The sequence below is a fragment of the Pseudophryne corroboree genome, chromosome 1, assembly GCF_028390025.1.
Source record: "Pseudophryne corroboree isolate aPseCor3 chromosome 1, aPseCor3.hap2, whole genome shotgun sequence".
NCBI lineage: Eukaryota > Metazoa > Chordata > Amphibia > Anura > Myobatrachidae > Pseudophryne > Pseudophryne corroboree.
Genome location: NC_086444.1, coordinates 66,805,727 through 66,945,941, shown reverse-complemented (window position 1 = coordinate 66,945,941; position 140,215 = coordinate 66,805,727). Strand labels below are relative to the sequence as shown.

Below are 140,215 nucleotides of genomic sequence, written 5' to 3'. Positions count from 1 at the left end.
AATACAGTGACACACAATACCTACAGTCTATGAGAATACAGTGAGACACAATACCTATAGTCTATGAGCATACAGTGACACACAATACCTACAGTCTATGAGAATACAGTGAGACACAATACCTACAGTCTATGAGCATACAGTGAAACACAATACCTACAGTCTATGAGAATACAGTGAGACACAATACCTACAGTCTATGAGAATACAGTGAGACACAATACCTACAGTCTATGAGCATACAGTGACACACAATACCTACAGTCTATGAGAATACAGTGAGACACAATACCTATAGTCTATGAGAATACAGTGAGACACAATACCTACAGTCTATGAGAATACAGTGAGACACAATACCTACAGTCTATGAGAATACAGTGAGACACAATACCTACAGTCTATGAGAATACAGTGAGACACAATACCTATAGTCTATGAGCATACAGTGACACACAATACCTATAGTCTATGAGAATACAGTGAAACACAATACCTATAGTCTATGAGAATACAGTGAGACACAATACCTACAGTCTATGAGAATACAGTGAGACACAATACCTACAGTCTATGAGAATACAGTGAGACACAATACCTATAGTCTATGAGAATACAGTGAGACACAATACCTACAGTCTATGAGAATACAGTGACACACAATACCTATAGTCTATGAGAATACAGTGAAACACAATGCCTATAGTCTATGAGCATACAGTGAGACACAATACCTATAGTCTATGAGAATACAGTGAGACACAATACCTACAGTCTATGAGAATACAGTGAGACACAATACCTACAGTCTATGAGAATACAGTGAGACACAATACCTACAGTCTATGAGAATACAGTGAGACACAATACCTATAGTCTATGAGCATACAGTGACACACAATACCTATAGTCTATGAGAATACAGTGAGACACAATACCTACAGTCTATGAGAATACAGTGACACACAATACCTATAGTCTATGAGAATACAGTGAGACACAATACCTACAGTCTATGAGAATACAGTGAAACACAATACCTATAGTCTATGAGAATACAGTGACACACAATACCTATAGTCTATGAGAATACAGTGAAACACAATGCCTATAGTCTATGAGCATACAGTGAGACACAATACCTATAGTCTATGAGAATACAGTGAGACACAATACCTACAGTCTATGAGAATACAGTGAGACACAATACCTACAGTCTATGAGAATACAGTGAGACACAATACCTACAGTCTATGAGAATACAGTGACACACAATACCTACAGTCTATGAGAATACAGTGAGACACAATACCTATAGTCTATGAGAATACAGTGAAACACAATACCTACAGTCTATGAGAATACAGTGAGACACAATACCTACAGTCTATGAGAATACAGTGACACACAATACCTACAGTCTATGAGAATGCAGTGAGACACAATACCTACAGTCTATGAGAATACAGTGAGACACAATACCTACAGTCTATGAGAATACAGTGAGACACAATACCTACAGTCTATGAGAATACAGTGAGACACAATACCTACAGTCTATGAGAATACAGTGAGACACAATACCTACAGTCTATGAGAATACAGTGACACACAATACCTACAGTCTATGAGAATACAGTGAGACACAATACCTATAGTCTATGAGAATACAGTGAAACACAATACCTACAGTCTATGAGAATACAGTGAAACACAATACCTACAGTCTATGAGAATACAGTGAGACACAATACCTATAGTCTATGAGAATACAGTGAGACACAATACCTATAGTCTATGAGAATACAGTGAGACACAATACCTACAGTCTATGAGAATACAGTGACACACAATACCTACAGTCTATGAGAATACAGTGAGACACAATACCTATAGTCTATGAGAATACAGTGAAACACAATACCTACAGTCTATGAGAATACAGTGAGACACAATACCTACAGTCTATGAGAATACAGTGACACACAATACCTACAGTCTATGAGAATGCAGTGAGACACAATACCTACAGTCTATGAGAATACAGTGAGACACAATACCTACAGTCTATGAGAATACAGTGAGACACAATACCTACAGTCTATGAGAATACAGTGACACACAATACCTATAGTCTATGAGAATACAGTGAAACACAATACCTACAGTCTATGAGAATACAGTGAGACACAATACATATAGTCTATGAGAATACAGTGAGACACAATACCTAGTCTATGAGAATACAGTGACACACAATACCTATAGTCTATGAGAATACAGTGAAACACAATACCTACAGTCTATGAGAATACAGTGAGACACAATACATATAGTCTATGAGAATACAGTGAGACACAATACCTAGTCTATGAGAATACAGTGAGACACAATACCTATAGTCTATGAGAATACAGTGACACACAATACCTATAGTCTATGAGAATACAGTGAAACACAATACCTACAGTCTATGAGAATACAGTGAGACACAATACATATAGTCTATGAGAATACAGTGAGACACAATACCTAGTCTATGAGAATACAGTGAGACACAATACCTATAGTCTATGAGAATACAGTGAGACACAATACCTACAGTCTATGAGAATACAGTGAGACACAATACCTACAGTCTATGAGCATACAGTGACACACAATACCTATAGTCTATGAGAATACAGTGAGACACAATACCTACAGTCTATGAGAATACAGTGAGACACAATACCTACAGTCTATGAGAATACAGTGAGACACAATACCTACAGTCTATGAGAATACAGTGAGACACAATACCTACAGTCTATGAGAATACAGTGAGACACAATACCTACAGTCTATGAGAATACAGTGACACACAATACCTACAGTCTATGAGAATGCAGTGAGACACAATACCTACAGTCTATGAGAATACAGTGAGACACAATACCTACAGTCTATGAGAATACAGTGAGACACAATACCTACAGTCTATGAGAATACAGTGACACACAATACCTACAGTCTATGAGAATACAGTGAAACACAATACCTATAGTCTATGAGAATACAGTGAGACACAATACCTATAGTCTATGAGAATACAGTGAGACACAATACCTACAGTCTATGAGAATACAGTGAGACACAATACCTACAGTCTATGAGAATACAGTGAGACACAATACCTACAGTCTATGAGCATACAGTGAGACACAATACCTATAGTCTATGAGAATACAGTGAGACACAATACCTACAGTCTATGAGAATACAGTGAGACACAATACCTACAGTCTATGAGAATACAGTGACACACAATACCTACAGTCTATGAGAATACAGTGAAACACAATACCTATAGTCTATGAGAATACAGTGAGACACAATACCTACAGTCTATGAGAATACAGTGAGACACAATACCTACAGTCTATGAGAATACAGTGAAACACAATACCTATAGTCTATGAGAATACAGTGAAACACAATACCTATAGTCTATGAGAATACAGTGACACACAATGCCTACTCTATGAGAATACAGTGAGACACAATACCTACAGTCTATGAGAATACAGTGAGACACAATACCTATAGTCTATGAGAATACAGTGACACACAATACCTACAGTCTATGAGAATACAGTGACACACAATACCTACAGTCTATGAGAATACAGTGACACACAATACCTACAGTCTATGAGAATACAGTGAGACACAATACCTACAGTCTATGAGAATACAGTGAGACACAATACCTACAGTCTATGAGAATACAGTGACACACAATACCTACAGTCTATGAGCATACAGTGACACACAATACCTACAGTCTATGAGCATACAGTGACACACAATACCTACAGTCTATGAGAATACAGTGAGACACAATACCTACAGTCTATGAGAATACAGTGACACACAATACCTACAGTCTATGAGAATACAGTGACACACAATACCTACAGTCTATGAGCATACAGTGAGACACAATACCTACAGTCTATGAGAATACAGTGAGACACAATACCTACAGTCTATGAGAATACAGTGAAACACAATGCCTATAGTCTATGAGAATACAGTGACACACAATACCTATAGTCTATGAGAATACAGTGACACACAATACCTATACTGAGAGGGAGCCTCACTGAGGGTTTTACCTGAACCACTGGACAGCAGGGTCAGAAGTAGTGGCAAATGCAGCAGCAGCCGAACTCTGGACAGCAGGGATCCCAGGGCAAACCGCAGCAGCAACCCGAGGAAGAGGAGCAGCAGCAGCAACTGCAGCAGACGTCCATCTCCAGCTGGGCTCCACGAGCAGGGCTCCCCTTCCTTCTCCGCGCCGTCCCTTACATACCTCCCTGCAGGGGCTTCTGGGACGGGTGACGCGGCGGGTCCTTGTTCGTCATCCAGCATCACCCCGTAATGATGTGCCACACCACGTCGGTGCCCCTGGCGACGCGGGGACCAGTGCTGGCTTACGACCAGGCGGCCAAGAGAAGGGGATCTGTGTCTGCTTCTGGCCAGGCGGGCGCGGCTTCCGTCCGGGCGGCCGGTGGGTGGGGTTGGCGCCCGTAATGTCTCACACTCCCCCCCTCCTTTTCCTTTGTGGTCCCCACAAACATTTGATTGGTTGTCCAGTCGAAAGCTGGGTCTGCAAATCGCGGGGCTGGCACTGCCAGTGTGCTGCGGCTTGATCTCTGGGGCAGCGCAGCCTGGACAGGGGCGGCCACCCCGACGCCGCCGGTGTCCTCTGTGGGCAGTGTTGGGGTGTCCCTTTTTCTGGTGGAACCGGAAGGGCAGTGCCGGGGGGGGGGGGGTTCAATGTTCCACAGAGCTCCTTCTATGAAGGGGGGGCCTCGGGGCGATGGGGGTCCACCAGTACAGTGTGGCGGGGGTGGTGGCCGGTTCGATGGAGGGCCGCAGCATGTTCTGGTGTACGACACGATCACTTCTGCTGCCGTCCTCGTGTGTACCTCGTAGACCGGGTTCCCGGGAGATATTTGCCACTGTACAATGGAGGGCGTGGTCTCCCATCGGTCGCTCAGCTTGCTGTGGGGCTGATTGTATCGGACACGTACGCGCTGTCCCTCCACGAGGGGCCCGCCTAGGGATTGTCCTGGTTAAGAGTGGGTGGTGGCTTCCATATTCCGCTTGGCAACCTCTCCGGCGGCCCTGCTTCTCGACCCACTGGCTCTGGGTCCGCTGTCCTCCTTCAGTCATCAGGGAAAGGTCAAGGTCTTGTAGTTTCCTTCCAGGGTCTACTGAACATCATGAGGTAGGGGGAAAAACCCGTGGTGCGTTGGACTCTGTTGTTGTATACCCACACTAACTCCTGGACGAAGTCTGGCCACTGCCTCTTCTGCTCGGTCTCTAAGGTCCTGAGCATCCGCAGGAGGGTCAGGTTAAATCGTTCACAGGCCCCATTCCCCGCCGGGTGGAAAGGTGTGGTCCGGGATCTTTGCATGCCATAGGTTTGGCAGAGGCGCTCCATCACTCGGCCTTGGAAGCATGCTACTTGGTCCAAATGGATGCGTTCAGGGCAGCCATACCTGCGTATGAACTGTTCGACCATGGCCTTCGCGGCCATGCCGGCGGTCTGGTCCCTGGTGGGGGTGACCACCGTGAATTTGGTGTGGTGGTCTGTCATCACCAGGACGTACTAGTATCCTTGCGCTGACTCTCCGATGAGCACGTAGTCGATCATCAGGAGCTCCAGAGGTCGGGTGGTAATTATGGTTTGTACAGGCACCCTCTGCTCCGTGGGTTTGGTGGCCTCACACCGACCGCACACCTCTTCCACCACCTGATGGAGTCCCGGGCACAAGTACTGCCGGCGTAGCCACTGAAGTGTTTTGGCCACGCTGAGGTGGGCCCCTTCTTGGTGGGATTCCACCACCAGGACCCAGGCGGCTCTCTCTGCCACACAGTGCGGAGTTCTTGCTCGAGGTAGGTGTGTCGACACAACACACCTTCTTGGACGGCTAGCTGGTTCCAGTGGTGCAACACCCCCTGACCTACTTCCCTGAGCTGGTCTCTATTGCAGTGCAATGGCCAGTGTCCTTGTTCCTTCCAGTGGCGGATGTTCCTCAAGTCTGGGCCCCATCCTTGTTCCGTGGCCCAATCCTGGGGAGATTTTCGCAATTGGAGGCCACAGCTGGCGACCTGCTGGATCTACGGAGGGGGCCGAAACCAGGCAAAATCTGGTATTTCCCACCCCTCTTGCTCTTCATCGGTAGGGCCGGTGGGGGCATCTTCCAGAAAGCGGGACAGGGCATCTGCATTGGCATTGTCCTTCCCACACCGATAGCGTATTTTTTGGGGGAACTTTGCTAACCGGGCATTCCAGCGCTGTTCCAAGGCTTCCAGTTTAGCGGTGTCCAGGTGAGCCAGCGGGTTGTTATCTGTGACCACTTCAACCTCGCCCACCGTCAGATACTGCGGGAATTTCTCTGTCATGGCCCACACCAGGGCCAGTAGCTCCATCTTAAATGAGCTGTAGTTCTTCGGGTTTTGTTCAGACTCCCAAAGGCCCCGGCTACCATAGGCGATTACCCTCTCCTGGCCTCCCTGGCATTGTGACAGCATGGCCCCCAGGTCATTGTGGCTTTCATCAGTGTAGAGTATGAACGGCTTGTCAAAGTCCGCATAGACCAACACTGGGGCTTGGGTAAGGGCCTCCTTGAGCTGGAGGAAAGCATCTTCCTGCGCTTGGCCACACTTGATCGCTCTTTTCCGTGAATCAGTTGCTATGCACCTTAGCAGCTTGTGTAGGGGACCGGCGATCTTGGCAAAACCCTTGATAAATCACCTGTAGTAGCCTACTAGACCCAAGATAGCCCGCACTTCTGTCACTGTGGTCGGCGTCTTCCATCCTTGTATCGCGGCCAGCTTGCTAGGGTTGGGTTGCACCCCCTCTGCGGAGACCACATGGCCTAAGTATTCTAAGCTGAGCTTCAGGAGGTGACATTTCCAAGGCTTCAGCTTGATGCCAAAATTTTCCAAATGCTGTAAAACCAAATCCAGCCTCTGCAGGTGTTCGTCAAGGGTAGGGGCGAACACAACAATGTCGTCCAAATAAATCAAGATGGCCTCAAAGTTCAGGTCCCACAGGTAACGTTCCATGAGGCGTTGAAAGGTGGTGAACATGTTAGAGAGTCCGAAAGGCATCCTGCAGAAGTCAAAAAGCCCCATGGGGGTGATGAAGGCCATCTTTGGGCAGTAGTGCTCGCGGATGGGGAGACTGGCGCCAGTGTTGATCCCGTGTTGTAGCTCCCAGGTGTAGTCAAAGTCCTCTTCACTGCGCGAAAACACCTTCTGCCTTTTCCACAGCATGCGCTCTAAACGTTTGACATCCGCTGGGTGGATTTGATCTAGGGTCACGTCTGTCTGTTCCAGTATGGCCCAGCCATTCCATCTGTTGGTGGGCATTTATTTTTCCTTGACCATCACCGCCAGTGTCCACGGGGTCTCTGCATCTGGGTGGAGTGTCAAGCCTCGCTCCGGTTGGATGTGGTCCGCCGGAATGTGGTGTAACTGGGTCATGGTCGTCCTTGCGGGTATTTGCGCAGGGTGGTCCCCAAGATTACAGATCCAGACGGGTACCGTGCCGCCTTGGACCATGACGAGGTCTCGGGCCACCAACAGCCCGGTCTCTGTTTGCCGGAACCAACATGGCTCGATGAGGACATCGATCCCCTCCAGTCGTCGTTGTGACTGTACTGGCAAGTCCAGGATCTCCTCCTGTCGGACGGGAATCTACACTTTCTGCTTGTATTGGGCTCTGATTTGGCCAACGGGTCCCCCTTTTCCAGTGGATTTCGGCTCCTCACACAGTTGTACCACACTCTGTAGGGACTGTTGCATGTGCTTCGGCACCTTTAGGTGTCTCCAGTATTGGGGGGCTTTCTCTTGGACCAGGGCCCGGTTCAGGCAGTGCAAAATATTCATGCCAAGGATGACAGGTCCATGGGTCAATTCCTCCCCTGTGATTACCATGACACCCTTTTTCCCCAGGGGCTGGTCATACAGTTCCACCGTGATCCACACAACCCCCACAATGGTTGTTAGCGACCTTGAGGGTCACCCAGTTCCCTACGCTCGCCTTCGTCAGGTGGGCGTAGTGCTCCTGAAAACATTGTTCGGACATGGTCGATACTTGTGAGCCCGTATCTAGGAGGCTATTACAGTAGGGCACTCTCCAATTAGGTCCGAGGAGTAGTTGATGTCCACACGCTCAGTCTTTTTCCTCATGGTTTGGACAGCACCCGCGAGGGAAGTTAGTTTAAAGGTCTCCGTCGATAGTCCCCGGTATGCCTTGCTTCTGGGCATTCCTGGGCGAAGTGCCCCGGTTGGTTGCACTCCCAGCATCTGGGCACTTGGGTGTTCCTTCTTCGCGCTCCTACAGTACTGAGAGGGAGCATCACTGAGGGCTTTCCTGGACCACCGGACAGCAGGGTCAGAAATAGTGGCAAATGCAGCAGCAGCAGCAGCCGAACTCTGGACAACAGGGATTCCAGGGCAAACCGCAGCAGCAACCCGAGGAGGAGCAGCAGCAGCAGCAGCAGACGTCCTTCTCCAGCTGGGCTCCACGTGCAGGGCTCCCCTTCCTCCTCTGCGTTGTCCCTTACATACCTCCCTGCAGGGGCTTCTGGGACGGGTGACGTGGCAGGTCCTTATTCGTCGCCCGCGTGGGCGTGCCTGGCGATGCGGGGACCAGTGCTGGCGGGAGAAGGGGATCTGTGGCTGCTTCCAGCCGGGTGGCCAGTGGGGGGGGGTTGGCGCCCATAACTTCTCACAGCAGAGCAGCGGTACATGCGCACATTGTCTATTACAGTGAGGCAGAGGGACTGGGGGCATGGCCAGGAGCTCACAGAGCGCAGGTCATAACCCCACTGTGACAGAAATGGGAGGCGTGGCTCGTGATCGGGTCATTCACATGAAGCCATGCCCCTTTTTATTAGTTCACGCCCACTGTTCGGCGCCGCGCATAGAATCGCTCTCCCAAGCTTCCAGATGTTGGGAGGTATGCACAGACACTGTTGTAATTAAGGGGTCTATTTACTAAACCTTGGATGTAGATAAAGTGGATGGAGATAAAGTACCAGCCAATCAGACATAGCCTGTGACATGGCAGTTAGAAGCTGATTAGCTAGTAATTTATCTCCGTCCGCTTTATCTCCATCCAAGGCTTAGTAAATAGACCCCTAAATGCATTATGGTTTAATAATGAAAACCACTCCTGACCTTGCAATGTTCTGGATTCAGACGTAATATTCCTGCAGTCCAGTTTATGTAGCGATCGGCTTACAAATGAAATACACAGCAGGCAGCTCCCTACAGCTGAATCCAGAGCTGCCGGGGAGTGCTCAGCTGCACTCTGTCAGGAGATAATGAAGCAAAGTGCGGAAGAGGCAGGGTTCCAAATACAGGGGGAGACAAATGAAATCAGAGGGGAGGGTTTATGTAATGTGTATTATACTAAAGTTCATTTGAGGCAAAGGGCAGCTAGTGAAATACCGTGTTTACTGCAGTTAGATCTTTAGGGGGATATCCAATTATCCCCGTTAAAACATCGGGTCCGAAAAACGGCCGTTTTCGGCCATTTACCTGACTTTTTTCCGATGTTTCACCAATTATTTTTTTACAGGCTATCCTGTTATATCGCGTGTAAAAAAAAAAACATTTCTCCCGAAAACACACAGGTTCAGTGAAACCTGTGTGTTTTTGGAAGAAAACGGGGCTGTTTCTGGGGATTCTGCTTCGCCTGCCGGAGGCAGGTGAAACAAAATCCCCGATAAGCCGGCGCGTGCCGCAGCTTATCGGGGCTAATTAGATAGCCCCAGGCGGGACAATTAGTCCCGGTAAAAAAACGGGGCTAATTGGATATCCCCCTTAGTCAGCAGATTGTACAGTAGTAAAGGGTCCTTTTATTAACCATATGTAGATCTGTACACCACACTGTGGGGGTCATTCCGAGTTGATCACACGCTGCCAATTTTCGCAGCGCAGCGTTCAGGTAAAAAAATGGCAAAACTGCGTATGCACCGCAATGCGCACGTGCGTCATACGGGTACAAACAGCATCGTTGCTGTGCAATGCTTCTAGCGACAAATCCATTCGCACAGCCGTTCGCAAGAAGATTGAGAGGAAGAAGGCGTTTATGGGTGTCAACTGACCATTTTCTGGGAGTGGTAGGGAAAACGCAGGCGTAACCAGGCATTTGCAGGGCAGGTATCTGATGTCAATTCCGGGACCTCCGATGCTAGAATCATCGCACAGGATAAGTAACTACACGGCTGGTCTTGTTTTGCACAAAATGTTTTTGTACCGTTTGGCTGCACATGCAATCGCCCACTTGCAAAGCGAAAATACACTCCCCTATAGGCGGCGACTATCTGATCGCAGCGCTGCAAAAAATAGCTAGCGAACGATCAGGTTTATTTTATTATGTGCGTGTAATAGCGTTTATTTTCTACTGCTGCGTATCTCAGTGATAGAAAATCTAGGGGCTCATTTATCTAAAAGTTTTAGCTATTTAAAATTTGTTGCGTATGATAAATGTTGCTCCAGACAATCAGCTCCTACCTGTTATATGTTTGAAAAATGACAGTTGGGAGTTGATTGGCTGGAGCACCTTTAATGGGCCCCCTAGTTACACCAAGGATTATAAAAAAATGTCACTGCGGCACCTGAGCCAATCAGCTATGACCATCCCGAGACAAACAATGGTGATAGGATGGCGGCCGCTGTACATAGGACAGTATGACTGCAGTCTGTTCCAGTCTAACTGTGGCAACCTTAGACCAGTGAGAGATTCTCCAGAAGGGAGGTGATCATGAGACTGCCTGTTGCGATCCCGACAGGCACAATGCCGTCGCAGGAATACCGACGGGTGGGGAAATGCCATCGCAGGAATACCAGCGCCACAGGCTTTTCTCCCTCTATGGGTGCCCATGACACCCATAGAGGGAGAATATAACATGTGGTGAGCGCAACGGACCACCATGCCCACAGCATGGTGAGCGCAGCGTGCATGCAAGCAAAGATTGCGCTGGGATTGCCATGGAGAGATTGCACCGGGATCCTGGCCGCCGGTAAAATGTATGTATTCCATCCAGAATACTGTTCCTCAATTCCTGGGGGGAGGAGAAATTTTTCTCATCAGAGGAATTTTAAAAGATGAGTGGTTTGTGCAGCACCAAACCTGTGCAGAGCCCGCCCTGCCTGTGTAGGGCCCCTTTACTTTTGCAGTGTACCCCCCCAACTTGAGTAGGACTACCTCTCTACCACCCACCTGTGCAGAGCCCCCCCACCTGTGGAGGGCCCCCTTATCTGTACCGAATCCCCCCCCCCCACCTCTGCAGTGCCCCCTTACCTATGTAGAGCCCCCTACCTGTGCAGAGCCTCCCCTGCCACCTATGCAGGGCCCCCTTACATGTGCAGAGCCCACCCTACCTGTGCAGAGCCCCCCTACCTGTGCAGGGCCCCTTACTTGTTGTCGATGCCTCCATCTTTCCATCACCCTCCGCCAGTACCAAGTGTAAGCGTCTACAGGCGATGCAGCGGCATACGCAATCCTAACCATCTCCACATGTGACTAAGGGGGCATATGGGCAGTATCGGGGCATTAGCGCATAGGATGATCTCAGAGAGGGCATGTAGGGAGAACTGCGGGCTATGCAGAGCTGTGTTTCCAGACTGATCTCTTGCAGCTAGTATAAGGCAATTGCGCACTGATGATGATAACGGCTATGAAGCTAAGCATGTGGATAGGGGCTGTCCGGCCGCATAGATGCAAATAATTCTGTACACAGGCAAATATACGCAATGGGCCTGATCAGCGGTGTACGCTGCCTCCCAGTCACCACCCAGCAACATGCATCCCTCTGCTTCTTGAATTCTGATACCCTTTGTCCCGTATGCAACAGCGCCTATGTGTGTGCACTCAGGGTAACGCATGCACCGTCACGGTGTTCAGAATATTTTAAACATTCGCAATAGCAAATAATCACTCAGCTCAGTGATCACCAGCAATGCCTTAGGTCTGCATGCATCGCTGAATCAGGCCCATGGTCATTCTCTAGCTATATATAGCCACACCTCTTGTATTTAATGTGACTGCTTTGTGATACTCTATGTATTATATTGATATTCACAGCCATATATCTTATAACTGTGATTCTCTGCTCATATTTGTGATTTATGTCTTACAGGTGTCGCTTACTTTTTTGTTTGCATATGCTGCCACCTTCTGGCTAACTGGTAACACTGCATGACATGCTCTGAAGTTCTTTTAACTTTCCAGGGGTCTATTGAGTAAAGTATATGCAGGAGCTGTACTTGGCACGGGCAAGCAGGGCTATTGCCCAGGGCGCTGCGGCATAATGGCGCTGGCAAGTCACCCCACTGGCACCATGTTTTACTCACTAAGGCCCCCATTTATCAAGCCTTGGAGAATCAAAAATAGCACAGTGATAAAGTACCAACCAATCAGCTCCTAATTGCCATATTACAGGCTGTGTTTGATTACAATTAATAGCTGGTTGGCTGATACTTTATCACCGTGCTATTTATCATTCTCCAAGTATTGATAAATCTGGGCCTTAATACAGCGGTACAGCAATGTCAGTGACCACCCACCCACTTTCCCAGAATGCTGTGCGGTTCACAATGGTACAACACGGCATTCTGGGAGCAGCTGTTGGAAGGAAGTATGGACGGATAAGCAGCAGCAGCACAAAATGGTAAGTACTGGCGGTGGTGGTGGTGGTGGGGGGGGGGATTTGGCTCCAGAATGATGTATAGAGACACTTGTGCACCCCTGCAGCTGCCATTAGCCAGCCGCCCACCTCCCTGCCACACACACTGCCGAGTACAGCTGGCACTGAACCCCCCATTATGTCCAACACTACCCCCCCCCCCCCCCCCTGTCCATCTGGCACTGTGCTTTCCCACCCCACCATCTCTCCAGTAAAGTCAGCATGTCTCTACCTAATTACCCTCGTACATCCGGCCCCATGCATACCCACTCCCGATACACAGCAGCAGGTCAATGTGGTGACATCTATGTTATCACCGCCCCACACCCCTGGAGCAGCCTGGTTGGTACATAACATATGAGATTACAAGAGATAACAGTGATCTGTTGTAATTCTCCTGGAGCATGTTTTCACTGGTCAGCTCCATCTGGGACCCGACTGCCGGTGCTGCACACCATTACGTGACATGGCCGCCTGTAGGTCTCCTTGGCTATGGGTCGACAGTCAACTTAGGTCGACCACTATTGGTCGACATGCATTAGGTCGACAGGGTCACTAGGTCGACATGGTCATTGGGTCGACATGTACTAGGTCGACAGGAGTTTTTTTTACTTTTTTTGGTGTCGTTTTCTTCGTAAAAAGTGGCGGGGAACTCCAATTAGTGCACCGTGTCCCCTCACATGGTGCTGCGCTTGACACGTTACCGTTCCCAATTGTAGTCCACGTGCAACGTAAAGTATGGAAAAGTCCAAAAATTGAAAAAAATATGTGAAAAACTCATGTCGACCTTTTGACCAGTCGACCTAGTGACCCTGTTGACCTAATGCATGTCTACCTATAGTGGTCGACCTAAGTGGTGTCAACCTAATGACCGTATCCCGTCCCCCTTGTCCCCTCAGGTGCTGCCGTGCCCTCAGGTGCCTCGGGTGAGCTGGCGGAGTGTGGGTCCCTGGATGCTGATCTCTATGTTAGGGAAATGGAGGGAAAACACCCACTGTCCTCAGCCAGACTGTCCCTACACTGGGGGACTCTTCTGTCCTGTGCACCAGGTGTCTAACAGGGTGCTGGTCGCTCAGAGGGTGGCAGGTGCTATTTATCCCCCTCTAGCCATGGCACTGGGGAGGTCATTCTGAGTTGTTAGCTAGCTGCTTTTGTTTGCAGCGCAGCGATCAGGCTAAAAATCGGCACTTCTGCGCATGTGTATGGTGCGCACTGCGCACCCGCAACGTACTTTCACAAAAGCCGATGCAGTTTTACACAAGCTCAAACGACGCTTTTCAGTCGCACTGCTGATCGCTGAGTGATTGACAGGAAGTGGGTGTTTCTGGGTGGTAACTGACCGTTTTTGGGGAGTGTGTGTAAAAACGCAGGCGTGCCCAATAAAAACGCAGGAGTGGCTGGAGAAACGGGGGAGTGGCTGGACGAACGCAGGGTATGTTTGTGACGTCAAAACAGGAAATAAACAGTCTGAAGTGATCGCAAGGTAGGAGTAGGTCTGCAGCTACTCTGAAACTGCACAATTTTTTTTTGTAGCAGCGCTGCGAACCTTTCGTTCGCACTTCTGCTAAGCTAAAATACACTTTCAGAGGGCAGCGGCATAGCGTTTGCAATGCTGCTAAAAGCAGCTAGCGAGCAACAACTCAGAATGAGGGCCTGGGTGCGGTGTACCCCTGTCTATGCCTAGACCTGAGTGCGTGTGTAACAGGTATGATCTGTGGAAATGTGGTTGCAGCTGTAGATGTCGGCAGACGTACCTGGATTCTTCACCTGGGATCACCTCTTGGACCGGATCTCACTTCTCGAACCCTAGGCAGAGGGACAAAGAACCGCAACCCCAGAGGACCCAATACTCTAGCCACCACACGTTAGGACGGTGACATAAAGGTTTATTATTCGGGAACAAAGAGATGATCACCGCTGTACTCTAACTTTGAGTTAAGAAATAGGAAAGTATTCACCTTAACAGTACAGTATCAAAGTATAATCGCGTCAAAAGCTCAGCATCAATTAATATGCAACAAAAACGGATAACGACATATAACAATTGCACTGCACAGTATAGGTATTCTCGATGGGTGGTAAGTATAAAGATCTGGCATAACATGGGAACATGCAGTTCACTATTCAACTCATAAAGTATCGCTTAGTACTAGCTTTCTGTGTCCATTAGGTGGCAATTTGCACCTCTCTATACACGGCAAAAGTAAGACGCAGTCAATAAACATTAAATAGCAATAAGCCAAGGCGTTAAGTCTTGGACGCAGAGAAAGCATGCGGTTGCGGGTTATGAAGATTAAACAGAATGCGAGTTCACAGTTCGGTTACTTAACACTTATCAACGGTTGTAAGCGGGTAGCTGAAATGTGGCACTAACAGTAGCAGTCACTAGCAGCATATACATATAACATTGGCCCTCATTCCGAGTTGTTCGCTCGCTAGCTGCTTTTAGCAGCATTGCACACGCTAAGCCGCCGCCTACTGGGAGTGAATCTTATCTTTGCAGAATTGCGAACGAAAGATTAGCAGAAGTGAAAGAATTGAATAGGGATTATGACAGATATCAGCTTTGGTATCAGAATAGAATTCTGTCAAAAATTGGAGTAGCATAGAACCGAGTAACTGGTATATTGATGCATGGTCACTCTAGTTGGGGACAAACAAAGAAAAAAAAAATTGATACACAGGCCCTGATGGGCACCAGTTAAACCCACTTGCTCACATGTACTGCATACAACACTGTGTTTACCTTGCAGAGCGACTGACAAATAACTCAAAAAAGAAGAAAGATGATAGTATGTTAACATACTATCATCTTTCTTCTTTTTTGAGTTATTTGTCCCTATTCCTAATCCCTATTCAATTATTTTTCTTTCCTCATTTCATTACCTTTCTTTCTCTATTTCTTCACTTCAATATATCTGCGGACTCTCATCTATGATCCACAGGTTTATCCTGTGCCTAACGTAGACAGCAGATCCGCCCTTTCTTTCTGTATCTCTCCCAAATCTTCCTTAGGTGCACTCTCATTGGTGAGTCGGTTATAGTAGGCCCAAGAAATTACTACCATACCCCACCGATAGAGCCCGATCTCGTCCGATCTTGGAAGCAAAACGGTGGTGGGCTGGGTCAGTATCTGTGAGGGTGACCCCCAGAGAATACCCGGTGTTGTAATTCGTGACCTTCTCGACTCTATACCAACAGCAGGATCACCACTTTTTCCGCTAATCATTTCTTCTGTTCATTCTAATATCTTTGATCTATAATACCTCCTCTAGTACCGTCTTCCTTTATTTGTCATAGATCCGACAATTGTCAACATCATTAAGGATCTATACTCCTCATAACAGTCCGGTTCACTGACCATTGAAGGTCCTATTAAAACAAGCTGAGCTTGTGCTGGTGGGATAGGATCAGGGTGTGGAGCCAGAGTGTCCACATCCCTCCTAAAGTCTATTAGCATAGACTAACCAGAACATTTCCAAATTTTTCAAATTAGTAATGATTAGTTTTTGATTACACTCTCTCTAATTTTTCTAGTCTGATCAGCCACATCAATTTGATATGGCATCCTCTAGAGATGCTGGCAGGCTGAATCATATGTGTGTAATGATACATTTTATTGAATAATTGTGGTGGACTATACAAGTGTGGATTTTTTCTTAACATAATTAGATAATAAAAGTTATGTCTTAATATCTTCATATAAACAAATCAAAACAAGAGTGCACCCACACAAGTCTTCTGTAAATCTCTTTTCTCCTTAAGTTTGTCTCTGACTCTGGGTGCACCACCAGACCTATATATAAAAAATACAAATTATTCCTGTATACTATACGCTATTCTGGTACTTTACTATTACTACTTCTTTTTGAACCTTCAGGACTAGTGCGGAATCATACCTACTCTGTGAGCCTGTCACTATTGTTAGCGCCAGTGTCCCAACACGCCACATTAAAGGGAAGTAGATGCTCTAAATAAACTACATCTCCCAGCAGCCCTTAGCGCCGAAGCTGCTTGGCTGCTGTGCAAGTCTCTGGGAGAGCCACTGTCAAAGGGAGGACAGCAGCTTAGCTGCTTCCAGGAGGAGAAGCAGGAGAAGCCTTACCCGCCTCTCCCACATTTGTACTACCTCCGGGCCCCATCCGCGCACCCCACCCACTGCACCACCGCAACCGCTCCTCCCCGACTCGCGGTGGCTCTGGATCCCCACCTGCGGCACCCACACACCCACCCCTCCCACACCCGTGGCACCACTGCACCCGCCCCTCCTCCACTCGCAGCACTTTCGAACCCCCCTCCCCCATCCATGTTTCTCCCGCACCCGCCACTCCCCCAAACACAGCACTTACTAGGTGATTCATCAGGCCCTACGTGCGCTGTTCACGCCATTGCAAGGGGCTACGACCCCTTAACCATCGCACGGCCTTTGTCCATGCAATATTTAACCACTCACACAATTATGATTGGAGGTAATACTCATATAATACAAATATTGCATGCCACAAGGGCGTGCAAGGGTTAAGGGGGCGTAACCCCTTACGACGGTGTGAAGAGCGCCCATCGGGCACGATGAATCATCTAGTTACTACATAACTCCTTTGACAATCGCTTGGTTTACAATAATCCTCGTATTCATCAACTTAAGACTGATTCTTCTATTGTGACCACAGATACCACTGTTATTTCTGAAACTTTTTTGAGTTACTCTCAATCTTTATATTAGAGATGAGCGCCTGAAATTTTTCGGGTTTTGTGTTTTGGTTTTGGGTTCGGTTCCGCGGCCGTGTTTTGGGTTCGAACGCGTTTTGGCAAAACCTCACCGAATTATTTTTGTCGGATTCGGGTGTGTTTTGGATTCGGGTGTTTTTTTCCAAAAACACTAAAAAACAGCTTAAATCATAGAATTTGGGGGTCATTTTGATCCCAAAGTATTATTAACCTCAAAAACCATAATTTACACTCATTTTCAGTCTATTCTGAATACCTCACACCTCACAATATTATTTTTAGTCCTAAAATTTGCACCGAGGTCGCTGTGTGAGTAAGATAAGCGACCCTAGTGGCCGACACAAACACCGGGCCCATCTAGGAGTGGCACTGCAGTGTCACACAGGATGTCCCTTCCAAAAAACCCTCCCCAAACAGCACATGACGCAAAGAAAAAAAGAGGCGCAATGAGGTAGCTGTGTGAGTAAGATTAGCGACCCTAGTGGCCGACACAAACACCGGGCCCATCTAGGAGTGGCACTGCAGTGTCACGTAGGATGTCCCTTCCAAAAAACCCTCCCCAAACAGCACATGACGCAAAGAAAAAAAGAGGCGCAATGAGGTAGCTGTGTGAGTAAGATTAGCGACCGTAGTGGCCGACACAAACACCGGGCCCATTTAGGAGTGGCACTGCAGTGTCACGTAGGATGTCCCTTCCAAAAAACCCTCCCCAAACAGCACATGACGCAAAGAAAAAGAGATAGTATACTCGTAACTAGTATGTATGTATAAAGAAAGAAAAAAAAACCACGGTTAGGTGGTATATACAATTATGGACGGGCTGCCGAGTGCCGACACAGAGGTAGCCACAGCCGTGAACTACCGCACTGTACTGTGTCTGCTGCTAATATATAGACTGGTTGATAAAGAGATAGTATACTCGTAACTAGTATGTATGTATAAAGAAAGAAAAAAAAACCACGGTTAGGTGGTATATACAATTATGGACGGGCTGCCGAGTGCCGACACAGAGGTAGCCACAGCCGTGAACTACCGCACTGTACTGTGTCTGCTGCTAATATATAGACTGGTTGATAAAGAGATAGTATACTCGTAACTAGTATGTATGTATAAAGAAAGAAAAAAAAACCACGGTTAGGTGGTATATACAATTATGGACGGGCTGCCGAGTGCCGACACAGAGGTAGCCACAGCCGTGAACTACCGCACTGTACTGTGTCTGCTGCTAATATATAGACTGGTTGATAAAGAGATAGTATACTCGTAACTAGTATGTATGTATAAAGAAAGAAAAAAAAACCACGGTTAGGTCACTGGTATATACAATTATGGACGGGCTGCGGAGTGCCGACACAGAGGTAGCCACAGCCGTGAACTACCGCACTGTACTGTGTCTGCTGCTAATATATAGACTGGTTGATAAAGAGATAGTATACTCGTAACTAGTATGTATGTATAAAGAAAGAAAAAAAACCACGGTTAGGTGGTATATACAATTATGGACGGGCTGCCGAGTGCCGACACAGAGGTAGCCACAGCCGTGAACTACCGCACTGTACTGTGTCTGCTGCTAATATATAGACTGGTTGATAAAGAGATAGTATACTCGTAACTAGTATGTATGTATAAAGAAAGAAAAAAAAACCACGGTTAGGTCACTGGTATATACAATTATGGACGGGCTGCCGAGTGCCGACACAGAGGTAGCCACAGCCGTGAACTACCGCACTGTACTGTGTCTGCTGCTAATATATAGACTGGTTGATAAAGAGATAGTATACTCGTAACTAGTATGTATGTATAAAGAAAGAAAAAAAAACCACGGTTAGGTCACTGGTATATACAATTATGGACGGGCTGCCGAGTGCCGACACAGAGGTAGCCACAGCCGTGAACTACCGCACTGTACTGTGTCTGCTGCTAATATAGACTGGTTGATAAAGAGATAGTATACTACTAATATTATATACTGGTGGTCAGGTCACTGGTCACTAGTCACACTGGCAGTGGCACTCCTGCAGCAAAAGTGTGCACTGTTTAATTTTAATATAATATTATGTACTCCTGGCTCCTGCTATAACCTATAACTGGCACTGCAGTAGTGCTCCCCAGTCTCCCCCACAATTATAAGCTGTGTGAGCTGAGCAGTCAGACAGATATATAATATATATAGATGATGCAGCACACTGGCCTGAGCCTGAGCAGTGCACACAGATATGGTATGTATGTGACTGAGTCACTGTGTGCTGTGTATCGCTTTTTTCAGGCAGAGAACGGATTATAAATAAAAGTGGTGGTCACTGGTCACTATCAGCAAAACTCTGCACTGTACACTACTGAGTACTCCTAATGCTCCCCAAAATTAGTAAATCAAGTGTCTAAACGGAGAGGACGCCAGCCACGTCCTCTCCCTATCAATCTCAATGCACGTGTGAAAATGGCGGCGACGCGCGGCTCCTTATATAGAATCCGAGTCTCGCGATAGAATCCGAGCCTCGCGAGAATCCGACAGCGTCATGATGACGTTCGGGCGCGCTCGGGTTAACCGAGCAAGGCGGGAAGATCCGAGTCGCTCGGACTCGTGAAAAAAAACATGAAGTTCTGGCGGGTTCGGATTCAGAGAAACCGAACCCGCTCATCTCTACTTTATATACCTTGCCTCCCGATGATCCAGCCTTAGGAATGCAATTCCTTAAGAAGGTGGACTTACCTGTATTAACTAAAGAAGAGATGGAGTCTTTAATAGAACCTGTAACGGTATTGGAACTTCTTACCATGATATAATTGTTAATAATGGGCAAATCTCCTGGCCCAGATGGGTTTGTGGCTGAATATTATAAGTTACATGCTCCTCATCTTGTTCCACATTTAATAACCCCATTGAATTCACTGTTACAAGGTAACTCCCCACCAGGGGTGTATCTACCCATTGGCCAGGATGGCACTCGCCAGGGGCGCCAGCCAAGCAGGGGGCGCCAGCCGAGCAGGGGGCGTCTCCCGGCGGTGCTACACTCGGCCAATGGGTGGAAACCCTTAAGCCGTAGTGTCTGGCAAGACCTGGTGTGGCGAGCTGCCTGTGGATTGCCTGGGATGGAGGGTGGAGGCTCGCTCAGCAGGCAGTAGCGGGCGCCGGTGTACAGCACCGCAATGCACTACAGGGAAGAAACTGAAAATAACCTACATCTCTCAGCAACCCTTGCTGTCAGGAGCTCCCGGCGCCAAGGGGTGGTCTTCTGTTTGCCGGCGGTCGGGCTCCCGGCGCTCAGTATACCGGCGCCGGGAGCCCGACAGCCGGAATACCGACAATTATTTTCCCTCGTGGGGGTCCACGACCCCCATAGAGGGAGAATAAAATAGTGCTGTTTGCCGGCGGTCGGGCTCCCGGCGCTCAGTATACCGGTGCCGGGAGCCCGACAGCCGGAATACCGACAATTATTTTCCCTCGTGGGGGTCCACGACCCCCATAGAGGGAGAATAAAATAGTGTGGCGCGCGTAGCGCGCCACCGTGCCCGTAGCGTGGCGAGCGCAGCGAGCCCGCAAGGGGCTCATTTGCGCTCGCCAAGCTGTCGGTAAGCCGGCGGTCGGGCTCCCGGCGCCGGGATGCTGGTCGCCGGGAGCCCGACCGCCGGCCAGCCGTAGTGAACCCGCGCCAAGGGCTGCTGGGAACTGTAGTTTTTTCCTACAGTTTCTTCACATCGTATGGTGTGGTGCCAGACACCGGCACCAGCTCAGCCTGCTGTGCAAGCCTCCGCTCTCCATCCCAGGCAATGCCTAGGCAGCTCGGCACACCAGGTATTGCCAGACACTACAGCTTTGTGCTGGGATGTTGTGGCTGGGGACTATGGCTATGTGCTAGGGTCGGAAGGGAGGGTGAGGGGACTGTGGCTATGTGCTGGGAGGTGGATTATGACTATGTGCTCGGGTGGGACTAGGGCTATGTGCTGTGTGGGGAGACTATGGCTATGTATGTGCTGTGAGTGGGGAGACTACAGCTATGTGCTGGCAGTGGGAAGACTACTGCTATGTGCTGAGGGGGGAGGGGAAACTATGGCTAAGTGCTGGGAGGGGGGGGGGGAGACTATGGCTAAGAGCTGGGAGGGGGGGAAGACTATGGCTAAGGGCTGGGAGGGGGGAAGACTATGGCTATGTGCTGAGGGGGGACTACAGCTATGTGCTGTGAGAGGGGGGACTATGGCTAAGAGCTGGGTGGGAGACTATGGCTATTTGCAGAGGGGGGACTACAGCTATGTGCTGTGAGATGGGGGGACTATGGCTAAGTGCTGGGAGGGGAGGGGACTATGGCTATGTGCTGAGGTGGACTACAGTTATGTGCTGTGAGGGGGGACTATGGGAAAGTGCTGGGAGGGGGGAGACTATGGCTATGTGCTGAGGGAGGACTACTGCTATGTGCTGAGAGTGGGGGAGACTACTGCTATGTGCTAAGGGGGGGCTACAGCTATGTGCTGGGAGGGAGTGGACTTTGGCTAACTGCTGGGAGGGTGGGAGACAATTACTATGTGCTGAGGGGGGACTATAGATATGTCCTGGGAGGGGGATGGGGACTATGGCTATGTGCTTGGGAAGGTGGAGGGCTATGTGCTGGGAGGGGGACTATAGATATGCTGGGAGGGAACTGTTGCTATGTGATGGGAGTGGGGTGGAGACCATGACTGTGTTGGGGAGGTGGAGACTACGGCTATGTGCAGAGAGGACTATGGTTACAGCTATTTACTGGGAGGGGACTATGGCTATGTGCTGGGAGGGGGAAATAACTATGTGATGTGTTCTGGTGGGGGCTATGGCTATGTGCTGAGGGGGCAACTACAGCTATGTACATTTGAATAGGAGAGTTAGGTAGTGCGCTGCACTGCACTACTTTTCACTGCACTACTATTTGATTATACCACCTGGCCTTGGGTGGCATTGCCTTCTCGGCCAGGTCAGGCACTGCTAGTGTCTCCACAGTGTGATAAGGATTACTGTGTGGGCATAATGTGTAAACGAAACTGCTACTGTGTGGGTATGATGTGTATAAGAGGTATTACTGTGTAGCGTCATTTGAATTGGGAGTACTATTGTATGCTCATGGCCCTTTCCCACAAGATCATGTCCCTTTTTTGCACTTGCACCTTCCCTATTTCAAATATGAGGGACGCCAGTCCCTTACTTTGCCAGTGGCGCCCAGACCCCTAGATACACCCCTGCTCCCCACCTTTGGGCTTTAAAGAGGCAAGGCCACAATGATATGGGCCGATATGGGCATATCGGCCCATATCATTACTAAATCAAGATTTGAAGTTGGGGATTTTGAAGTTGTTTACAAAATTATTAGTAGGACGTCTTCAAACAGTTTTGCAACATATCCTCCACCCTGCTCAGAATAGCTTTGTCAAGAATAGAACTTCAGTGCACAACGTTCATATTTTAATGGCTGTGATCCATCACTCCCAACAGTTAACTTTTCATTTACCTCTTATTGTTAGTTGTGATGCAGAGAAGGCCTTTGACCTTGTCTCCTGGTCCCACATGCTCCGTATATTCCACGTACAACAGTTTGGAACACAGTTTATACGCATTTTTCATACTGTATGTTATATACTCAGCCTATGGCCTTTTTTGACTATTAAAGGCGTTAATACGTCCTCCTTTCAGTTATATAGAGGAACCCGCCAGGGATGTCCTCTTTCACCGCTGCTTTTTAATATTGCTTTGGACTTCCTGATATGCATCTTTGTTGAAGAAAAGTCTTGGAGGGGAATTCCGATGGGATCTCAGGATGTTAAAGTCTTTGCATTCGCAGATAACCTTCTTTTGTATTTTAGAGACCCAAAATCTGCCTTTCCCTCTCTGTTGAATATTTTACTAGACTTTAATTTTGATATCTGGCTTTTTGATTAATTATAGAAAAAACGAAGTCTTAGCTCTAGGCCTGGATGTGACACTAGGTTGCGGCACTTTGTTCCCATTTACGTGGGCCCAAGAACGCTTAATACATTTGGGTTTACGCATACCACGTAACTCCTCTGACTTTTATGCTAGCAATACTCCTTATTTTAATAACCATATGGTAACTGACTTTATGAGTTGGCAACATTTACCTATCTCGTATTTAGGTCGTTCCCACAAGATGATTTCTTTCCCACGACTTCTATATACAATCCAAATACTCCCCTTTATTTTATCTAGACATGATACTCGCACACTCAAGTCAGCTCTTACTAAATTTATATGGGCGAATAAACGTCCTTGTATCTCTTTATTCAAGCTGCAAGAGCCTTTACTGCTGGCTGGAGTTAACTTACATAAAGTACCAACCAATCAGCTCCTAACTGCCATGTTACAGCCTGAGTTTAAAGAAATGACAGTTAGGAGCTGATTGGTTGGTACTTTATCACCGTGCTATTTATCACCCTCCATGGCTAGAAAAAAAACGAGGTGTACATTAGCTCTTGTTTTTAAATCTTTATTCACTCATTTATTTTCTCAACTTTTTCACATTTATTTTCATTTCCTTAATACATTTTAATATTTCGCTTGAACACATATAATAAAGGATATTTGCAATCCAGAAATAAGAATTAAGCATATACATTTCTCTACGGACATGACATGGGAATTAAAGCTAGTACTTCATATTAATACTGGGGATGTTTATTTTAGAATATTAATAAAATTTACATTTTAACTTGTTGATTGGCGATTGTGTGCACTCAAGTAGTAACTAGTGTCTTTCTCCCCTATCTTTGGAGATAGGGGAGCATGAGTCAACTCAGTTGAGGTTTAGTTGTTAGCGTAAACTTTTTTCAGAGCACAGAGTACTTTATTGTCCATCTCCATAACTCACGTTAAGTCGAATACTTAGTTAATGGGGGGCCCATGGGGCTTGATAATGAATATGCTCCTCAACCATAAAGGAGAACAATTTACTATTATATCCTTTATGATAGAGTTTTCATCCTAGACATTTGGAGTGTCAACTTTTTGAAAAAATTATGTTCCGTAACATGTTTTGTTTTGTATGCCGTATTCTGTAACACCCTATTAACTTGTGTTATATGAAAAGTTTATCAATAAAAATACATATTTGACCCAAAGTTAACTTAATTGAAAACAGTATTTTATTTTTTTCATGATTTATGTCGGGGAGAGCGCGGCAGATTCTTTCCCAGAAATTCCTGGATATGTCTCCAGCTGACTTCCTGTGCTTTGCAGTGATCCTGGATCTCCCCTCCCCACACCGTCGGATATACATCATTAAAACATAGTGACCCTGGGCAGAAGGGAGATCCAGGGGGCTCTAGAAGATGCCCTGTACCTGGGTAACTCTGCAAATACACATCTTTCTTGTTATACTTTTCTGCCCTGGCTACCGCTTCCTTAGCATTTAATAAGCTGTTCTGGCCCTGGTCATCTTCTCCCACCAAGAAGAGGATGGGACCTCTGGCCTTCTCCAGGGGAAGTACAGAGTCCTGGTATTCTGGCTTTGTTGTATCTTGGTTGACACGGAAAAAATCATAGGCCCCAGAGTAGGTGATCAGAAGTTTTTCCATTTGATAAGGAATTTCTCTCAGTACAAGATCGCCATAGCTGAGCTTGCTACCATGCATAGCATTGGTTCCATTAATACAGACTGCGGCAGCGACCTGGGGAAAATAAGACGCCATAGCCAGAGCTATATCTGCCCCTTTGCTCACACCAACTACTCCGATTCCTTCTCCGAACACCTGAAACCAATAAAACTAAGTAAGAAGAGTTCATGCAGCGATCACACAGTGGTTGACCACGCTGTGAATATATGCGCTACATCTCATACACTATAGCACTGGTTTGACAATACTGCAATTTGGAACTGATGGTAATTTGTAAGTAATGCAAAAAGAGGCAAGTAACTTGTGTCTGGAACAAATCATGTTGCAATGTAAGGGAAGCAAATTCATTTGTGTTTTCTGTGCAGGGTAAATACTGGATGCTTTTGCATGTAGTCCACAAATGTCTGACAGCTTTATTGTTATGTGGGCCATACAGCAGGACAATATCATTCCAACCAGCAAACTAGGTAGAATGATCATCTGGCAGTGTGCGGGAGCAAACGATTCTCAGCCATTTGCTCCCACATTGTTGAAAAACTGCCAAAAACAGTCTGTCCAACTAGTGTCACAACTGAGGGCTGGTGTCGGTAGCGGGAAGCCTCAGTTGCAGGGGCTGATGGGTATTTGAACTTAGGAGGTGAGATGGGACTCTTAGACATGCGCAGAAGCAGTAGTGCCAAAGCCTGAAGGCGTGACCATGACAACAGGAGGTGCCTTTAAGGGTGTTTATTAAATAATAAAGTCAAAGAAAGTGCAACAAAACAATAACTGTCAAAGAGAGAGTCTCTGAGTTCCTACTGGTTTGAGACCAGTAACCGGAGCTTTAGGTTGAAATGCCTTGTGATGCTTGAGGCGTAGGTAAAGAATAAAGTGATGCTGGGGATCGCAGGTAAAGTACTAAGTGATGCTGGGGATCGCAGGTAAAGTACTAAGTGATGCTGGGGATCGGAGGTAAAGTACTTAGTGATGCTGGGGATCGCAGGTAAAGTACTTAGTGGAAACAGAGAACCGCCGGAGAGTGGCTGCTGGAAGCCGGAGTACACATTCTGCTGATACTGGGTGCGGGAGCAATGGAGACAGGCTGCATGGGAGTTGGAGCTGCACTGCAGAGGGTAGACACAAGAGAGTCAGGCTGTACCGCAGGGAGCATTCACAGGAAAGTCTTTAGTGAAGCTGCAGACTAGATTCACTGGAGAGACAATTGAAACACTGACAATCTTCTGGGTGCTGGGACAGGATATTTATACCTGTAGGATAACAAGGATTGGCTGACAATTATGCAGAGGCAGCAACAGCGCTGCGGATTGGAGAGGAGAGCAACATGTGATTCACTCCAACATGGCTGCGCCCATGACCCAGTTTGAAGGGGAATAGATGATCTTGGGGAACCATGTGTCAAACGGCAATGGCGGCGGAGGCCGCAGCAGCAGAGGCTCCACTCATTCCCACCTACGCACAGTGGCCACAGGGATGGCGGCAGCGGCCGCAGCACACGGAGGGCGCCTCACTCAGCTTCCATGAGGTGAGACCACGGGCGCGGCGGTGGCGGCCGCGACGGGACTGAAGGCGCCATACCACAGTTAGGTGAGCACAATAAGAAGGCCGCTGAGCCAGCACTGCGGGCAATACCAAAAGAGTTATAAGGAAAACCCTGGCACGCTGAGCCAATCTCAGGAGACACCTGACCGGTAGGAAATGGCGTTTAGTTACCCGGATCGTGACAGAACCCCCCCCCCCCCCTCCCCTTTAGGAGTGGCCCCATGACACTTCTTAGGTTTTTGCGGACATCTAGTATGGAATTTCTGGACTAATTTAGAAGCATGGACATCTGATGCATTCGTCCAGGAACGTTCCTCAGGACCATTGCCCTTCCAATCGATCAGATACTGGAGATGCCCATATCTAATACGTGAATCCTGGATTTTGGCGACCTCATACTCAACACCACGTTGAGTCTGAACTTTGGGAGCAGAGGGAAGCGTAGCATGGAAGCGATTCAGAACCACTGGCTTAAGAAGTGAAACATGGAATGTCTTAGGAACTTTTAAAAACGGAGGTAGCTGAAGCTTGTAAGCCACTGGGTTGACAACTTGATCGATCAGGAAAGAACTGATATAGCGAGGGCAAGTTTCATACTCGGGACCCTCAGTCGTAGATTCGTCGTAGACAGCCAAACACGGTCACCAACTTTAAGGGCTGGAATTGCCCTACGCTTCTTATCCGCAAATCTCCTGTACCTGGCGGATGCTTTCAAAAGAGCTGAACGAACATTCTTCCAGTTATTTGAAAACTGCCGAAGCGTGGTATCAGCTGCAGGCACCGATGTTGCTGGAAGCGGTTGGAACTCTGGAACTTTTGGGTGGAACCCATAGTTGGTGAAGAATGGCGTGGAGGAAGATGAAGAATGATACTAATTGTTGTGGCAAAATTCAGCCCATGGGAGGAGTTGAACCTAATCGTCCTGGGAAGAGGATACATAGATACGGAGGAAGGCCTCCAAGTCCTGATTCACCCTCTCAGTTTGCCCATTGGTTTGAGGGTGATAGGCTGTAGAGAATTTCAACTTGACTTGGAGCGCCTGGCAAAGACTCCGCCAGAACTTGGCCACAAACTGAACACCTCTATCGGAAATTATCTCCACAGGGAGACCGTGTAATCTGAAGATCTCTTGAATGAAGCCTTGTGCCAACTTGGAAGCTGGCGGAAGACCGGTGAGCGGAATGAAATGAGCCATTTTGGTGAACCGGTCAACTACCACCCAGATGGTGTTGAATTTATTACACACAGGGAGATCCGTGATGAAATCCATAGAAAGATGGGTCCACGGACGATGAGGAACAGACAAAGGAACCAGTTGCCCAGCGGGTGACTGGCGGGATACTTTGTGTTGGGCACATTTTGGGCAGGAGGCCACAAATTCAGCAATGTCCTTTTTTTAGGGTCAGCCACCAGTATGATCTCAAAACAAATTCTAAGGTCTTGTGTATGCTCGCATGTCCGGCAAAGCGAGAGGAGTGTGCCAAATGCAAGAGCTTCCTTCTGAGAGCCGGCTTCACAAAACTTTTCCCTGGCGGGGGCATAGAGTCCATCCTCACTGCGGAGAACGCCACTGGATCAATAATATAATGCTTGTCAGTAGACTCAGACTCATTTTCTTGCTCTTACAATCAAAATTGGAAACCACCTTAGACAGCGCTCACTTCAGATCTTTTACAAAACATAAATGTAACCATACATAAGAGTTAATACTCATAGGCTGGGAGATAGTCCTTGAATGTTCTTCACTGGTCTGACTGACAGGATATCCACAATTTCTTCTCAGTCCCGCATAACTTGATTTCTCGAGTTAAAGGGAAAAAACAAAGGGAAACAAGATTGTAGTGAACCCTGAAGGTGAAAATCTCTTCTCCCCTTTTATCCGCCCCCGAAAAGAATCAAACAGGGTAGGTCCGTCACCCTATTCTCCTTAACACAGGAGAGGGAATATTCTGATTGTTCTTTATACTTTTTTTCAGAAAGGGTGTATCTCTCCTTTAGGGGTCCACCACAGTGAAAGATAAGCAGGTAGGGTGCCAGCCCGTACCTAACTTACTAATGAAGAACCTGTGCAAATCCCATAAAGGTATCTTTTCACCAAATCTTTGGAGGGATGAGATGATATGAGGCCTACCCGACTCACTATTTTTCAGGAGTAGTCTTCCACATAAAGGTATCTTTATTTCCACTCTCTTCCTTTCTGTACTTCTATCGCCTGGTGGTTATTCCAGTCTCGATCAATGAGGATAGCAAGACAGAGAGGGGAACAGGAATTATAGTAGGTCTGGAGACGGGGATTCTCCTTATCCCTTTCTTTCTCCAACCCTTTAATAGGTCAAAAAAGGTGGGTCCGTCACCTTATCTCTCAGAAGGGTGTGAATCTCCTTTAAAAAGGTCCACCACAGTAAAGGATATAAAAGTATGGTGTCAAACCGTACCTTAATTACTATAATCAAAACTATAAATCTCATAAAGGTATCTTTTCACTGAACCTTAAGGGAATGAACTAGCATCCAGCGTACCCAACTTACTATATCTTGTGTGTCGTCTTCCACATAAAGGTATCTTTTTCTAACCACTGGTTTCCTTCCTTCTTCCTACTCCTACCTCCTGGTCACTGGATGATGTTTCCAATTTTAAACAATGGGAGTGTTAAAAAATAGACAAAAGGAAAGAATGTCTCAATCCTCAAGTAAAACCTTATTTCTTTATTTCCAAAAAGGCCATAATACAATGCCCCTTACAAAAATGATTAAGACACAATGTACACCGAAGCTTGAATTTAGCACAGATGAAAAAATAAAAAATATATGTAACTTATGGGGGGAACCTAGGTCCGGACAGTCCCCCTTAAGGTAGTAGTCCCAGGTGCAAATTCAGCATTCAGGTACTCTTAAAAACCACCACAGCAATCTCCACCAACGCGTTTCAACATAAGTCTTCCTCCTTTTCTTGCTCCCAGGAGCGGGAAAGGGCATCAGCCTTGCGATTCTGTGACCCTGGACAAAACTGCAATTTGAAATCAAATCTGGAAAAGAAAAGTACCCACCTGGCTTGGCGAGGGTTAAGACATTGGGGTATATTTACTAAGGTCCCGATTTTGACCGAGATGCCGTTTTTTCTTCAAAGTGTCATCTCGGCAATTTACTAAGCAAAAATCACGGCAGTGATGAGGGCATTCGTAATATTTTGGAAGTCCTAGGAAAAAATCACAAATCAATACACCATCGGTCAAATACGCCTGCAATTTGGTAGCAATCGGGAATTTACTAAAAAGTGCAAATCACAAACACTGCCGACAATAGCCAAACACTGCCGTGCAGAAATACAAATCGTAAAAAAGTGCTAAAAAAAAAACAGACCTGCTTTTTTATCCCGTGTTTGGATAGGCATGCAGGGATCCATGAGATCCGTGCATGTTTATCAGTGGGAAGGGGATGGGAAAGTGTTAATTTTTTGAAAAAAAATTGCGTGGGGTCCCCCCTCCTAAGCCAAACCAGCCTCGGGCTCTTTGAGCCGGACCTGGTTGCAAAAATATGGAAAAAAATTGACAGGGGTTCCCCCATATTTAAACAACCAGCACCGGGCTCTGCGCCTGGTCCTGGTTCCAAAAATACGGGGGACAAAAAGCGTAGGGGTCCCCCGTATTTTTGAAACCAGCACCGGGCTCCACTAGCTGGACAGATAATGCCACAGCCGGTGGTCACTTTTATACAGCGCCCTGCAGCCGTGGCATTAAATACCCAACTAGTCACCCCTGGCCGGGGTACCCTGGAGGAGTGGGAACCCCTTCAATCAAGGGGTCCCCCCCCTCCAGCCACCCAAGGGCCAGGGGTGAAGCCCGAGGCTGTCCCCCCCATCCAATGGGCTGCGGATGGGGGGCTGATAGCCTTTGTTGTAAGTTATGAATATTGTTTTTAGTAGCAGTACTACAAGTCCCAGCAAGCCTCCCCCGCAAGCTGGTACTTGGAGAACCACAAGTACCAGCATGCGGTGGAAAACCGGGCCCGCTGGTACCTGTAGTACTACTACTAAAAAAATACCCCAATAAAGACATAACACACACACCTTGAAAGTATAACTTTAATGCATACATACACACCACCATATACACATACTTACCTTATGTTCACACGAGGGTCGGCCCTCTTCTCCATGTAGAATCCATGGTGTACCTGTTACAATGTAGCGCCTATGCGCTCCATTATAACCAATGGTGGGAACTTTGTGGTCAGCGTTGAGGTTACTTTCGGTCACCCGCTGACCACAAAGTTCCCACCATTGGTTACAATGGAGCGCATAGGCGCTACATTGTAACACTGCCGTGTGCCGCCTGTCATACAGTACAGGAGCACACAGCCGATCAGGAGGGTGCCACAACGTGGCGCTCCCTGATTGGCTGATGGAACCCTCTTAGACTTAAGTCAGAGGGGGTTCCTGGCATTCGGGGAAAGGGGTCCCATGTGAAAACATGGGGCCCCTTTCAGTTCGTGGTCGGGTGTCCGTTTTTTTATTTTTACAAGTACGTGGATTACAAATGGATTACCCGAGGAGCCCTCTACACTGGATTTGATGAGTAGAATTTTTTCAACAGGTACACCATGGATTCTACATGGAGAAGAGGACCGACCCTCGTGTGAACATAAGGTAAGTATGTGTATATGGTGGTGTGTATGTATGCATTAAAGTTATACTTTCAAGGTGTGTGTGTTATGTCTTTATTGGGGTATTTTTTTAGTAGTAATACTACAGGTACCAGCGGGCCCAGTTTTCCGCCGCATGCTGGTACTTGTGGTTCTCCAAGTACCAGCTTGCGGGGGAGGCTTGCTGGGACTTGTAGTACTGCTACTAAAAACAATATTCATAACTTACAACAAAGGCTATCATCCCCCCATCCGCAGCCCATTGGATGGGGGGGACAGCCTCGGGCTTCACCCCTGGCCCTTGGGTGGCTGGAGGGGGGGACCCCTTGATTGAAGGGGTTCCCACTCCTCCAGGGTACCCCGGCCAGGGGTGACTAGTTGGGTATTTAATGCCACGGCCGCAGGGCGCTGTATAAAAGTGACCCCCGGCTGTGGCATTATCTGTCCAGCTAGTGGAGCCCGGTGCTGGTTTCAAAAATACGGGGGACCCCTACGCTTTTTGTCCCCCATATTTTTGGAACCAGGACCAGGCGCAGAGCCCGGTGCTGGTTGTTTAAATATGGGGGAACCCCTGTCAATTTTTCCCCCATATTTTTGCAACCAGGGCCGGCTCAAAGAGCCCGAGGCTGGTTTGGCTTAGGAGGGGGGACCCCACGCAATTTTTTTTTTAAGTTTAAACATTTTTTTTTACAAGGTACACAATGAAGCCCAGCACGGATCTCTCAGATCCGGCCGAGATTCATTGTATTAAAGTCGGCAGTGTTTTACAAGTCACTCACGTTAAACACTGCCTAAAAAACGAATGACATCGACATCGGAAAAACCGAAAATGCAGAATACGGCAGCTTAGTAAATTAGTCGTAATCAATTCAAAAAGTTGCATATTTACACTTTCGATGTCATTCGTGATTGAACTTTTACCTCAAACGGGAAAATACGATTCTTCGTAAATTTACCCCATTGAGTGCCTTTTAGATACAGGAGATTCTTGTGATCCGTCATGATAGTGATGGTATGAGAAGCTCCTTCTAATATGTACCTCCACTCTTCCAAAGCGAGCTTGATCGACAATAGTTCTTGATCGCCAATGGCGTAGTTACGCTCGGCAGGAGAGAACTTTCTTGAGAAGAAGCTATAAGGATGTAGATGACCGTCGTTAGCTCTTTGAAACAGTACTGCACCCACTCCAACAGAAGAGGCATCCACCTCAAGCATAAAGTTCGAAATGGTATCTGGTTGTTTTCAAAACCGGAGCAGAGACGAATCATTGTTTCAACAAATGAAAGGCTTGGGTAGCTTCTTCTGACCATTTGGAAGGATTGGACCCCTCCTGGTTAGAGCTGTAACAGGCGCTACAATGGTGGAAAAGTCTCGACTAAATTTCCTGTAATAATTCCAGATCATTCGCGAAGATAAGGATATCATCGAGATAAACTACAACACACGATAGAGAATGTCTCTGAAGATTTCATTCACGAAGTGTTGAAATACCGCTGGAGCATTGCGGAGTCCAAAACGCATGACGAGGTACTCGTAATGTCCGTCACGGGTGTTAAAAGCGGTCTTCCACTCGTCACCCTTCCGGATAAGGATGAGATTATAAGCACCCCTCAGATCTAACTTTGTGAAGATAGTGGCTCCACTGACGCGGTCAAAAAGCTCGGTGATAAGCGGCAGAGGGTACCGATTTTTCACTGTGATGTCATTCAGACCCCAGTAGTCAATACAAGGCCGCAGGCCGCCATCCTTCTTCTTCACGAAGAAGAAGCCTGCGCCAGCTGGAGAAGACGAAAGCCGGATAAATCCTTTAGCCAGATTTTCCTTGATCCTTCCTCCACCATAGCCACCTGACCGGTAGGAAATGGCGTTTAGTTACCCGGATCATGACAACTAGCAGCCGGCACTGTTTACCACTGCTTCCAAGGCCCACCACTGTTTGGGGGGATCCTCCTACTGCCCGGCTCAGCTTCCTAGTGATGTGTAGTAGTTATCTTCCTCATCATCATTTTGCACTACCGATACCCATCCCTGTCCTCTGTTTTTTCTCTCTCTCTACTTCTACACTTTTTTTTTTCAGTTTGCTCTTACAGTTCTTTACTTCATTCCTTTTTTTATGCTCTCCCATGTTTATCATAGATTTTTATTCTACTGCTCCTATCACTCATTGGGCTGATTCAGTAAGGATTGCAAATTTTGCTAAGTATCAGAATTTACAATCCTTTGGATCACATGCTGGGGGCCTCCCATCGCAAGGCAGCTCAGCATGCTATCAGCTGCCCTCCCCTTGACTACGCTGAAATTGCAGTCGCACCACAACTTCAGCGTGATCGCTATAATTAAGGAAGCCTCCAGCCGGCGTAACCTGGCTGCACCGGCAGGAGGCCCGCCGTCATATTTTTGATTGCGGCGGCTGCGTGTGATGTCACACAGCCACTCCGATCACGCCCCCATCACGCCCCTCATTCACACTGGCACGCCCCTGTTTCTAAGCAAAGCCCCCGTAATGCTTTGTCTCCACCTTGGAAATGGACCATTGCCACCCCCCACCACACAAACGCCTCTGCCTGGTTTACAGGCAGAGGGCGACATTCGTATTTTCTGCCGGTGCCCGCAGAAGATGCGTTCACCTGCACAGAATGGGCCCTGCACATGCGCCCGCATATTTTAGCATATTTTTGCGGTTGGATAGTGTATTGCGATCCAACCTGAATCGGGCCCATTGTCTTTACACTCTACCGCCCATGCATCTAGTCATTCTTTCTCATTTCCACTCCTACATCTCAGAGGGTTTCTTTTTTGCTTTACCTCTGCCTTGTTGTCCTTTTCCTCTACCCTTTCTTCTTTTACTCTACACGGTCCCTTCCCCGACTTGTACTTTCACTCTATCTCCTCCTCTTTTTCTCCCAAACCATTTTCCTATCGGGTTAGAGTCCAGTTTGAATTACTGTGTAATGCTGGATCAGGTTGCAGAGCTTTTGATAGTTTCCACTTTCCTTGATGCGACACAAGATTTGGGATCAGCTATTGTTTTACATAGAGACACCTTGTTCCGGCTTTCATGTTACTACAAGCATCTCACGGTTTGCACATTAAGAAAATGCATAAATTACTTTATAACAATTAATTTTAAACAAATAAAGAACTTATTTTAAACACGTAGTACAGAATAACATCAGACTAGCTCCTCCCACATTTTTATCACAATGAATAGCAATCTCTGCAGGTCATTATTAATTAGAGGATATTTATTTGAACACTTACCTCTGGGCGCCTACTCAGTAATTCAGCCGCTTCTTCAAAATATGTCAGATCCAAGTGGTCAAAAGTTTTTGGGAGATCATCATAGGCAAGGTAAGCCAAGGCAAGGGATGCAAACCCGCGCGAGGCCAGGAGACTGCTTCGAAACTCAATGAGACCTCCACTGCCCCCGAACAGGTCAATTACTCCGGGATAGGGACCTTCACCTAAATATGGAGACACGTTCATTCTATATAGCTGAAACCATGGTTACACTGTATTTTACAGATGTTGCAAATTCCAGAACTATAACCTAGTTATAGTTATGGCTGCCAGGGCCGTAACTAGGTGAGTGCGGAGGGGGCACCGCATATAGCGCTGCAGGGTAGGGGGGGGGGGCGCTGTTGGCGGCACTTGTCAATTATCTGTTTTAATTACTTTCACTTGCAGCTTCCCCCCTTTTTGAAGCCCAGCATCTCCTGACCACTCCTGTATCCTACCATGACCGCTTCTGTCGCTAATACCTATACAACATTTGGAAAAGCATGTAACCAGGTACAGGAATAAAATAATAAAATCCCATGTTCCAGGGACCTCAGCCCATACTACTAACATTTGCAGCTGGGCCAATTTGTGGTGAAATTCTTTGATGTAGCCTGATTCATTTACTTTCACTTACCACATGCAAATATGGTGGGATCGATGGGGTGATGAGTTCCTATCCTCCCCTCCGCCCCGCCCCCCCCAAGGCTGCAAAGACCAGGGTTCTTTATCAACTGCATGGTTAATGCAATGCAACTAGGTACTCAGGCTACCGTGGACCTGTTATGCAAGTCAATAGAGCTGCTTACATTAAAGACTAATTGCAGTACACCACAATGAGCACATACTGTATGTGGTCAGGGCTCCCATCAGAAATGGTGGGACCCAATACTGACAAAATAGGCAGGGCCCCCCTTCCTGAGCAGAGCTGTGGATATGGGGGGTTATTCCAAGTTGTTCACAGCAAATCTTCGCATCGCAAGCAGCGCAGTTTAGCCAAATGCGCACGCGCAAAACACTGAATGCGCATGTGCAAAAGTCAGCTGTACGACGAATGTGCAGAAATACAAAAGCTTTTTGTGTACGCAGCCACACAACAACAAAGAGGCGTGTTGAAGGCGGTGCGGGGGAATGGCTTCGCTTACTAGCGAAAAGGGGCGTGAAGGTGGGTGTCTTGTGGGGGAGTGTGCTAAGGTTAGCATGTGTGGTTTTCGCACCACTGCAAAGCTGCTCGTTGCCGGTACACACCAGGCGTTCGCAGCACAGGAGTAGGTCTAGGGCTGCGCACAGCGGGGGTCATTCCGAGTTGTTCGCTCGGTAAAAATCTTCGCATCGCAGCGATTTTCCGCTTAGTGCGCAAGCGCAATGTTCGCACTGCGACTGCGCCAAGTAAATTTGCTATGCAGTTAGGAATTTTACTCACGGCTTTTTCATCGTTCTGGCGATCGTAATGTGATTGACAGGAAGTGGGTGTTACTGGGCGGAAACAGGCCGTTTTATGGGCGTGTGGGAAAAAACGCTACCGTTTCCGGAAAAAACGCAGGAGTGGCTGGAGAAACGGGGGAGTGTCTGGGCGAACGCTGGGTGTGTTTGTGACGTCAAACCAGGAAGGACAAGCACTGAACTGATCGCAGATGCCGAGTAAGTCTGGAACTACTCAGAAACTGCTACGAGGTGTGTAATCGCAATATTGCGAATACATCGTTCGCAATTTTAAGAAGCTAAGATTCACTCCCAGTAGGCGGCGGCTTAGCGTGAGCAAATCTGCAAAAATCAGCTTGCGAGCGAACAACTCGGAATGACCCCCAGCTAGCGAACACTTGCTAAAAGTGCCTGACAGGGCGTAGCTAGCTAATAATTGCCAATAGAATGCAGCTGATTCACATGCTAAATTGCTAATGCATCAACACTGCAATTGTAGCTGTAGGACTCACACAGATGGTATGTACATTTACACTTTCAGAAAATGTGATTGTTGAACTTTAAGAAATTAGCTTACACTGACAAGCAGCACACATGTGTATTATTAGCAAATACATGTGTAATGTTTATGTCCCACACAGTAGCGGATCTTGCCACGGGCAAGCAGGACTTTTGCCCGGGGCGCCGCCTTCCAGATCGCGCCGGCGCCATCCGGAGGGCGCCGCCCTATGGCAAGATCCGCTGCTGCTGTGGTGCCCCCCGCTGCCGCGGCCTGCTGTCCCGCTGTCCAGGAAAACTAGTTTCCCTTCGTGGGCTGCCCGCTGTGAAGGGAACCTAGACGCTACACGTCTAGTTTCCCTTCCTGGAGAGGACCTTAACCGTAATGATGTGCGGTGCGCGATGACGTCATCGCGCACCGCACAGCAAAGGTCCTCTCCACGAAGGGAACTAGACGCTTAGCGTCTAGTTTTCCTTCGTGGAGAGGACCTTTGCTGTGCGGTGCGCGATGACGTCATCGCGCACCGCACATCCTACTACAGTACAGGGGGCGTAACTGATCACGCCCCCTGTATGAAGCCACGCCCCCTAATGCCGCCCGGGGCGCCAGAAGCCCCGGAACCGGCCCTGGTCCCACATGTCTGCTTTGTGTAGAAATTATGTGTATTTTGTAAGCGTTCAAACAGAAATAATTGCCTAAAAATGCAACATACATGCCATGTTTTCAAGATTCCCACATTAGTTTTGTGGTTAATATAACAACATTGGGGGTAATTCTGAGTTGATCGCAGCAGCAAGTTTATTAACAAATAAAGCGCTGCATACCGGAAATCATTTTTGTGCTTTTTAATAACACATTAATCAAACAATTAGTTGACAAACATATAACACACATACATAGACCCGGCCGGTATTAAAATTACCTTAATGATAAAACTTATCAATCCATAAATGCAGATCTCACATCATACTCTCTATTTCAAACATGGCCTATCAATGATGCATCACTGGTATGTTAATCAACTGATAACATATATATAATTGCGCTGAGGGGCCCCTGATGACTAGGATTCAACCCTCAACTAATTAGCAGCGTATGATATCCAGTGTTCAATCACAATTATGTCCGTATAGGCCAATGGAATGCTGAATGTGTTAATATCCAAATGACAGGTTAATTGGTTAGTAGAGCCAGCAATGTCCGTAACTTAGATTAGGTAAAATGATGGTTAGTAAGTCACTGCAGTCCTCCAAAATTAACATGGACATACAACCATATTAATAAACAGCCCTCTGAATGAGGCTCTCATATTCTGTCCTGGGCACTGGTTACTGAGCGGGCTTTGTTTGTCAGGGGTTCTCACCGACCAGCTGATTGTCTGCTGTAACAAAGTCTCTGCTGCCGACTCCTCCCTTATACTACGCCTTACCTCAGACCCGTTTAGGTAGATGTGTCCCAGATGTAGATATGACCAGGTCCGTGTGCTTTGGACCTCTCTCTCAACGCGTTTCTCCGCCTAAAGACTCAGCGGCTTCCACAGGAGAAATAATGTAATATACCTGCTCCAATTCACCTGTTTAAATAACACGCAGGTTGTCTATTTCCGGGCGCCATTCAATCGCGCACGCGCACCCTTTGCATGTCACGTGCGTTCCAGGGTTCAAGGGACAGCTGACTTCCGATCATAGTAGCAGCAAGTTTGTTAGCAATTGGGCAAAACCATGGCCCTCATTCCGAGTTGTTCGCTCGTTCTTTTTCATCGCATCGCAGTGAAAATCCGCTTAGTACGCATGCGCAAAGTTCGCACTGCGACTGCGCCAAGTAACTTTACTATGAAGAAAGTATTTTTACTCACGGCTTTTTCTTCGCTCCGGCGATCGTAATGTGATTGACAGGAAATGGGTGTTACTGGGCGGAAACACGGCGTTTCAGGGGCGTGTGGCTGAAAACGCTACCGTTTCCGGAAAAAACGCAGGAGTGGCCGGGGAAACGGTGGGAGTGCCTGGGCGAACGCTGGGTGTGTTTGTGACGTCAACCAGGAACGACAAGCACTGAACTGATCGCACAGGCAGAGTAAGTCTGGAGCTACTCTGAAACTGCTAAGTAGTTAGTAATCGCAATATTGCGAATACATCGGTCGCAATTTTAAGAAGCTAAGATTCACTCCCAGTAGGCGGCGGCTTAGCGTGAGCAACTCTGCTAAATTCGCCTTGCGACCGACCAACTCGGAATGAGGGCCCATGTGCACTGCAGGGGGGGCAGATATAACATTTGCAGAGAGAGTTAGATTTGGGTGGGTTTTTTGTTTCTGTGTAGGGTAAATACTGGCTGCTTTATTTTTACACTGCAATCTAGATTCCAGTTTGAACACACCACACCCAAATCTAACTCTCTCTGCACATGTTATATCTGCCCCCCCTGCAGTGCACATGGTTTTGCCCAACTGCTAACAAAATTGCTACTGTGATCAACTCGGAATGACTCCCATTACCCACATAATTCAGCCTAACCTATACTGTTATAACCTGCTACTTTTCCTAATAAATTGCTATGAATGAATTAGGTAACTTGTCAGTTATATTTAATATGGCATGTTGCCCATAGTAACCAAACAACTTCGTGCCATTATATTGTTTAAGGACCAACATACATGTTTTTGGTTTGTACATCATTTTGCTATAAGCAAGATGCCCTTTTTTTGGATGTGTACAACTCATAAAAAAAAAACCTTTTACACACACCCACAATAATAAACACACCATTTTAAAATAAAGTATATTTATTCAAACTCATATTACTATTTGTCCAAATGTTTAGTTTTATTAAAAAAAAAAAAAACATGGCACAGCAACAAACACCTGCCAGTGCCCAAATTAGGAAGACAGTACCCATTAGTCAAGCCCCCCCCCCTACCCACCCCCATCTACTGCCCATCAAACACAAAAAGAGACTGGTGTCATGACCCTGCCTGAGGAACATGTGGGTCAAATTGAGGAAGATTCTGGCCACAATACCTAAACCAAACTAGCCAGACCACAATATGAAGAGGAAGGTGGGACAAGTTCACAGGCTAATGCATCACAGGCTAATACCAAAAAGATAAGCCAGCAAACCCCATTCAGCATGATGGAGTTTGCAATTCTAGTCCCACAAGCCATTGATAATCCATTTTGGAACTGAGTCAACATGGGTGCTGGTAAATGTGCTCGCATCTGGAGAGAATTTTTTTTTATTTTTCCGGCCCGCCTGAAGCGGATGTTGTTCAGTGCTCAGTCTGTGAACTGACCTTCGAGGGCCCTGTCCAGTGGGATCTGGTTCCTGGGCAGGGGTAGGGGATGGGCCAGGTGTTGGTTCCTCCCTGACACTGTTGGCAGAGGCGTAACTAGGGTTTTTGGAGCCCAGGGCAAGATGTAAAATGGCGCCCCCCCCCTCCCCCCCAAAAAAAAAAACATAGCAAAAGAAGCATGTGTGCGCCGGTGAAAAAATGGGCATGGCCACACTCCAGAAGGGGTGTGGCCACGCTCCAGAAGGGGTGTGGCCACTGACAATAGCCCACAGTGCCAGTTACATTGCCCCACAGTGCCAGATACAATGCCCCACAGTGCCAGTTACATTGCCCCACAGTGCCAGTTACATTGCCCCACAGTGCCAGTTACATTGCCCCCAGTGCCAGATACAATGCCCCACAGTGCCAGATACAATGCCCCACAGTGCCAGTTACATTGCCCCACAGTGCCAGATACAATGCCCCACAGTGCAGGATACATGCCCCACAGTGCCAGTTACATTGCCCCACAGTGCCAGTTACATTGCCCCACAGTGCCGGATACATGCCCCACAGTGCCAATTGCATTGCCCCCCAGTGCCAGATACAATGCCCCACAGTGCCAGTTACATTGCCCCACAGTGCCAGATACAATGCCCCACAGTGCCAGATACATGCCCCACTGTGCCAGTTACATTGTCCCACAGTGCCAGATACAATGCCCCACAGTGCAAGATACAATGCCCCACAGTGCCTGTTACATTGCCCCACAGTGCCAGATACAATGCCCCACAGTGCCGGATACATGCCCCACAGTGCCAGTTACATTGTCCCACAGTGCCAGATACAATGCCCCACAGTGCCAGTTACATTGCCCCACAGTGCCGGATACATGCCCCACAGTGCCAGTTACATTGCCCCACAGTGCCAGATACAATGCCCACAGTGCCAGATACATGCCCCACAGTGCCAGTTACATTGTCCCACAGTGCCAGATACAATGACCCACTGTGCCAGTTACATACCTCACTGTGCCAGATACATGCCCCACACTGTGCCTGATACATGCCCCACTGTGCCAGTTACATGCCCCACTGTGCCAGTTACATGCCCCACTGTGCTCTCTCTCTCCCCCCCTCCTCCCCCCCGGTCACTTACCGAGTCACCGGCGCCGCTTGTTCTATGTGAGGGGAGGAGAGCGCCTCTCCTTCCCCTCACCGCTCCAGGACAGGTCTCCGGCGGCTGTGTGGCGCCGGTTCGCTAGCCAATCAGAGCTCGCGGACCGGCAGCCAATCAGGAGCCGGTCTGCAAGCTCTGATTGGCTAACGCCGTCGGAGGACGGACACAGCAGCGCTGCTAGGGCTTTCAGCGGCGGTGAGGGGAGGGAAAGACGGTGCGCTCTCCTCCCCTCACATTTCGACTTTCGGCGTGACGGGGGCGAGTGGGGCATGATGCCCTGGCCGGCGGCGCCGCCCCCCTCTCCTGGGCCTGCCAAGGCGCCCAGGGCACGTGCCCCACTCGCCCTACCCTAGATACGCCTCTGACTGTTGGCAAGGAATCCAGCAATGGTCTGTATGCCTTGGCCAATTGTGGTGTCTAATTGGCTAATTGTGGTGTTCAATTGTTGCACCGAGGAGGTGAGGTCGGCCATACCTTGACGAACACAGGTGGTCAGGTCAGTGAGCCGAAAGGACATCTCACGTACCTCCCGGGTCATCACGTCATGGAATTTGGTGTTGATAACTCCATGACTGGCTATTTCACTACGAATCACCAAGAGAGAGGGTTGGGTGGGGGTGCCAGTGTGGGGCTTGGCAGGTAGAATTTCCTGTCCCACACTGGAGGTGTCACTACCTACCCCCACCTCAGCCTCAGCGAGATGCCCCTACTGTCCCTCCTGTGTTGTGTTTGTGTAAAAAAAATTATAAATACTCTCAATTAAGACAATTATACAGGAAACACTTTACAATATATGTTTGGAAACTTACCTGACGAGTCATGTGGCCATAACATGTCAGATGTGTTGGTGTCCATTTGTGACACACCTGCCACCTCCTCATAGGACACACAGACCATCGCTTGCTCCTCTAGATCTGTATACTCCACAGTCTCAGGGGCTGGCCCTCCCCCTATTGCCCTCGAAGCAGCCCTTTTCTGCTTCAAGCGGGACTTGAAGTTGGCCCAACTACATATGTTTATTTGTTTATGGGAAAGGAGAGTAAATTAAATGTAAGTCATTGTGAAGCATACTTTTTTTTACACATGTCGTGGTTTGGGTTGCTATAGGCAACCTCACATGAAAAATGTTGCTTAAATCTTAGTTAATACAGACTATAGTGTTTGTAATTGTGTCTCATTATGCACTTACCGTCTTCGGACTTTCTGAGCTGTGCGGACAATTGGGACAACTTCATTAATCCGGTCAGTTATTTCTCTCCAGATACGGTCTTTGGCAGCAGCACCCATGTTTTTGTTCCCAAAATGGATTTTATCAATGGTTTGTGGGACCAAAATACCTAACTCCCTCCTTGTGAATGGGGGCTAATGCTTTCTCTTTTTGTCTACTGCCTGTGAAGCATCAGCCTGCAAATTGTCGCCACCTTCTTCTTCAGTTTGTGGTTGGCTTGGCTGTGTTTGGGTATTGTGACCAGAATCTTCACCAGTTTGTCCTACATCTTCCTCAGGCAGGGCCCTCACACCAGCCTCTTGACTTGTTTGTGGGACAGGAGATGGGGGTTGATGAACTGATGGTGGTCCTGATACTTCCTCCTCTGCACTGGCAGGTGTTTGTGCCCTATGCTGTTGTTGCAGCCTTCTTCTCCTGGCTACCATTTCTTGCATCTGCTGATGCAATAGGTTGATCTCAGCAGTGATCTGTGCTGTCTGGATCAGGATCCAGAGTGTATGCAAGAGTTGGAGAGGAGTTACAGAGGAGAGACAGAGGGGTAAATTTACTAAGGTCCCGATTTTGACCGAGATGCCGTTTTTTCATCAAAGTGTCATCTCAGTAATTTACTAAGCAATAATCACGGCAGTGATGAGGGCATTCGTAATTTTTTGGAAGTCCAACAAAAAAAATACGAATGAATACACCATCGGTCAAAACGCGGCTGTTTAAGTATGAATCTCGGTAATTTACTAAGAAGTGCAAAGCAAAAAAAAACAAACACTGCCGTGAAAAATTACAACTCGTAAAAAAGTGCTAAAAAAAAACAGACCTGCTTTTTTAATCCGTGATTGTATAGGCATGCAGGGATCCATGAGATCCGTGCATGTATATCAGTGGGAAGGGGTGGGAAAGTGGTTATTTTCTTAAAAAAAATTGCGTGGGGTCCCCCCTCCTAAGCATAACCAGCCTCGGGCTCTTTGAGCCGATCCTGGTTGCAGAAATATGGGGAAAAAATTGACAGGGGTTCCCCCATATTTAAGCAACCAGCATCGGGCTCTGCGTCTGGTCCTGGTTCCAAAAATACGGGGGACAAAAAGAGTAGGGGTCCCCCGTATTTTTAAAACCAGCACCGGGCTCCACTAGCTGGACAGATAATGCCACAGCCGGGGGTCACTTTTATATAGTGCCCTGCGGCCGTGGCATCAAAAATCCAACTAGTCACCCCTGGCCGGGGTACCCTGGGGGAGTGGGGACCCCTTCAATCAAGGGGTCCCGTCCCCCCCAGCCACCCAAGGGCCAGGGGTGAAGCCAGAGGCTGTCCCCCCCATCCAATTGGCTGCGGATGGGGGGCTGATAGCCTTTTGTGAAAATGAAAAGATATTGTTTTTAGTAGCAGTACTACAAGGCCCAGCAAGCCTCCCCCGCATGCTGGTACTTGGAGAACCACAAGTACCAGCATGCGGCGGAAAAACGGGCCCGCTGGTACCTGTAGTACTACTACTAAAAAAATACCCAAAAAAAGACAAGACACACACACCTTGAAAGTAAAGATTTATTACATACATCCACACAAACAAACATACATACTTACCTTATGTTCACACGAGGGTCTGTCCTCTTCTCCAGTAGAATCCATGGGGTACCTGTTGAATAAATTCTACTCACCAGATCCAGGGTCCCAGGCTCCTCGTAGCATCCATTTGTAATCCACGTACTTGAATAAAATAAAAAAACGGAGAGCCGAGCCACGCACTGAAAGGGGACCCATGTTTGCACATGGGCCCCCTTTCCCCGAATGCCAGAAACCCACTCTGACTGATGTCTAAGTGGGTTTCTTCAGCCAATCAGGGAGCGCCACGTTGTAGCACCCTCCTGATCGGCTGTGTGCTCCTGTACTGTCTGACAGGCGGCACACGGCAGTGTTACAATGTAGCGCCTATGCGCTCCATTGTAACCAATGGTGGGAACTTTCTGCTCAGCGGTGAGGTCACTTTCGGTCAACCGCAGGGCCCTGAGTGAAGGAGAGACTGGAGGGGAGGGGCGGCTACCACACTGCCTGCACGGATCTCAGGTGAGTGCTGGAGCCAGAGGAGGAGATGCACGGGAGAGAGCATGGGCGCTGGCAGTCTGTGACAGGAAAGAGATTATTCCTGTCACTGCTGTCACTCCTGTGGGCCTATTTGCAATGGGGGGCCTGGAGCTGCAGCTCCATCCGCCCCATTGTTAATCCGGCCATGCTACCAGCACCCCAACCATGTGCTGGTAGGAACCTGTTGCGCAGAAATGTAACACAGCAAGGAATTGTGTTAATGCTGGTATTACTGTAGGATACCGAATTAATGTATCTAGATCACTCTCTATTATGGAGAGAGTTTCTAGGATGACATGAGGGGGCAGCCTGTAGCGATGCACAACCTCATCATCTGGCATACTGAAAATGCTGACATAGATACGGAAAATACTAGGCCTTGCACGCCTACGTTGCCTTTGAGGATGAGGGGCAGGTTGGGGTTGGACAGCTTCGGAGGTTATATATGTGGCAACCAGCATCTTGAAAATGAGCAAAAATTGTATCAAAGCAACATACAATGTGTTTCAAACATTACATTTAAATATATTCTTCCTCAAAAAAACACGTACTTCCGTCTTATAATCCAAATCTAAATATAGGACACCAGGAGGCAAGAAATTGTAATAATTAGCTAAAATTTTATTTAAAAAAATTGGGATACAAAAACAACAACACCAATAACACTAAAAACACACACTTTGCATGCATATACTTACCTTACACATACAATTAACACACAAATATATTTACATGGGAAACTAGAAACAAATAAAACGAGCCAAGACCCCACCACCCAAAACACACCAAACAACGGCCCTCATTCCGAGTTGTTCGCTCATTAGTTTTTTTCGCAACGAAGCGATTTGTCGCAAACTGCGCATGCGCAATGTTCGCAGTGCGCTTGCGCCAAGTAAATTAGCACAAAAGTTTGGTATTTTACTCACGGCCTAACGAAGATTTTTCATCGTTCTGGTGATCGGAGTGTGATTGACAGGAAGTGGGTGTTTCTGGGCGGAAACTGGCCGTTTTATGGGAGTGTGCGGAAAAACGCAGGCGTTTCAGGGAAAAACGCGGGAGTGGCTGGAGAAATGGGGGAGTGTCTGGGCGAACGCTGGGTGTGTTTGGGACGTCAAACCAGGAACGAAACTGACTGAACTGATCGCAGTGTAGGAGTAAGTCTCGAGCTACTCAGAAACTGCTGAGAAATTTCTATTCGCAATTCTGCTAATCTTTCGTTCGCATTCTGCTAAGCTAAGATACACTCCCAGAGGGCGGCGGCTTAGCGTGTGCAATGCTGCTAAAAGCAGCTAGCGAGCGAACAACTCGGAATGAGGGCCAACATGCAGATGCTTACCAGCAGATATAGGTAGTTTGGGCCTCTAAAAGGCAAAAGGCCACAAGAAACAAAAATAAGCCTACTTTGGCACAAAATAAAGAAATACTACTGATCCCTGGAGAAGCAAAAGTGACACAAGAATAAGAAGCATACTCACAGAATAATGCACCCCACCACCCAAAACACACCAAACAACATGCAGATACTTACCAGCAAATATAGATATACTGTTGGGCCAATTAGAATAAAGGAAAACTAATTCCAATTACAATGAAGGACATCACCACCACAAATGTCAGACAATACATTATTATTTTAAACAAAAAACAAAACAAAACAAAAAAAATGCTGTGCATCCGCAAGACAATAAATAACAGAAATGCAACACGGTGGAAGCAGACACAAACATATTGGCCCTCATTCCGAGTTGTTCGCTCGGTATTTTTCATCGCATCGCAATGAAAATCCGCTTAGTACGCATGCGCAATGTTCGCACTGCGACTGCGCCAAGTAACTTTGCTATGTAGAAAGTAATTTTACTCACGGCTTTTTCATCGCTCCGGCGATCGTAATGTGATTGACAGGAAATGGGTGTTACTGGGCGGAAACACGGCGTTTCAGGGGCGTGTGGCTGAAAACGCTACCGTTTCCGGAAAAAACGCAGGAGTGGCCGGAGAAACGGTGGGAGTGCCTGGGCGAACGCTGGGTGTGTTTGTGACGTCAACCAGGAACGACAAGCACTGAACTGATCGCACAGGCAGAGTAAGTCTGAAGCTACTCTGAAACTGCTAAGTAGTTAGTAATCGCAATATTGCGAATACATCGGTCGCAATTTTAAGAAGCTAAGATTCACTCCCAGTAGGCGGCGGCTTAGCGTGTGTAACTCTGCTAAATTCGCCTTGCGACCGATCAACTCGGAATGAGGGCCATTGTATCTTACCTCTCACAAAACTTTAAAGTACTTTTCCTCTTCTTCCTTCCTTCCTCCCTCCCACTCTTTCTCACTCTCTGGGGTAAATTTACTAACATTCGTAATTTTCGGAAAAAGGTCAAAGTTCACTTACAGGCCCAAGCTCCGCCCCCAGACTGTACGGGGAGCTGCTGCTGATGCAGGAAGCCTGGTAAGTTTAATGGCTTCTTGTTTAATGGAATCAACAGTGTGTGTGTACAGCATGTGTGGTGTGTGTGTCTACTCCATGTGCGTGTACTGTGTGTGTGTATACTGTGTGTGTACTGTACATTGTGTATACTGTACGTGTGTACTGTATACAGTATGTGTGTGTACTGTATGTGTGCTGAATGTATGTATACTATATGTGTGTGTGTGTGTAGTGTGTACTGTGTGTGTATATATCTATCTATATATATATGTGTGTGTGTACTTTGTGGGGGTGTACTGTGTGTGTATACTGTGTGTGTATAGTGTGTACTGTGTGTCTGTATATGTGTGGGGGGGGTGTACTTTATGTGTGTGTAGTTTGCACTTGTGAGTGTACTGTATGTGGTGGTGTGTGTGAGTGTGTGTGTATATATATATCTATATATATATCTAAAAACACACACACAAACACTGTTCCCCTGTTGCCCTGACGCTGTTCCCCCAGATGTACCCTGTCGCTAGGCAACGGACGGCGCGGAGGTGATCATGTCATAGCCGGCGGACGGAGACGTGGCGCTCGACTCACCGTGTGCTGGTGGCAGTAATTCCTACTTACTTAAGGTAAGCTTCTCACTATAGTCTTGTTGTATGTCACCTTGAAGAAGGGGCGTGTAAACCCTGAAACGTCGGTGGTGTATTTTTTACAAATTATTTAAATACAGTTTTGACTTTTTTCATTAAGCCTCTGGAGTGCCGCTGTTTGTTTCCCCTAGCAACGGGGGAACAGTGTTTGTGTATACCATTCATACTGAGGGCACCGGAGCAGATATATATATTAGTCCATGTGAATGAACTAGCACTCTTTGCTGGAATCCTTATATGCAGGGTGCCATCACTGAGCAGTTAATGTGTAATGTGTCGAATAAACTGCGGCACTCCAAGTAGATGTAGAAAATCTTTAGTGGAAAAGTATCATTACATCAGAGTCATGTGGCTTATGTTTCGGTGCCACTCAAGCAACTTTCTCAAAGCAGACAAAAGATGTCTGCTCTGGAGTGGGGCTGTCACTTCCCTCCTCACGATGTATAAGAACCAGGCGGCACTCAGTGGACTTGGTGAAAAAAATAGTGCTTTAGTGTGGCAAAAATGCAATTAGGGCATAGCTTGCCAACGTTTCAGTGCCGCACAGGGCGCTTTTTTCAGGGCTCTATGCTGTAGAACAAACAGCATAGAGCCTTGAAAAAAGCACCCTGCATGGACCCCACATGCTCCCGTCCAGCGTGGAGTGTTGTCATGACAACACGCGCACTGGGGGGAGGGACGTCATTGGCCAGGAACTCAGGGAGCAGCCCTGGAAGTCTCCTGGAGCGGATGCCGCAGGGAGGATGCCTTTTCACTGGCGGACTTCTCACCTTTATAGGTAGGCACCTTTTTCTTAATTTTGTTCACATCACGCCCATTTACGCAGACCACTCCCCCACACCACTGGTCATTCCCCCACACAGGGCCGTAAATACGTGTGTGCAAAGTGGGCTTGGCACACAGCGCAGTTGCCCTAAGGGCGCACGGCCAGCGGCATGTAATGAGTCAAATTGACTCATTACATGCCGCCTCTGCTGTGTGCGCCGGGCAGCGGACAAGGAGGAGGAGGGAGGGGGAGCAGGGAGCTGCAGCAGCGCTATTTCATTGGTAGTAAGCGCCGCTGCAGCATCCCCCTCTCCTTCTGTATTGGCTGCCCGGCGCTGCTGTGGATGCTGGGATGCGGTTCCTTTATCCCAGCATCCACAGCAGCGCCAGGCAGCCAATACGGAAGAAGAGGGGGATGCTGCAGCGGCGCTTACTACCAATGACATAGCGCTGCTGCGGCTCCCTGCTCCCCCTCCCTCTCACCTGCCTGCACCGAGGGAGCTGCCAGCACGAGGAGCCTGTCAGCGGGGAGAAGGTAAGTATCTCTCTCTCTCTCTCTCTCTCTCTCTCTCAGGGGGACACCGTCTGCCGCAATGTGTAAAAAGGGGACTGCCTGCCGCAATGTGTAAAAAGGGGGCCTGGCTGCCGCAATGTGTAAAGAGGGGGCCTGGCTGCCGCAATGTGTAAAGAGGGGTCCTGGCTGCCGCAATGTGTAAAAAGGGGTCCTGGCTGCCGCAATGTGTAAAAAGGGGTCCTGGCTGCCGCAATGTGTAAAAAGGGGGCCTGGCTGCCGCAATGTGTAAAAAGGGGTCCTGGCTGCCGCAATGTGTAAAAAGGGGTCCTGGCTGCCGCAATGTGTAAAAAGGGGGACTGGCGGCCGCAATGTGTAAAAAGGGGGACTGGCGGCCGCAATGTGTAAAAAGGAGGACCGGCTGCCGCAATGTGTAAAAAGGAGGACCGGCTGCCGCAATGTGTAAAAAGGGGGACCGGCTGCCACAATGTGTAAAAAGGGGGACTGGCTGCCGCAATGTGTAAAAAGGGGGACTGGCTGCCGCAATGTGTAAAAAGGGGGTCTGGCTGCCGCAATGTGTAAAAAGGGGGACTGGCTGCTGTAATGTGTAAATAGGGGGACGCTGTCTGCTGTAATGTATAAAAGGGGCTCTACCTGGTGTAGTGGCGCTACTGTGCAGCGTAGTATGAATTGCTATTATTTTGTGGCCACGCCCCTTCCCCGTGAAGCCACGCCCCTATAAATTTGAAGCGCGCCTACGGCGCGCACTGCCCCTGTCTTACATGGAGGGGGGGGGCCACTGTCGTTTCTTGCACACAGCGCTAAAATGCCTAGTTACGGCACTGCCCCCACATCATTAGTCACACCCTTAGCAGCAGCGCATAATAGGCCCTTTTGAAATTTCAGCTCCAGGCCCATTTGGACCTTAATCTGGCACTGGCTGGTAGGAATGTCACAGTCCGCCTTTTCTAAAATCCTGAGACGCATAATTGGTGCTTTCTTCTCATGAATTAAGCAATTCATATCAATGTCATTGGGGTTGTGGATGGGACACATATCCCACTTGTGGAGCCTAAACATAACGAAATGTATCGGAACAGAAAAATGTTCCACTCTCTGAATGTGATGGTTGTTTGTGGCCCATCCCTCCAGATCCTGTCCCTGAACATCAAGTTTCCAGACAGTGCACATGATTCCCACGTCATTAGGTGATCAGGGATCTGGCAAAGGTTGAGACCAGTGGCGTAACTACTGCCCCCGCAGCCCTTGCGGTGGCTTGGGGGCGAGGGGCTGCGGGGGCGCCACTGATTTACAGCAGACTGACATGCGGACGAGCGTCCGCATGTCAGTCTGCGGTCTCCTTCCCTCCGCCGCTTGTTGGAGGGACACGGAGGGCACAGCGCGCCTCCCTGTGTCCCTCCTGCATCATCTCCGGCGGCCGCGGGTCTAATAGGGGGAAGTGCCGTCCGTGAGCTCTAATTGGCTCACGAATCGGCACTTCCCCCTATTAGACCCGCGGCCGCCGGAGATGATGCAGCAGGAGGGACACAGGAGAGGCGAGCTGTGCCCTCCGCGTCCCTTCATAAAGCAGCAGCGGCGCGGGGGGGGGGGGGGGCATTGGAATATCTGGCACTGGGGCATATATGGCACTGGGGGGGGAATATCTGGCACTGGGGGGGAATATCTGGCACTGGGGGCATATATGGCACTGGGGGGGAATATCTGGCACTGGGGGAATATCTGGCACTGGGGGGGAATATATGGCACTGGGGGCATATGTGGCACTGGGGGGGTATATGTGTACCTGGCACATGGGGGGGGGCTATATTTGGCACTGGGGCATGTGAGTACCTGGCACCGTGGGGGAATATCTGGCACTGGGGACATATGTGGCACTGGGAGCACAGCCCTAGCAACAAGGACTACCTCCTAGCAACGAGCATGACACCCAGTGCATGAAACACCTGGCAACGAGCATGACACCCAGTGCATGAAACACCTGGGAACGAGCATGACACCCAGTGCATGAAACCCCTGGCAACGAGCATGACACCCTGAGCATGAAAACCCCTGGCACCGTGCATGGAACCAAGAGCATGAAACCCCTGGCAACGAGCATGACACCCAGTGCATGAAACCCCTGACAACGAGCAGGTAATTGAAAAGTAATTAGAAGCCTTACTGTAGGACTTAATGTGTAATGGGCATTACGGTGTGTGGCATAATGTATCACGGACATTGCGGTGTGTGTCATAATGTGTCACAGGCATTACGGTGTATGGTATACTATATCGCGGGCATTGTGATATGTGGTATAATGTCTCAGGGTCATTGCAGTGTGTGGCATAATGTATCACGGACATTGCGGTGTGTGTCATAATGTGTCAGGCATTACGGTGTGTGGTATACTATATCACGGGCATTGTGGTATGTGGTATAATGTCTCAGGGTCATTGCAGTGTGGCATAATACATAACTGGCATTGCGGTGTGTTGCATAGGGTATAACGGGCAGGGCATTGCGGTATGTGTCACAGGCATTACGGTGTATGGTATACTATATCACGGGCATTGTGGTATAATGTCTCAAGGTCATTGCAGTGTGTGGCATAATGTGTCACAGGCATTGTATGTGCTATAATGTATCGGGCATTGCAGTGTGTGGCATAATGTATCACGGACATTGCGGTGTGTGTCATAATGTGTCACAGACATTGTATGTGCTATAATGTATCAGGGGCATTGCAGTGTGTAGCATAATGTATAACGGGCATTGCGATTCCTGTCATAATGTGTCACAGGCATTACGGTGTGTGGCATAATGTGTCACAGGCATTACGGTGTGTGGCATAATGTGTCGGGGGCATTACAGTGTGTGCATATTGTGTCATGTGCATTATTGTGTGCGGCATAATGTCTAAGGGCCATTGCAGTATGTGGCATAATGTATACTGGGCATTACTATAAGGAGGAAAAATGACAAATAATGTAAGGGGCATGAATCAGGATTATTTTTCTTTCCTGTGGTGGCCAACGTATGGGCGTGCAGGTTGCAAAACTGGGGTATAAGGTAGTCTTTTCCTGCAATGCCACGCCCCTTTATGCGAAACCACGCCCATTCTAACGAAACCACACCCCTTTTTTGTTGCGTGCGCCTTCGGCGCGCGCATATTTATCCCTTCCTTGCTCCCAATTATGGAGCATGAGGGGGGGGGGGGGGGGGGGGGGGGCGCCGAAGAATTTTTTGGCTTGGGGGAGAAAAATTTCTAGTAACGCCACTGGTTGAGACAGATGGAAGGCCAAAACATGTGGCTATTGGGTGAGTTGTATTGGCATCATGTCTTTTTGTTCAAACCAAACTGATGTTTTTCCAAACATATTTGTTACTCGTGTTTTTCTTTTTGTGGATATCCTATCGTGGATATCCTTGCACCCTCTAGCTCATGACTCCTTACAGCACACCCACACCAGGGCCACAAGCGGCATTTAATTCCGTGCTTACAACCACTAGGCAGCGGGTGGAGTGCACAGTAGGCGTCCTGAAAGGACGCTTCCGTGTACTCTACCGCACTGGTGGCGACCTCATGTATTCACCAGAAATGGTAAGTAAAATTGTGGTCCTGTGTGCAATCCTGCACAATATTGCTGTGAGGTGTGTCGAGCTGCCCAATAATGAGGTATTGTCCTGAGAGGATGAGGAGCCAGGGGTTGGGCAGACAAGGATCCGGGGTTCGGAGGCCCAGCGGGGACATCCTGTTAGGGCATGAATAGTGAGGCAATATTTCAGGTAGGCTTAGGTCTAGAACCCATTCTACACTTGTTTGTTGAGTTTTTAAAAATTTAATTTATTTAAGGTAGAACATATGTGGATAAAGTTTTGTATTTTCTATTTAATAATATAAACTAATAAGGCCAACATAAAATATGTGTATGTGTTTGGAATAGGTACTTAACTTAGTGTAAGATTGATCTGTGTGCAAATGTTAAAAGACCATCAGTATTGCTTTTTTAAAATGTCCTATTTTTGCAAAGATCATAATGTGATTTTGTACGATACTTTGTTTTTCTTGGTCATTATAAAATGGTACATTGTTTAATGTAAATGTTATTTTGACATTTTTATTTTATTTTATTTTTTTAAACAAAAAAAAACACAAAAATCCCAACAACATCTGACCACTAATACAATCCTGGAATGTTTAGCTGAATGGTGCTGCTAAATTTGGTGAGTTATTATGGTTCACAAAAAAGAGGATATTAGCAATGCAAAGTGCAAATATTCGCATATGCGTACGCAATAGAAACGCACAACACAATGTAAACATACAGCAAGATAAATAAAGTTTATTAATGAAGATGACACCATCACAGGTTTGGACCAATCATCAGTTTGCACACAGTATAAATATTAGGCCATGTGAGAAAAACACCATTGGCACCATGCGAGCTGCTGTTTTCTCCATGAGGGAGCTACGGCTCCTCACAGCGATAATGGATCGCCGCGTAGGTCATGTGGGACCATATATTCCCAATTCATGGAAACGTGCGGCCTATGCGGCAGTCCGCAGAGCACTGCGGGTGAGGCTCCGCACTAGGCAGACCATCGTCCAACTTGAGTGGCAGTGGTCCGACCTCCGCTGCCGTCAGCCGGACTTGCTAGCGCAACTGCGCCAGCAGATACGCACAAGTGAGTAAGTGTTAGTGTGTATTTTTGCAGTTAAATATTTAACAATATTAACATAAATCTTTACACTTAAATTCGGGAAGGTATGCATATATGTGTGGGGGTAGGGCAGGCAGGACACGTTGTTAGAAACTTGTTTAGAGTGCATGGACTGTGTCTATTCATATATATATATATATATATATATATATGCTGTAAACATTAGTAATGCAAGCATTTTAAGAGCAAACAAATTTAGGCTTAAAAGGTCAGCGTAGGCAACGTTTACATATGTGTTGTGTCTAATTAAAGTACACAAGCTATAGCATTATCCTTTGAGGAGCAGGTGGAGGGCCAAGGCACAGTGATTTATGTATGTATGTGAAATTCCATTAGTTCTGTTTCTGAACCATCTCCACAACCCTCCCCCATCAATCCTCCTCCCCCTCTCCACAACCCTCCCCCATCAAGCCTCCTCCCCCTCTCCACAACCCTTCCGCCATCAAGCCTCATCCCCCTCTCAAGAACCCTCCCCCATCAAGCCTCCTCCCCCTCTCAAGAACCCTCACCCCATCAAGACTGCTCCTCCTCTCAAGTGTTGTCATTACAGAGTACTTTACCAGCACAGTCAGGATCACCTCTGAGCTATCTTTGAATCATGTGGGCACACACCGGAAAGCTCTTTGTGATATAACGTGTTTATATATTGAAAATGGAATGGATTTTAATACAAACTGATAGTCAAAACAGTATATCTGTGCATGAGCTGCCATCATGCATGCTCCATATCTCTCCTTCATGTAACCTTCAAAATACAGGAACAAACAAGTGTAAGACATACATAACAGACTGTAAAACACATAACATATATACGACAGCTCCACCTGCTGTCCCTCCTGTGTAACACATCAAGTCTGAATCTATTGAATGCTGTTTCTCAGAAACCTTCTCAATAGGTGAGACTTGATCCACGAGACCCATCTTTCTAGATAGTCTGTGATGTCTTTCTCCAGCCAATGGCTTGGTGAGAATGTCTGCAGTCATTTCTTCTGTTGGGCAGTATTCCAAGTTGAGAAGACCTTGGGGTATATTGACTAAGGTCCCGATTTTGACCGAGATGATGTTTTTTCTTCAAAGTGTCATCTCGGGAATTTACTAAACTCAAATCACGGCAGTGATGAGGGCATTCGTATTATTTTGGAAGTCCTAGGAAAAAATTACGAATCAATACACCATCGGTCAAATACGCCTGCAATTTGGTAGAAATCGGTCATTTACTAAAAAGTGCAAATCACAAACACTGCCGACAATAGCCAAACACTGCCGTGCTGAAATACAATTCGTGAAAAAGTGCTAAAAAAAACCAGACCTGCTTTTTTTTACCGTGTTCGGATAGGCATGCACGGATCCATGAGATCCGTGCATGTTTTTCAGTGGGAAGGGGTGGCAAAGTGTTATTTTAAAAAAAAATAAATGCGTGGGGTCCCCCCTCCTAAGCAAAACCAGCCTCGGGCTCTTTGAGCCGGCCCTGGTTGAAAAAATATGGGGGAAAAAATGATAGGGGTTCCCCCATATTTAAACAACCAGCACCGGGCTCTGCGCCTGGTCCTGGTTCCAAAAATACGGGGGACAAAAAGCGTAGGGGTCCCCAGTATTTCTGAAACCAGCACCGGGCTCCACTAGCCAGATACATAATGCCACAGCCGGGGGACACTTTTATCTAGGTCCCTGCGGCCCTGCCATTACATAACCAACTAGTCACCCCTGGCCGGGGTACCCTGGAGGAGTGGGGACCCCATCAATCAAGGGGTCCCCCCCTCCAGCCACCCAAGGGCCAGGGGTGAAGGCCGAGGCTGTCCCCCCCATCTAAGGGCTTCGGATGGGAGGCTGATAGCCTTTTTGTAAAAAAATGAATATTGTTTTTAGTAGCAGTACTACAAGTCCCAGCAAGCCTCCCCCGCAAGCTGGTACTTGGAGGACCACAAGTACCAGCGTGCGGTGGAAAACCGGGCCCGCTGGTACCTGTAGTACTACTACTAAAACAATACCGCAATAAAAACAGAAGACACACACCTTGAAAGTAAAACTTTAATACATACATCCACACCTCCATATACACATACTTACCTATGTTCACACGAGGGTCGGTCCTCTTCTCCACGTAGAATCCATGGTGTACCTGTTGAAAAAATTATACTCACATAATCCAGTGTAGATGGCTCCTCTTCTTTTCTATTTGTAATCCTGGTACTTTGCAAAATAACAAAACGGACACCCGACCTCACACTGAAAGGGGACCCATGTTTTCACATGGGACCCCTTTCCCCGAATGCCAGGAACCCCCCCTGACTTTTGTCTAAGAGGGTTCCATCAGCCAATCAGGGAACGCCACGTTGTGGCATCCTCCTGATTGGCTGTGTGCTCCTGTAGTGTATGACAGGCAGCACACGGCAGTGATACAATGTAGCGCCTATGCGCTCCATTGTAACCAATGGTGGGAACTTTGTGGTTAGCGGTGAGGTTACTTCCGGCAACCGCTGACCACAAAATTCCCACCATACAAAAGTCAGGGGGGGTCCCTGGCATTCGGGGAAAGGGGTCCCATGTGAAAACATGGGTCCCCTTTCAGTGCGAGGTCGGGTGTCCGTTTTGTTATTTTGCAAAGTACCAGGATTACAAATAGAAAAGAAGAGGAGCCATCTACACTGGATTATGTGAGTATAATTTTTTCAACAGGTACACCATGGATTCTACATGGAGAAGAGGACCGACCCTCGTGTGAACATAGGTAAGTATGTGTATATGGAGGTGTGGATGTATGTATTAAAGTTTTACTTTCAAGGTGTGTGTCTTCTGTTTTTTTGGGGGTATTTTTTTAGTAGTAGTACTACAGGTACCAGCGGGCCCGGTTTTCCACCGCATGCTGGTACTTGTGGTTCTCCAAGTACCAGCTTGCGGGGGAGGCTTGCTGGGACTTGTAGTACTGCTACTAAAAACAATATTCAATTTTTGTCAAAAAGGCTATCAGACTCCCATCCGCAGCCCTTGGATGCGGGGGACAGCCTCGGGCTTCACCCCTGGCCCTTGGGTGGCTGGAGGGGGGGACCCCTTGAATGAAGGGGTCCCCACTCCTCCAGGGTACCCCGGCCAGGGGTGACTAGTTGGTTATGTAATGCCAGGGCCGCAGGGACCTAGATAAAAGTGTCCCCCGGCTGTGGCATTATGTATCTGGCTAGTGGAGCCCGGTGCTGGTTTCAGAAATACGGGGGACCCCTACGCTTTTTGTCCCCCGTATTTTTGGAACCAGGACCAGGCGCAGAGCCCGGTGCTGGTTGCTTAAATATGGGGGAACCCCTATCATTTCCCCCCCCATATTTTTGCAACCAGGACCGGCTCAAAGAGCCCGAGGCTGGTTTAGCTTAGGAGGGGGGACCCCACGCAATTTTTTTGGGGATTTTAACACTGATTTCTATTTTAATAAAGGTGCACAATGAAGCCCAGCACGGATCTCTCAGATCCGGCCAAGATTCATTGTATTAAAGTCGGCAGTGTTTTACAAGTCACTCACGTAAAACACTGCAAAAAAAAACGAATGACATCGACATCGGTAAATACGAAAATGCAGAATACGACAGCTTAGTAAATTAGTCGTAATAAATTCAAAAAGTTGCAACTTTACACTTTCGATGTCATTCGTGATTGAACTTTGACCTCAGTCGGGAAAATACAAATTTTAGTAAATATACCCCATTGATTCCACCTGGAATTATTTGGTGATGGACTTTGTAATGTATATTTACAAGAAAAATTATTTTTTTGCAATATGGCCTGGGAGGCGGAGGTCTTAAATACACATTTTTTGTTTCTGTTTTAGACATATTACATGTTTTGTGTTATTCGTTAAATATATTGATATGATGCATTACCGGTCTTGAGAAAGGTTTGTCATCGAACCGAAACGTCAACACCAAGGCTCCTGATGACAGCAATAAACCTTTGATCTTAAAATCAGTGGACTGATTTTTTGGCGAGAGTGCACCCTCCACACCGTGGAATTGCCACTATTTTGGGTGGACCCATCAAGGGTCTATTGGGAGCACCCGCCACATTGGAACTATTGAGATGAGAGTGCAGGACTCGTTTGTATACATATATATATATATATATATATACAGTTGTGCTCATAAGTTTACATACCCTAACAGAATTTGTGATTTTCTGGCCACTAGTCAGAGAATATGAATGATGACTCACAAACTTTTCTTTCACTCATGGTCAGTGATTGGGTGAAGCCATTTATTGTCAAACAACTGTGTTTACTCTTTTTAAATCATAATGACAACAGAAACTACCCAAATGACCCTGATCAAAAATTTACATACCCCAGTTCTTAATACCGTGTATTGCCCCCTTTAACATCAATGACAGCTTGAAGTCTTTTGTGGTAGTTGTGGATGAGGCTCTTTATTTTCTCAGATGGTAAAACTGCCCATTCTTCTTGCCAAAAAGCCTCCAGTTCCTGTAAATTCTTGGGCTGTCTTGCATGAACTGCACGTTTGAGATCTCCCCAGAGTGGCTCAATGATATTGAGGTCAGGAGACTGAGATGGCCACTCCAGAACCTTCACTTTATCCTGCTGTAGCCAATGACAGGTCGACTTGGCCTTGTGTTTTGGATCATTGTCACGTTGGAACGTCCAAGTACGTCCCATGCGCAGCTTCCGGGCTGATGAGTGCAAATTTTCCTCCAGTATTTTCTGATAACATGCTGCATTCATCTTGCCATCAATTTTGGCCAAGTTTCCAGTGCCTTTGTAGCTCACACATCCCCAAAACATCAGCGATCCACCTCCGTGTTTCACATTAGGAATGGTGTACCTTTCATCATAGGCCTTGTTGACTCCTCTCCAAATGTAATGTTTATGGTTGTGGCCAAAAAGTTCAATTTTGGTCTCATCACTCCAAATTACTTTGTTCCAGAAGTTTTGAGGCTTGTCTCTGTGCTGTTTGGAGTATTGTAAGCGGGATGCTTTGTGGCATTTGTGTAGTAATGGCTTTCTTCTGGCGACTCGACCATGCAGCTCATTTTTCTTCAAATGCCTCCTTATTGTGCATCTTGAAACAACCACACCACTTTTTTTCAGAGTCCTGTATTTCAGCTGAAGTTATTTGTGGATTTTTCTTTGCATCCCGAACAATTTTCCTGGCAGTTGTGGCTGAAATTTTTGTTGGTCTACCTGACCGTGATTTGGTTTCCACAGAATCCCTCATTTTCCACTTCTTAATTAGAGTTTGAACACTGCTGATTGGCATTCTCAATTGCTTGGATATCTTTTATATCCCTTTCCTGTTTTATACAGTTCAATTACCTTTTCCCGCAGATCCTTTGACAATATTTTGCTTTCCCCATGACTCAGAATCCAGACACGTCAGTGCAGCACTGGATGAAAGATGCAAGGGTCTTTCAGGAGTCCAGAAACTCACTGACCTTTTATACACACACACTGTTTACAAGCAAACAGATCACAGGTGAGGATGGTTACCTTTAGTAGCCATTCAAACCCGTTTGTGTCAACTTGTGTGCATGTTATCAGGCCAAAATCTCCAGGGTATGTAAACTTTTGATCAGGGTCATTTGAGTAGTTTCTGTTGTCACTATGATTTAAAAAGAGTAAACACAGTTGTTTGACAATAAATGGCTTCACCCAACAACTAAACATGAGTGAAAGAAAAGTTTGTGAGTTATCATTCATATTCTCTGACAAATGGCCAGAAAATCACAAATTCTGCTAGGGTATGTAAACTTATGAGCACAACAGTGTGTATATATATATATATATATATATATATATATATATACATACACAGTATATATATATATATATATATAACATTTATACAGTGTATGTGTAATGTGAAAATAAGAATTTACTTACCGATAATTCTATTTCTCGTAGTCCGTAGTGGATGCTGGGGACTCCGTCAGGACCATGGGGTTTAGCGGCTCCGCAGGAGACAGGGCACAATAATAAAAGCTTTAGGATCAGGTGGTGTGCACTGGCTCCTCCCCCTATGACCCTCCTCCAAGCCTCAGTTAGGATACTGTGCCCGGACGAGCGTGCATAATAAGGAAGGATATTGAATCCCGGGTAAGACTCATACCAGCCACACCAATCACACCGTACAACCTGTGATCTGAACCCAGTTAACAGTATGATAACAACGAAGGAGCCTCTGCAAAGATGGCTCACAACAAGAATAACCCGATTTTTGTAACAATAACTATGTACAAGTATTGCAGACAATCCGCACTTGCATGGCCGGATTAACAATGGGGCGGATGGAGCTGCAGCTCCAAGCCCCCCATTGAAAATAGGCCCACAGACCTCCCTGCAGTGCGGGTAGTAGCCAGTGCTGACAGGAAAAAAAAACATTTCCTGTCAGCACATACAGCAGATCCCTCACCTCCGGCTGCACATTCATCCCCACCCCAAACTGGGACTGGGTAACCTGTGCCCTGACCTCTTCGTGTTGCAAGGGGGCGGGGCTTCAGACGGGCACGGGGGCGGAGCCTCGGAAATAGCTCCGAGACAGCAGCCTCCTGTCAAGACCCTTCCCCTCTTGCATGAGGCATGTTATTGTTGGGAAGCTGCAGCAGGAAAGGTAAGCTGCAGCAAAAGCATTGATGTTTTGATGGGAGGGGGCGGGGCTTCGGACGGGCATGGGGGCGGAGCCTCGGAGATAGCTCCGAGGCTCCGCCCTCGTGTCCGTCCGAAGCCCCGCTCCCTTGTCCATCAAAACATCAATGCTTTTGCTGCAGCTTACCTTTCCTGCTGCAGCTTCCCAACAATAACATGCCTCATGCAAGAGGGGAAGGGTCTTGACAGGAGGCTGCTGTCTTCTAGGAGAGCTGGGTCCCTGGATGTCAGAGCTGAGAGGGCATGCAAAACCATGTGAGTAGCAGCCCACACCAGACCCTGAGGTCTCCTATGTAAGTGGTGTCTATGTCAGTAAGTTTTGAGGGGTGTGTGTGTCAGTGGCGGTTCTTGCCACGGGCAAGCAGGACTTTTGCCCGGGGCGCTGCCTTCCGGAGGGCGCTGGCGCCTTCCGGAGGGCGCCGCACCGTGGCAAGATCCGCCACTGCTGCCCGCTGTGTCCCCCGTCCGCCTCCGCTGCCCGCTGCCGTCCCCGTCCTCGGCGCCTCCTGTGAAGGGAACTAGACGCTATGCGTCTAGTTTCCCTTCGTGGAGAGTAACTGCTGAGCGGTGCGCGATGACGTCATCGCGCACCGCACAGCAAAGGTCCTCTCCACGAAGGGAACTAGACGCATAGCGTCTAGTTTCTCTTCGTGGAGAGGACCTTTTGCTGTGCGGTGCGCGATGACGTCATCGCGCACCGCTCAGCATTCAAGCGGCGCTTTCAATGTACAGGGGGCGTGACTCACCACGCCCCTTGTATTAGGCCACGCCCCTTTCCTGCCCGGGGCGCTCTGCGCCCTTGAACCGGCCCTGGTGTGTGTGTGTCACTGAGTAAGTAGTGTCTGTCAGTAAGTAGTGTCAGTAGGTTTTGCGTTGTGTATGTGTCAGTAAGTAGTGTCAGTAAGTTTTGTATTGTGTCTGTGGCAGTAAGTTTTGGATTGTGTGTGTGTGTCAGTAAGTAGTGTCTGTCAGTAAGTGGTGTCTGTGTAAGTTTTGTGTTGTGCCGTGTGTGTCAGTATGTTTTGCGTTGTGTGTGTGTGTCAGTCAGTCCTGCAAGTGTGGCGGTACGCTCCGGTACGGCGTACCATTAAGAATGTGTCCGCCAGTATGCCATACCCCCGCCACACTGTAAAACACCACCACCAAGCTCTTAGATCTTGCTCGGAGGCGCCGCCAGCACCTTCTTCTTTTTCCAGGAAAAGGACTGCTGCGAGCATGAAAGTGATGTCATCACCCTCCCGCACCTGGCAGACTGGCAGAGAAAAAGTGACGGTGGGGTGCCGGGTCAGCGGTGTGTGGGTGGTATTCAGTATACCAGTTGTTGGGATCCCGGCGCACAGTATACCGGCGCCGGAATCCCGACAACCGGCATACCGACACCTTTTCTCCCTCTTGGGGGTCCACGACCCCCCTGGAGGGAGGATAGCGTGGCGCTTACGCACGCCACCGTGCCCGCAGCATGGCGAGCGCAGCGAGCCCTCAAGGGGCTCATTTGTGCTCGCCCTGCTGTCGGGAAGCCGGCGGTCGGGATCCCGGCGCCGGTATGCTGGCCGCCGGGGACCCGGCCGCCGGCAACTCTTACTACACCCCGGTGAGTAACTCTAATGATCGGGACCCCTCCTCACAAGTACAATGAGGCGACACTCCCGAGTTTTGCTGGTGCAGTAAGATTTATTGATCCAGAATCTTAATAAATGTTACTGCACCAGCAAGACTCGGGAGTGCTGCCTCATTGTACTCTGTCCACAGCTTGAAAAACCGAAGGAGGGAACTGGAGCAAATATTCACATTATAACAGGATGAGTGCTGGGTACACATCTTATATATAATATTTTTTCTCTGACGTCCTAGTGGATGCTGGGAACTCCGTAAGGACCATGGGGAATAGCGGCTCTGCAGGAGACTGGGCACAAAAGTAAAGCTTTAGGACTACCTGGTGTGCACTGGCTCCTCCCCCTATGACCCTCCTCCAAGCCTCAGTTAGATTTTTGTGCCCGGCCGAGAAGGGTGCACACTAGGGGCTCTCCTGAGCTTCTTAGTGAAAGTTTAGTTTTAGGTTTTTTATTTTCAGTGAGACCTGCTGGCAACAGGCTCACTGCATCGAGGGACTAAGGGGAGAAGAAGCGAACCTGCCTGCTTGCAGCCAGCTTGGGCTTCTTAGGCTACTGGACACCATTAGCTCCAGAGGGACCGAACACAGGCCCAGCCTCGGAGCTCGGTCCCAGAGCCGCGCCGCTGGCCCCCTTACAGAGCCAGAAGCAAGAAGAGGTCCGGAAAAATCGGCGGCAGAAGACATCAGTCTTCAACAAGGTAGCGCACAGCACTGCAGCTGTGCGCCATTGTTACTCAGGCACACTTCACACTTCGGTCACTGAGGGTGCAGGGCGCTAGGGGGGGGCGCTCTGAGCAGCAATGTAAACACCTTGGCTGGCATAAATACACCACATATAACCCCCAGGGCTACATGGATGTATTTTAACCCCTGCCAGAACTCACCAAAAAGCGGGAGAAAAGGCCGCCGAGAAGGGGGCGGAGCCTATCTCCTCAGCACACGGGCGCCATTTTCCATCACAGCTCCGCTGGAAGGACGTCTCCCTGACTCTCCCCTGCAGTCCTGCACTACAGAAAAGGGTAAAAAAGAGAGGGGGGCACTAATTTGGCGCAGTTTTAATACTAACAGCAGCTATAAAGGGAAAAGCACATTTTATAGTGGTATTCCTGTCTATATATAGCGCTCTGGTGTGTGCTGGCATACTCTCCCTCTGTCTCCCCAAAGGGCTAGTGGGGTCCTGTCCTCTATCAGAGCATTCCCTGTGTGTGTGCGGTGTGTTGGTACGATTGTGTCGACATGTTTGAGGAGGAAAATGAGATGGAGGCGGAGCAATTGCCTATTATAGAGTTGTCACCCCCTAGGGAGTCGACACCTGAGTGGATGAGCTTATGGAAGGAATTGCGTGACAGTGTCAGCTCTTTACGACAGACAGTTGACGACATGAGACAGCCGGCTACTCAGCTTGTGCCTGTCCAGGGGTCTCAAACGCCATCAGGGGCTTTAAAACGCCCGTTACCTCAAATGGCAGACACAGACACGGATACTGACTCCAGTGTCGATGATGAGGAGACAAACGTGACTTCCACTAGGGCCACACGTTACATGATTGAAGCAATGAAAAATGTATTGCATATCTCTGATAATACAAGTACCACTAAAAAGGGTATTATGTTTGGTGAGAAAAAACTGCCTGTAGTTTTTCCTGTATCCGAGGAATTAAATGAAGTGTGTGATGAGGCGTGGGTTTCCCCCGATAAAAAACTGATAATTCCTAAAAGGTTATTGGCATCGTACCTTTTCCCGCCAGAGGATAGGGCACGTTGGGAAACACCCCCTAGGGTGGATAAAGCGCTCACACGCTTGTCTAAACAGGTAGCACTACCCTCTCCTGATACGGCCGCCCTAAAGGAACCTGCCGATAGAAAGCTGGAGAATATCCTAAAATGTATATACACTCACACGGGTGTTATACTGCGACCAGCAATCGCCTCAGCCTGGATGTGCAGTGCGGGCCTGGCGTGGTCGGATTCCCTGACTGAAAATATTGATACCCTAGATAGGGACAGTATATTACTGACTATAGAGCATTTGAAGGATGCATTTCTATATATGCGTGATGCACAGAGGGATATTTGCCGACTGGCATCAAGAGTTAGCGCGCTGTCCATTTCTGCAAGAAGAGGTTTATGGATGCGGCAGTGGTCAGGTGATGCGGATTCTAAAAGGCACATGGAAGTATTGCCTTATAAGGGGGAGGAGTTATTTGGGGTAGGTCTATCAGACCTGGTAGCCACGGCAACTGCTGGAAAATCCACATTTTTACCCCAGGTAGCTTCTCAACCTAAGAAGACGCCGTATTATCAGGCGCAGTCCTTTCGGCCCCATAAGGGCAAGCGGGCAAAAGGCGCCTCATTTCTGCCCCGTGGCAGAGGGAGAGGAAAAAGGCTGCAGCAAACAGCCAGTTCCCAGGAACAAAAGCCCTCTCCCGCCTCCGCAAAGTCCTCAGCATGACGCTGGGGCTTTACAAGCGGACTCAGGCACGGTGGGGGCCCGTCTCAAGAAGTTCAGTGCGCAGTGGGCCCACTCGCAAGTGGACCCCTGGATCCTTCAGGTGGTATCTCAGGGGTACAAATTGGAATTCGAGACGTCTCCCCCTCGCCGTTTTCTAAAGTCTGCTTTACCGACGTCTCCCTCAGACAGGGAGGCAGTATTGGAAGCCATTCACAAGCTGTATTCCCAGCAGGTGATAATCAAGGTACCCCTCCTACAACAGGGAAAGGGGTACTATTCCACACTATTTGTGGTACCAAAGCCGGACGGCTCGTGAGACCAATTTTAAACCTAAAATCCTTGAACACTTACATACAAAGGTTCAAATTCAAGATGGAGTCACTCAGAGCAGTGATTGCAAACCTGGAAGAAGGGGACTATATGGTGTCTCTGGACATCAAAGATGCTTACCTACATGTCCCAATTTACCCTTCTCACCAAGGGTACCTCAGGTTTGTGGTACAGAACTGTCACTATCAGTTTCAGACGCTGCCGTTTGGATTGTCCACGGCACCCCGGGTCTTTACCAAGGTAATGGCCGAAATGATGATACTCCTTCGAAGGAAGGGAGTTTTAGTTATCCCTTACTTGGACGATCTCCTGATAAGGGCAAGATCCAGGGAACAGTTGGAAGTCGGGGTAGCACTATCTCAGATAGTGCTGCGCCAGCACGGTTGGATTCTCAATATTCCAAAATCGCAGCTGATCCAGACGACACGACTTCTATTCCTAGGGATGATCCTGGACACAGTCCAGAAAAAGGTGTTTCTCCCGGAGGAGAAAGCCAGGGAGTTATCCGAACTAGTCAGAAATCTCCTAAAACCAGGCCAAGTCTCAGTGCATCAATGCACAATGGTCCTGGGAAAGATGGTGGCTTCTTACGAAGCAATCCCATTCGGCAGATTTCACGCAAGAACCTTCCAGTGGGATCTGCTAGACAAATGGTCCGGGTCGCATCTTCAGATGCATCAGCGGATAATCTTGTCACCAAGGACAAGGGTGTCTCTCCTGTGGTGGTTGCAGAGTGCTCATCTTCTAGAGGGCCGCAGATTCGGCATTCAGGACTGGGTCCTGGTGACCACGGATGCCAGCCTGAGAGGCTGGGGAGCAGTCACACAGGGAAGAAATTTCCAGGGTTTGTGGTCAAGCCTGGAGACATCACTTCACATAAATATCCTGGAGCTAAGGGCCATCTACAATGCTCTAAGCCTAGCAAGACCTCTGCTTCAAGGTCAGCCGGTGCTGATCCAGTCAGACAACATCACGGCAGTCGCCCACGTAAACAGACAGGGTGGCACAAGAAGCAGGAGGGCAATGGCAGAAGTTGCAAGGATTCTTCGCTGGGCGGAAAATCATGTGATAGCACTGTCAGCAGTGTTCATTCCGGGAGTGGACAACTGGGAAGCAGACTTCCTCAGCAGACACGACCTCCACCCGGGAGAGTGGGGACTTCACCCAGAAGTCTTCCACATGATTGTGAACCGTTGGGAAAAACCAAAGGTGGACATGATGGCGTCCCGCCTCAACAAAAAACTAGACAGGTATTGCGCCAGGTCAAGGGACCCTCAGGCAATAGCTGTGGACGCTCTGGTAACACCGTGGGTGTACCAGTCAGTGTATGTGTTCCCTCCTCTGCCTCTCATACCCAAGGTACTGAGAATCATAAGAAGGAGAGGAGTAAGGACTATACTCGTGGCTCCGGATTGGCCAAGAAGGACTTGGTACCCGGAACTTCAAGAGATGCTCACAGAGGACCCGTGGCCTCTACCTCTAAGAAGGGACCTGCTCCAGCAGGGACCCTGTCTGTTCCAAGACTTACCGCGGCTGCGTTTGACGGCATGGCGGTTGAACGCCGGATCCTGAAGGAAAAAGGCATTCCGGATGAAGTCATCCCTACCCTGATCAAAGCCAGGAAGGATGTAGCCGTACAGCATTATCACCGTATTTGGCGTAAATATGTTGCGTGGTGCGAGGCCAGGAAGGCCCCTACAGAGGAATTTCAACTGGGTCGTTTCCTGCATTTCCTGCAAACAGGACTGTCTATGGGCCTAAAATTAGGGTCCATTAAGGTTCAAATTTCGTCCCTGTCGATTTTCTTCCAGAAAGAACTGGCTTCAGTTCCTGAAGTTCAGACGTTTGTCAAGGGGGTACTGCATATACAGCCTCCTTTTGTGCCTCCAGTGGCACCTTGGGATCTCAATGTAGTTTTGGGGTTCCTAAAATCACATTGGTTTGAACCACTCACCACTGTGGACTTAAAATATCTCACATGGAAAGTGGTAATGCTGTTGGCCCTGGCTTCAGCCAGGCGTGTCTCAGAATTGGCGGCTTTATCCTATAAAAGCCCTTACCTAATTTTTCATACGGACAGGGCAGAATTGAGGACTCGTCCTCAATTTCTCCCTAAGGTGGTTTCAGCGTTTCACTTGAACCAGCCTATTGTGGTACCTGCGGCTACTAGGGACTTGGAGGACTCCAAGTTGCTGGACGTAGTCAGGGCCCTGAAAATATATGTTTCCAGGACGGCTGGAGTCAGAAAATCTGACTCGCTGTTTATCCTGTATGCACCCAACAAGCTGGGTGCTCCTGCTTCTAAGCAGACTATTGCTCGTTGGATTTGTAGTACAATTCAGCTTGCACATTCTGTGGCAGGCCTGCCACAGCCAAAATCTGTAAAAGCCCATTCCACAAGGAAGGTGGGCTCATCTTGTGCGGCTGCCCGAGGGGTCTCGGCTTTACAACTTTGCCGAGCAGCTACTTGGTCAGGGGCAAACACGTTTGCTAAATTCTACAAATTTGATACCCTGGCTGAGGAGGACCTGGAGTTCTCTCATTCGGTGCTGCAGAGTCATCCGCACTCTCCCGCCCGTTTGGGAGCTTTGGTATAATCCCCATGGTCCTTACGGAGTTCCCAGCATCCACTAGGACGTCAGAGAAAATAAGAATTTACTTACCGATAATTCTATTTCTCGTAGTCCGTAGTGGATGCTGGGCGCCCATCCCAAGTGCGGATTGTCTGCAATACTTGTACATAGTTATTGTTACAAAAATCGGGTTATTATTGTTGTGAGCCATCTTTTCAGAGGCTCCTCTGTTATCATGCTGTTAACTGGGTTCAGATCACAGGTTGTACGGTGTGATTGGTGTGGCTGGTATGAGTCTTACCCGGGATTCAAAATCCTTCCTTATTGTGTACGCTCGTACGGGCACAGTATCCTAACTGAGGCTTGGAGGAGGGTCATAGGGGGAGGAGCCAGTGCACACGAGGTAGTCCTAAAGCTTTACTTTTGTGCCCAGTCTCCTGCGGAGCCGCTATTCCCCATGGTCCTTACGGAGTTCCCAGCATCCACTACGGACTACGAGAAATAGAATTATCGGTAAGTAAATTCTTATTTTATTCTATAACCAGTGTCACATCCTGCTGTCCTTGTCTCTGTAGTCCGCAGGGACAGGCAGTGTCTGTGCCATGGATTCACATAATATATAACCACTCAACCTAGTGTCACATGGTCACATCCCTTAATGGCATGTGACCACGCCCACGGCGCGCAGGCACAGTACCACTGAGAAAAAAATTCTGTGTGCAGCACTGGTGTCAGTAAGAAGTGTCTGTCAGTAAGTAGTGTTTGAGTCAGTACATTTTGCATGGTGTCTGTGTCAGTAAGTTTTGTGTTGTGTTTGTGTGTCAGTAAGTAGTATTTTTGTCAGTATGTTTTGCATTGTGTGTGTGTGTCTGTCAGTAAGTGGTGTCTATGTCAGTTAGTTTTGTGTTGTGTGTGTGTGTGTGTCAGTAAGTAGTGTCTGTCAGTAGGTTTTGTACTGTGTGTGTCAGTAAGTAGTGTCTGTCAGTAGGTTTTGTACTGTGTGTGTCGGTAAGTAGTGTCTGTCAGTAAGTGGTGGGTGTCTGTGTCAGTAATACCCCTTTCACACCGCAAAAATAACCTGGTATAGATCGGGTATATTGCCGGGTCGACAAGTTTCGATGTGCGTTGTGAAAGGGGTCATGGGCGAATTCCGGGTTGCCTGACCCAGTAATTCAACCCGGGAATAAAGCAACCCGGGACCCTTTAACTGCATAGGGAGTGGCGGCGCGGAGATGATCTCATCTCCCAGCGCCGCCTCCGCACCCGCCCCTGATGCAGACTCCATCTCCGCCCACGGATGGCAACCCGACCCAGCAAATTGCTGGGTCGAGTTGGCGGTGTGTAGGGTCCAATGCCGGGTCCCACCCAGGAATGGACCCATTTCCAATTCCCAGGTGGGACCCGGCATTGTGCTGTGAGAGCGGTATAAGTATTGTGTTGTGTGTGTGTCAGTAAGTAATGTCTGAGTCAGTAAGTTTATCTGTGTTGTGCGTGTGTGTCAGTCAGTAATATCTATCAGTAAGTGGTGTCTGTGTCGGTAAGTTTTGTGTTGTGTGTGTTAGTAAGTAGTGTCTGTCAGTAAGTGGTGATTGTGTCAGTAAGCTTTGTGTTGTGTGTGCGTGTGTCAGTAAGTATTGTCTGTCAGTAAGTGGTGACTGTGTTACTCACATGGCATAGGCCACACACCCTATTTAGACCACACCCACACCACACTGATCACACCACCACATCACTAGTCACACCACTGCAGCGCTTCACACCTCCTGCCGAGGCACACAATAGGCCCTTCCTAAATTTCAGCTCCAGGCCCACATGGACCTTAATCTGGCACTGCGCACTTGGGATGGGCGCCCAGCATCCACTACGGACTACGAGAAATAGAATTATCGGTAAGTAAATTCTTATTTTCTCTAACGTCCTAAGTGGATGCTGGGGACTCCGTCAGGACCATGGGGATTATACCAAAGCTCCCAAACGGGCGGGAGAGTGCGGATGACTCTGCAGCACCGAATGAGAGAACTCCAGGTCCTCCTCAGTCAGGGTGTGCCCCTGACCAAGTAGCATCTCGGCAAAGTTGTAAAGCCGAGACCCCTCGGGCAGCCGCCCAAGATGAGCCCACTTCCTTGTGGAATGGGCTTTTACTGATTTTGGCTGTGGCAAGCCTGCCACAGAATGTGCAAGCTGAATTGTACTACAAATCCAGCGAGCAATCGTCTGCTTAGAAGCAGGAACACCCATCTTGTTGGGTGCATACAGGCTAAACAGCGAGTCAGATTTTCTGACTCCAGTCGTCCTGGAAACATATATTTTCAGGGCCCTGACAACGTCAAGTAACTTGGAGTCCTCCAAGTCCCTAGTAGCCGCAGGTACCACAATAGGTTGGTTCATGTGAAAAACAGAAAACACCTTAAGGAGAAATTGAGGACGAGTCCTCAATTCTGCCCTGTCAGAATGAAAAATTAAGTAAGGGCTTTTATATGATAAAGCCGCCCATTCTGACACACGCCTGGCTGAAGCCAGGGCTAATAGAATCTTCACCTTCCATGTGAAATATTTTAATTCCACAGTGGTGAGTGGATCAAACCAATGTGACTTTAGGAAACTCAAAACAACATTGAGATCCCAAGGTGCCACTGGGGGCACCAAAGGAGGCTGTATATGCAGTACCCCTTTTACAAACGTCTGAACTTCAGGCACTGAAGCCAGTTCTTTCTGGAAGAAATTCGACAGGGTCGAAATTTGAACCTTAATGGACCCTAATTTTAGGTTCATAGACAGTCCTGTTTTCAGGAAATGTAGGAAACGACCCAGTTGGAATTCCTCTGTAGGGACCTTCTTGGCCTCACACCACGCAACATATTTTCGCCAAATGCGGTGAAAATGTTTTGCGGTTACATCCTTCCTGGCTTCGACCAGGGTAGGGATGACTTCATCTGGAATGCCCTTTCAGGATCCGGCGTTCAACTGCCATGCCGTCAAACGCAGCCGCGGTAAATCTTGGAACAGACAAGGCCCCTGCTGGAGCAGGTCCTCTCTTAAAGGTAGAGGCCACGGTTCTTCCGTGAGCATCTCTTGAAGTTCCGGGTACCAAGTCCTTCTTGACCCATCCGGAACCACGAGTATCGTTCTTACTCATCTCCTTCTTATGATTCTCAGTACTTTTGGTATGAGATGCATAGGAGGGAACACATACCCTGACTGGTACACCCACAGTGTTACCAGAGCGTCCACCGCTATTGCCTGAGGGTCCCTTGACCTGGCGCAATATCTGTCTAGTTTTTTGTTCAGGCGGGACGCCATCATGTCCACCTTTGGTTTTTCCCAACGGTTTACAATCATGTGGAAGACTTCCCGCTGAAGTCCCCACTCTCCCGGGTGGAGGTTATGCCTGCTGAGGAAGTCTGCTTCCCAGTTTTCCACTCCCGGAATTAACACTGATGAGAGTGTTATCACATGATTTTTCGCCCAGCGAAGAATCCTTGCAGTTTCTGCCATTTCCCTCCTGCTTCATGTGCCGCCCTGTCTGTTTACGTGGGCGACTGCCGTGATGTTGTCCCACTGGATCAATACCGGCTGACCTTGAAGCAGAGGTCTTGCTAAGCTTAGAGCCTTGTAAATTGCCCTTAGCTCCAGTATATTTATGTGGAGAGAAGTCTCCAGACTTGATCACACTACCTGGAAATTTTTTCCTTGTGTGACTGCTCCCCAGCCACTCAGGCTGGCATCCGTGGTCACCAGGACCCAGTCCTGAATGTCGAATCTGCGGCCCTTTCATAGATGAGCACTCTGCAGCCACCGCAGAAGAAAACACCCTTGTCCTTGGAGACAGGGTTATCCGCTGATGCATCTGAAGATGCGATCTGGACCATTTTCCCAGCAGATTCCACTGAAAGGTTCTTGCGTGAAATCTACCGAATGGGATCGCTTTGTAAGAAACCACCATTTTTCACAGGACCCTTGCGCAATGATGCACTGATACCTTTCCTGGTTTTAGGAGGTTCCTGACTAGCTCGGATAACTCCCTGGCCTTCTTCTCCGGGAGAAAACATCCTTTTCTGGACTGTGTCCAGAATCATTCCTAGGAACATTAGACGTGTCGTTGGAAAAGCTGCGATTTTGGAATATTTAGAATCCACTCGTGCTGTCGTAGAACTACTTGAGATAGTGCTACTCCGACCGCCAACTGTTCTCTGGACCTTGCCCTTATCAGGAAAGCGTCCATATTTCTTTTAGGAAGAATCATCATTTCGGCCATTACCATGGTAAAGACCCGGGGTGCCGTGGACAATCCAAACGGCAGCGTCTGAACTGATAGTGACAGTTCTGTACCACGAACCTGAGATACCCTTGGTGAGAAGGGCAAAATTTGGACATGTAGGTAAGCGTCCCTGATATCCAGTGACACCATATCGTCCTGGTTCGCTATCACTGCTCTGAGTGACTCCATCTTGATTTGAACCCTTGTATGTAATTGTTCAAATCTTTTAGATCTCACCGAGCCGTTTGGCTTCAGTACCACAATATAGTGTGGAATAATACCCCTTCCCTTGTTGTAGGAGGGGTACTTTGATTATCACCTGCTGGGAATACAGCCTGTGAATTTTTTCCCAATACTGCCTCCCTGTCGGAGGGAGACGTTGGTAAAGCAGACTTCAGGAACTTGTGAGGGGAAGACGTCTCGAATTTCCAATGTACACCTGGGATACTACGTGTAGGATCCAGGAGTCCACTTGCGAGTGAGCCCACTGCGTGCTGAAACTCTTGAGATGACCCCCCACCGCACCTGAGTCTGCTTGTATGGCCCCAGCGTCATGCTGCGGACTTGGCAGAAGCTGTGGAGGACTTCTGTTCCTGGGAATGGGCTGCCTGCTGCAGTCTTCTTCCCTTTCCTCTAACCCTGGGCAGATATGACTGGCCTTTTGCCCGCCTGCCTTTATGGGTACGAAAGGACTGAGACTGAAAAGACTGTGTCCTTTTCTGCTGAGATGTGACTTGGGGTAACAAAAGTGGATTTTCCAGCTGTTGCCATGGCCACCAGGTCCGATGGACCGCCCCTTTATACGGCAATACTTCCATGTGCCGTCTGGAATCTGCATCACCTGACCACTGTCGTGTCTATAAACATCGTCTGGCAGATATGGACATCACATCTACTCTTGATGCCAGAATGCAAATATCCCTCTGCGCATCTCGCATATATAGAAATGCATCCTTAAAATGCTCTATAGTCAATAAAATATTGTTCCTGTCAAGGGTATCAATATTTTCAGTCAGGAAATCCGACCAAGCCCCCCCAGCGCTGCACATCCAGGCTGAGGCGATTGCTGGTCGTAGTATAACACCAGTATGTGTGTATATACTTTTTAGGATATTTTTCAGCTTCCTATCAGCTGGCTCCTTGAGGGCGGCCGTATCTGGAGACGGTAACGCCACTTGTTTTTATAAGCGTGTGAGCGCCTTATCCACCCTAAGGTGTGTTTTCCAACTCGCCCTCACTTCTGGCGGGAAAGGGTATACCTCAAATAATTTTCTATCGGAGGAAACCCACGTATCATCACACACTTTAATTTATCTGATTCAGGAAAAACTACAAGTAGATTATTCCCACCCTACATAATACCCTTATTTGTGGTACTTGTAGTATCAGAAATATGTAACACCTCCTTCATTGCCCTTAACATGTAACGTGTGGCCCTAAAGGAAAATACGTTTGTTTCTTCACCGTCGACACTGAAGTCAGTGTCCGTGTCTGTGTCTGTGTCGACCAACTGAGGTAAATGGGCGTTTTTACAAGCTACTGACGGTGTCTGAGACGCCTGGACAGGTACTAATTTGTTTGCCAGCCGTCTCATGTCGTCAACCGACCTTGCATCGTGTTGACATTATCACGTAATTCCTAAATAAGCCATCCATTCCGGTGTCGACTCCCTAGAGAGTGACATCACCAATACAGGCAATTTGCTCCGCCTCCTCACCAACATCGTCCTCCTACATGTCGACACACACGTACCGACACACAGCACACACACAGGGAATGCTCTGATAGAGGACAGGACCGCACTAGCCCTTTGGGGAGACAGAGGGAGAGTTTGCCAGCACACACCAAAAACGCTATAATTATACAGGGACAACCCCTTATACAAGTGTTTTCCCTTATAGCATTTTCACATATGTAATCATATCGCCAAATAAGTGCCCCCCCTCTCTGTTTTAACCCTGTTTCTGTAGTGCAGTGCAGGGGAGAGCCTGGGAGCTTTCCTCACAGCAGAGCTGAGCAGGAAAATGGCGCCGTGTGCGGAGGAGAATAGGCCCCGCCCCCTAAAACGGCGGGCTCTTCTCCCGGAGTTTGTGAGATCTGGCAGGGGTTAAATACATCCATATAGCCTCAAGGGCTATATGTGATGTATTTTAGCCATAAAAAAGGTATAATACATTGCTGCCCAGGGCGCCCCCCCCAGCGCCCTGCACCCTCAGTGACCGCTGGTATGAAGTGTGCTGACAACAATGGCGCACAGCTGCAGTGCTGTGCGCTACCTTATGAAGACTGAAAGTCTTCTGCCGCCTGTTTCTGGACCTCTGGACCTCTTCAACTTCGGCATCTGCAAGGGGGGTCGGCGGCACGGCTCCGGGACGAACCCCAGGGTGAGACCTGTGTTCCGACTCCCTCTGGAGCTAATGGTGTCCAGTAGCCTAAGAAGCAAATCCATCCTGCACGCAGGTGAGTTTACTTCTCTCCCCTAAGTCCCTCGTAGCAGTGAGCCTGTTGCCAGCAGGACTCACTGAAAATAAAAAACCTAACTTAAACTTTTATTCTAAGCAGCTCAGGAGAGCCACCTAGATTGCACCCTTCTCGGCCGGGCACAAGAATCTAACTGAGGCTTGGAGGAGGGTCATAGGGGGAGGAGCCAGTGCACACCACCTGATCCTAAAGCTTTTATTATTGTGCCCTGTCTCCTGCGGAGCCGCTAAACCCCATGGTCCTGACGGAGTCCCCAGCATCCACTTAGGACGTTAGAGAAAATGTCTTGTAAACGACATTGAAGCGTTGAAGCACTGAAGACAAAGTCTTTCTGAGCTACGAGTACTGCCAACACATGTATTATATGGATGGTAATGGCTTTGTTTCATTATTACCGGAGGACACCGGTACTACCTAAAGCTGATTGAGGAAATGGAGTGCGGCAGATGGCTGGTATATATTTATATATAGATATGCTACCTGAGGACGGGGAGTGTATATATATATATATATATATATATATATATATATATACATACACATATTGGTTTCCATATCTGGCTAACCCCTTCAAGGTCTAGCACCTGGCATTGTCATGTTTCTATACAGTGATGGTTTTCTAATACATTTTTAGAATAGCTCTATGACTATTCTAAAATACATTTGGTCTATCTATCTATCTATCTATCTATCTATCTATCTATCTATCTATCTATCTATCTATCTATCTATCTAATATCTCATGTAGGCCTATCTATCTATGCTAGTTTAACGGACCTGGCATATACTGGGTCACCACAGTCTCCACCCCCGTGCTTGGCTCCACCCCCCTCTGGAAACCCCCACCTGCATATCCTGCATTTGCCCCTGCCTAGCTCAGTATGATTGGCTGGTACTTTATCACTCTTTGTGATGTCTGCCCAAGTTATACGTAGATCATACCTCCCAACTTTCTCCATTGCAGAAGAGGGACACACACGTGGCTAAGCCGCGTGCACTCCCAAAAAGGGGGCATGGCCTCAAAAAGGGGCATGGCCTCACAGTGATACCATGATTTGAGCCATGCCTCCCTTGTCCGTCACTGAAGGGGGCATGCCCAGCGCTCTATGAGCTACTGGTATGCCCCCTCTCCCTCCATCACGCGTGAATAGACGCTGTGCGCATGCGCACAGTGTCTATTCACCGCTGCTCTGCAAAGCAGAGCAGCAAGTGCAGGAGCCTCCCAACTGCCCCTCCCCTAACCGCAGGACACTGCGGCCCGCGGGTGGTACAGCGGGACAGTCCCCCATAAAAAGGGACTGTCCCGTGAAAATCGGGACAGTTGGGAGGTATGCATAGATGGCTACTAGTATCTCTTTAGTTGCTCAGTCAGAATATTGTTGGCATTGCACAGTCCTACTTAAATGCATTTGAGTGATTGTACTGCTAAAGCTGATGAAGATTAAGGGGCAGATTTATCACCATCCACATCTGATGATGTAGATATGGTGTGATAATATCGGTAAGGCTCGCACTGTGATAATTGAGTACATCGCAGGGATGTATCAATTATTGCATGCAGGGACTGTCCCTGCGATGCCTCTCCGCAGCATCATTGGGGTATTTTTTGTAAAAAAATACCCCAATATCCCGCTGCGCATGTGCCGCCATCTGTCACTACCGCCGCCGCGATCCAACCCCCAGTCGCTACTACCCCCGCACCGCAAAAAAGCGCCCCCTTAACCCCCCCCCTCACCCCGGATTTATACGTACCACTCCCAGGAGCCGGTTGGCCGCTGCTCCAGGAGGCTGCCGGGTGCCGGATCCTGCTGCTGTGCTGTGACCCACCGGTGCTGTAAAGTGAGCTGCCACTTTGCAGCATCACTTTACTGCACGGGGGTCACAGTGCAGCACATGGAGGACCCGGTGCCTGGCCGCGCTCACCGGAAGCACCGATCACTGGCTCCTAGTACAGGTAAGTATTTTTTTTTTACTTTTTTTTTATTTTAAAAGGTGATCAGCTTGTGTGTCCATCGGGCACACAGAACTGATCACACTGGCCGGGACCCGCACAGCTTTCTCTGCCAGATATGCCCCCAGTGCCAGATACACATGTCACCCCAGTGCCAGAAACAGAAATGCCCCCACAGTGCCAGATATGCCCCCAGTGCCAGATATGCCCCCAGTGCCAGATACACATGTACCCCAGTGCCAGATATGCCCCCAGTGCCAGATACAGAAATGCCCCCACAGTGCCAGATATACCCCCAGTGCCAGATATGCCCCAGTGCCAGATACAGAAATGCCCCCACAGTGCCAGATATGCTCCCAGTGCCAGATATGCCCCCAGTGTCAGATACACATGTCCCCGCAGTTCCAGATATGCCCCCCGTGCCAGATACACATGTCCCCCCAGTGCCAGATATGCCCCAGTGCCAGATACAGAAATGCCCCAGTGCCAGATACACATGTCCCCCCAGTGCCAGCTATGCCCTCAGTGCCAGATACACATGTCCCCCCAGTACCAGATATGCCCCCAGTGTCAGATACAGAAATGCCCCCACAGTGCCAGATATGCTCCCAGTGCCAAATATGCCCCCAGTGCCAGATACAGAAATGCCTCCACAGTGCCAGATATGTTCCCAGTGCCAGATACACATGTCACCCCAGTGCCAGATACAGAAATGCCCCCACAGTGCCAGATATGCCCCCAGTGCCAGATACACATGTACCCCCAGTGCCAGATATGCCCCCAGTGCCAGATACAGAAATGCCCCCACAGTGCCAGATATGCTCCCAGTGCCAGATATGCCCCCAGTGTCAGATACACATGTCCCCGCAGTTCCAGATATGCCCCCCGTGCCAGATACACATGTCCCCCCAGTGCCAGATATGCCCCAGTGCCAGATACAGAAATGCCCCAGTGCCAGATACACATGTCCCCCCAGTGCCAGCTATGCCCTCAGTGCCAGATACACATGTCCCCCCAGTACCAGATATGCCCCCAGTGTCAGATACAGAAATGCCCCCACAGTGCCAGATATGCTCCCAGTGCCAGATATGCCCCCAGTGCCAGATACAGAAATGCCTCCACAGTGCCAGATATGCTCCCAGTGCCAGATATGCCCCCAGTGCCAGATACACATGTACCCACAGTGCCAGATATGCCCCCAGTGCCAGATACACATGTCCCCCCAGTGCCAGATATGCCCCCAGTGCCAGATATGCCCCCAGTGCCAGATACAGAAATGCCCCCACAGTGCCAGATATGCCCCCAGTGCCAGATACAGAAAGGCCCCCACAGTGCCAGATATGCCCCCAGTGCCAGATACACATGTACCCCCAGTGCCAGATACAGAAATGCTCCCACAGTGTCAGATATACCCCCAGTGCCAGATATGCCCCCAGTGCCAGATACAGAAATGCCCCCACAGTGCCAGATATGCCCCCAGTGCCAGATATGCCCCCAGTGCCAGATACAGAAATGCCTCCACAGTGCCAGATATGCTCCCAGTGCCAGATATGCCCCCAGTGCCAGATACACATGTACCCCCAATGCCAGATATGCCCCCAGTGCCAGATACAGAAATGCCCCCACAGTGCCAGATATGCTCCCAGTGCCAGATATGCCCCCAGTGCCAGATACAGAAATGCCTCCACAGTGCCAGATATGCTCCCAGTGCCAGATATGCCCCCAGTGCCAGATACACATGTACCCACAGTGCCAGATATGCCCCCAGTGCCAGATACACATGTCCCCCCAGTGCCAGATATGCCCCCAGTGCCAGATATGCCCCCAGTGCCAGATACAGAAATGCCCCCACAGTGCCAGATATGCCCCCAGTTCCAGATACAGAAAGGCCCCCACAGTGCCAGATATGCCCCCAGTGCCAGATACACATGTACCCCCAGTGCCAGATATGCCCCCAGTGCCAGATACAGAAATGCCCCCACAGTGCCAGATATGCCCCCAGTGCCAGATACAGAAATGCCCCCACAGTGCCAGATATTCTCCCAGTGTCAGATACACATGTCCCCGCAGTTCCAGATATGCCCCCCGTGCCAGATACACATGTCCCCCCAGTGCCAGATATGCCCCAGTGCCAGACACAGAAATGCCCCCACAGTGCCAGATATGCCCCCAGTGTCAGATACAGAAATACGCCCACAGTGCCAGATATGCTCCCAGTGCCAGATATGCCCCCAGTGCCAGATACACATGTCACCCCCAGTGCCAGATACAGAAATGCTCCCACAGTGTCAGATATACCCCCAGTGCCAGATATGCCCCCAGTGACAGATACAGAAATGCCCCACAGTGCCAGATATGCCCCCAGTGCCAGATACAGAAATGCCCCACAGTGCCAGATATGCCCCCAGTGCCAGATACAGAAATGCCCCCACAGTGCCAGATATTCTCCCAGTGCCAGATATGCCCCCAGTGTCAGATACACATGTCCCCGCAGTTCCAGATATGCCCCCCGTGCCAGATACACATGTCCCCCCAGTGCCAGATATGCCCCAGTGCCAGACACAGAAATGCCCCCACAGTGCCAGATATGCCCCCAGTGCCAGATACAGAAATACGCCCACAGTGCCAGATATGCTCCCAGTGCCAGATATGCCCCCAGTGCCAGATACACATGTACCCCCAGTGCCAGATACAGAAATGCTCCCACAGTGTCAGATATACCCCCAGTGCCAGATATGCCCCCAGTGACAGATACAGAAATGCCCCACAGTGCCAGATATGCCCCCAGTGCCAGATACACATGTCCCCGCAGTGCCAGATACGCCTCCAGTGCCAGATACACATGTCCCCCCAGTGCCAGATATGCCCCCAGTGCCAGATACAGAAATGCTCCCACAGTGCTAGATATACCCCCAGTGCCAGATATGCCCCCAGTGCAAGATACAGAAATGCCCCCACAGTGCCAGATATGCTCCCAGTTTCAGATATGCCTCCAGTGCCAGATACACATGTACCCCCAGTGGCAGATACAGAAATGCCCCCACAGGGCCAGATATGCCCCCAGTGCCAGATACAGAAATGCCCCCAGTGCCAGATATGCTCCCAGTGCCAGATATGCCCCCAGTGCCAGGTACACATGCCCCGCCCCCATCCTCTGCTGCTCACCGCTGCTGCTGTCTTCATCCTATGTGTGAAGGGAGGAGAGCGCCTATCCTCCCCTCAGTGTCTACCTTCAATTCAGCGCCAATCCGTGAGCCAATCAAAGCTCGCGGTCCGACAGCCAATAAGGAGCCTTGGCTGCTGGACTGCGAGCTCTGATTGGCTCACGGGCCGGCGCTGAATTGAAGGTACACACTGAAGGGAGGATAGGCGCATGCTGCGCTCTCCTCCACTCAATCAGCAGCGGCGGTGAGCAGCAGCGGAGGGAGGGAGTGTCGGCCCATCAGCAGTGGGTACGGCGTACCCACAACTAAATTCTTAAGGGTACGCCGTACCCACCTGTACCCGCCTACTTGCACCGCTGTTCCTTGATAACATTTTTGTCTGCCAGCAGAACTGACCCATGTTTAACTGCTACAGCCTATTTGCTGCAAGCCCCGATCCACACTTAGTTAATTGTTACTGTTTGGTGCACTCTGCCAGCTGTGACCCAGCACGGTCTAATCACTCCTATTGGCCTACTGCCAGCCCTGATCCCACATTGCTGATTAGTATACTCTGTTTACTGCCAGCCCTGACCCAGGATTGTAGTATCTAAATAGTTGTCTGCTGCCAGTCCTGGCCTTATTTATAGTAAAATATTGTATGTTTTGTATGATCAGTTCCTCATCTGATCATACAAAACATCTGTGTGAAGGGACTGGGAAGTGGGTGTTGGGGATAGGAGTGGTATGCTGAAGAAAACTGAGAAGCCTTGCATTGACTTTAGGGGAGACTACAGCTACCATGATGTATTGGGAGGAATGATTGGCAAATTGCACATCACCTGACAGTTTCTAGCAGCAGAGTCTGGAGAGAGAGAGAGAGAGAGAGAGAGAGAGAGAGAGAGAGAGAGAGAGAGAGAGAGAGAGAGAGAGATGGTGGGGGTCAGGGAGGGAGAAAGGAGATTTCATGGAAATAGAGGGGATGAGAGAAAGAGAGAGGAGCAAGAGAGTGGGTGTCAGGGTGAAAGAAAAGGGGATCAGAGGGGAGAGAGGGAGCATGAGGGAGAGAGGCAGGGAGAGACAGTGAGAGAGTGTGTATCAAGGAGGGAGAGAGAATGAAAGAGAGAGGATGTCAGAGAGAGTCAGGGAGAAAGAGAAAAGAGAGACACTGTCAGAGAGAGACACCGTCAGGGAGAGAGAGAGAGATAGTGTCGGAGAGAAAAAGATAGTGTCAGGGAGATAAAGACAGTGTCAGGGAGGGAGAGACAGTGTCAGAGAGAGAGGGAGGAGATAGATACAGTATCAGGTAGAGAGAGATGGAGAGACACAGTGCCAGGGAGAGAGACAGTGTCAGGGAGAGAGACAGTGTCAGAGAGAGAGTTTCAGAAGGAAGAGATTGTGTGTGTGTCAGGGTGAGAGAGTGTGTGTCAGGGAGAGAAAGTATAAGGTAGAGAGAGACACAGTCAGGGGGAGAGAGGGAGAGAGAGACAGTGTCAGGGGAATAAAGAGGGAGAGAGACAGTGGGCATAATTTAAGTTAATTGCAGCAGCAAATTTGTTAGCAGTTGGGCAAAACCATGTGTACTGCAGGGGGGGGGGGGGCAGATATAACATATGCAGAGAGAGTTAGATTTGGATGGGGTGTGTCCAAACTGAAATATAAATTGCAGTGTAAAAATAAAGCAGCCAGTATTTACCCTGCACAGAAACAAAATAACCCACCCAAATCTTACTCTCTCTGCAAATGTTATATCTGCCACACCTGCATCAGTGCAAATGGCTTTGCCCAACTGCTAACAAATTTGCTGCGATCAACTCTGAATTACCCCCTGTGCCAGAGAGACAGAATGAGAGAGAGAGAGAGAGAGAGAGAGAGAGAGGTGGGTGTCAGAGATGGAAAGAGACAGTGTCAGGGAGATGGAGACAGTGTCAGGGAGAGAGAGTGAGAGAGACAGAGTCAGGGGGAGAGAAAGAGAGAGATAATGGCATGAAGAGAGAGACAGTGTCAGGGAGAGAGAGAGAGAGAGAGAGAGGGGGATTGTAGAGAGACATTGTCAGGGAGAGAGACAGTGTCTGGGAGAGAGGGAGGGAGAGAGAGATAGTTTCAGGAAGAAAGAGTTAGGTTTGTAAGGTTGGTTTTCCACCAACATTCCAATAGTGTTGACTTTTGTACACCCCTTCTGAAAGTACTGTGTTTGCCCCTGGACAAGAGTGGAGCCTGGAAAACATTCTGCACCAGATCAGTGCATTAGACATCATCTGATCATACAAAACATCTGTGTAAAGGGGCTGGACAGTGGGTGTTGGGGATAGGAGGAGTGGTATGCTGAAGGACATTGAGAAGCCTTAGATTGGCCCTGCTTTAGGGGAGACTACAGCTACCATAATGGATTGGGAGGAAGGTGTGATGTTAGTGTATTAGAATGCTTAATATTTGTAGACACTCCCTTACTAACATGTGTAAGCCTGAATCTTCAGTGATGGTCCCTGGGACCAGGGGGATGCTGGGAAGTGGGTTGTCTAGTGTGTGCAGTGTGCCTGGAGTTGGGGATGGAATAAACAGCACAGCAGTGAACTCAAATGTCTCTGTGTCCTTATGACTGGATTTACAAACGTATAAACAAAACATGGTGTCAGAAGAAGTTTAACTTGGACTGCTAGTGCTTTCAGAGTGTGAAAGAATCCTGCAGAAGTCTGTAAGGCTGTGATACTCTGCAAAGCCTGCCGTGTGCTTCTCTCTTCAAACAGTGAGTAACCATGGATAAACTAGCTCCTCCAACCGGCATGCTGTTGTCTGGTAACTTGTCTGAAAACTGGAAAAGATTTAAACAAAGGTTTAATATATATCTTGCTGCATCTGGAGCTGATTCAGAGGCTGACAAAACGAAGGCATCCATTTTCCTCCATGTGATAGGAGAGGATGTGCTGGACATTTATAACAGTTTTCAGTTTGATGAGGGGCAGAATATGGTGCTATCTTCTATAATGCAAAAGTTTGAAGATTACTTTGTGCCAAGGAAAAATGTGACATATGAAAGATATAAGTTTTTCGCATGTGATCAGAAGTCTTGAGATGGATTTGATCAGTATGTTACAGAGCTGCAATCAGTAAATCCTGTGAGTTTGGTGATTTAAAGGATTCACTGATTAGAGATGGTATTGTCTGTGGAATACCTGATAATGGACTCAGAGAGAGATTGCTGAGAGAGCAAGACCTAACACTAGAAAAGGCAGTGACTATGTGCAGATTTGCAGAGATAACTAGATTTCATGCCAAAACATTACACAAGGACGCTGATGCTGCTGTATATGTAGTGCAGAAAACAAAGCAAAGCAAACCTCCATTCTAAAGAATGAAGCAGTCTAAGCCACAGTCTAATAAGGAAATGTGTAGTAGATGTAGAAATGCTCACAATCCTAAAATGTGCCCTGCTTATGGTAAAACCTGCATGAAATGTGGTAGACTTAATCACTTTGCCAAATGCTGTAAAATTAAAAGTAAAACAACCAAAGTGCATCCTATTAAACAAACAGATGAATTCTTTGTGGATTGCATTGAACTTTGCAGTGCAGATAAGTAAGAATGGATTGTCCCTTTAACTGTGAACGAGATTGTCATTCCCTTTAAGCTTGATACTGGCGCGCAGGTGAATTTAATATAATTTCAAGACTATAAGACTTTTAGAGTAAAACCTAAAATTCATCCAGCCAAAGTGAAAGTTACAGGGTACACTGGGGAGGAAATTCCTGTGAAAGGTACATGCTTAGTGACACTGAAATATAAGGGACAACAGTTTAAAACGTCTCTACTGATTGTGGATAAAAATGTGCAACCGATTCTAGGATTAAGTTCCTGTGAGAAACTAAGCTTGCTTAAGAAAGTTTTTATGGTGACATCACAAGTAGAAGATGACTGCAAATCGATGTTTACAGAATACAGAGACTTGTTTGAAGGTCTAGGTTGTTTGCCTGGAGAGCATAAAATAAATATAGACACGCAAGTTTCTTCAGTGATACACCCCTGTAGAAAAGTGCCGTTTGTGCTGAGAGAAAAACTGAAACAAGATTTAAATCGCATGGAAGCCTTGGGTGTGATACAGAAAGTTGATGAGCCTACTGAATGGGTAAGCTTCTTAGTAATTGTTGAAAAGAAAAATGGACAACTCAGAATATGTCTAGACCCCAGACATACTATTAAACGAGAACATTTCAAACTACCAACCAGAGATGAAATCATGTCGCAATTTGCGGGAGCAAAATGGTTCCGTAAATTGGACGCATCTTCAGGATTCTGGCAAATGAAGCTAGATGAGGCCAGCTCAAAGCTTTGTACATTTAATACACCAGAAGGTCGATACAGATTTCTTAGACTACCATATGGAATTTTGTCTGCTCCAGAAGTATATCACAAAAAAATACACATGATTTTTGGACATATTCCAGGTGTTGAAACAATGATGGATGACATTATTGTCTGGGGATCTACAAAGGAAGAACATGATTCTAGATTGAGACAAGTAATGGAACTTGTCAATACAGTGAATCTAAAGCTAAACAAGGACAAATGTGAATTTGGCACGAATACACTTACCTTTATGGGCGACGTGTTCTCGGATCAAGGTGTAAAACCAGACCCAAGGAAAATATCAGCCATAGTGAACATGGAACATCCTAACAACAAAGACGACGTCAGAAGATTCCTAGGAATGATTACTTACTTAGGAAAGTTTATTTCTCAACTCTCTGAATGAACAGCCTCTCTTAGATGGTTGTTGGACAAAGATAACGAGTGGATGTGGTCACATGAACAAGAAGAAAGTTGGCAAAACTTGAAACAGATCATTACAGAGCAACCAGTGCTAAAAGTCTTTGATCCTGCGAAAAGAATAAGAATTTCAACAGATGCTTCGCAATTTGGCCTAGGCTCAGTGCTGTTACAAGAACATGAGGATACATGGCAACCAGTAATCTATGCATCAAGAGCACTGACAAGTGCTGAAACAAGGTATGCTCAGATAGAAAAAGAACTTCTAGCGATCACATATGCATGTGAACGATTTCATCAGTTTGTGTATGGTCAAACATTTACAATGGAAACTGACTACAAGCCATTGGTAGCTATCATGACTAAATCATTGCATGACTGTCCCATGAGAATTCAACGAATGCTTATCAGACTACAGAAATATGATGTACACTTGCTGTACTGTCCCGGCAAATACATGTACATTGCTGATACACTTTCTCGTGCTGTGGACAAAAGTGAAGGCTCCAAAAGTCTGATGGATGAAGAGATAGAAGCCTATGTTAATTTACTTGTAGCTTCTCTACCAGTGTCTCTTGCAAGACAAGAACAGATTAGGAAAGAAACTGAGACAGATGACACAATGAAAGTGTTGAAAGATATCATTCTGAAAGGTTGGCCAGCAGAAAAACATGCGTGCCCGCTGTCTATCCATGATTATTGGATGTACCGCAGTGACCTTACAGTTGTCGATGGTATTATTTACAAAGGCAATAGGTTTGTCATACCTGCACGACTAAGAAAAACTATGCTGTGCAAGATACATGAAGGCCACTTAGGAGAAGAAAAATGTAAGCGGAGAGCGCGTGAAGTATGTATTGGCCAAGAATGAACCAAGACATAGCACAGACTACAGCTACATATGAATTATGTCTTACGTATAGACCGAACAACAAGTCGAGCCAGTGAGTCCTCACGCAGTGCCAGAGAGACCGTACCAGAAAGTTGGCGCAGATTTGTTTGATTGTAATGGGAAAACGTACATTGTCGTGACTGATTATTACTCTAACTACCCTGAGGTGAAGACACTACATACAACTACTAGTAAAGCCGTAATCAATTGCATGAAGTCAATCTTTGCAAGGCATGGTGTTCCTATGGAACTGTTCACTGACAATGGTCCTCAGTTTTCCAGTGCTGAATTTAGACAATTTGCTGATGAGTGGGAATTTGTCCATACTATGTCAAGTCCCCACTATCCACGCTCAAATTGGTTGGTGGAAAGTTCAGTAAAAACTGTAAAGAGTCTCATGAAAAAAGCTCAAGAAGGTAAAGAAGATTTCTACAAAAGTCTTTTAATCTACCGCAGTACACCTTTACAGAATGGACTTTCTCCTGCACAAACACTGATGGGAAGGAGGATTAGAGCAAATCTCCCGATACATGATGAACTGCTTAATACACCAACTCAGCGTTGGTCAGACTGAGTAAGGAACGTCAACAGGCGAAACAGAAACTGTTCCATGACAGGCGAGCAAAAAGCTTATTGTCATGCCGCCGCGGCCACCGCGCTTACCCCTCCGGGTGCGCTGGGCCTCCTGGCGGCCGTCCCCGCTGGTGGTCTCCGGGTCTTGGTGCTCCGTTGGCGCTGGTCCCGGCGGACGTTCGGGAGGCGGGCGCCGCGGGTACGCCCGGCATCCACGGAGGACGGGTGGGCGGGTGACGTCATCGGCGCTCCCCGCCAATCAGACAGAGGTGGGAAGTTCAAATTCAGACACCGGGCAGAGCTCCGGCGCCTGAGTATCATCTCTTTCTTAAAAGAGTAAAACTCCAGTGCTCTGGTATTCTAAAGTGTTTCCTACCTCTGCTGCATGGACTTCTGTGCTCCCAGCTTCCTGTGCTCCAGCATTCAGCGTGCTTCTCTGCTGCACTGACTTCTGTGTTCCCAGCACCGCGCATCAGTCACCGTGTGTTTCTGCAACGCTCACAAGCATCAGTCACCATGTGTTTCTGCAATGCTCACAAGCATCAGTCACCGTGTGTTTCTGCAATGCTCACAAGTGTCAGTTACCGTGTGCTTCTGCAATGCTCACAAGCATCAGTCACCGTGTGCTTCTGCAACGCTCTCAATCATCGGTCACCGTGTGCTTAAGCATCACTCACGAATCCTCTAAATCACTGTGCGGTCAGCATCGCCCTTAAATTCCTGTCTCTGGGTTTATCAGCCGCAACCTCAGTGTTCCTCAGCATCACTCACAGTGATCCTTCAGCATCACTCACAGTATTCACCAGCACCGCTCTCAAGTCCTTGTCTTTCAGGTGGATTCCAGTATCCGTCACGAATCTTGCCTGTCGCAAAATCCTGCATGAAGAAAACCTACATTCGGCCATCTCTACTTCGGCCCAGCTGTGGTTCCTCTTCCCGGTCACCGGAAGAACCCCCGAGTTCACAACACCCTCCATCCAGGTCAGTGATAGTATACTCAGGCCACATGGACCCGGGGGATCGGAACACAGAGTCGAGCGCCATCCAAAGTTTGGCTCCCCGAGTTCAGAGTCGGGAGGCGACACAGGGCCAGGTGATGCAGTATCTCCAGGAATTGTCCGGTCGATTGGATCAAATTCAAGCATCCTTAGCTTCCGTAATTCCGGTTTCAGTTCCCGTAACCGATCCAGTTGCCGTTTCCAGTAACGTCCAACCTTCGGCCGGTACCAGGTCACGCCTTCGGCTTCCTACTCCTTCCCACTATAATGGGAATCCAAAGAATTTCCGTGGTTTTTTAAACCAGTGCGAGGTGCACTTCGAGCTTCTCTCTCATAATTTCCCTACGGATCGGTCTAAGGTGGCGTATATTATTTCCCTGCTCGAAGGGTCAGCGTTGGATTGGGTGTCTCCGTTATGTGAACGATCTGATCCCGTGGTTTCCAATTACACCAACTTCATCACGTCATTTCGAAGAATCTTCGATGAGCCTGGCAGGATGACCACTGCTTCTTCTGACTTGCTCCATGTCCGTCAGGGCTCCCGCTCCGTGGGTCAGTACGTGGTTCATTTCCAGACCATTGCCTCTGAACTTCGCTGGAATAATGACGCCCTGAGGGCTGCCTTCTGGAACGGTCTCTCCGACCGGCTGAAAGATGAGTTGGTCACTAGGGATCTGCCGGATCCATTAGAAGAGTTGATCTCCCTCTGCGTCAAGGTGGATCTTCGGATGCAGGAGCGTGGAGGAGAACGTAGTCGTTCAGATCGTTCCAGGTTCCGGCTTCCTCCTCCTAGGCCGGCGGCTGTACCCAGTCCGGACGAACCCATGCAAATTAACCAGTCCTGACTGTCTCCGGAGGGACGACAGCGTCGTCGTCAGGGTAAACTTTGCCTTTACTGTGGAGCCGCAGATAATTTCCTCAAGTTTTGTAAATCCCGTCAGGGAAACGGGCAGGCCTAGCTTGTTCCGGAGGAGTCAAGTTGTGAATCACGTCCAAATCTTCTCCGACTTTGGATTGCTTACTTTCCGTGTCTTTGACCTCCAAGTCAGTTGCCAAATCTTTTAATGCCCTATTGGACTCTGGGGCTGCTGGGAATTTTGTTTCTTTCTCCTGTGCCCAAAGTCTGGATTTAAAGTTGCAGTCTATCAAACGGCCTATTTCATTGACTGCTATTAATGGTACCAGAATATCCAATGGCCTCATTAAATATCGCACAGAGCCCGTTAGGCTGCAGGTCGGAGCTCTACATCAAGAACATCTGGAGTTCCTAGTGATTCCGGAGATGCCTCACGACCTTGTCCTCGGGTTGCCTTGGCTCAAAACCCATAATCCCCACGTCGACTGGAAGTCTTCACAAATTCTGTCTTGGAGTCCATTCTGTCTCACTAATTGCCTTACTCCCGTCTGTCCACTCCGTGCATCTTCTAGGTCGGACGAGAAGCTCATTCCGGAGGCTTATCGGGAGTTCACGGATGTGTTCTCTGAGCAGGCGGCTGATCAGTTACCACCCCATAGACTTTGGGACTGCCCCATTGACATCATCCCAGGGAAGATGGCGCCTCGGGGTCGCACTTACCCCCTGTCTCTACCTGAGACCCAAGCTATGTCGGACTATATTAAATCCAATCTTCTTAAGGGATTCATTCGCCCCTCTATCTCTCCGGCTGGAGCAGGTTTCTTTTTCGTGAAGAAGAAGGACGGGGGGGCTAAGACCATGTATCGATTATCGTGGCCTAAACGATATCACCATCAAAAATAAATATCCCTTGCCGCTAATCACGGAGCTATTTGATAGGGTGCGTGGAGCCCACGTTTTTTTGAAGCTCGACTTGAGAGGAGCCTATAATCTTATACGTATCCGACAGGGGGACGAATGGAAGATCGCCTTCAATACCCGAGATGGGCATTACGAATATCTGGTAATGCCGTTCGGCCTTAGCAATGCTCCTGCCGTTTTCCAGGGATTCGTTAACGAAATCTTCCGAGACATGTTATACCAAAGTGTAGTGGTGTATTTAGACGACATTCTGATTTTTTCCAAAAATCTTGCAGAACACAGGACACAGGTCAAAGAGGTACTTCTCCGACGACGAAAGAATCGTCTCTACGGCAAGATTTCCAAATGCACTTTTGAGGTATCGTCAATTCCTTTCCTCGGCTATGTCATCTCGGGTACGGAGCTTTGTATGGATCCGGAGAAACTCACTGCCATTCGTGATTGGACTCAGCCTCTCTCTTTGAAAGCAGTACAAAGGTTCTTGGGCTTTGCAAACTACTACAGGAAATTCATTAGGGGTTTTTCCACCATTGTTGCACCCATTACCGCATTGACCAAAAAGGGTTCCAACCCGAGTTTGTGGTCTTCCGAAGCTGTGGAAGCTTTCACCCGGTTGAAATCAGCTTTTGTGTCAGCTCCGGTACTCCAACAACCAAATTTCGAAGAACCGTTCTTCCTGGAGGTCGATGCTTCCTCAGTCGGAGTCGGAGCCGTTCTTTCCCAGTATTCCTCGGACAAGAAATTGCATCCATGTGGGTTCCATTCTCGTAAGTTCTCGCCTGCTGAGCAAAACTACACTATTGGAGATCAGGAACTGTTGGCAATAAAATCCGCCTTGGAAGAATGGAGATACTTGTTAGAAGGTGCCAAACATCTGATTACTATTTACACTGATCACAAGAACTTGTTGTACATCAAGACCGCACAATGCTTGAATCCCTGTCAGGCCAGATGGGCACTCTTCTTTACTCGATTCTCTTTTGTTATTAAGTACCGGGCCGGGACTTTCAATACAAAAGCTGACGCTCTGTCTCGTTCCCTAACTGCCTCAGATGAAGAGAATTCCTTTGAAAGAAGTTTAATTCTCAGTCCAATCTCCATTTCCACTGCTTCCACTTCTCTAGATCCTCCTCCTGGAAGAATGTCAGTACCAGTTGAATTCCGACCAAGAATACTACAGTGGGCCCATATCTCCAAGTTCTCCAGTCATCCAGGGGTCCAAAAAATGTTCGAATTCCTGCGAAGGTCTTACTGGTGGAATACCATGAGGAGAGATATACAGGATTATGTTAGTGCTTGTCCTCAATGCACACAGCACAAAATTCCTCATCTGCCTCCTGCCGGATTGCTTCGTCCTCTGTCCATTCCAAGGAAACCCTGGACCCATATTTCTATGGACTTCATTACCGAGTTGCCCCACTCCAAAGGTTACAATACCATCTGGGTGATTGTCGACCGTTTTTCGAAGATGGCACACTTCGTTTCGTTGACAGGTCTACCGACAGCTCCCAAACTGGCTCTGCTATTTATCCGGGAGCACTTTCGGTTACATGGCTTACCTCTGGAAGTGGTCTCAGATCGAGGGGTACAGTTCACCGCCAGGTTTTGGAGAGCTCTCTGTTCTGCCTTACGAATGAAACTCAAATTCTCATCTGCCTATCATCCCCAAACAAATGGGCAAACCGAACGAGTTAACCAGGATTTGGAGACTTTTCTCCGCGCTTATCTCTTTCCTTCACAGGACGACTGGGTGGAACTGTTACTCTGGGCAGAGTTTGCCCATAACCATTTGTTTCATTCCTCCACTGGCGAATCTCCGTTCTTCATCAATTACGGGTTCCATCCACGGGTTCCAGAATTACCAATCCTTCCGTCAGAGGAGGTTCCGGCTGTAACTTCCACTTTACAACACTTCAGTCAAATTTGGAGTAGGGTTCATGCTAACCTCAAGAAAATCTCCGTCCGATACAAATTCTTTGCGGACAAGAAATGGCGGGCCGCTCCTCAATACAAGGTTGGCGATAGGGTATGGCTCTCCACCCGCAACCTCCGTCTAAAAGTACCCACTATGAAATTTGCTCCAAGGTTCATCGGTCCTTACCCTGTTTTACAAGTCCTGAATCCTGTGGTCTCCAAATTGGGTTTGCCTCCTCACTTTCGTATACCAAATTCTTTCCATGTCTCTCTCCTTCGTCCTCTCATACTAAATCGTTTCCATTCAGAGCCTTCTAGTGCAACCTCAGTAGAGACTGAAACTGGAACAGAATTTGAGATCAAAACTATTCTGGACTCTCGTTACTATCACAAGAATCTACAATATTTGGTGGAATGGAAGGGTTATGGACCTGAAGAAAGTAGTTGGATAAAAGCTTCTGGGTCACCGCTCCCCGACTAATTCGGATCTTTCATTCTAGACACCCAACAAAACCAGGAAAGTGTCCAGAGGCCACTCCTAGAGGAGGGGGTACTGTCATGCCGCCGCGGCCGCCGCGCTTACCCCTCCGGGTGCGCTGGGCCTCCTGGCGGCCGTCTCCGCTGGTGGTCTCCGGGTCTTGGTGCTCCGTTGGCGCTGGTCCCGGCGGACATTCGGGAGGCGGGCGCCGCGGGTACGCCCGGCGTCCACGGAGGACGGATGGGCGGGTGACGTCATCGGCGCTCCCCGCCAATCAGACAGAGGCGGGAAGTTCAAATTCAGACGCCGGGCAGAGCTCCGGCGCCTGAGTATAATCTCTTTCTTAAAAGAGTAAAACTCCAGTGCTCCGGTATTCTGAAGTGTTTCCTACCTCTACTGCATGGACTTCTGTGCTCCCAGCTTCCTGTGCTCCAGCATTCAGCATGCTTCTCTGCTGCACCGACTTCTGTGTTCCCAGCACCGTGTGCTTCTGCAACGCTCACAAGCATCAGTCACCGTGTGTTTCTGCAACGCTCACAAGCATCAGTCACCGTGTGTTTCTGCAACGCTCACAAGCATCAGTCACCGTGTGTTTCTGCAACGCTCACAAGCGTCAGTTACCGTGTGCTTCTGCAACGCTCACAAGCATCAGTCACCGTGTGCTTCTGCAACGCTCACAAGCATCAGTCACCGTGTGCTTCTGCAACGCTCACAAGCATCAGTCACCGTGTGCTTTTGCAACGCTCTCAATCATCGGTCACCGTGTGCTTCAGCATCACTCACGAATCCTCTAAATCACTGTGCGGTCAGCATCGCCCTTAAATTCCTGTCTCTGGGTTTATCAGCCGCAACCTCAGTGTTCCTCAGCATCACTCACAGCGATCCTTCAGCATCACTCACAGTATTCACCAGCACCGTTCTCAAGTCCTTGTCTTTCAGGTGGATTCCAGTATCCGTCACGAATCTTGCCTGTCGCAAAATCCTGCATGAAGAAAACCTATATTCGGCCATCTCTACTTCGGCCCAGCTGTGGTTCCTCTTCCCGGTCACCGGAAGAACCCCCGAGTTCACAACACCCTCCACCCAGGTCAGTGATAGTATACTCAGGCCACATGGACCCGGGGGATCGGAACACAGAGTCGAGCGCCATCCAAAGTTTGGTTTCCCGAGTTCAGAGTCGGGAGGTGACACAGGGCCAGGTGATGCAGTATCTCCAGGAATTGTCCGGTCGATTGGATCAAATTGAAGCATCCTTAGCTTCCGTAATTCCGGTTTCAGTTCCCGTAACTGCTCCAGTTGCCGTTTCCAGTAACGTCCAACCTTCGGCCGGTACCAGGTCACGCCTTCAGCTTCCTACTCCTTCCCGCTATAATGGGAATCCAAAGAATTGCCGTGGTTTTTTAAACCAGTGCGAGGTGCACTTCGAGCTTCTCTCTCATAATTTCCCTACGGATCGGTCTAAGGTGGCGTATATTATTTCCCTGCTCGAAGGGTCAGCGTTGGATTGGGTGTCTCCGTTATGGGAACGATCTGATCCCGTGGTTTCCAACTACACCAACTTCATCACGTCCTTTCGAAGAATCTTCGATGAGCCCGGCAGGATGACCACTGCTTCTTCTGACTTGCTCCGTGTCCGTCAGGGCAGTACGTGGTTCATTTCCAGACCATTGCCTCTGAACTTCGCTGGAATAATGACGCCCTGAGGGCTGCCTTCTGGAACGGTCTCTCCGACTGGCTGAAAGATGAGTTGGTCACTAGGGATCTGCCGGATCCATTAGAAGAGTTGATCACCCTCTGCGTCAAAGGTGGATCTTCGGATGCAGTAGCGTGGAGGAGAACGTAGTCGTTCAGATCGTTCCAGGTTCCGGCTTCCTCCTCCTAGGCCGGCGGCTGTACCCAGTCCGGACAAACCCATGCAAATTAACCAGTCCTGACTGTCTCCGGAGGAACGACAGCGTCGTCGTGAGGGTAAACTTTGCCTTTACTGTGGAGCCGCAGATCATTTCCTCAAGTTTTGTAAATCCCGTCAGGGAAACGGGCAAATCTTCTCCGACTTTGGATTGCTTACTTTCCGTGTCTCTGACCTCCAAGTCAGTTGCCAAATCTTTTAATGCCCTATTGGACTCTGAGGCTGCTGGGAGTTTTGTTTCTTTCTCCTGTGCCCAAAGTCTGGATTTAAAGTTGCAGTCTATCAAACGGCCTATTTCATTGACTGCTATTAATGGTACCAGAATATCCAATGGCCTCATTACATATCGCACAGAGCCCGTTAGGCTGCAGGTCGGAGCTCTACATCAAGAACATCTGGAGTTCCTAGTGATTCCGGAGATGCCTCACAACCTTGTCCTCGGGTTGCCTTGGCTCAAAACCCATAATCCCCACGTCGACTGGAAGTCTTCACAAATTCTGTCTTGGAGTCCATTCTGTCTCACTAATTGCCTTACTCCCGTCTGTCCACTCCGTGCATCTTCTAGGTCGGACGAGGAGCTCATTCCGGAGGCTTATCGGGAGTTCATGGATGTGTTCTCTGAGCAGGCGGCTGATCAGTTACCACCCCATAGACCTTGGGACTGCCCCATTGACCTCATCCCAGGGAAGATGGCGCCTCGGGGTCGCACTTACCCCCTGTCTCTACCTGAGACCCAAGCTATGTCGGACTATATTAAATCCAATCTTCTTAAGGGATTCATTCGCCCCTCTATCTCTCCGGCTGGAGCAGGTTTCTTTTTCGTGAAGAAGAAGGACGGGGGGCTAAGACCATGTATCGATTATCGTGGCCTAAACGATATCACCATCAAAAATAAATATCCCTTGCCGCTAATCACGGAGCTATTTGATACGGTGCGTGGAGCCCACGTTTTTTCGAAGCTCGACTTGAGAGGAGCCTATAATCTTATACGTATCCGACAGGGGGACGAATGGAAGACCGCCTTCAATACCCGAGATGGGCATTACGAATATCTGGTAATGCCGTTCGGCCTTAGCAATGCTCCTGCCGTTTTCCAGGGATTCGTTAACGAAATCTTCCGAGACATGTTATACCAAAGTGTAGTGGTGTATTTAGACGACATTCTGATTTTTTCCAAAAATCTTGCAGAACACAGGACACAGGTCAAAGAGGTACTTCTCCGACTACGAAAGAATCGTCTCTACGGCAAGATTTCCAAATGCACTTTTGAGGTATCGTCAATTCCGTTCCTCGGCTATGTCATCTCGGGTACGGAGTGTCACAACTGAGGGCTGGTGCTGACCAGGGGGAAGCCTCAGTTGTAGGTGCTGAGGTATATGTGTACCTGGGAGGCAGTACAGGGTTCTTGGACATGCAGGGAACCTTTAGAACAAATGCCCGAAGGCGTGACCACGACAACAAGGGAAAGTTCAAAGGTTTTAGTAAACACAGTTCAGAGGAATACTGATGACTTGGTACTGGTAATAGGAAACACAGTTCAGAGAAATACTTGGGATCGATGACGGAACACCGATGGTGACTTGGAATCGATGACGGAACACCGATGGTTACTTTGGGATCGTTGGTAAGCTTTGAGTGAAGCTGGGGTTCGCAGATAGAAATGCACTATTGTACTTAGAAGCAAAGGTGAAGCATGAAGTGATGCTGGGGATCGCTGGAGAAGAAGCTGGAGAATGGCTGCTGGGAAGCCGGAGTTCAGACACAGGTGAATCAGGGTAGACTGTAGAGGGTTAATCACTAGAGTGTCGGGTTACACTGCAGAGTATAATCACCAGGGAGTCAGGCTGTACTGCAGAGAAAGTCCATGGGAGAACTGCACACTGGAATCACTGAAGACAATTGAAGCACTGACATCTTTCCACCCCAGGAACAGGATATTTATACCTGCTGGGAAGCAGGGATTGGCTGGCTGATTAACCAGAGACCAGAGTGCAGCTGCTGTGTAATCAGGCTGAGAGCAGAGTGCAGCTGATAGGCTGAAAGGTAACATGTGATTAGGAAAACATGGCTGCGCCCATGGTAGCTTTTGTAGGGAAAGATTGTTTGTAACTTGAATGTGAGCTTTAACCATGAAGCTGCCAGAATCACAGTAAAGAGATTTGAGACAATGAGATGCAGCGTGCTGCACACAGACACTGCAGATGGAATCCAGGCTTGGAACACTGGGACAGTCTCAGGAGGCATTTGGAAGGTAAATACTGATAAGGAATTACCTAAATCGTGACACGGAGCTTCGTATGGATCCGGAGAAACTCACTGCCATTCGTGATTGGACTCAGCCTCTCTCTTTGAAAGCAGTACAACGGTTCTTGGGCTCTGCAAACTACTACAGGAAATTAATTAGGGGTTTTTCCACTATTGTTGCACCCATTACCGCATTGACCAAAAAGGGTTCCAACCCGAGTTTGTGGTCTTCCGAAGCTGTGGAAGCTTTCACCCGGTTGAAATCAGCTTTTGTGTCAGCTCCGGTACTCCAACAACCAAATTTCGAAGAACCGTTCTTCCTGGAGGTCGATGCTTCCTCAGTCGGAGTCTGAGCCGTTCTTTCCCAGTATTCCTCGGACAAGAAATTGCATCCATGTGGTTTCCATTCTCGTAAGTTCTCGCCTGCTGAGCAAAACTACACTATTGGAGATCAGGAACTGTTGGCAATAAAATCCGCCTTGGAAGAATGGAGATACTTGTTAGAAGGTGCCAAACATCTGATTACTATTTACACTGATCACAAGAACTTGTTGTACATCAAGACCGCACAATGCTTGAATCCCCGTCAGGCCAGATGGGCACTCTTCTTTACTCGATTCTCTTCTGTTATTAAGTACCGGGCCGGGACTTTCAATACAAAAGCTGACGCTCTGTCTCGTTCCCTAACTGCCTCAGATGAAGAGAATTCCTTTGAAAGAAGTTTAATTCTCAGTCCAATCTCCATTTCCGCTGCTTCCACTTCCCTAGATCCTCCTCCTGGAAGAATGTCAGTACCAGTTGAATTCCGACCAAGAATACTACAGTGGGCCCATATCTCCAAGTTCTCCGGTCACCCGGGGGTCCAAAAAATGTTCGAATTCCTGCCAAGGTCTTACTGGTGGAATACCATGAGGAGGGATATACAGGATTATGTTAGTGCTTGTCCTCAATGCACACAGCACAAAATTCCTCGTCTGCCTCCTGCCGGATTGCTTCGTCCTCTGTCCATTCCAAGGAAACCCTGGACCCATATTTCTATGGACTTCATTACCGAGTTGCCCCACTCCAAAGGTTACAATACCATCTGGGTGATTGTCGACCGTTTTTCGAAGATGGCACACTTCGTTCCGTTGACAGGTCTACCGACAGCTCCCAAACTGGCTCTGCTATTTATCCGGGAGCACTTTCGGTTACATGGCTTACCTCTGGAGGTGGTCTCAGATCGAGGGGTACAGTTCACCGCCAGGTTTTGGAGAGCTCTCTGTTCTGCCTTACGAATGAAACTCAAATTCTCGTCTGCCTATCATCCCCAAACAAATGGGCAAACTGAACGAGTCAACCAGGATTTGGAGACTTTTCTCCGCATTTATCTCTCTCCTTCACAGGACGACTGGGTGGAACTGTTACCCTGGGCAGAGTTTGCCCATAACCATTTGTTTCATTCCTCCACTGGCGAATCTCCATTCTTCATCAATTACGGGTTCCATCCACGGGTTCCAGAATTACCAATCCTTCCGTCGGAGGAGGTTCCGGCTGTAACTTCCACTTTACAACACTTCAGTCAAATTTGGAGTAGGGTTCATGCTAACCTCAAGAAAATCTCCGTCCGATACAAATTCTTTGCGGACAAGAAATGGCGGGCCGCTCCTCAATACAAGGTTGGCGATAGGGTATGGCTCTCCACCCGCAACCTCCGTCTAAAAGTACCCACTATGAAATTTGCTCCAAGGTTCATCGGTCCTTACCCTGTTTTACAAGTCCTGAATCCTGTGGTCTCCAAATTGGGTTTGCCTCCTCACTTTCGTATACCAAATTCTTTCCATGTCTCTCTCCTTCGTCCTCTCATACTAAATCGTTTCCATTCAGAGCCTTCTAGTTCAACCTCAGTAGAGACTGAAACTGGAACAGAATTTGAGATCAAAACTATTCTGGACTCTCGTTACTATCACAAGAATCTACAATATTTGGTGGAATGGAAGGGTTATGGACCTGAAGAAAGTAGTTGGATAAAGGCTTCTGAGGTCACCGCTCCCCGACCAATTCGGATCTTTCATTCTAGACACCCAACAAAACCAGGAAAGTGCCCAGAGGCCACTCCTAGAGGAGGGGGTACTGTCATGCCGGCGCGGCCGCCGCGCTTACCCCTCCGGGTGCGCTGGGCCTCCTGGCGGCCGTCCCCGCTGGTGGTCTCCGGGTCTTGGTGCCCTGTTGGCGCTGGTCCCAGCGGACGTTCGGGAGGCAGGCGCCGCGGGTACACCCAGCGTCCACAGAGGACGGATGGGCGGGTGACGTCATCGGCGCTCCCCGCCAATCAGACAGAGGCGGGAAGTTCAAATTCAGACGCCGGGCAGAGCTCCGGCGCCTGAGTATCATCTCTTTCTTAGAAGAGTAAAACTCCAGTGCTCCGGTATTCTAAAGTGTTTCCTACCTCTGCTGCATGGACTTCTGTGCTCCCAGCTTCCTGTGCTCCAGCATTCAGCGTGCTTCTCTGCTGCACGGACTTCTGTGTTCCCAGCACCGTGTGCTTCTGCAACGCTCACAAGCATCAGTCACCGTGTGTTCCTGCGAAGCTCACAAGCAGGGCCGGTTCTACACCTTGTGGCGCCCAGTGCGAAAGTTTCCACTGGCGCGCCCCCCCCCCCCCCGCACGTTTCAAAAAGTAGGGGCGTGGCTTCATAGGGGAGAGGCGTGGCCACAGTTATGCCCCCAGATTTGCCCCAAGTAGTTGTGCCCTCCAGTTTATTTGCCCCCAGTAGATTTGTCCCCTTTAGCTGTGCCCTCTTTTGCTGTGCCCCCTGTTGCTTTGCCCCCAGTAGACTTGCCCCTGTAGTTGTGCCCACAGTTGGTTTGGCCCCAGTAGTTGTGCCCTCTGCTGCTGTGCCCCCTGTTGCTGTGTCCCCAGTAGTTGTGCCCTCTGCTGCTGTGCCCCCTGCTGCTGTGCCCCCAATAGTTGTGCCCTCTGCTGCTGTGCCCCCAATAGTTGTGCCCTCTGCTGCTGTGCCCCCAATGGTTGTGCCCTCTGCTGCTGTGCCCCCTGTTGTGCCCTCTGTTGCTGTGCCCGATAGTTGTGCCCTCTGCTGCTGTGCCCCCTGTTGTGCCCTCTCTTGCTGTGCCCCCGATAGTTGTGCCCTCTGCTGCTGTGCCCCGTTGTGCCCTCTGCTGCTGTGCCCCGTTGTGCCAATAGTTGTGGCCTCTGCTGCAGTGCCCCGTTAACACACACACACACACAAATAAAAAAACAATACTTACCGCTGCCCCGCTCCTGCTTCCCGACCGGCTGCTGCTGCCGCTCCGTCTGGCCGCCGGCTCCTCTGTATGGGAGAGACGTCATGACGTCTCTCCCATAGCAGCGCCGCACAGACACTAGAGGTCAATCCTGACCTCTAGTGTCTGTCACTGGAGCCGGCTGCAGCGGACGCCCACACAGGCCACGGCGTCCGCTGCTGCCGGGGAGCAGGGAGTGGGGTGCGGGTAGGCGGCGGTGCCTGCGGGGTGACTGCGGCCGCGCCCCCAGGCCACAGCGCCCCGGGCGCAGGCACTGCTTGCCCGCACCTAGGACCGCTCCTGCTCACAAGCATCAGTCACCGTGTGTTTCTGCAACGCTCACAAGCATCAGTCACCGTGTGTTTCTGCAACGCTCACGAGCGTCAGTTACCGTGTGCTTCTGCAATGGTCACAAGCATCAGTAACCGTGTGCTTCTGCAACGCTCACAAGCATCAGTCACCGTGTGCTTCTGCAACGCTCACAAGCATCAGTCACCTTGTGCTTCTGCAATGCTCACAAGCATCAGTCACAGTTTGCTTCTGCAATGCTCACAAGCATCAGTCACCGTGTGCTTCTTCAACGCTCTCAATCATTGGTCACCGTGTGCTTCAGCATCACTTACGAATCCTCTAAATCACTGTGCGGTCAGCATCGCTCTTAAATTCCTGTCTCTGGGTTTATCAGCCGCAACCTCAGTGTTCCTCAGCATCACTCACAGTGATCCTTCAGCATCACTCACAGTATTCACCAGCACCGCTCTCAAGTCCTTGTCTTTCAGGTGGATTCCAGTATCCGTCACAAATCTTGCCTGTCGCAAAATCCTGCATGAAGAAAACCTACATTCGGCCATCTCTACTTCGGCCCAGCTGTGGTTCCTTTTCCCGGTCACCGGAAGAACCCCCGAGTTCACAACACCCTCCACCCAGGTCAGTGATACTTATCTGATCTAAAATCGGGTGACCAAGTCCATCTCAGAGATCACGAGAAAGATATTTGGGTGCAGAAAGGTATTGTGCAAGCACAAGTAGCACCAAGATCTTATACTATACGTACAGAGCGTGTAACGGAAGTAAGAAGAAATCGGGTGGATTTAAGATCTCAACCTAACCATAATGAAGACAACATGACTGAAGAATACCCTTCATCTGACATGTATGATGATCCTGATAATGGTGAAAAAACCACGATTCTAGAAAGGTCCAATATGGTCGATGAAACGCAGACTGTGTATGAAAGACCCAAAAGGGAAATACGCAGACCTGAGAGACTCATTGAAACGTGTTAGATGATGTTCTTAATATGACGTTGTTAATTGTTGCATTGAAGCGTACAGGGCTTATCTTTAAAGAAAAGAGGATGTGATGTTAGTGTATTAGAATGCTTAATATTTGTAGACACTCCCTTACTAACATGTGTAAGCCTGAATCTTCAGTGATGGTCCCTGGGACCAGGGGGATGCTGGGAATGGGTGGTCCAGTGTGTGCAGTGTGCCTGGAGTTGGGGATGGAATAAACAGCACAGCAGTGAACTCACATGTCTCTGTGTCCTTATGACTGGATTTACAAACGTATGAACAAAACAGAAGGGGGAGGAATTATTGGCAAATTTCAAATCACATGACAGTTTCTAGCAGCGGAGTCTGGTGTGAGAGAGAGAGAGAGAGAGAAAGAGAGAGAGAGAGAAAGAACAATATTCCAGGAGCAGAGAGGGTAGGGGTCAGCGAGGGAGAGAGAGAGAGTGGGGGTTTCATGGAATTAGAGGGGATGAGAGAAAGATAGAGGAGCAAGAGAGAGGGTGTCAGGGAGAAAGAAAAAGGGATGAAAGGGGAGAGGGAGGACATTTGAAATATGGTGCCGGCTCATGAGCAAATCAAAGCTCGCTGTCTGGCAGCCAATCAGGAGCCGCCAGTGCCGGCCTGCGAGTTCTGATTGACTGGCGGCTGGCTCCATATTAGAATTGAAAGGGGCAGCCACAGTGACTGCTGAAGCCCGTGCGCTCTACCAAAAATACTACGGTGAGCTACCGGTAGCTCGCAGGCAAAAGGGTTGGCGGTCACTGGTCTGAGGTTATTTCTTCTCCAAGATGATCTCCCCAAGATGAGTATGAGTGCCTGTAACACTAATGGTATATGGGGGTTATTCAGAGATGGTCGCAGATTTTGCTCTCGCAGCATAATCTGTGACCATATACTAACATGCGGCCCACAGTGCTGCAAGTATGGCGGTACGGGGCGGTGCAGCGTACCTGTAAGAAAATCCCAGCAGGCACGCCGTACCTTGCAGGCACCGGGTCTTGGAGAGAGGAGAGCGCAGCACGCGCCTCTACTCTCCTGCCTGCGGGTCCCCCCTGGGTCCTGCAGCGGCATGCGCTGAGCCAGTTCGTGAGCCAATCAGAGCTTGCGGCCCGGCAGCTAATCAGGAGCTGCTGCTGCCGGACCGTGAGCCCTAATTGGCTCGTGGACCTGCGCCAGTTCAGGAGACCGGATTGAGGGAAGGAGAGGGACAGGAGGAGCGCATGCTGCGCTCTCCATCTCCCCAGCAGAAGATAGTGCCAGCCCCAGGCAGCAGCAACAACGGTAAGTAAGTTGCACTGCTGGGGCAGATCTGGCACTCTGGGGGCATATCTGCCACTCTGGGGGCATATATGGCACTATGGGGGCATGTGTATCTGGCACTGTGGGGGCATATCTGGCACTCTGGGGGCATATCTGGCACTCTGGGGGCATGTGTATCTGGCACTCTGGGGGCATATCTGACACTGTGGGGGCATATCTGGCACTGTGGGGGCATATCTGGCACTGTGGGAGCATGTATATCTGGCACTGTGGGGCATATGTGTATCTGGCACTGTGGGGGCATGTATATCTGGCACTGTGGGGGCATGTATATCTGGCACTGTGGGGGCATATTTGTATCTGGCACTGTGAGTCATATCTGGCACTGTGGGGGAATGTGTATCTGACACTCTGGGACAATGTGTACAGGACACTGTGGGGGCATATCTGGCACTGTGGGAGCATGTATATCTGGCACTGTGGGGGCATATGTGTATCTGGCACTGTGGGGGCATGTATATCTGGCACTGTGGGGGCATGTATATCTGGCACTGTGGGGGCATATTTGTATCTGTCACTGTGGGTCATATCTGGCACTGTGGGGGAATGTGTATCTTGCACTGTGGGGGCATATATGGCACTGTGGGGGAATGTGTATCTTGCACTGTGGGGGCATATATGGCACTGTGGGGGCATGTATATCTGGCACTGTGGGAGCATATCTGGCACTGTGGGGGCATGTGTGTCTGGTACTGTGGGGGCATATCTAGCACTGAAGGGGCATATCTGGCACTCTGAGGGCATGTCTGGCACTGTGGGGACATATCTGTCACTGTGGGGGCATATGAGTATCTGACACTCTGGGGCAATGTGTATCTGACATTCTGGGGCAATGTGTATCTGACATTCTGGAGCACTGTGTATCTGACATTCTGGGGCAATGTGTGTATCTGACACTCTGGGGCAATGTGTATCTGACACTCTGGGACAATGTGTATCTGGCACTGTGGGAGCATGTGTATCTGGCACTGTGGGGGCATGTATATCTGGCACTGTGGGAGCATATCTGGCACTGTGGGGGCATGTGTGTCTGGTACTGTGGGGGCATATCTAGCACTGAAGGGGCATATCTGGCACTCTGAGGGCATGTCTGGCACTGTGGGGACATATCTGTCACTGTGGGGGCATATGAGTATCTGACACTCTGGGGCAATGTGTATCTGACATTCTGGGGCAATGTGTATCTGACATTCTGGGGCACTGTGTATCTGACATTCTGGGGCAATGTGTATCTGACACTCTGGGACAATGTGTATCTGGCACTGTGGGGGCATGTATATCTGGCACTGTGGGGGCATGTATATCTGGCACTGTGGGGGCATATCTGGCACTGTGGGGGCATATGTGTATCTGACACTCTGGGGCAATGTGTATCTGACACTCTGGGGCAATGTGTATCTGACACTCTGAGACAATGTATATCTGGCACTGTGGGGGCATATATGGCACTATTGGGGGCATTTGTGTATCTAGCACCATGGGGCATTTGTGCATCTGGCACCATGGGGCATTTGTGCATCTGGTACAGCAGGAGCATATCTGGCACGGTGGGGGCATATCTGGCACTGTGGGGGCATATGTGTATCTGGCACTATTGGTGTCAAAAGTGAATCTAGCCCCCCATATGTGTATCGCGCCCCATTTTTTTGGCCATGGCCCATGTTGCATTTGGCCACACCCATTTTTTCGCCATGTGCTCACAGTACCTATAAGACATTTTTTCTACTTGTACCACTGGCTGCCCAGCACAGAAGAAGGCCACCCCGCATGTGTGGTGCCGCCTCTCAATCAAATTGAGGTAGACTCCTGCCTAAGCAGGGTCCCACCACCATGTTTCCTATCACAGGAAATGAAGGTGACATCATTGGCCTACCCCAAAAATGGCCAAGTCACACCTGCGCTTCCTGCCTTTCTCCCCCCCAATGCCGCATCGCCACCTCCAGATGCACGTTGCCACCTGTCGCTTGTTAATCATCATGAGATCGCATCCTTCTGGGATGCGATCACATGGTAATAATGCATCACAACCTTAAAACATAGTAACATAGTAACATAGGGGGTCATTCCAAGTTGTTCGCTCGTTGACGATTTTCGCATCGGAGCGATTAAGGCAAAATGCGCATGCGCATGGTACGCAGTGCGCATGCGCTAAGTAATGTAGCTCAAAACTTAGTAGATTTACGCACGTCCGAACTAAGATTTTTCATCGTTGAAGTGATCGGAGTGTGATTGACAGGAAGTGGGTGTTTCTGGGCGGAAACTGACCGTTTTCTGGGAGTGTGCGGAAAAACGCAGGTGTGCCAGGATAAAACGCGGGAGTGTCTGGAGAAACGGGGGAGTGGCTGTCAGAACGCAGGGCGTGTTTGTGACGTCAAACCAGGAACGAAACTGGCTGAGCTGATCGCAGTGTAGGAGTAAGTCTCGAGCTACTCAGAAACTGCTAAGAATTTTCTATTCGCAATTCTGCTAATCTTTCGTTCGCAATTCTGCTAAGCGAAGATACACTCCCAGAGGGCGGCGGCCTAGCGTGTGCAATGCTGCTAAAAGCAGCTAGCGAGCGAACAACCCGGAATGAGGGCCCTAGTAATTGAGGTTGAAAAGAGGAAAAATGCCCATCGTGTTCAACCTGTATTCTGTATTAAATTGAGTTGATTTTACTGTACCTGCTGAAGAATGTTTTTATGACTAGTTAACAACTATAAATCATGTTACACCCGGATTAACAACGTTAATATTTTAAATGTTGTAACCTTAGATATCCTTTTCAATCAGAAATTCATCCAATCCTTTTTTAAATGCATTTACAGAGTCCACCATTACCACTTTCTTTGGCAAGGAATTCCAAATCCTGATTGCCCTAACAGTAAAGGGGTGTAGTATGGTATGCCGGTGGTCACTGACAGTGTGGCAAGCGCAAATGAGCCCCTTGCGGGCTCGCTGCGCTCGCCACGCTGCGCTCGCCACGCTGCGCTCGCCACGCTGCGGGCACGGTGGCGCGCTCGCTATTTTATTCTCCCTCCAGGGGGGTCGTGGACCCCCAAGAGGGAGAATAAGTGTCGGTATGCCGGCTGTCGGGATTCCGGTGCCGGTATACTGAAGACCATCCCAGTAAAGAACCCTTTAACCATTGCGTACGGAATTTTTTTTCCTCCAGCCTCAACGAGTGCACACGTGTCCTAAACAGAGTTCTTTTAATAAATAATTCCTCTGATAACTCTTTGTAGTGCCCCTTTACATTAATAATGTCTCCTCTTAGACGCCTCTTTTCCAGTATATACATGTTCAACCTAGTAAGCCTTTCCTCGTAATCCAGTCCCTCTAGCCCTTAAATCAATTAAGTAGCTCGCCTTTGAACCCTTTCGAGTTCCCCGATATCTTTTTTATACAGTGGTGCCCAAAACTGAACACAATATTCCACTTGCGGATGTACCAATGATTTGTACAACGGCAGAATTACATCCTCGTCTCAATTCCCCGTTTTATTCACGCTAGCACCTTACTTACCTTCTTTACTGCGCTTTGACATTGTATACAGTTATTAAGCTTATTATCAATGAGTACCCCCAAATCTTTTTCCAAAACTGTTTCCCCATTTAATATGTAGGATGCATATAACATCAGATATTATTTACCTGGAGGAATGAATAGAGCTCCTCTGAGTCGTCCTTCCCTGATGGGCAAGCACTCTCTTTACCCCAGGAGACACATACCATCTTTCCACACATGTGGTAGCAGCTGGAGAACCTTCTGGTATGGGATTAACTTCCAAATGACAGTAGAGGTCCAGGTGAACATAGAAGGGACTTCCCATCACATCACATTTTATCAGTCTATGGTTTGGGATGGATGACTTCAGAGCCCAAAACAGCCCCATTGGACAAACTCCATGGAAGTTCCCCCCAGTTGCTGGTGAATGCTCGAGGTCCACTTTGCCATCTTCATCACTAACATAGAAAGCTACGGAACTAAATCTCTTCCCTGTATCATCCTTCAGCCAAGCTCTCAGAGTGATTACCTGTTTTGGAGCAAGACCCCAAACCTGGATCTTCACTGGTTCATCCACCAGCGAGATTTCTGGGGTGACTGTGAGACCGATCATATCTAAAATGTCAAGAAATTGTAATAGATGTTAATGGGCAATGATGGATACTGATGAGAAAGACTAATATATAACATCATGTGCATGGAATCACTTGCTAATTGCTTTAATGTAAACCACTGATGGGATGTGACCAGCGCAAGTTGGACTTTCACTGATGCCACAACATTCCACGTAACCATGTCCTGCTGTGCCTAGTGTTTCAAAAACGAAATCAGTTCTGCACATGTGTAGAACTGATTTCCTCCTGCTGTCTGGCACCCCAGATGTGAGGGTGCGATCTCTGATCAATGACAATTTTGCACCCCAGAATGCTGTGCGAATGGCATTCTGGAGGTCATGTGCTGAACACAAAATTGTATTTGTCTGCATCAAGTGGAAGTTCACTTTAGTTTTTCTGTGTGTGTGTCTCACTTTTGAGGGGTTTGGGTATAGACCCTTATGGGATAACTTCTATCCAGGTTTCCTGGAAAATTTCAAGGATCATTTTTATATTCCCAACGGAAAGGCTAGGGCTTATTTATGTATTGCACTTTCTTCACAATACCTCCATCGATTGCACAGCACAAATGCATTTTTTTCCATAGCTCCACCCCTGACACTCCTATGAAGCTCTGCCCCAAAGCTGTGATTGGCCCGCGGGCCAGTCACTGAAAGAAAAGGGATAACCGGTGGATGAATTTATCAATGGTTTCCCATGTTATAGTTGGTCACTATCGATCACCACTCACAGTTTTTCCATCGATGGTGAGCACACCAATGGCCATCCCTAGCTCTTTCCTTTTGGGGAGAGCTGAAGAATCTGGTCACAGGAGGAAAGGGGTGACTAGGCATGGCCATTGACCATCGATGATTCATAATCATCGATGGTCTATGACCAATGTTTAATACTTTTACCATTGATGGGGGAAAACCAGATGGTTTCCCACCATCGATGGTTCAGTGCTACTGAATATATTAATTTAAATTTTTTCTCAAAGTGTGAGGGCACAGAGCTTAGCCCCGCCCCTGACACCTGCAAAGCCACGCTCCTGGGCTCTGATTGGCCTGCATTTCATTGTACAGAAATGGGTAAAACCATCAACGGATCCCTTACAGATGGTTTTACACAATCCTCGATTATCCATCAATGGTACCATCGATGGTGACCATTGATGGATAACCCACTGATGGCCATCCCTAGGGATGACTCTGAGCCTTCCAGTGGAGGGATGCCTGAAGGCACCTGTCCCCTAAGGGACCCTTCGGCTCCAGGGGTGAAGGATGTCAAGGTGTCCCTCCTAGCTTTGGTTAAAGGGGACCTGAAGATCCTTTTTTTCCCACACTGGGGCCTTTTGGCTCCAAGATGATTGGGAGAAAAGGGGCCCTTCTCCAAGCCCCCAGCACAGTTTTGCCCTGCACTGAATAATTAAAACACGCACCTCATACTTAAAAAAAATATCTCTGATAGATACACAAAATTCAGAAGTCCTTAGGAGGATCCTGATCTACATAGACTATCCAAAAGCAGGGAAAGAGTTCTCCTTCTGGCCGGTAATTTGTTCAAGCTTCAGTATATTGCTTCAGATAAGAAACAGTAATATTACCGCTGTTACTGCTAATATTCAGCTTCTGTTACTATAGCAAAGAAAATAAATACCGAACTAAAAAGTGCACCAACTAAAGAAGAGCATTTGACCAAAAAGGTGTAAACTCCCTGAGAGGGGTTATTAAAATGTTGTATTTACATATATTCTAGCAGTGATGTGCGGTGAGGTCAATGCCTCCGGAGGCAATGGCTAATAACAGGGTCGGATTTACACAAATGTACAGTGTATGAACTTGATGGTTCTGTGGGCATTATACAAAGTGCACCAGGTGGTATTTGATATGCCGGCTGTTGGGATCCCGGTGCTTAATATACCAGCGCCGGAATACCGACATTCGGCATACCGAAAACTATTCTCCCTATTCTGACCTCAGTATGATCACTCAGCATTCCTGGCAGTATAGAACCAGCCTCCCTTTCTCTTACATGCAGTAGCTTCTAAGATAGTTAAGAGCCCAAGGGGTCTATTTATTAACATTATTTTAGTATCACCTGAATGTATTAAAGGGCATTTGGAGCAGTTTTCATGAAAAACTGCTCCAACCCCTTTAATTCACTTTTTTTAAGTAACCCACATCGCATTCCCCATACTTATAATGGGAAATGTGATGTGGCCAAATTTACTAAAAAAAAAAAGTGAAAAAATACCGCAGTGTGCCCTGTGATAATCTGAAAGCTGAGCGGGACCCGGCAGAGTGATCAGAGTAACCCAGCAGAGTGGACACACAAGCTGATCACAGTGTAAAAAAAACAAAAAGGAAAAAAAACAAAAACATACTCACCTATCCAGGGAGCCGGTGTCCGCTGCTCCAGGGAGTGCTGCCTGGCGCCGGGTCCCCCATGTGCTGCAATCTGACCTCGGTGCAGTAAAGTGATGCTGCAAAGTGGCAGCGCACTTCACAGCAACGGGGGTCACCGCAGCGCACAGGATCCGGTGCCCGGCAGCCCAGCAGAAGCAGCGCAGACCGGCTCCCTGGACTGGTAAGTATATTCATCTTCTGGGGGGGGGAGGGGTCCGCGGCGAGCAGGGGTAGTCACGACGGGGGGGTCGACCGGGGCGATGTCGTCAGGGGCGGCGCATACGCAAGCTCTGTCCCTGCACGCGATAATTGATACATCCCTGCAATGTAATCAATTATCGCAGTGCGAGTTTGGGTAATTTTATCACCTGTCATCCGCATCCTGGATGCGGATGGTGATAAATAGGCCCCCAAGCCTCTGTCTTCCTCTCAGCCAGGGCTGTGCTGCAGCAGTGTGTGTGTGGGAAAGGGAGGTTCTCAGGTTACTGCTTATCAGTAACACACGTCGTCCGCAGGCAGGAGCCGATGTCTAGAAAACGAAAGGCTGTCACTGGTTCAGAGGGAGAGCTGGGGATCACCACAATGACAGCCGGGTGACAGAAGCGGTGCAAGTATGCGGGTCCGTCAGGTACGCAGTACCCTTAAGAATTTGGCATTACCACAATTATAATGTGCCACAAAGCAACAAGACCATGGTGCTTGGCAGCATGACGGCTCCTCCCACTTTGTCAGGGTTACTGGGAGTGCGACAGTGGCTGTATTTTCCTGTTAAAATGGAGGCATTACTATATATTGTTATTTAATTGGGGGCATTACTATATATTTCTTATTATACTGGAGGTATCACCATATATTTTTAATATACTGGAGGCATTACTATATATTTTTAGCCTTGCCTCCAGATTCCCCCCCCAAAAAAACCCCCCAAAGGGGCTGTGTTGTGTGGCCATGCCGCTAGTGTCATGTAGCCACTAGCAGAATGTGGCTATACCCCCTCACAACACATGACCACGCCACACCCATTTTTCGACATTCAGTACCACTAAGAAATTATTTCTACTTGCACCACTGCTGCTCAGTGCTGGGTCCTCTGTCCAATAACATGATCTGCCTCACTAGAGTGGTGTAATACCCCACATATGTAGATTAGGGATGTGCACTTGAAATTTTTTGGGTTTTGTGTTTTGGTTTTGGGTTCGGTTCCGCGGCCGTGTTTTGGGTTCGAACGCGTTTTGGCAAAACCTCACCGAATTTTTTTTGTCGGATTCGGGTGTGTTTTGGATTCGGGTGTTTTTTTCAAAAAACCCTAAAAAACAGCTTAAATCATAGAATTTGGGGGTCATTTTGATCCCAAAGTATTATTAACCTCAAAAACCATAATTTCCACTCATTTTCAGTCTATTCTGAACACCTCACACCTCACAATATTATTTTTAGTCCTAAAATTTGCACCGAGGTCGCTGGATGACTAAGCTAAGCGACCCAAGTGGCCGACACAAACACCTGGCCCATCTAGGAGTGGCACTGCAGTGTCACGCAGGATGGCCCTTCCAAAAAACACTCCCCAAACAGCACATGACGCAAAGAAAAAAAGAGGCGCAATGAGGTAGCTGTGTGACTAAGCTCAACGACCCAAGTGGCCGACACAAACACCTGGCCCATCTAGGAGTGGCACTGCAGTGTCACGCAGGATGGCCCTTCCAAAAAACACTCCCCAAACAGCACATGACGCAAAGAAAAAAAGAGGCGCAATGAGGTAGCTGTGTGACTAAGCTCAGCGACCCAAGTGGCCGACACAAACACCTGGCCCATCTAGGAGTGTCACTGCAGTGTCACGCAGGATGGCCCTTCCAAAAAACACTCCCCAAACAGCACATGATGCAAAGAAAAAAAGAGGCGCAATGAGGTAGCTGTGTGACTAAGCTCAACGACCCAAGTGGGCGACACAAACACCTGGCCCATCTAGGAGTGGCACTGCAGTGTCACGCAGGATGGCCCTTCCAAAAAACACCCCCCAAACAGCACATGACGCAAAGAAAAAAAGAGGCGCAATGAGGTAGCTGTGTGAGTAAGCTAAGCGGCCCTAGTGGCCGACACAAACACCTGGCCCATCTAGGAGTGGCACTGCAGTGTCACGCAGGCTGGCCCTTCAAAAAACTACTCCCCAAACAGCACATGACGCAAAGAAAAAAAGAGGCGCAATGAGGTAGCTGTGTGAGTAAGCTAAGCGACCCTAGTGGCCGACACAAACACCTGGCCCATCTAGGAGTGGCACTGCAGTGTCACGCAGGATGGCCCTTCAAAAAACACTCCCCAAACAGCACATGACGCAAAGAAGAAAAAAAAGAGGCGCAATGAGGTAGCTGTGTGAGTAAGCTAAGCGACCCTAGTGGCCGACACAAACACCTGGCCCATCTAGGAGTGGCACTGCAGTGTCACGCAGGATGGCCCTTCAAAAAAATACTTCCCAAACAGCACATGACGCAAAGAAAAATTAAAGAAAAAAGAGGTGCAAGATGGAATTGTCCTTGGGCCCTCCCACCCACCCTTATGTTGTATAAACAGGACATGCACACTTTAACCAACCCATCATTTCAGTGACAGGGTCTGCCACACGACTGTGACTGAAATGACGGGTTGGTTTGGACCCCCACCAAAAAAGAAGCAATTAATCTCTCCTTGCACAAACTGGCTCTACAGAGGCAAGATGTCCACCTCATCATCATCCTCCGATATATCACCGTGTACATCCCCCTCCTCACAGATTATCAATTCGTCCCCACTGGAATCCACCATCTCAGCTCCCTGTGTACTTTGTGGAGGCAATTGCTGCTGGTCAATGTCTCCACGGAGGAATTGATTATAATTCATTTTAATGAACATCATCTTCTCCACATTTTCTGGAAGTAACCTCGTACGCCGATTGCTGACAAGGTGAGCGGCGGCACTAAACACTCTTTCGGAGTACACACTTGTGGGAGGGCAACTTAGGTAGAATAAAGCCAGTTTGTGCAAGGGCCTCCAAATTGCCTCTTTTTCCTGCCAGTATAAGTACGGACTGTCTGACGTGCCTACTTGGATGCGGTCACTCATATAATCCTCCACCATTCTTTCAATGGGGAGAGAATCATATGCAGTGCCAGTAGACGACATGTCCGTAATCGTTGGCAGGTCCTTCAGTCCGGACCAGATGTCAGCATCAGCAGTCGCTCCAGACTGCCCTGCATCACCGCCAGCGGGTGGGCTCGGAATTCTGAGCCTTTTCCTCGCACCCCCAGTTGCGGGAGAATGTGAAGGAGGAGATGTTGACAGGTCGCGTTCCGCTTGACTTGACAATTTTCTCACCAGCAGGTCTTTGAACCCCAGCAGACTTGTGTCTGCCGGAAAGAGAGATCCAAGGTAGGTTTTAAATCTAGGATCGAGCACGGTGGCCAAAATGTAGTGCTCTGATTTCAACAGATTGACCACCCGTGAATCCTTGTTAAGCGAATTAAGGGCTCCATCCACAAGTCCCACATGCCTAGCGGAATCGCTCTGTGTTAGCTCCTCCTTCAATGTCTCCAGCTTCTTCTGCAAAAGCCTGATGAGGGGAATGACCTGACTCAGGCTGGCAGTGTCTGAACTGACTTCACGTGTGGCAAGTTCAAAAGGTTGCAGAACCTTGCACAACGTTGAAATCATTCTCCACTGCGCTTGAGACAGGTGCATTCCACCTCCTATATCGTGCTCAGTTGTATAGGCTTGAATGGCCTTTTGCTGCTCCTCCAACCTCTGAAACATATAGAGGGTTGAATTCCACCTCGTTACCACTTCTTGCTTCAGATGATGGCAGGGCAGGTTCAGGCGTTTTTGGTGTTGCTCCAGTCTTCTGTACGTGGTGCCTGTACGCCGAAAGTGTCCCGCAATTCTTCTGGCCACCGACAGCATCTCTTGCACGCCCCTCTCGTTTTTTAAATAATTCTGCACCACCAAATTCAAGGTATGTGAAAAAACATGGGACGTGCTGGAATTTGCCCAGATTTAATGCACACACAATATTGCTGGCGTTGTCCGATGCCACAAATCCACAGGAGAGTCCAATTGGGGTAAGCCATTCCGCGATGATCTTCCTCAGTTGCCGTAAGAGGTTTTCAGCTGTGTGCGTATTCTGGAAACCGGTGATACAAAGCGTAGCCTGCCTAGGAAAGAGTTGGCGTTTGCGAGATGCTGCTACTGGTGCCGCCGCTGCTGTTCTTGCGGCGGGAGTCCATACATCTACCCAGTGGGCTGTCACAGTCATATAGTCCTGACCCTGCCCTGCTCCACTTGTCCACATGTCCGTGGTTAAGTGGACATTGGGTACAACTGCATTTTTTAGGACACTGGTGAGTCTTTTTCTGAGGTCTGTGTACATTTTTGGTATCGCCTGCCTAGAGAAATGGAACCTAGATGGTATTTGGTACCGGAGACACAGTACCTCCAACAAGTCTCTAGTTGCCTCTGCAGTAATGATGGATACCGGAACCACGTTTCTCACCGCCCAGGATGCCAAGGCCTCAGTTATCCGCTTTGCAGCAGGATGACTGCTGTGATATTTCATCTTCCTCGCAAAGGACTGTTGGACAGTCAATTGCTTGGTGGAAGTAGTAAAAGTGGTCTTACGAGTACGACTTCCCCTCTGGGATGACCATCGACTCCCAGCAGCAACAACAGCAGCGCCAGCAGCAGTAGGCGTTACACGCAAGGATGCATCGGAGGAATCCCAGGCAGGAGAGGACTCGTCATAATTGCCAGTGACATGGCCTGCAGGACTATTGGCATTCCTGGGGAAGGAGGAAATTGACACTGAGGGAGTTGGTGGGGTGGTTTGCGTGAGCTTGGTTACAAGAGGAAGGGATTTACTGGTCAGTGGACTGCTTCCGCTGTCGCCCAAAGTTTTTGAACTTGTCACTGACTTATTATGAATGCGCTGCAGGTGACGTATAAGGGAGGATGTTCCGAGGTGGTTAACGTCCTTACCCCTACTTATTACAGCTTGACAAAGGCAACACACGGCTTGACAAATGTTGTCCGCATTTCTGTTGAAATACTTCCACACCGAAAAGCTGATTTTTTTGGTATTTTCACCAGGCATGTCAATGGCCATATTCCTCCCACGGACAACAGGTGTCTCCCCGGGTGCCTGACTTAAACAAACCACCTCACCATCAGAATCCTCCTTGTCAATTTCCTCCCCAGCGCCAGCAACACCCATATCCTCCTCATCCTGGTGTACTTCAACACTGACATCTTCAATCTGACTATCAGGAACTGGACTGCGGGTGCTCCTTCCAGCACTTGCAGGGGGCGTGCAAATGGTGGAAGGCGCATGCTCTTCACGTCCAGTGTTGGGAAGGTCAGGCATCGCAACCGACACAATTGGACTCTCCTTGTGGATTTGTGATTTCGAAGAACGCACACTTCTTTGCTGTGCTTTTGCCAGCTTGAGTCTTTTCATTTTTCTAGCGAGAGGCTGAGTGCTTCCATCCTCATGTGAAGCTGAACCACTAGCCATGAACATAGGCCAGGGCCTCAGCCGTTCCTTGCCACTCCGTGTGGTAAATGGCATATTGGCAAGTTTACGCTTCTCCTCCGACAATTTAATTTTAGATTTTTGAGTCCTTTTTTTACTGATATTTGGTGTTTTGGATTTTACATGCTCTGTACTATGACATTGGGCATCGGCCTTGGCAGACGACGTTGATGGAATTTCATCGTCTCGGCCATGACTAGTGGCAGCAGCTTCAGCACGAGGTGGAAGTGGATCTTGATCTTTCCCTATTTTTGGAACCTCAACATTTTTGTTCTCCATACTTTAATAGGCACAACTAAAAGGCACCTCAGGTAAACAATGGAGATGGATGGATACTAGTATACTTATGGATGACGAGCGACTGCCGACACAGAGGTAGCTACAGCCGTGGACTACCGTACTGTGTCTGCTGCTAATATAGACTGGATGATAATGAGATAAAATTAAAATATATATATATATATCACACTAGTACTGCAGCCGGACAGGTATATATTATGTAATGACGGACCTGCTGGACACTGTCTGTCAGCACTGCAGACTCCTAAAGTAAGCTACTAGTATCAAGAAGATAGAAAAAAAAAAAACACGGGTAGGTGGTATACAATTATGGATGGACGAGCGACTGCCGACACAGAGGTAGCTACAGCCGTGGACTACCGTACTGTGTCTGCTGCTAATATAGACTAGATGATAATGACATAAAATTAAAATATATATATATATATATATATATATATCACACTAGTACTGCAGCCAGACAGGTATATATTATGTAATGACGGACCTGCTGGACACTGTCTGTCAGCACTGCAGACTCCTAAAGTAAGCTACTAGTATCAAGAAGATAGAAAAAAAAAAAAAAACACGGGTAGGTGGTATACAATTATGGATGGACGAGCGACTGCCGACACAGAGGTAGCTACAGCCGTGGACTACCGTACTGTGTCTGCTGCTAATATAGACTGGATGATAATGAGATAAAATTAAAAAATATATATATATCACACTAGTACTGCAGCCGGACAGGTATATATTATGTAATGATGGACCTGCTGGACACTGTCTGTCAGCACTGCAGACTCCTAAAGTAAGCTACTAGTATCAAGAAGATAGAAAAAAAAAAACCACGGGTAGGTGGTATACAATTATGGATGGACGAGCGACTGCCGACACAGAGGTAGCTACAGCCGTGGACTACCATACTGTGTCTGCTGCTAATATAGACTGGATGATAATGAGATAAAATTAAAATATATATATATCACACTAGTACTGCAGCCGGACAGGTATATATTATGTAATGACGGACCTGCTGGACACTGTCTGTCAGCACTGCAGACTCCTAAAGTAAGCTACTAGTATCAAGAAGATAGAAAAAAAGAAAAACCACGGGTAGGTGGTATACAATTATGGATGGACGAGCGACTGCCGACACAGAGGTAGCTACAGCCGTGGACTACCGTACTGTGTCTGCTGCTAATATAGACTGGATGATAATGAGATAAAATTAAAATATATATATATCACACTAGTACTGCAGCCGGACAGGTATATATTATGTAATGACGGACCTGCTGGACACTGTCTGCAGAATGCGTTTATAAAAAACACCACACGACGAGTGTTTAACTTTTTCAGGCAGACAATCACAATATACTGGTGGTCAGCAGACAATCACAATATACTGGTGGTCAGTGGTCACTGGTCAGTCACACTGGCAGTGGCACTCTGGCAGCAAAAGTGTGCACTGTACTTAAAATATGTACTCCTGCTATAAATGCTCCCCAGTCTCCCCCACAATTAAGCTGTGTGAGCAGTGAGCACTCAGCACAGTCAGATAATGATATACAGTATTACATATGATGCAGCACACTGGGCTGAGCACAGGTATGGTATGTGACTGTCACACTGTGTATCATTTTTTTTCAGGCAGAGAACGGATTAATTAAACTGGTGGTGGTCACTGGTCACTGGTCACACTATCAGCAAGTAGTACTCCATCCTAAGCAGACAATCACAATATACTGGTGGTCAGTGTGGTCACTGGTCAGTCACACTGGCAGTGTGGCACTCTGGCAGCAAAAGTGTGCACTGTACTTAAAATATATTATTTATGTACTCCTGCTCTAACTGCTCCCCAGTCTCCCCCACAATTAAGCTGAGTGAGCAGTGAGCACTCAGCACAGTCAGATATACAGTATTACATATGATGATGCAGCACACTGAGGCTGAGCACAGATATGGTATGTGACTGTGTCACACTGTGTATCGTTTTTTTTCAGGCAGAGAACGGATTAATTAAACTGGTGGTCAATGGTCACTGGTCACACTATCAGCAAGTAGTAGTACTCCAGTCCTAATATGCTCCCCAAAATTAGTAAATAGTGTCTCTAACTCTCTACTCTCTTCTCTATAAACGGAGAGGACGCCAGCCACGTCCTCTCCCTATCAATCTCAATGCATGTGTGAAAATGGCGGCGACGCGCGGCTCCTTATATAGAATCCGAGTCTCGCGATAGAATCTGAGCCTCGCGAGAATCCGACAGCGGGATGATGACGTTCGGGCGCGCTCGGGTTAACCGAGCAAGACGGGAGGATCCGAGCCTGCTCGGCCCCGTGTAAAAAAAGCTGAAGTTCGGCGGGTTCGGATTCCGAGAAACCGAACCCGCTCATCACTAATGTAGATGCATTTTTTTTATTATATGAACAACAAACAGGGGTCCCCCTAGGTAAAATAGTCCCTCACAACTGGGTAAAAATCATTAGAGCCCATAGAGCATAGGTCTGCAAACTCAGTCCTCATTACCCCACCCACAGTGCATGTTTTGCAGGCCTCCTCACAGAATCACAAGTGAAATAATTAACTCCACCTGCGGACCTTTTAAAATGTGTCTGAGTAATTAATACACCTGTGCACCTGCTGAGTTACTTGCAAAACATGCACTGTGTGGGGTAATGAGGACCGAGATTGTAGACCTATGACATAGTACAACATGGGCTGTATTTTCGTGGTCCCTGTCGGCCCTGGTTAGGAATAGTTGGCACCACTGTCTTCTATAATTATCCCCCCTGCTCAGCAACACAAAAACCCGGGAAACTGGGCCCCTCACTGATTGGCCCCCCTAGGTTGCAGGGCAAAAGTACCCTGAGGTGGGCTGTTGCCGGGGGCCAGGAGACAGTTATGAGAGAGGATGGGGGTGGACTGGAGGACGCTGACCCCTTAAAAAAAGGACACCCAGCGCGGGAAAGGAGCCTGCCCTGGTGGAGTGGAAAGAGAAGCAGCTGCCCTGGAGAGAGAAGGCAATGAGGGGAAGACAGCTTACCGGGGAAAGGAGAGCTTCCCTGTGGGGAGGAGTGGCTGCTCACCCTGGGGACCGGATTGCAGACCTGCCCTTGGATCCCGGGACAAGAAGCCGGACCATCCGCCTGGACCGGTAGATGGAGTCTGACCTGGAGAAGAAGGAGCTGCCCGTGCCGGTGCCTGCCCGCTGGTGAATCCCCAAAGACCACCTGGAGAGGCATGACAGCGGCTTCGCGGAGGAAGGACTTGCGATGTGGACAAGAAGACAGTGGTGCAAACCCTGCTAGACGGTGCCCAGCGGAAGAAGAGGAGATCGGTCGGGGATGAGAAAACAGGCACTGCGAAGGACGACCCCGGAAAGAGGACCCCCCAGTGAGGACCCCTGGCAGCCTGTCCGGAAAGCACCATCGCTGAAGAAGAGGATCCTGGGCCTCCGAGAAGGACAGCGCGGATCGGTACGACGTCGGGAGGACAGCACAGACCGGAGCCTGCAGAGGGAAACAGGACTGCCGGAGCATCACCGACTGCAAGACAAGGGCGCAGCCTGGTGCGGTGCTCAGCATCCCGGGCAGCGCTGAAGACACCGATGGTCGGAGGTGGCAGAAGTGCAGCAGCGTGTGGTGAACACCTGCCAAATCCCTTCCGCTGCATTACTCTACCCCTGTGGTTGGCCCCCCGCTGCTAAACTCTGTATTGGGGACATATTGTTAAAAGGGGGTAGGCTCCCCTTATTTATCATAGTGCCCCTTGCTTGACCCTTTCGCTTCCAGAACTCTGCATTAGGGACAATAGTGAAGGGGGTAGGCTATCCTCATTCCTTTGTGCCCCTGGTTTACCCCTTACGCAGCAGTTCTCTGCAATCGGGGTACAGATATATTTGTCATTAGGGGGTAAGCTCCCCTTCTGGTGATAGTAAAAGGGGGTAGGCTCCCCTTAATTACTGTGCCCCGCAAGTTTAGTATAAGTAAGGGGTAGGCTCCCTTAAGTTACTGGTGACCCGCATTTTTTTTTATTAAAGAGGAGGTAGGTTCCCCTTATCCCTGTGTGTCCTATTGTTAAAAATTCTGCACTGGGTAAACTCCCTTTTGGGAAGAGAAAAGGGTTACGTGGTTGGAGATCCCTGTTCCCAGGGACCGATGTGTTATTAACTGTATATAATAGATGTGCTGAGTTCAATGTTTAATGTGTTACTGCAAACAGAAGCAATGAAGTGTTAGTGCTGTTATACTAGGAATATCCAGCTGACAGTTACTGGTGTGGTAGTGTTTTTCAGTGAGAAATGTGTTAATGCAGCACATTGAAGTTGGATCTAGTGCCTTTGTTGATGTTACAAAGGCGGGTTATTATTGACTGTGTTATGCAAGCTCCGCCCAGCAGTGCCGGTCAAAGCTAATATACCTGTGTGCTTATTACATTTACGAAGGCGGGCTTATTATTGACTGTGTTATTATAGAGACAACGCCAGCTTGCTTACCTGCTCCCGCAACTCACCTGCCTAAGGGTTATTGCTGGTTATATGAGACTGTGTTATATAAGGACAACGCCAGCTTGCTTACCTGCTCCTGCAACTCACCTGCCTAAGGGTTATTGCTGGTTATACGAGACTGTGTTATATAAGGACAACGCCAGCTTATGTACAAGTTTTCTGTTGTGCATTTAAACAAAGAGCTCCAAACATAATTGTGATATATTCTGTCAATGTTACCTATGTATTTGTAGTTACTAAGTGTGTTACAATAAAATTGTGTTGCACCTGCTGCTGGTCATTCTGTGTCTGCTTAAGAAAGGGGAGTATTACACTTGCCTCTCTGTGATGGTGTGCTAGTTACTACAAAATCTCCTGAAGATCGTCAGCTACAGTTGGAGCCCTACACACAGTGGCAAAAGTTCATCCCCGTCGCCCGGAGGCAAGTTAGAGCTTGGTGCCCCCACCCCTCGGAAAAAAAAGTGCCAGGACAGAGGTGACAGGGCAAGTACGGAGATGAAAGGAAAGTCCAGTGAGGCCAGGACAGACTAAGACAGAGGAGACAGGGCCAGGACGGAACAGAGGGGCAAAAGAGATGGGTGACAGGACCAGGACAGAGGGGACAGGGAGAGTACAGGGATGACTAGGCCATAACAGAATATAGGGGACAGGAGAGAAGTGTGTCGGGGACAGGACAGAGGTGACAGGGCCAATACAGAGATGACAGGGACAGTCCAGTGGGGAAGAACAAAAATGACAGGACCAAGATAGAGACCCAAGATAGATGTGACAGGGCCAGGACAGAGAGGACAGGGACAGGACAGGGGTGACATGGGCAGAACCAGGACAGAGATACCAGGACAGAACTGATGGGATAGGAGAGATGGTTAACAGGGCCAGGACAGAGTTGACAGGGACAGGGGTGGCAGGGACTGGACAGAGGGGACAGAACGGAAGGGTCAGCAGAGATGACAGGGCCTGCAGCACAGAGGTGACAAGGACAGGACAGGGGTGACAGTGACAAGAAAGAGGGGTGACTTAGCCAGCACAGGTGTGACAGGGTCAGGACAGGGGTGACAGGGACTGTACAGAAGGTTTAGCTGAGAGAGATGACAGGGCCGGTAAGAGGTGAGAAGGACAGGACAAGGGTGACAGGAGAGAGGGGAGACAGGGCCAGCACAGGAGTGACAGGGATAGGACAGGGGTGACAGGGATAGGACAGCACAGGGGTGACAGGGATAGGACAGGACAGTGGTGACAGGTACAGGAGAGAAGGGAGACAGGGCCAGCACAGGGGTGACAGGGATAGGACAGGGGTGACAGGGACAGGACAGGGGTGACAGGGACAGGAGAGAGGGGAGACAGGGACAGCACAGGGGTGACAGGGATAGGATAGGGGTGACAGGGACAGGAGAGAGGGGAGACAGGGATAGGACAGGGGTGACAGGGATAGGACAGGACAGGGGTGACAGGGATAGGACAGGACAGGGATGACAGGGACAGGAGAGAGGGGAGACAGGGACAGCACAGGGGTGACAGGGATAGGACAGGGGTGACAGGGATAGGACAGGGGTGACAGGGACAGCACAGGGGTGACAGGGATAGGACAGGGGTGACACGATTAGGACAGGACAGGGGTGACAGGGATAGGACAGCACAGGGGTGACAGGGATAGGACAGGACAGGGTGACAGGGACAGGAGAGAGGGGAGACAGGGACAGCACAGGGGTGACAGGGATAGGACAGGGGTGACAGGGACAGAAGAGAGGGGAGACAGGGATAGGACAGGGGTGACAGGGATAGGACAGGGGTGACAGGGACAGGACAGGGGTGACAGGGACAGGAGAGAGGGGAGACAGGAACAGCACAGGGGTGACAGGGATAGGATAGGGGTGACAGGGATAGGATAGGGGTGACAGGGACAGGAGAGAGGGGAGACAGGGATAGGACAGGGGTGACAGGGATAGGACAGGACAGGGGTGACAGGGATAGGACAGGACAGGGATGACAGGGACAGGAGAGAGGGGAGACAGGGACAGCACAGGGGTGACAGGGATAGGACAGGGGTGACAGGGACAGCACAGGGGTGACAGAGATAGGACAGGGGTGACAGGGATAGGACAGGGGTGACAGGGATAGGACAGGACAGGGGTGACAGGGACAGGAGAGAGGGGAGACAGGGACAGCACAGGGGTGACAGGGATAGGACAGGGGTGACAGGGACAGCACAGGGGTGACAGGGATAGGACAGGGGTGACACCGATAGGACAGGACAGGGGTGACAGGGATAGGAGAGAGGGGAGACAGGGACAGCACAGGGGTGACAGGGATAGGAGAGGGGTGACAAGGACAGGAGAGAGGGGAGACAGGGATAGGACAGGGGTGACAGGGATAGGAAAGGACAGGGATGACAGGGACAGGAGAGAAAGGAGACAGGGATAGGACAGGGGTGACAGGGATAGGACAGGGGTGACAGGGACAGGAGAGGGGAGACAGGGACAGCACAGGGGTGACAGGGATAGGACAGGGGTGACAGGGACAGCACAGGGGTGACAGGGATAGGACAGGGGTGACACGGATAGGACAGGACAGGGGTGACAGGGATAGGACAGGACAGGGATGACAGGGACAGGAGAGAGGGGAGACAGGGACAGCACAGGGGTGACAGGGATAGGACAGGGGTGACAGGGACAGAAGAGAGGGGAGACAGGGATAGGACAGGGGTGACAGGGATAGGACAGGGGTGACAGGGATAGGGCAGGAGAGAGGGGAGACAGGGACAGCACAGGGGTGACAGGGATAGGACAGGGGTGACAGGGACAGGAGAGAGGGGAGACAGGGACAGCACAGGGATAGGACAGGGGTGACAGGGACAGGAGAGAGGGGAGACAGGGATAGGACAGGGGTGACAGGGATAGGACAGGACAGGGGTGACAGGGACAGGACAGGGGTGACAGGGACAGGAGAGAGGGGAGACAGGGACAGCACAGGAGTGACAGGGACAGGACAGGACAGGGGTGACAGGGACAGGAGAGAGGGGAGACAGGGATAGGACAGGGGTGACAGGGATAGGACAGGACAGGGGTGACAGGGACAGGACAGGGGTGACAGGGACAGGAAAGAGGGGAGACAGGGACAGCACAGGAGTGACAGGGACAGGACAGGGGCGACAGGGACAGGACAGGACAGGGGTGACAGGAGAGAGGGGAGACAGGGACAGCACAGGGGTGTCAGGGATAGGACAGGGGTGACAGGGACAGAAGAGAGGGGAGACAGGGATAGGACAGGGGTGACAGGGATAGGACAGGGGTGACAGGGATAGGACAGGACAGGGGTGACAGGGACAGGAGAGAGGGGAGACAGGGACAGCACAGGGGTGACAGGGATAGGACAGGGGTGACAGGGACAGAAGAGAGGGGAGACAGGGATAGGACAGGGGTGACAGGGACAGGACAGGGGTGACAGGGACAGGACAGGACAGGGGTGACAGGGACAGGAGAGAGGGGAGACAGGGACAGCACAGGGGTGACAGGGATAGGACAGGGGTGACAGGGACAGAAGAGAGGGGAGACAGGGATAGGACAGGGGTGACAGGGATAGGACAGGGGTGACAGGGATAGGACAGGACAGGGGTGACAAGGACAGGAGAGAGGGGAGACAGGGATAGGACAGGGGTGACAGGGATAGGAAAGGACAGGGATGACAGGGACAGGAGAGAAAGGAGACAGGGATAGGACAGGGGTGACAGGGACAGAATAGAGGGGAGACAGGGATAGGACAGGGGTGACAGGGATAGGACAGGGGTGACAGGGATAGGACAGGGCAGGGGTGACAGGGACAGGAGAGAGGGGAGACAGGGACAGTACAGGGGTGACAGGGATAGGACAGGGGTGACAGGGACAGGAGAGAGGGGAGACAGGGATAGGACAGGGGTGACAGGGATAGGACAGGGGTGACAGGGATAGGACAGGACAGGGGTGACAGGGACAGGAGAGAGGGGAGACAGGGACAGCACAGGGGTGACAGGGATAGGACAGGGGTGACAGGGATAGGAAAGGACAGGGATGACAGGGACAGGAGAGAAAGGAGACAGGGATAGGACAGGGGTGACAGGGACAGGAGAGAGGGGAGACAGGGACAGCACAGGGGTGACAGGGATAGGACAGGGGTGACAGGGACAGGAGAGAGGGGAGACAGGGATAGGACAGGGGTGACAGGGATAGGACAGGGGTGACAGGGACAGGACAGGGGTGACAGGGACAGGAGAGAGGGGAGACAGGGACAGCACAGGAGTGACAGGGACAGGACAGGGGTGACAGGGACAGGAGAGAGGGGAGACAGGCACAGCACAGGAGTGACAGGGATAGGACAGGGATAGGACAGGGGTGACAGGGACAGGAGAGAGGGGAGACAGGGACAGCACAGGAGTGACAGGGACAGGACAGGGGTGACAGGGACAGGAGAGAGGGGAGACAGGGACAGCACAGGAGTGACAGGGATAGGACAGGGGTGACAGGGATAGGAGAGAGGGGAGTCAGGGACAGCACAGGGGTGACAGGGATAGGACAGGACAGGGGTGACAGGGACAGGAGAGAGGGGAGACAGGGCCAGCACAGAGGTGGCAGGGATGGGGTGGGAACAGGGATGGAGAGAAAGCCAAGCTTAGTCAAAAGGACCCTGTAAGCGGTGACAGCAGCAGGTGTTCTGTTGCATTACCACTGTACATGAGTAACAGGACAGAGGACACTCAGCCACTTCCCAGCCACGCACCCCATCCCATACCTCTGCCTCTCCCCTCCCCGCGCTGGTCTTCTCTTGTTTCCGCCGGGATCACTTGGTACAGCTATTGCCTGAGGGTCCCTTGACCTGGCGCAATATCTAGTTTTTTTGTTTAGGCGGGACGCCATCATGTCCACCTGTGGCCTTTCCCAACGGTTTACCAACAGTTGGAAGACTTCTGGATGAAGTCCCCACTCTCCCGGGTGTCGGTCGTGTCTGCTGAGGAAGTCTGCTTCCCTGTTGTCCACTCCCGGAATGAACACTGCTGACAGTGCTAAGACGTGATTTTCCGCCCATCGGAGAATCCTTGTGGCTTCTGCCATCGCCATCCTGCTTCTTGTGCCGCCCTGTCGGTTTACATGGGCGACTGCCGTGATGTTGTCTGATTGGATCAGTACCGGCTGGTTTTGAAGCAGAGGCCTTGCCAGACTTAGGGCATTGTAAATGACCCTCAGTTCCAGAATATTTATGTGTAGGGACGACTCCTGACTTGACCAAAGTCCTTGGAAATTTCTTCCCTGTGTGACTGCCCCCCAGCCTCGAAGGCTGGCATCCGTGGTTACCAGGACCCAGTCCTGTATGCCGAATCTGCGGCCCTCTTGAAGACGAGCACTCTGCAGCCACCACAGTAGAGATACCCTGGTCCTTGGAGACAGGGTTATCAGCCGATGCATCTGAAGATGCGATTCCGACCACTTGTCCAAGAGGTCCCACTGAAAGGTTCTTGCATGGAACCTGCCGAATGGAATTTTGCTTCGTAAGAAGCTACCATTTTTCCCAGGACTCGTGTGCAGTGATGCACCGATACCTGTTTTGGTTTCAGGAGGTCTCTGACTAGAGATGACAGCTCCTTGGCTTTCTCCTGCGGGAGAAACACTTTTTTTTTTTTCTGTTCTGTGTCCAGAACCATCCCCAGGAACAGCAGGCGCGTAGTAGGAACCAGCTGTGACTTTGGAATGTATAGAATCCATCCGTGCTGTTGTAGCACTTCCCGAGATAGTGCTACTCCGACCAACAACTGCTCCATGGACCTCGCCTTTATAAGGAGATCGTCCAAGTACGGGATAATTAAAAACTCCCTTTTTTCGAAGGAGTATCATCATTTCTGCCATTACCTTTGTGATACCCTACTGGTATCTAGTATGCAAGATCTGCAGTCACTGTGTATAGTACATCACACTTACTTTACCCCGGCTTGTCATGGGTTCAGGTACAGTTACCAGAGGGTCCCCTGAAGAATCAGGTCTTTAACTACAAGTACATTGTGGGTGTGGACTACAGGTGTCGGTGCAGCGCATAAAGAATTGGGCGCCAGGCCATCTCAGAAAAACAGCATAAAGTTTATTTCAACATCAAACGGATATTTCAGGGATAACTTGTGAACACTCCTCCAGCACAAAGCGTATCAGTTACAGTGGATCCCATATCAGGGCACCTCCTCCAGCGCATCGCTTAGTCGCAGCGGCATATTTATAGCGAACATCAGTACATACCAGGGCATTCTGTGACCAGTAGTGCTACACATCAGGTTGCCGTCTCTCTCTCTCTCTTACTTAGCGAGGATTCTTTTCCTTGGGGGCGCTTACTCACGCCGCGTGGCTTTCCGACCACTTCACCCAGATACCTCTCGAGATACTTTTCCATGGGGGGCGCTTACTCACGCCACGTGGCTTCCGACCACTTCACCCAGATACCACTTGAGACTCACACCTTGAGTACACTTTTCTCCTGGCATCACCCTTTCACTGGATTCTGCATACTGCTGCTCTCACACTGCGATGTCTCCCTCTGTCAAATGCTTTGCTGTGGCTGGCATCTCTCCCCACCTAAACATGTGGGGAGCCCTCACTGGGGCTACATCTTTCTGGTTAATCCACCACACTTCAGCTAGCTAAAACATGTGCTTCTCCTCACTGTCTGTCTGCTCTGTGCTCTGCTGCTGCTGCTCTCATTCTGTTGTAGCTGAGTTGTGTCTCACTGCAGGACAACCTTTTTATAACCTTGCATTCCCAGGGTCACATTCTAAATCTGGGATTTCCCGCTCTGTTTTTCCCGCTCTCAGTTTCCCGCTCTGAGTCTGCAAATTAGTGAGTCATGCCCTTTGCATTTTGCAGACTAATCTGTATAGCTATGAGCTGTGCTGTTAACTCCTTCTGTGCTGCAAGCTGTAGGCTGCTGACACAGTGCTTATGCAACTCCAGCAAACATTTTACTTTTATTAAAGTCATGCTGGCACCTGTAGTGCCACAGTTGATTTGGGCTGCAGTTTCAGGGTATCACATGCACCCCAGCTAAAATCTTGCGTGTCCTCACGCAACAGCAGTTTTCAACATAACATATAATGACAGTACATGTGACAAAAAAACAACAACAATCACATATTCAGGAAAACATGGCATGTCAAACATCACATTACATACAAATCACATATTCTGTTGCGGTTTTCAAACGAGTTACAGTCCAGAGTCACATGTGATAGTAAAATGTTCTAGACATCTTGTGGCAATTGCGCCAAACACAGAGAACCTGCCCTCGTCTCCCCCCACGTCTGGGTCAAAAGAGACAGGTGGCTCTCGTGGGCCCCTCCCATTAAACAAGTTTCTCCAACTTTAGGAAAATAGATATAGGGGACTACATTCCCCTTGCGATCCTTGGCTCTTTTGGACACTCAGAAATGGCCAAACACAGTGCCCCCAAGGGTGTTGCTCCGACCGGGTGCACTGCATAGTCCCGATGTCCTGTGACATGAGTTCCACCTCCACAAATATTGCCCTTAGAGCCCCACGTTGGTAACCATGGTTGCTCGTATCCTGTTCGCGGACGCCAAGTGTGATACCCTACTGGTATCTAGTATGCAAGATCTGCAGTCACTGTGTATAGTACATCACACTTACTTTACCCCGGCTTGTCATGGGTTCAGGTACAGTTACCAGAGGGTCCCCTGAAGAATCAGGTCTTTAACTACAAGTACATTGTGGGTGTGGACTACAGGTGTCGGTGCAGCGCATAAAGAATTGGGCGCCAGGCCATCTCAGAAAAACAGCATAAAGTTTATTTCAACATCAAACGGATATTTCAGGGATAACTTGTGAACACTCCTCCAGCACAAAGCGTATCAGTTACAGTGGATCCCATATCAGGGCACCTCCTCCAGCGCATCGCTTAGTCGCAGCGGCATATTTATAGCGAACATCAGTACATACCAGGGCATTCTGTGACCAGTAGTGCTACACATCAGGTTGCCGTCTCTCTCTCTCTCTTACTTAGCGAGGATTCTTTTCCTTGGGGGCGCTTACTCACGCCGCGTGGCTTTCCGACCACTTCACCCAGATACCTCTCGAGATACTTTTCCATGGGGGGCGCTTACTCACGCCACGTGGCTTCCGACCACTTCACCCAGATACCTCTTGAGACTCACACCTTGAGTACACTTTTCTCCTGGCATCACCCTTTCACTGGATTCTGCATACTGCTGCTCTCACACTGCGATGTCTCCCTCTGTCAAATGCTTTGCTGTGGCTGGCATCACTCCCCACCTAAACATGTGGGGAGCCCTCACTGGGGCTACATCTTTCTGGTTAATCCACCACACTTCAGCTAGCTAAAACATGTGCTTCTCCTCACTGTCTGTCTGCTCTGTGCTCTGCTGCTGCTGCTCTCATCCTGTTGTAGTGATGGGTAGTTCATGAATGATTAGTTCAAAATGAACTAATCTTCAAAGTGAACTAGTTCGTTCAGTTCACAGCTTTGGCAAAGATTAGTTCATCAGGAAGGAGGAGTCAGACACAGACAGAATAGAGCCAGCATTAGGCTTCTCACTGTCTCATTCACTGGATTTTCACTTCCTGAATCTGATGCTGTGAAATGAAAGTTAAAAGTACAACACAGCCCAGCAATACAGATCTAATAAAAAAAATAGCATCTGCACTGCCTAGCCAAAGTCTATGGGGTAAATTTACTAAGGTGGGAGATTTTTTAGAATTGGTGATGTTGCCCATAGCAACCAATCCGATTATATTTATTATCTGCTAGAAGCAGCTAGATAAATGGTAAGTAGAATTTGATTGGTTGCCATGGGCAACATTACCAGTTCTAAAAATCTCCCACCTTAGTAAATTTACCCCTATGTGTGTCTGTGAGTGAGCATGTGTGGTCATGCTGCTCACCTTTCTGTGATACAATCACTGTCCTATTAGTCCAGATGTCCAAACACTTGCTGCTACTTCTGGTACTACTGGTTCCTGTGCATATTGCTGTGCTAAATATTCTGCTGGGTGTTGTGTAGGTGCTGCTGCAGCACTGTTTTTATTCAGCTCTCACTCAGCAGTACTCATGAGGCAGTACATCTCTGCTGCCACAGGGGTCACTGCTGTGCTCAGACATGGATTGGACTCACTCTGTGGAACTGATTGAACTGCATTGTCCTGACGACTCGTGAGTCATTCTCCTTGCAAGTAGTTCAGTAGTTCAGCAAGTAGTTCAGTAGTTCAGTGATTCATTACAGTTCACTGATCAGTTCACTGACTCAATGACTCATACAGCCATACGAGTCAGTGCAGTACTTCTCAGCTACCATGTGTGGCACTGCTGTGCTCAGGCATATGCATTGTATGGAGCTGATACTGAACTGCATATAGCCATGATTAATTCACCTAGCATATTAGGTGGTCACAAGGTACACTGTCACTACCAATCAACCAAAGACAAATTCTGAGTGCTGCATGCTATCCTGTAGGGCAGGCATGTCCAAACTGCGGCCCTCCAGCTGTTGTGAAACTACATATCCCAGCATGCCCTGACACAGTTTTGCTGTCAGATGTCAGAGAATGCTAAAGCTGTGTCAGGGCATGCTGGGATATGTAGTTTCTCAACAGCTGGAGGGCCGCAGTTTGGACATGCCTGCTGTAGGGACTGATTACTCTACACAAGACATAGGGGGATATGTATGTCTGTCTGATGAACCTTCAGTCTTGAAATAATTAAAAATATGATGGTACATATACTTAGGTAGTTCTATAGAAGTGATGTTGCCCATAGCAACCAATCAGTGTGTGTGTGTGTGTGTGTGAGTGAATACTGAATTCTCATGAGTCAGTTTACCTCAGTTGCCACAGGGGTCACTGCTGTGCTCATGGAGTCAGTGGTGGACTCTATGAAGCTGATTGAACTGTATTGTCCTGACGACTCACGAGTCATTCTCCTTGCAAGTAGTTCAGTAGTTCAGCAAGTAGTTCAGTAGTTCAGTGATTCATTACAGTTCACTGATCAGTTCACTGACTCAATGACTCATACAGCCATACGAGTCAGTGCAGTACTTCTCAGCTACCATGTGTGGCACTGCTGTGCTCAGGCATATGCATTGTATGGAGCTGATGCTGAACTGCATATAGCCATGATTCATTCCTCCAGTATATTAGGTGACAAGCTACACTCCCAATCAGCTAAAGACACAGTGCTGAGTGCTGCATGCTATCCTGTAGGCGCAGGCATGTCCAAACTGCGGCCCTCCAGCTGTTGAGAAACTACACATCTCAGCATGCCCTGACACAGCTTTAGCATTCTCTGACGGAAAAACTGTGTCAGGGCATGCTGGGATATGTAGTTTCACAACAGCTGGAGGGCCGCAGTTTGGACATGCCTTCTGTAGGGTATGATTACTCCACACAAGACACAGGGGTATATGTACTATGAACCTTCAAGTGACATAAAGTTGAGCAGTTGCCCCTAGCAACCAATCAGCTTCTGTCACTTTATATACTGTTGAACATAAATGACAGAAGCTGATGGGTTGCTTTGCAACATCTCCACTTTATCTCTCTAAGGTCTGTTACATTGGGGCAAAGGGACTTTTTCTTTTAATTACTATATTTTAAAAGCAGAAAAAACTAAAAGTGATTTATGACATTACTCTGGATTTGGGTCTTTCACTTGCCTATTATGAAGTAAAAAGGAGTACCAACAATGGGATTAATATTGCAGAGATACATATGTCAGTATAAGGTTGCTATATAACTTATTGCTTTTCTTAAAAATAAAAAATCTGACATATTACACACATCTGATCATTTGAAAAAGATTATAACTCCTACAATGAGCTAGTATTAGAAATGCCTACTCTATGTGTAATAGTCTAGACTAGTTCTAAATCTAATCACTCCTTTCAGTCTCAGAGTCAGTGAGTGAAATGATGAACTAAATGAACTAGATGAACTAATCTTCTGAACTAATCTTTTCAGTGAACTAGATCATAATGAACTAATCACCGAACTGAACTAGATTTCCCATCACTATTCTGTTGTAGCTGAGTTGTGTCTCACTGCAGGACAACCTTTTTATAACCTTGCATTCCCAGGGTCACATTCTAAATCTGGGATTTCCCGCTCTGTTTTTCCCGCTCTCAGTTTCCCGCTCTGAGTCTGCAAATTAGTGAGTCATGCCCTTTGCATTTTGCAGACTAATCTGTATAGCTATGAGCTGTGCTGTTAACTCCTTCTGTGCTGCAAGCTGTAGGCTGCTGGCACAGTGCTTATGCAACTCCAGCAAACATTTTACTTTTATTAAAGTCATGCTGGCACCTGTAGTGCCACAGTTGATTTGGGCTGCAGTTTCAGGGTATCACACCTTGGTAAAGACCCTCGGTGCCGTGGACAGTCCAAACGGCAGTGTTTGGAATTGGTAATGGCAATCCTGTACCACAATCTGAGGTACTCCTGGCGAGGATGGTAAATGGGGACATGTAGGTAAGCATCCTTGATGTCCAGGGATACCATGTAATCCCCCTCCTCCAGGCTTGCAATAACCGCCCTGAGCGATTCCATCTTGAACTTGAATTTATTTTTATTTTTTATGTATGTGTTCAAGGACTTCAAATTTAAAATGGGTCTCACCGAACCGTCCGGTTTCGGTACCACAAACAGTGTGGAATAGTAACCCCGTCCTTGTTGAAGTAGGGGCACCTTGACTATCACCTGCTGGGAATACAGCTTGTGAATTGCCTCTAGCACAGACTCCCTGCCTGAGGGAGTTGTCGGCAAGGCAGATTTGAGGAAACGGCGGGGGGGAGACGCCTCGAATTCCAACCTGTACCCCTGAGATACTACTTGAAGGATCCAGGGATCCACCTGTGAGCGAGCCCACTGATCGCTGAAATTTTTGAGGCGGCCCCCCACCGTACCTGGCTACGCCTGTGGAGCCCCCGCATCATGCGGTGGACTCAGAGGAAGCGGGGGAAGAATTTTGATTCTGGGAACTGGCTGACTGGTGCAGCTTTTTCCCTCTTCCCTCGTCTCTGTGCAGAAAGGAAGCGCCTTTGACCCGCTTGCTTTTCTGAAGCCGAAAGGACTGTACCTGATAATACAGTGCTTTCTTAGGCTGTGAGGAAACCTGAGGTAAAATTTCTTCTTCCCAGCTGTTGCTGTGGATACGAGGTCCCAGAGACCATCCCCAAACAATTCCTCACCCTTATAAGGCTCTATGTGCCTTTTAAAGTCAGCATCACCTGTCCAGTGTCGGGTCTCTAATACCCTCCTGACAGAATGGCCATTGCATTAATTCTGGATGCCAGCCGGCAAAATATCCCTCTGTGCATCCCTCATATATAAGACGACGACTTATGTTCGCAAAATAGTATCCCTGTTTGACAGGGTTACAGACCACGCTGCAGCAGCACTATCTGCAGGTCTCAGTCTAGTACCTGAGTGTGTAAATACAGACTTCAGGATAGCCTCCTGCTTTTTATCAGCAGGTACCTTCAAAGTGGCCGTATCCTAAGACGGCAGTGCCACCTTTTTTGACAAACGTGTGAGCGCCTTATCCACCCTAGGGGATATCTCCCAGCGTAACTTATCCTCTGGCTGGAAAAGGTACGCCATCAGTAACTTTTTAGAAATTACCAGTTTCTTATCGGGGGAACCCACGCTTTTTCACACTTCATTCACTCATTTGATGGGGGAACAAAACACTGCCTGCTTTTTCTCCCCAAACATAAAACCCTTTTTTAGTGGTACTTGGGTTAATGTCAGAAATGTGTAACACATTTTTTATTGCCGGGATCATGTAACGGATGTTCCTAGTGGATTGTGTATATGTCTCAACCTCGTCGACACTGGAGTCAAATTCCGTGTCGACATCTGTGTCTGCCATCTGAGGGAGCGGGCGTTTTTGAGCCCCTGATGGCCTTTGAGACGCCTGGGCAGGCGCGGGCTGAGAAGCCGGCTGTCCCATAGCTGTTACGTCATCCAGCCTTTTATGTAAGGAGTTGACACTGTCGGTTAATACCTTCCACCTATCCATCCACTCTGGTGTCGGCCCACAGGGGGCGACATCCCATTTATCGGCATCTGCTCCGCCTCCACATAAGCCTCCTCATGAAACATGTCGACACAGCCGTACCGACACACCGCACACACACAGGGAATGCTCTGACTGAGGACAGGACCCCACACAGCTCTTTGGGGAGACAGAGAGAGAGAGTATGCCAGCACACACCAGAGCGCTATATAATGTAGGGATAAACACTATCACTAAGTGAATTTTCCCCAATAGCTGCTTGTATAAACAATATTGCGCCTACATTTAGTGCCCCCCCTCTCTTTTTAACCCTTTGAGCCTGAAAACTACAGGGGAGAGCCTGGGGAGCTGTCTTCCAGCTACACTGTGAAGAGAAAATGGCGCCAGTGTGCCGAGGGAGATAGCTCCGCCCCTTTTTCGCGGACTTTTCTCCCGCTTTTTTATGGATTCTGGCAGGGGTAATTATCACATATATAGCCTCTGGGGCTATATATTGTGATTATTTTGCCAGCCAAGGTGTTTTTATTGCTGCTCAGGGCGCCCCCCCCCCCCCCCCAGCGCCCTGCACCCTCAGTGACCGGAGTATGAAGTGTGTATGAGGAGCAATGGCGCACAGCTGCAGTGCTGTGCGCTACCTTGGTGAAGACTGAAGTCTTCTGCCGCCGATTTTCCGGACCATCTTCATGCTTCTGGCTCTGTAAGGGGGACGGCGGCGCGGCTCCGGGAACGAACACCAAGGACGGGTCCTGCGGTCGATCCCTCTGGAGCTAATGGTGTCCAGTAGCCTAAGAAGCCCAAGCTAGCTGCAAGCAGGTAGGTTCGCTTCTTCTCCCCTTAGTCCCTCGTTGCAGTGAGCCTGTTGCCAGCAGGTCTCACTGTAAAATAAAAAACCTAACATATACTTTCTTTCTAGGAGCTCAGGAGAGCCCCTAGTGTGCATCCAGCTCGGCCGGGCACAGAAATCTAACTGAGGTCTGGAGGAGGGGCATAGAGGGAGGAGCCAGTGCACACCAGATAGTACCTAATCTTTCTTTTAGAGTGCCCAGTCTCCTGCGGAGCCCGTCTATTCCCCATGGTCCTTACGGAGTTCCCAGCATCCACTAGGACGTCAGAGAAATATGACACAGAATCTGTGTCATAAATAGCTTCTTTGTATTATTTTAATAATTCCCCTGACTGCACGTCCATGTATTCTAGATGATATTAATGTAAGGGAGACGTATATGTAAAAATATTGTAAATACATTATATATGTTACCTTGTTGAAGGTTGAAGAAGTTAACCAATCTAAAAAAAAATCATTCAGTTAAGGGGGTTGGGGTTGCTTTCACCTTTATGCCAAGGAGGAACAAGATAAAGCACCCCTGTTGCAGTATACCTGGTTCATCGAAACTACCCAATCCACAGGACACTCTGGCTAGTGTTTCACTAGAGTGGGGGAGTGGGGGAGAGTTACACATTCTTTTACTAATATTAGTTCCACTTTTGCATGCTGTGCTTGACATGACACTGCAGAAAATAGGCCGGATGTGATGACGCTCGAGATCGCCGGAGGTGTGAGATGCCGGCATATCCCGGACATATTTTTTAAGGGGCAATCACTGACAAGGCAAAAAATGCTTTGTAAGTGATTGCCCCTTTAAAAAAAAGTCAGAGATGGGCCAGCATCTCGCAGCATCATTACTGTACGTCCGGCCCAATATGTCTGTAACTGTCAGATAAATAACTTGCTCCCTCTGCAGGGCCCCTAGGCGTATTACATTTTGAAATGCTTTTTCTACTTCAAGAATTGTTAGATTCTGTCTATCATTTTCTAGGATGCAATAGAGAAATGATAGAGTCTGAGCGGTTGTTACGGGCAACATCATTCTTATCTTTTATCAAAATTGATAGGAAAACAAATGCACATTATAATTCCAAAAATAAATATGACAGACTAAAGGGACTGATTGTAAGTGGCAGGCAAAGTGGCTGTAGTTGGGGGTAACTGCATAAGCCATTTAAGTATCCGATCAGCTAATGCAGAGGATCGTACATGTGCAAGTGGAAAGCTGTGTAGCCCAGTGATTTTACTCCGGCCACCACAACCACCATCATTGGTGTGTGCACATGTCCCACACTAGCTGCAAGAGATCCTGTAGGAACAGACCTCCTCCCCATGTGCACAACTCAGGATAACATGCAGATTTTGATTCAAACTCCCATAAGTCAGGATGGTTCCATGTAATTGCATTGTCACACTGCCCAGTTCATACACCAAAACACCCTATTTCACGAAAAAGGCAGACCCAACCAATCCATCACAGAATAGGACGGACATACACAAAAATGCATAAATTAGCCTCTGCGCAATGTACGCTTTGCACAAACTCGCTGTTTCTGTCTGTGAGCTCATATCCATGTGACGAAGGGGTCTATTCACGAAGCAATGAAAAGAGGGGAGAAGTGAGCCTGTGGAGAAGTTGCCCATGGAAACCAATCATTTATAAAGTGCATTTTATAAAATTATACATAGCAGCTGACTGGTTGCCATGGGCAACTTCTCCACTGGCTTGCTTTTCACTGCTTCTAGAATAGACCCATAAGAATCAGCCCCATAATGTCTTACTGTGTGGGTAATAGGGGAAAATGGTAAAAAGGTTACAATTATTTTAATGGGGCTTACTATTACTTGCAGATGACAGAATTGCGCTGTCACAGCATTAATGTGTTTGAGAAGCAATAATCCCTAATTCAGGTGTCTCTCAGACATTCCAGATAAACAGCTATATACCCTCTGTTCCACGCTCTCTGTGTCACCCCTGTCTGTCTGCCCCTCCCCTTAGAATGTAAGCTCTCACGAGCAGGGCCCTCTTCCCTCATGTGCTTATCCTTTTCTTACTTTAATAATCCTCAACTGTCCAAATGCCACAGTTTTTTGGCCACCTTGGAATTTTTCTCTATCGTTTACTGGTGTAGTTATGCTTAGTTACCCTGTACTTGTCCTATATTGTCTTCAACTGTAAGTCACTGTTTTCCTGTTTTGATTATGTGCATATGTACTCTGTAATTGGGCGCTGCGGAACCCTTGTGGCGCCATATAAATACGGGATAATAATAATACTAATAAATTAGCTAGTCAGATTCCAGAACTATTGCATTCATCGGTGGATGATAGCGAGGAAATGATGGAGCCGGAGAAGACTGTTCCCGCTAGCAGCCGGAGGAGTGGTCCCTCCGGCTCAGATGGGATGAAAGATAGAGAGGCGCCCAGGCAGATGGTGGTGGTAGGGGACTCTATCATCAGGAAGGCAGATAGGGCAATCTGCCACCGGTATCGTGATCGCCATATGGTCTGTTGTCTCCCGGGTGCTCGGGTAAGGCAAATCGCAGACCGGGTAGATAGATTGTTGGGAGGGGCTGGGAATGACCCGGCGGTCTTTGTGCACGTTGGCACCAACAACAAAGTTACTGGTAGGTGGGATGTCCTTAAGAAAGATTATAGGGACTTAGGCCAGAAACTAAAAGAAAGGACATCTAAGGTAATATTATCCGAAATATTACCAGTACCACGCGCTAGCCCAGGGAGGCAGGGAGATCAGGGAGGTAAATGTGTGGCTTGAAGACTGGTTTAGTAAAGAGGGGTTCCTGGAACACTCGGCGGACTTCTCAGTCAGGCGCCATCTTTTTTGTGAATTGCACCTGAATGAGGAGGGGGCTGCGGTGCTGGGGGGAAGGAGGGTTAGTAGGGTGGAGGAGCTTTTAAACTAGGAGCCTGGGGGGAGGGTTTAGCTAGAAATTATGGGTCATGCAGTGAGAATAGTAAGGATGGTGGTAGTGAGCTAAATGGGGGTGGAGAAGGGGGGAGGGAAAGAGCAGCCGGCAAGGGTATTTACATGGGTTCTAAAAAGGGTATTAACAAAGGTATTGCCAAAACATTAACTAACAACAATCTTGTGTCATCATTACAGCATATAGAAAATGAAGAACGGAGCATAAGGGAAAATACTTATGTCGGGGCGGAGAGTTTAGACGGAAACATTGGGTTGATCAAACAGAAAAGTAGGGTGGGCAGTATTAAGTATGATGGGGGTGGAGAGGGAGCCAGAAGGACAGTCAGTAAGAGTAACTCTAGGGAGGCAATAGTAAACCATGATAGGATACCTTTAAAAAAACAAATGGACAAGGGAACCACTAAACAAAAATGTATGCTTACAAACGCAAGAAGCCTAGCAGGTAAAATGGGGGAATTGGAATTGTTAGCATCAAAGGCTGAGTATAATATTACAGAAACATGGTGGGACGACTCTCACGACTGGGTTGCAAACTTGGAGGGGTATTCTCTTTTCAGGAGGGACAGGGCAAGCAAAAGAGGAGGAGGTGTATGTCTTTATGTTAAACCATCTCTTAAACTATACTTAAAGGAGGTTATTTATGAGGAGACTGGCGATAATGTGGAGTCACTATGGGTTGAAATCTCAAGTGGGGGTACTGATGCCAAAAAACTAGTTATAGGTATGTGCTACAAACAGCCGGATATTATCATACATGAGGAAGAACAACTCTTGCAGCAAATCGAAACGGCTGCGGGATTGGGGGACATCCTAGTGATTGGGGATATTAATTAGCCTGATATAAATTGGAGTAACGATTCATGTGTTAAAGCTAGGGACAACAGGTTCTTAAATATGTTAAAGGATCAATACTTGTCTCACTTAGTCGAGGACCCTACTAGGGGTAAAACTACTCCTGAACTAGTAATTACTAATAATGTGGTCATTATATCAAACACTAAAGTTGGGGAGACTTTGGGTAACAGTGATCACTATATCATCACATTCGACATCAGTTTCAGGAAACATAGCTATAAGGGTTCAACCAAAACATTTAACTTTAGGAAGGCTAACTTCAGAATCCTGAAATGTGCACTAAACGACACTGAGTGGGAAGTTTGTTTCATAGCAAGAACACTTTGGAAATGTGGGATGCTTTAAAAGGGTTGCTAGATAGCAATATTCACAAATTTATTCCCATGGGCAGTAAACGCAGGAGTACCAAACTCAAACCGATGTGGCTTAACAAGAAGGTCAAGGCAGAAATGGATAAAGAGAAGCGTGCTTTCAAAGCATTTAAATCTAATGGAAAGGAGGAGTCATTCCAGTACTACAAGGAATGCAATAAAAGAAGCAAAAAAGCAATAAGAGCAGCCAAAATTGAAAACGAAAAGTAAATCACTATAGAGAGTAAAACCAATCTTAAAAAGTTTTTTAAATACATAAAGGTTAAAAAAGGAGAGCGTAGGTCCAATAAAAGATGAATTTGGAGTATTGATAAATGATGACGAAATAAAAGCGGAAATACCGGAAAAAAAAAATTCATCAGTGTTCACCAGAGAAGAACTGATGGTGGGAGTAGTGCATATTGATAGTGACAGTAATGATTTGTGGTTAGATACTTGTTTAAGTGAAGTAGTCCGGGAGAGACTAAGCAAAATTAAGATTAATAAATCACCTGGCCCTGATGGACTTCACCTGAGGGTTCTTATGAAGTTTAGGTTACAACTAGCAAGACCCCAATACTTGATTTTTAGTAGTTCAATTAGATCAGTCATGGTACCGAAGGATTGGCGTATAGCGGAGGTAGTACCATTATTTAAAAAGGGATCCAAAAATCATCCAGGTAACTACAGACCGGTTAGTTTGACATCTATAGTGGGGATAATGGGGGTCATTCTGACCCGTTTGCTCACTGCTTTTTGTCGCAGCCATGCGAATGGGTCCCTACTGCGCATGCGCCGGTGCCGTAGTGCGCCGGCACATGCCAGATGGCTGAAGGCCGTAGCAGGGCTGCAATAGCCTCTGTAAAAATAAGGAATATTACTGTGCTGTTAAATGAATTGTAAATTAGCAGCTCCTATTAGTAGATGATAATAAATAAATATTTGTAGGGAGCGCTTAAAATAAATGAATAAAATGTACTAAGTGTAATATCTATAATAATGTTTGTGCTATGCAATACCTGTAAGAGAAAAAAGGTTTATTAACTTTTAAATGTTTAAGCTCCTTTTGGAGTGCTTTGTGATAGACAGCAGTCCGTACAGGTGAGACAGCAGTGGGTCCCGTTAATTGCCGGCTTTGAACGCGGTTATTTTAAGCGCTCCCTACAAATATTTACTATGATAGCCTCTGCCTGATTGACAGGCTGAGGCGGTTGCTGGAAGGGAGGGGGTGGAACGGCAGCGTTTGGCCGCCGTTTAATGGGAGCGGTGGGTAAGCCACAGCGGCTGCGTGACGTCACACACAGCTGCTGCGGGCCGGGGAGCGATAAGTAGCTCCCGGCCAGCACGCTAAAGCTGCGCTGGCTGGGAGCTACACTTGAAGTGCAAAGGCATCGCTGCTGTGCGATGCCTTTGCACTTCTGCGAGGGGGGGGCGGCACTGACATGCGGGGTGGACTAGCCCTGTGCTGGGCATCCACCCGCATGTCAGTGTGAATGATCGTAGCTATGCTAAATTTAGCACAGCTACGATCAACTCGGAATGCCCTTCTATATTGGAAGGAATTCCAAGGGATAGCATACAGGAGTATCTGCAGACCGCTAAGGTTATTATCAAGAACCAGTATGGGTTTGTGAGGGAAAGATAATGTCAAACTAACTTAGTTAGCTTCTATGAGGAAGTGAGCGACAATCTTGACCAGGCAAAAGCAGTGGATGTGGTCTACTTACATTTTGCAAAAGCCTTCGATACAGTGCCTCACAGGAGACTGATCATCAAATTAAAGGAGCTTGGCCTAGGAAACACTGTTTGTACATGGATAAGTAACTGGCTTGAAAACAGGGTACAGCGAGTAGTGGTCAATGGGAAGTCCTCAAGCTGGACACCAGTAGTGAGCGGAATACCATAAGGGTCCATACTCGGGCCACTACTGTCCAACATATTTATCAATGACCTAGAAATAGGCCTGGAAAGCAGTGTCAATCTATGCAGATGATACTGAACTGTGTAGGGTAATTAATTCGGAAATAGATGTGGAGTCTCTACAGAATGACTTATCTAAACTTGAAATCTGGGCGTCTAAATGGGGAATGAAGTTCAATATAGAAAAATGCAAGGTTATGCATTTTGGGACTAAAAACAAACTTGCATCCTACATATTAAATGGGGAAAGTCTAGGGGTAACAGTTTTGGAAAAAGATTTGGGGGTACTCAATGATAATAGGCTTAATAACCGTATACAATGTCAAAGCGCAGTAAAAAAAAAAGGCAAGTAAGGTGTTAGCGTGCATAAAATGGGGAATTGAGACAAGGGACGAGGATATAATCCTGCCGCTGTACAAATCATTGGTACGTTCGCACCTGGAATATTGTGTTCAATTTTGGGCACCAGTGTATACAAAAGATATCGGTGAACTCGAAAGGGTTCAAAGGCGAGCTACTAAATTGATTAAAGGGCTAGAGGGACTGGATTACAAGGAAAGGCTTACTAGGTTGAATATGTACACTGGAAAAGAGGCGTCTAATATCTTCAAATATGTAAAGGGACATTACAAAGAGTTATCAGAGGAATTATTTATTAAAAGAACTCTGTTTAGGACACGTGGGCAGGGCACTCGTTGAGGCTAGAGGAGAGAAAATTCCATACGCAACGTAGGAAAGAGTTCTTCACTATTGGGGCAATTAGGATTTGGAATTCCCTGCCAGGGAAGGTGGTAATGGCGGACTCTGTAAATGCATTTAAAAAAAGAATTGGATAAATTTCTAATTGAAAATGATATCCAAAGTTATAATATTTAAAATATTGACGTTGATAATCCGGGTATAACAGCATAACTAGTCATAAAACATTACTTCAGCAGGTACATTATAATCAACTCAACTTAATACAGAATACAGGTTGAATACGATGGGCATTTTGCCTGTATTCAACCTCAATTACTATGTTACTGTCATTCGCACAGAAGATAAATAACTTACCAGAGTGAAGCAAATGTCAGTAGAAAAAGAGAAATGGAAAAGAATGACAGGTAATAAAATGCAGTTTTCCTGGGCGTGAAGACTCAGAATCCTGCCTGTAGAAGGGGAGCGTGCACACGGTGAGCTGAGCCTACTGTATACAGTTATATATCTACTAGCAGTCTAACCCAGATGAGTGCAACAAAAACATTCAGCGTAAACATGTCCTTACACAGCAGCATAAGAAAATATTACAGTAAGTGTTGTGGGTACAGAACATGTGAGGATGAGCAAAAACAAACAACAGATATATTTGTGGAGTTAGTTAACCTGCTTACCGGCAATTACATCTGGCTAGAGCCTCTAACGCAACTCTAGATGGTATATTCTCGCACACTGCCATATTTGCATAACTTACAACTGAGCACAATACATTGGTTTGCTATCAGATCCTGTCCCCTCCCTTAAAACTACAACTTCAATGCCACATGTGCCTAATGGGAAGAATTGAAGGGGCATTAAAGGGGTATCTGCCACTAGCACCACATATCCTGACAGTGGGACAGTGCCCTCAAAATGGGATGATTAGGCCCAATTGCGTAGCCAGAATTTTGAGGGCCCCATAGAAATATTATGAAGGAGCCCCACTTTTAGCAAGACCTCTGTCTGCAGTAGTTGTTCATTTTATGTACCAATGTAGTGCCATAGTTCACAATATGCCACATCGTAGTAGTGCAAGTACACATTATGTCACACAGTGCCCCCAATTCACATTATGCCATACAGAGTCACCATACATGTTATGCTACATTGTAGTGACCCAACTTCATTTTATGCCACATTGTAGTGACCCAATTTCATGTTACGCCAAATTAATGACCCCAGTTCATATTATGCCACATTGTAGTGACCCCAGATTATGTTATGCCTCTTTAGTGCTCACAGTTCATACTTTGCAATATTACAGTGTCTCCAGTCAGGGCTGTCTTAACAGCAGTGTAGGCCCTTGGGCAATGCAATGCACTGGGTCCCCTACCCACCCTTCAGTGGTAGGAGTGGGTGCTATCAGCGGCAGATTTTATGTCCTGCGGGTAGTAGGGGGTGCTCTATCTTCCGCTCAACATGTTTATCTGGAGCTGTAATTCCTGCAAATTACTCATTTACTGCACAGAAGGTGGGAGATGAGGCGGGAGGGAGAACACTAAACTGTAGAAGGGGACATTGGGCTTAATAAAGGGGCTCCGGTATATAACTTACAGGCTTACAGGGTGGTAGGGCATGGTTTAATGCACAGGGGATGGATGGATAGTGGAGTGGGCTTAAAATTAATAATTTTCCAGTGGTAGGGCAGCTTGCTTGGCTGCAGATATCTCCAGTTCCTTGAAATAGATTTCTTAGCTTTCAATGGGAAAAACTAGAGAATCCCACCTTTCAGGAGGTACTGGGGACTTGGAGATCAGGGTTCAGGATCCAGAGCAAACCACCAATGAAAATATAAACCTAAATACCAGGCGTGTGGAGCTGGAGCAGGGACCAGCTGCTTGAAGGCTGATATCTTTGGTTCTGGGCATAGTAGAGACAAGCCGCCAGTGTCCACTGAAAGGAAACAGTCCCAGCTTTTGGAGTATATCCTTAGACAAACTCTAAGTATGACAGAACCCAAGATATCTAGCTGGGAAGATCAATTAACAGGCTCAGATGGGGACCACTGCTTTGAAGTTAGACATATCCGGTTCCCAGGGCCGATTTAAAAAATCTGGTACCCCTGGAAAAAGGAAACCCTGAGCTATCAGCCTAGGGCCCTTATACTTCTGAGGCCCTCGGGCAACTGCCTACTGAGCCCATACGAAAAGACGGCCCTGTCTCCAGTTTATATTATGTAGCATTACAGTGCCGAGTTCAGATTATACCACAAGACAGTGCCTTCTTACCATTATAACATCCAAATGTCACTCACTGAAAAGGGAATGTCTCCCCATTCGGGCTAGGCAATGGGCCAAGCCCGACTACGTATGGGAACTTGGTAGACTATATGCCCTGATCTGGCACTCTCTAAACCTTTAAGTCCCATAGTAATGGCACCCCCTGCAACCTCTATAGCTAAGCCCATGATCAGGGCTAAATTGTGTCAATTAGTAAGTATGTAATTGCATAAGCTCCTGCCCCTACAATTGCCAAGGTTCAGTAAGATGTCTGCTTCCAGTGCAATAGGTCGTGGGTTCTAATCCTGGCTATGACACTTGTAAAATGTGTATCTATAATAAAGAGGGTGTGATTTGTAAGGT

The 140,215-nt window shown here is 48.3% G+C and overlaps 2 pseudogenes; one reads left to right on the top strand and one right to left on the bottom strand.

The window, feature by feature from the left end:
* The first annotated feature begins 15,816 nt into the window (after positions 1 to 15,816).
* LOC134948166 (5S ribosomal RNA) lies at positions 15,817 to 15,935 on the top strand (annotated as a pseudogene).
* An 8,682-nt stretch (positions 15,936 to 24,617) lies between these two features.
* On the bottom strand, positions 24,618 to 104,221 carry LOC135056897 (bile acid-CoA:amino acid N-acyltransferase-like; annotated as a pseudogene).
* Between the last annotated feature and the right edge of the window lie 35,994 nt (positions 104,222 to 140,215).